Source organism: Colletotrichum higginsianum, chromosome 6 (assembly GCF_001672515.1).
Source record: "Colletotrichum higginsianum IMI 349063 chromosome 6, whole genome shotgun sequence".
Classification (NCBI taxonomy): Eukaryota; Fungi; Ascomycota; class Sordariomycetes; order Glomerellales; family Glomerellaceae; genus Colletotrichum; species Colletotrichum higginsianum.
The window spans coordinates 1,641,546-1,744,285 of NC_030959.1; the positions used below are offsets into that span (position 1 = coordinate 1,641,546).

Here is a 102,740-nt window from a genome sequence, read left to right on the forward strand (position 1 = left end):
ATCTGGAACCCTGACCCTGAGATCTCAAGCTTAACGGGGCCACCCAAGCAGCAAGAACCGCACAGACAGAGAAGACCTTTCCAGGTGATATTTCGTACAGCAACGGGTGAGGGGAGACGACGTACCTCGGGATTTGGGAAAGACTGGATACGCAGTCAAGCGTCACGTCTCTCGTAACGACAAAAAAAGCCACAGGAAAGGGGGGGGGAGGAGGAAGTATGACCGAACATCACGGTGCGCAGGGGGGGGGGTACGAAGTGCAAGGAGATGATTGACCTTGTCGAGAACCCGTCGAATATGCCAGACGGCGCGATGTCGAGTGTTCCCCAGCGCCGGACCGAGGCCGTCGGGATTACATCGTATTCTCTGTGCACGGAGACGCCGGGACGGCGGGGGAAACCGAAGCAACGCGAAAGCGACGGCAACATGGAATCCCCTCCCCTCTCCTAGCAACAAAGTCCATTAGATGACATGGTACTTACCATACCGTCATGGACCGAGAGGTGTCCGCAGTGGGGATTCGTCTTTGGGGAGCAGTATGTACATGGATTCCATTGAAAAGGGCAAGGAGACAAGAAAGCAGGTACATGGATGGGTGCTGACGATGGCAGAAACCGGTCCGCGAGAAGGGAGAGGACAGGGTGGGAGGAGGGTTGACAAACACAACGGACGGGGAGTATTCGGGGAAGGAGAATTAACACCAGACGACGCGAGTTGTCCGGTTAGTCTGTAGAGTGAGAGGGAGAGGGGGACGGACGGACTGACGAGTAACTCCTACGATGTGCGGCCAGTTTCTCATCCCTTTGTCTGACGCGGAGGGTACGACAGGTTTACTTGCAGACATGGACTCACAACACGGTGGCCTGGAACACCCTTGCTTATAACTTCGCAGGTGTGTACCTGTACGTGAGTTGGATGCGAGCTGATGGCCACATTGGAACGGGACGGCCCCCTTCACTTGCGGGAGCTAAAGTGACAAAGTTGGCGTGAAAGATGAGATGAGACGTCAAGCTGACAGGACAGGCAATAAAGCAGACAGCTTGAGGCGGATGGAGTAGGGGCCGTGGAGTAGAGCGAAAGTGACCACACCAGACCGAACTGGATCGAGCATCACCATTTCTTAACAAGAACCACATCAAGGACGACAGGGTAATTTTGACTTTGTGTATTGTAAACTCAAAGTACTACTATCTTATGGGGGGCGGGGGGTACGGCTAGTGCGTACATTCTATCAACCGTTTCCACAATCGAAACACTAAAACACCGAAAGCCATGTTTGGTTTGTTGTAAGGAAAGACAAGAAAAAAGCAGATCGTGACAGACAAGGAAAAAGAGACCATTATGAGACAGCTACAACACCCCTCGTGAAAGTATAGTCCTCCATCCTCCAGTGTTTCCCCCACCTTGCCCTTTCGACGTAAATAAGGAATGATTCGTAGATGGATACCGTCGAACTTGTAGTACAGTGAGCGGATATCAAATGTTAAGACAGGTAAAAAAAAAAGAAGAAAAAAGAAAAGATGACAAGAATATAGTCAATGTTGTTTAGAAAAACGACGAAAAGGAAAAGGAAAAAAAAGCAAGTCTCATTGCATGCTTGCGTCATGTAATGTCCTGTGTCCCCTCTCTATACCCTGCAATGCATGTGCTCATATGCTTCGCTATGAAGTTCCTTACTCGCAAACCGCTTCACGGATGAACTGTCCAAGTTGTTTGGCCTGAGTTGATGGTTAGTACACAAGAGCCTTAGTAGTGTAGGAATGACAAAGACTTACATAATCGCCATGCATCATGGAGAAGTGGTTGCCAGGCATGTGCCTAGTCCTGAACTTGTTGATGTCCAGATACTCGTCCCAACGGTTAGGGCCGAAGTCGGTCCTGTTGTCCAGGAGGAAGAGAGCATGGCCAGTGGGGTATGGGTCTGGGCGGGGGTCGGAGGGAAGGTGGCAGACACCGTCCTCGCACCAGATGGCCATAACGTTGGGGCACTTGTCCTTGGGGATGGGCTCGGCAGTGTAGTTGCTGAGGGCGGTGACACTGGCCGCGAAGTGGGGGAGGAGCCAAGACGGGATCTTCTTGTTGTCATCATCTCCCTCACCGAGAAGACCGATGGAGGCGAACCAAGCGTGAAGGCTCTTGGGGAGAGGCTCGATGGTGATGGGGCAGGGAGCGTCGATGACGATGAGGTTCTCAACGCTCTCGCCTGCCTTTGTGAGTTGGTTGACAATTTCATAGGCGATGACACCACCCGCGGACCAACCCGCCAAGGAGTAGGGGCCTTTGGGCTGCCTGGCCTTCATGGCCTCGATGAATTTGGATGCCATGCCATACACACCGCACTTGTACTCCTCAGGAGTCTTCATAAAGGGGGAGAAAAGACCCCAGACTGCCCACTGGCTAGAAACCTGGCTGATCTCCGTGTACGAGGTCGCGCAGCCACTGCCGTCGGGGACCATCCACAGGTTCTTGGTAGCAGTGCGAGTGCTTCCCTGAAGAAGAATCGAGGTGGCCTTGCGGTGAGGATAGTTGTCGATGATCTCCCTGGGAGGGGGAGGCTTAGTGATGGAGGCAGTCGTGTTGCCGGGGTGGGTGTTGATCTCCCTAGTCGGCTCAACCTTCTCGCGGCGAGGGGCGGGGGCCTTGGAAGGCTTGGGGGCCGCCGGAGCAGACTTGGGCTTCGTGCTGATGCCCAAGGCCTTCTCAACCTCCAGGAGAGAGGGGTTGGTGACGAAGAGGTCATTGGGGATGTCCATGCCCGACTTCTCGCGAAGGGTTCCGAGAATGGAGAGACTCATGAGCGAGTCCATGCCCAGAGCAGCCAGGTCAGGAGCAGCGACAATCTCATCAACCTCAACACCCATCTCGGAGGCGATGGTGTCACGGAGGATGTTCTGCAGATCGCCAGAAGCTTCCTCGTCACCGTCGCCCTTGACTGAACGGTCACTCTCCTCGTAGGGGGTAGTGACGTTGGAGTCAGATTCCAGCTCGGGCGTCTCGGAAACGGAACCGCTCGAGTCCCCAGAGTCCTGGACATAGCTGTCCTTGCGGTCAGACGTCTCGAACTGAGCAAGGAAAGCCTTGAAGGCGCCGATGGTGGGGTACTCGACAAAGGCGTGGGAGTCGATGTCGATGTCAAGCTCCTCACGCATTCTACCGGAGACGGTAAGCGCCATCAAGGAATCGCAGCCCAGATCGGTGAAGGCGATGTTGTCGGCAAGCTCGTCCTGGGTGACGCCAACCTCCTTAGCCAAGATGTCAAACACGTCTTGGACAACGGAACGCTTCGCAAGCTTGGCGTTAACGGCCTTGAGGTTGCCGGCAGTGACTTGCTTGGAAGCCTTCTCCTTTCCACTCTTCTCCTTGGCCGGGGCAGCCTTGGCGGGAGCGGCAGCCTTGGGGGCGGCGGCAGAGGCAGTGACTGCACCTGCGGCGGCGCGTCCACGGGGAGGGAGGACCATGTTGAGGACCTTGCGAGGGATTGACTGGAACTTAACGTCGCCAGCAACACCGATGATACGGTCGCCGTCGAAGACGTAAGCGTCACCAGCCATCATCTTGGTGCCCTTGACAGGTTGCATGCGGACGTAGGAGCGGTAAGTCTTGGAAGCGTCAAGCTTCTCGGTGAACCTCATGGAGCCCCATCCGTGGGAGATGAAGACCTGCTCGCGGGAGTCGATGGCATCAGTACCGTTGATGACGAAGCCAGAGAGATGGCAACAGCTGTCAATCCAGTAAGGGTTGAAGAAGAAGCTGCCGTCCTTGTCCGTGGTCTGGAAGCTGATCTTGGCCGTAGCCTCGCACGTCTTACTGTCCAAGATGACCTCCTCCATTCCCTGGTACTTGGTGTCGTAGTCGACCAGGGCAGTGAAGAGTTTGTATGTCAAGCCGCGGCCGATCTTGGAAGCCTTGCCCTGTCTCTCGGCCTCCTCAAGAGCGTCGATCCGACCCTTGATGAGGTAGCTGACGCGCTCGAACTCGTCAGCCCACTGCTCAGTGCTGCCGTAGACGACCTTGCAGTGAGCGTGCTCGGTCTTCTTGGAGCCCTCGCCAGTGTGGAAGCTGACATCGGCGTAGCCCAGAGCCACGTTGGCAGTCACGGTAGTGCGGAGGACGTGTGCGTCAAGCTTCTCGTCGAAGATGAGCGTCTTTGGCACCTCGACGTTAGCGACGTTCAGTCCAACGGGCTCGGCGTCAGGACGGAGCATCTTGTACGCGTAGTCGGCAACGGTCATGGCCATGTCGGCGTAGAGGGTAGAAGGGCACAGAGGAGCTCCGTTGCACAAGTGACCCTCGACGAGGGGGCGGGTGTCGGGGCGAGAGAGGTTAGTCTCGGTCTCGATAATGGCAATGTCGCCATTGACATCCTCGTTGGTGACTGCGTGAATGGATGTGGTGGACAGTTTGGGGCGGGCAGGCTCGATCTGGAGAGGAGCCTTGACAGCCGAAGGACCACGGTTCTTGGTAAGACACCAATCACCGGTGTACTGGAGCCAGTAGTTCTTCTCATCGAAAGAGTAGGTCGGCAGGTCGAGGAGACGGGTGCACTCGGTGAAGTCGCGGTGGAACTCGTCCCAGTCCAGGTTGATACCAGCAGTGTGCAGAGCGCACAGCGTGTTGCTGAGGACCTTGTAGGTGGACTCGTTGCGACGAAGGGTGGGAACAGCAACAGAGCTGATGCCGAAAGAAGACTTGACAAAGTTGGCCAAGACCGGGTGGGGGCCGACCTCGAGCCAGACCGTCTTCTCGTCAACGGAGCCGGACTGTTGGGCGTGGACAAGGCCGCCGAGGAAGTTGACAGCGTCCCGGGCGTGGTTGCGAAGGTACGCGGCGTTGATCGGCTCGGTCTCAACCATCTTGCCGAGGAGGGGCGAGATGATGGGCACCTGAGGTCTCTCGAAGCTCACGGAGCGAGCCAGAGTCTCGAAGTCGTCCAGAATGGGATCGACCTGGGCGGAGTGGAAGGCGAAGGGTACCTTGAGCTGGGTGCACTTGAAGCCGGCGGTGCCGAGGTGAGACGAAATGTCGCTGATCTTGGCAGCCGCGCCACTAAGAACAGTCTCGCGGGGGCCGTTGATGCAAGCAACGTTGACAGCCTCGGCCTGGGCGCCGAGGGCCTCCATGATGGCCTCGACAGGGCCGGTGACGGCGAGCATGGCGTGAGTGCCGGCTGTGCACTTCTGGACAAGAAGCTGAGCGCGGGCTCCGACGAGGTAGATGGTGTCGCTGGCAGACAGGACACCGGCCGCGTTGAGAGCAGCGTACTCGCCGAGGGAGTGGCCCATGACGGCGCTGGGGCGAATACCCCACGAGGCCCACAGGCGGGCGAGCGCCATCTCAAAGCAGCAAAGACCAAGCTGCACGACGACGGGCGACAGCTTCGTTACGTCAGGCTCGCTGCCGTCAATGAGGGGCAAGAAGCTGGGGAAGCCGTGGATCTGGGCGAGCTGGTTGAACTCGTCGATGCTGTCACGGAACACGCGGTAGTGCGCGTAGAGATCCTTGCCGAGGCCGGCGTAGTGGGATCCCTGGCCGGTGAACATGAAGGCCACCTTGGGCTGCTGGGTGGAGATGGGTGTGAAGTTCTCCTTGAGCCTGTCCTTGATGAGACGCTGGGCCTCGGGCAGGTCAGAGGCGGCGACGTTCATGCGCCAGTAGTGCTGGATGCGACGGGCAGTGGTGGTGTACGCCAGGTGAGCGAGGGGGGTCTGGGGGTTCTGTTCCATCCAGCCAACAAGTCTCTCGGCGTTACGGATCATGGCGGCCTTGGACTTGCCGGTGACGGTAATAACCTGGTGGCTGCGAGGGTCTGCCTCGGACGCCTTGAGGTGGGGAGCATCCTCCAGCAACAGACCGGTGTTTCCACCAGCGGCACTGAAGTTGTTGACGAAGATACGTCTAGGCTTGCCGTCTCTTCTCTTGAAGGGAGTCAGGTGGAAGGCAATGTTAACGTTGCGCTCCGACAAGTCCTTGGGGAAGGTCTTGTTGATCTCCTTCTTGATACCGACGTGGGGAGGGATCGCGTTCTTCTGCATCATCATCAAGACCTTCGTGAGGGCAGTAACACCCGAGGCGGCCTCGCCGTGACCGACGTTGGACTTGACGGCGCCCAAGTACAGCGGGCGGTCGGCAGGTCTCTTGCGGTCGGCAGGGGCAAAGACGTTGGTGACGGAGACCATCTCGGTGCCGTCACCAGCCTGGGTACCGGTGCCGTGCATCTCAACGTAGTCAACATCGAGAGGGTCGACACCAGCCTCGTCGAGGATGTGCCTTGACAAGATGGACTGCGTAGGACCGTGGGGGTGAGTGATGGAGATGGCATCGGCAGAGTGGTTCGTAGCGGTGCCAAGGATGACAGCAAGAACGTTATCCTTGTCGGCGATGGCGTCGTCGAGACGCTTGACAATGACCGAGGCACAACCGTCGGCACGGCAGTAACCATCGGCGCCGTTGTCGAAGGTAGCGCAGGGGCCGGTCTTGGACAGGAATTGTCCGCGAGACAGACCGGCGAAAATGTCCGGGTTGGTCATGCAGGAGAGACCACCGACAATGGCGGTGTCGCAATCCTTCACCCACAGGGAGTTGCAGGCTACGTTGAGCGCGGCGGCACTGGAGGAGCAAGCCGTGTCGATGTTGAGACTAGGACCGCTGAAACCGAAGTGGTAGTTGATACGGCCGGGGCCGAAGGCTCGCACACCGCCGGTGATGTAGTAGGTGTCGACCTCCTGGGCGGCGTTGATCTCACGCCAGTCATCGGATGTCTGGCCGTAGAAGGTACCAATGCGGTCCAGTCTCGTCGAGGGCGTCCGGTTAGGGACGTAACCGCACATCTCCAACGCCTCGTAGGCAGTTGTCAAGGCCATACGCTGCATGGGGTCGGTCTGGAAAGCCTCACGGGGAGACATGTTGAAGAACCTAGGGTCGAAGTAGCCAGGGTTCTCGATCCAGCACCCGTACTGGGAGTGACTGGTGTTGACGGCCTTGCCCGTGATGTCGTAGTGAGTGGCGACGGGGAAACGGTCAGCGGGAACGACCCTGTGAACGTCCAGACCCTTGGAGAGGAGCTCCCATAGCTTCTCGTGGCTGGCGGCGTCGGGGAAGCGACCGGCCATGCCAACAATGGCCAGCTTGCACTTTCCACTCGAACCGTGGTTTCCAATGGGGGAGTTGATGCTCTCTCTTTGGATTCTGGGCCCAAGACGGACCTGGACGTCCAGCTGTGTGCGGTCCTTGATCATCTTGGACAGAGTCTCGGCGTTGTGGGTTGGGCCGTAGGGGATGACGAGGCACGTAGATCCCTCGAAATCGCGGGCCGTCTCGATACATCCCTCAATTCCCTTCTGGAACTGGAGGACGTCGACAAGACACTCGTGGGCGACAGCCTTGATGAGAGACTTGGTGTCGGTCTCGGCAAACCAAATGCCCTTGGTGCCGGACATGATGGCGGAGCGGGGCTTGCTCTTGGCGAGGGCCTCGACAACCTTGGGGTCGTTGAGACGCAGAATCTTCTCGATATCGGCAGTGCCGTGGAGGTGAGACGCGTGGTAAGGTCCATAGACGGGGATCGCCGTCGGCTTGACGCCGAAGACATTCTGGTCCTCGAGAGCCCTCAGGGTAGCAGGCGGTCCTGAGATAGCCAAGCTGGATGCCGACACAGCGCTGACGTATGCTTGGCTGGCGATGGGGATGTACTGTCGGGAGTGTCAGTCGATTCATAGCCGCATGATGTGATGTGAGAGAGAGGGGCGGTTCCGGGGAAAGCAATGCTCACATTAGATTCATGGAAATTAGTAAGTGCCTCTTTGGCGTCAGATTCCTTCAGGCCGGGAAGGATATGTGTCCAGGGTTCAGATTGTCCGACCGGCGGGCTGAGCCTCTCGGCGAGCGAACCGACGTGGGAGCCGGTCCGGAAAGCCATGAGAACCACTTGAACGGCGATGGGGATCAAGGTAGAGACTGAAGGGGTCGAGGCGATGGCAGCGGCGGCGAATAGCCCCGTGCAGAGACCCATGAAGAAGGTGTGATCGTGAGGAGCAGCATCTTGAGGCTCCTTCTCGGCGCGGCTGTGATTTTGTCAGTTAACGGATGGGAAAGGGGGCTTTCATTCCCAGATAGGGGGTCCGGACGGGACGACCTACTCAATGTAATGGGCCAACTGGGTGATGCAAAGCAGGGCACTGTCGACACCCGGGTGCTTGATGCCTTGGGCGTGGTACCGCTCGTTGAGTTGTCGGAGGGACAGGAATGTAGGGAGCTTCGACCGTTCCAACTTGCCCAAACCATCGATCTCCTCCCTCAATGCCTGGCCAGCCTGGTCGAGGAACGTCTTCGCAAGGGTGCTCGGATTCCCTGAACGGTAGAACTCGGCGAGAAATCCATGGGTATCAAGCGACTGATCTCCAAAGAGGAGATAAGACATCATATCGGCCATCTTGAAGGACTGTCGACATAGATTTCCTAGGTGTTGAGGTTCCCGGTGCTCCATCAAGAACAAGATTTCTGGATGTCGGGAGCGAGTCTTGAACTTATATGATTGGGATGGGCTCGAGACAGGACGGGGGCCGACGGGTGTGCACACCAGGCCAACAACAGACCGTCTCCCGAGTTACTCAACCCAGCTGTCAATGTCATGGCTGATGGATAGCGGAATCGCAACATGGAACACAGCCTGGGTAGAGGGAGTGAGTCGAAGGGGGTGCGTGGGGAGGAAGAAAAAAAAACGTCCCATGTAGCCGCACGCCCCCCTCGCACACCTCCCGCTTCATTTGGCCCATCCTCTTGTCGCCCGGGTGGCTAGCGCCTTGTCCGGTCCTGAGAGCTCTCGGTGACCGAAAGTCGTGGATCATGTCCAGTGTCTTGCCGGATCGGTCGAGGCCCATTGGCTCAGGGCAGGCGATCGAGGCCGCCACACGGGCTTCCTTGCGCCAGTCCGCCGAAGCTGACTTATGAGAGCGGGCGGACAAGCGGACAGGCGAGAGAAGCAGGAAGAGCAACAACGGGCGGCAGCGTAACAACTCGAGCGGAGGTCAAGCGAGGCAGAGCGCAGTCTCGCACGCTCCTTGCGCCGACGGTTCTTGCCCTCAGTTCCACACGCCCAGGAGGGCGGGCTCCGCGGTGCGAAGGATGCTGAGCTGACAAGACGGTGTATCATACACCCCCATGCATCGGGCATCCTGACAGCACGCATCTGGTTCTGTGCTTGGAAGTAAACATCAAAACTGTACTTGTGCGTGGGGCAAGTCAAGACCACCTGAGCCAGGAATGACGCGATAACACTGGGCTGTTGCCCTGAATGACCTCGTCGGAAGATACAGAAGCACGCGGTCGAGGACCGTATGGGGCAAGCGGGCAGCACAAGGTGTACAGCGAGCTACGGGAAGAGTTTCGAAGACCCCGTTACGGCAGACGAAGGGTACGAGGTTTCGATCCCGTCAGGCTTAGGAGGCAGAGAGCGATCGATAGGCGTGAAACGAGTTTGAAAGCAGGCTCGCTGGTTACCTCGTTCGGCCGTCTCGAGGGCTCTCGAACGGCGTCAACCCAGCAACAGGGACGAGGAACACACTGCGAGAGCGAAGCGACGACCGGACGACTTCGGGCGTACACGAAAACCTGCTGCCATTGTACTGCTGAAGAGGGTAAGCAAAGCATGGATGCGAAACACGGCCACGCAGCGCAGTGCACCACACCAGGAGAGAGTGTCCGGTGAAACTTGGGAATACGAGCATGGGTATGTGGGAAGTGATGGAGACAGACAGCCTCACACAGCTCGCGATGAGGCTTCTCCACATGGAGATGCACGGTTTCGGACAAATCGTGTTGTCAGGCCTGTCTGATTCATAGGCAAGGGCAATCGATGGACTGAAGAGGCAAGGTAAACAGGGTGTTCTTTTGCGAGTTGCGGTTGTGGGGGTGGACAATGGCGACGCTTTGTCCGACGGACATCCCCAAAGACATTGCTAAGGCTGGAACCCATAGATAGAAACCAAACCGACACGCCCCACGCCCCCCCTTTTGGAGAAGGGAAGAAAGCCTTGGGACCTGTATGATTATAGCGCCGGAAAGAACGGAAGAGGACAAAAAGGAAGGGATCGAGTGGGATGATTTGAAATGAGGTCGCTGATGGGCGTGATGGAATGCATAGAGGCAGTGTTTTCAGGATCCATTGTCGTTGGAGGTCGAGATGACAGCTGACGAGGCGACAACGTTGTTTGGTTGAGATTCGGAGAAGAATAGGAGTAGGTAAGCAAGATGGATAGAATGATGAAAATAGGGACTGACGTCGTCCGGGGAGGGGGGGAGGGGGGGCGGAAGTGGGCTGCGGACCTCGGCTGCGGCTCCCCTGGCCCGTTCCACACCAGACACATCGCTGTGCCATACCTTATCTCGGTAGGTACCTACCTAGATACCCTTACAGACCTTGATAGGGCCTTGGGCACCTGGATACCTCCGCACTCACCCAGGGAGGCAGCCAGATAGGGTACCGATCGTGCTGTCTAGATTTCGGGACTTCATCGGGTCACGGCGAGGGCTCACCAAGGGGAAAGGGAGACAAAAGAAAAGAGAAGAAAAAGGAGAAGGTATGTATCGGCTTGCGAAGTCGGCCGAGTCCATTACCCTGTAAACAGATACGTTGATTAATCACAAGATGTCGCCGAGGCGGCCGGAGAAAAGGGAAAGTGCAACAGGTGTGCTGTACTCCCCCTCTCCCGAGTCCTTCCCGCCAGTTTCCCAACGCCGACAGCAGCGTCTGTAAGTGGTAGGTACCGTTTCTAGGTACCTACCTACCCGTGATTCCTTCCCTTGACCATGCTATGCCCCTTTTGGTAAAACCAAGGGACAAGGGGGGAACCTGGTTGGCCCTGTTGTTTCCTCTTACGCTTATTCTCGTTCCTATTCTCTGGAGCCGTCTGGGCTGCAGATCATGTCTCTCGTCCCTCTCGCCACGTCGCCAGGTACGAGTACCTGTACATGGTACATTCTATCTCATAGACCGACCGCCCCACGAAGCAAGCCTGTCATCAACCGCCAACATTGACCTTCGCACCTTACCAGGACGACTAGCAAAACACTCGTCGCCATCTCAGTCACTACGCACCCTATCGAAGCCATTTCGTCCGATGCATTGCCCTCGGCTCGGCCGGTCGCCAGAAACACTTGGACGCTCAACGCGGACCACTGACAGAACGCGCACCACTCTGGACTTCTTCAACCTCTCCCTAGGGCCCTTTGCTCAGCTTGGCTAAGATAGATACAGATGCGCTTTCATCGAGCACATTGATCGAGTCTCCAGCACCCCCGACACTGACACGCTTGCTCTTTACCCCTTCTTCTTCCAGAATCAGCTGGAAGTCGAAAGCGAGATTTGATTCGGCGGTCCGGCGGCAAGGGCCCAAACACATCTCTCTCGGAAGCTCTTGCCGCCCAAGCTCGAATGCGAGGTATTTCTAGAGAAGTCCAAGACCACGATGCGTACCAGGGGCCCGAAAGCATGGTTTCGGCAGCATATCTACGCTGCTAGTGCCACGGCATCAAGCTGCCCAGCGATTTGACACACGGTCTCATATCATTTTCGCCTTTCATCGCAGCAGAGAGCTTCGAAGCCTTGATTTAGGGTTGTTGGATAATGCGACAGCTCCTAATACCAGACCGAATTTTGCTAGTATCCCCTCCCCGACTGTTCGCTCCCAGTACCGAGTAGCAGTCATTGGTTCCCCAGCTGAGCGTGGCTGTGGGGAGAAAAGACAAGGAACATGGAGAGGAGCATTCGTGGGTGTCGACCGTTTGAGTGGGTACGAGAGAAGGGGGGGTAAGCCTAGTCAGCGCAAACGTCTCATCCAACTTCAACATCCTCCGTACCAGGGCGGCGGCTTGCATACTTGGTCCGGTCATTCGTCTCATCATCTGGCGGCTGTCCCGCGGCAACGGACAGCCGGGGTTGAGAGTGTTCTTCCCGGACGTAGCATCTAGAGGTGAAAGAAAGAAAGGGGAAAGGGAAAAAAGGGTTTTGACCACAGCCACGGCGTCGGATGCAAAACCGGTGGTTCGACTTTCGGAAATGGAAGAGATGCATCAAATTGACGCGTCGCTCACCTGAATTTCGGCGGTTGTGGACGGACGGGCTTGGTGCACGGAGCCAAGCCCACTCGGGCTACCACGTCAAGCCTTTTCAGGCCGCCGAGGGGGCAACGGCCGGTGCGCGATGATTCACCAAGATCAAATGCGACTGATGTCTGAGGTGGTGCTGCTGCTGCCCTGTGGAAGCCCGTATCTGGGATGGGCCACGACGGCGGCCCATAGACGCCCTCGGCCACATCGCGAGGATCCCAATGCTGCTTGAGGGTTTGGGGGATGGAAGGCGGACGTCTGAGCGGCAGCCGACAGTGGCTGCCACTAGAGCATAGGACCGCCGCTTCCTCGTCTTTTGCAGTCGCCCATTTCGATCTCGAGACAGGACAGGGTCCATCAACAACAAGCAAGCTGTTACCCCGAGAGTGCACTGGGGTGCTTGTCTTACCTGGTCCCTGGGGGGGGGTCTATCGAAGCTCACTGGCATCACGGTGCTTCTTCGGCTACCATTCACCGGGTGGGAGGAGGGGGGATTCGGACGACATTCTGGTACTGAACACAGCACGCAACATACCACCCGACAGTTACTAACATGGGCGAGAGTTGGACAAGACAGACCTTGGGGACGCACTAATCAGGATGGGAGCCGTCGTCTCGCATTCCTGCAGGGGACTGAGGAAACAACCCAGGTACTAAGACAACAAGAGGCATGGCGGGATCCTCTAGCGGCCATTGTGTCGTCGCAGGTGAGGCAGTCCGATGGATGTGCATACCAAAGCCCAACCGCCTAAAGGATTTGTCCGCTGGCCGCCGCCAAAACCACATGCACTTGGGCACCTGCAGCACCTGCAATCCTCCACGAGGATCAGTGCTTCACTACCGGAACCTTAGCGGCCGCTATCGCCGCCCGAGGGCGCCCCGCCGCCACCATTCGGGGCATTTGCTTGAGTACCTACCTACCAACCTATCTCACCTGCCCCTGACTAGAACAAGCTGTGGATGGCAGAAAAGTGGCTTTCAGGCTCCAGCGGTCTGTCTGCGCACTCTGACCACCTCCCGCCCGTTGTGCGGCCATGGCTGTCCAACGAACGGGGGGATACTCACTCATTCATCAAGCCCCGGACGCTGGATTCATGGACACACCCGCACCGGTGAGCATTTCTGTCTTGTTCTTGTCTTCCTCCCTCCTTGTCGCGCTTTTGAGCACCGCGACTGACCTCACCTCCGGCCGGTCCGAAGGTCCGGAGGGAGGTGTGGAATAGGATCCTCCTGATCCAACATGTCTGTCAGCCGCATCCACGCCCCGTATTCACATCCTCTTCCAGTCCTCTTGTTCTTTACACACACACACACACACACACACACACTAGGACGAGCGTATATTTCCTGACAAGATCTGACTTCGGATTGTCGTCTTCGTCGACGAACGCTCAATGTCCCCTGGACGAGCCGAAGTGCGGCTAACCACCGGCATAGGAAAATCTGCTTTCCACCAAAATAGATCTCGTGGCTTGGCTTCATGACTGCACTCACGATGTGGTGGCATCTTTCTCGAGTGCCGGCATGACATGGTGTTTGTCTTCCGTCACATCTTGACTACGAAGGAATCCGTATCTGAATCCGTGGCCTGGCCTGGCCAAGACACCGCGATAGGATCGATAGCTGTCTGGCATAATGCTCGATCGGAATCGGCACCATGACATCCACTACCGCCTTCCATCTCACATCCCCCCGCCCAGTCCAACAACGCCTGGCATTGACCGGACAGCAATGGTTTGGGTCGATCACGTTTTCCACCAAGGGTTCGGTGCCTTCGATCCTCTCTCGCTACCACCGAGCATCCCAGGCTTGCCCATGGAGCGATAGACGCTACGTGACACGCGCACCCACGTCATTCTACCCTCCAACAGAAAGCTTTGTAACAAGGCGGTACCATGAGTCTCGGCCTTGGTACACTTACCAATGACATTTCAACAGGTTTCCATGAATCCATCTGGACTTTGCCATCGCCTCCCATCCCCCGAACGGTCCAAGTGGAACACTGCGCGACTCCCCTGCTGTCTCCAAGTCCGAGTACGGCAGCCGAAACGAACAAATCTACTTGGAAAGCCGAAATCCCGGTATGACATTCTCCCTCAGCGCCGGGTCGGGTCCAACGCTGCGCTTGCTGCCGTCCCGCATCCTTAACCCAGGCTTGGCTCGCCTTCTACGGCGGCCGCTGCCTGTGTCGCGCTGCTTGCATTGTGCCTTGGTATCCGGCACAGGTATCACAGCCGCCCGTCCGTACCGTCAAGTTTTCGGACTAGAAGAAGCCCAAGATTGCGTCCGGGCGTTTGTTTGGCCAAAGCAGCGAGTAGTCCTAAGAGGATGCGAGACCACCTAGTCAGGGAGAAGTTCGGCCAACTCAGGTTCCACGCCTGTGCCATCGGACGTCCGACCACTCCTGCATGGCGTGCCTTGCTTCGTCCCTCTAGCGCGTCCAAAACCGGCATGGAGTCTTAACTGGCCTGGTTAGACAGAAGACTACATTCTGTCGATTATGCTGCCTTTTGTTGTGGTGTCGACGAACATCTCCTGGCTGACTGAGTGCCGCTCCCTTGGACTGCCGAAGACTGCATTTCAGCAAAACCGTCAGCCAAGCAGACACACTGTGGAGCGAAGGAATCTGGGTGTACCGGGTAGAAGGAGTCCAATCGCATTTCAGCGAGCTATCGAAATGATGACGCTTCTTTCTTTGCAACCAGGCTGCCCTTTCCTTGAGGAAATCTCACTTCCACAACCTATCAGTAGGAGGGGTGCGTATAAGCTGCTGTAAGTTGACCACGATCCACTCTTACTGGTACGCCAGATAACCAGTTTGACAGGGCAATGTGACTCCTTCCAACGGCCGGTTGCCCTGCCCTTTCCTCCGTTGTGTTCGTGCTTGTGGTACTGTACATCATGTCGATACGGCGGACATCCATATGTCCCGCACGAATAGCTTGAGAACAGCCAAGGTCGCCAAGCGTCTTCCCCACGGCCGCTCGGATTCTCTACAAGTCTATGACCCGGACGTGCTCCCGGGCTAGTCGAGACAATTTCCTCGTAACCCTCTCGGAAGAACCCCATTCCCCAGCGATCGAATCCTTCCGCAACTAGCTTGCCCTCTCGAAATAGCAGGCGCCTCTTGGACCGGCCTTCTGCAGGTCCACGCGGGCTAGGGCAGCCCGTCGCATTGAGGTCGTATGAGAGCATGCGGTTTGTAGGCTAGATTTTGGGTAGCAGGTGATTCTTGGTAAAGGATCCCCCTTGCCTTTGGCCTGCTGTCTATGGTTTGGGAGAAGACTAGACGTGGCAGTCCTGGGGACCCGTCCTCGACACTAGTCGAGGTTTCTTATACTGGTGAGTCTGCGATCATCATCCAACAATCATCTACCTTCGACTAATTCCAGCCCCTCTATGGATGTGCGGCTTCTTTTGATTATTATCGATCGATGGCTGATGGAGCAATCAAGCTCTTCGGTCCGAGACTGAAAATGGACTGTCCGCCCATCGATATGGCGAATGGAGCCATTCGTCATTCTCCCTCGAACTCCAATCAAAAGCGACTCCAGCTACCTTCTTCTCTTTATCACAGTACCTTGGAAGAATGGCAAAAGTCTAGTCAAGGTATTGGAGATATTCCGAAGAGGCACAGTGATGCTCAACCACACCCTTTCCTGGCGCCCTACCCGGGATGACACGCCGCATCTGTGGCCTTCGGGGCTTTCCTTCTCGCATCTCCAAACGGCTGATCCGACTTGGTAGTCTCGTAGGAAAACCAAAGACGTGGCTTGCATGTATTCCATGTTCAGCCAAGACTTAGGACGCAGTGTGCGCTCTCTGGCTTTGTTACGTTGCCCAGCAAGTCTTTCTTCATCAGCCTTACTCGGCCGTGAGACCTTGGTGCTGCCAAGGAGCCTCAATCGTTCCGTTTTCACTTTCCTTACGTTTCTTTACTTTCTGGGCTGCGTTCTCCGTTGTCTCAGCTGGCTCTGGCTGTGGTGAGATGCAGATTCGGCCCTATGGGCTTTCGAGCATGGAGGATTGGCCGCTGCTGTTCATCCACTCACGTCTCAACTTGGGTGTCAAATCTTCATCCTCATCAACGGGCATGGCTGCTTCCGCCGCTACTGTTACCGCTGTTTTGCCAGATAGAACATGAGCATCCACGGCGCATCTGAACATCGGGCATCTCTCTCTCTCGTCCTAGCGCCCGAACTTCGGCCCTCGGCTGGTTCATGCCTGTCTGAACAACGGGCGTCGCCAGGACTTCCCAAGCGGGGGGGTCGGTTTCTGTATGACTGGGCTGGCTTCCGTCAATTCTTGGCCCAGTCTTCCGTACTCACCCCCATGGGGCACAACGAACGTATAGAAGCAACAGGCTCCTTTGCTTCCCGCCGTTATCATCTCACACGCCCCTCATCTTGCTCCTGGGCATGCATCTTGGCTCCTGCCAGATCCAACTTAATCAGGTTTTTCTGCCGTGCCGGGGCGTTTGTTTTGCCCTATCTCCGTCAATATGGGACGACGATGCGGAAAGCAGCCAAGATGTCGGGCCTGGTTTCGTTTCTTCTTAGGAGATCGCTCGGCTCGGAGATCCATCTCGGAACTGCTTGCAGTCCTTTTGGATAAGTCTTATGCCGCAAGGAGCCAAAGAGATGATGCGGCACCGTATGTGAGGCAGTTGATTGATACTCGTTCTGGATGACCACGAGATGTTCCCTCGGGAAAGGTACAATTATTGCCTTGAATCTTGTATCAGGTACCATTCTTCTGCACGTTGCCTATGTGGTTGTTGAAGTTACTACTTCGGAACTTCTCGGCTAGTCGCCCAACAGCCAACGATGGAACAATTCAGCTAACATCGAGAGAGGCTTTCAAAAAGTCTTAAACGTCATCTTGCTTCTATCGAAATGTGGGAAGGGCTGTATACATGTGCGCCGCGAGTCTTACGCAGCCACCCTGACTCGTCTTGTTTCTCGGGCCGCCATGAAATGGGCATCTCACGGGAACGGCTGCAGCCCAAATACATGTCTTCCCAAGATTTCGACGGGGACGGTAACTTGTAACAGACATTAACCGACCCACCGCCCGATAAGAAATACCCCGAGTGAGAAGAAGGGAGATGAATACCTCTGTCGTAGGATACACGATCCTCAGATGGCCGTTCTATCTTCACCGACGCCCCCTCCCCCTTCCTCTCCGTCTCCTCGGAACAATTATTAGTTCAAGAGACTCGTAGTCTTGTGTCCGTTCTCGAATGTAGCCGTCAGACACACACCCCTTTCGCCCGCTCACTTCTCGATCTGGTTTGCTTGATTGGCTGAAGTATCGGCTGGAGTCCGGTTGAACTGCACGACGCACGGCATGCCGCTCAGCCCTCGTCCTTACCCGAGACGTACATGTCCTGACACATGAAGTAGGGAACGCCGCGCAGGTATTGTCTCATGCAGCCAACCCTACTCTTCCCACCACAGGCTTTTGGCTCCTGTTTCTATCTGATGAAGGAGCCATGAGCGGCGGACAAGTGAAGGTTTGCTTAGCGCATCGTTGAGGAACCTAACTCTACTTCCTTTTTCTGGGTTGTGTGTTTCCTTTCTCCTAATTTTTCTTGCCTCCCGGTGTACGGAAAAGTCTCTGGGCTACCTCCTTCCCGGCGCGGTGGGAAAAGTAAGAGTTAGCAACCAAACAGTCGGGATGTTGCCGAGATGTCTTGAATGTTTCAACCAAATCATCCCGGCAGTCTGTGAGTCTTTTTTCGTTATCCATCACGATCTTTCCTACTCATACTCCCCTTCCACTGACAAACTCCCCCTCTCCCCCGTCGGAAGTAGAGGAAATTTAACTAGATAAAACAAAAGACGACTGATATACGTTTTTGAATACATCCGAGAAGACGGGGAACGGACGTTTGGTTCCTCGGTTTGTATGCCAGGCTACTCTACGGATCCCGCTAGATTCCCGTCTTCCCGCTCGCCCGGGCTTATCGTATCTGATTACACTGACTTTGGGAGAACGAACGTGGCGAGGGGGGGCACTCGTTGTTTCCTCCTTTTCTCCTCCTTACTTCTTACCAGTTACTCTAACAGGTTGTTGAGATATTCAGGGATATTCGGCCGTTCTACAAGCAGCGGTAGCACACGAACAATGCCCAGGCCCGGTTGAGGGTGTTCACGAGAGCCGAAAGCCATTCGGCGTCTCTTGACAGTTTTCCTATTCGCAGAGAGGAAGACCCATGCTTGTCATGGTTATCATGCCCGTGGGGGCACAAGACCAACGTTTGCAAGGAAGAAGACCGAAGCTAGGTCTAAACCGTCAAGCCCTTTTCCCGCTGTATCGCGCGGAATGGCTTGCATTAGCCATCTAGCCCCCCCCCCGGATGCGACTTCTCGAGCCGAGATGAGAGGTGGTCTACGGAAGCCCAGCCTACTGGTCCTTCCAGTCGGATGTAATCGTCATCTGTCCTCCTCTTCTCGATCCTTCTCCTGCTTCCCTCGCGGCTGGCTGATCCTTCCATGTAGCCCAACCCGTCCTTACGCAGCAGGAGGTCAGCCACCCTCTCGGCGGGAGCGGGAAGAGCTGGGACCGAACATATCCTGCTTCTTTTTCTCCTTTTCTGGATCCGCATCCACAACATGATCCCGTCATCCCACCATATCGCTCTTCCTTCCCAGCCGTCGCCCCTCTCTTTACCCTCCTTCGGTGCTGCTCCATCTCATCACTCGCCGGTCTCAAGGCCGTACCGCGGATCTAAAGAGCCCGCAGTACGGCCCTTGGGGGTAGAGACGTCCGCGAGAAGCACACTGACACGCGGCGCCTCTGCTGATTTGAGGCCCTAAGCTGGTCTCTGCTTCTTATTGTTTCCCCGGATGTCATGCCAAGGGCTGACCTGAGCGAGGCTGAAGCGTCAAGCATCCCGGTTGAGAGGCTTCGAGCGAATCCTCGAGCCTCTTCGCGACCTCTCTGATCCGTGTAGTTCATCCGTGTGTGCCCCGGAACGAGTGCGCGGCGACTTCTTCTTCACAATTTTCTTCTTGTGCTCCTCGCTCGTGCACTTCGACCCCGACCCTGCAGGTCCTGGTGTAGGCAGGGGGGGGCACGCAATGGAACACACACACACACACACACACACACACACGCACGCACGCACACACACGCATACACACAAGCACGCACACGTAGGAGGCACATCCCGCGCTGCTCCACGCCGAAGCCATAACCTATGGGGAGGCCCCAAAAGCTGCGCTACGGGGTTCCAGATCCCGCAGACCACAGAGGTTACACAGGCCGCATTGTGTATGTGAAGCAGGTCTGCGCACCCCCACTCGGCCATTCTGCAGGAGTGGTTTGGTTGGTATATAACTCTAGGCCGGGGGGCAAAACGGCCGTCTTGACTAATCCGACTTCCTTCCTCTTTCTATGTTCCCTTGGACCACTGAACGGTGCTTGTTTCTTCGATATACCCGTCGATTCCCTGTTCCAACCCTTCGCTTCTGGTCCCCGGTTCCCTATCAACACCAGAACCATTGGTAACCCTCCCGCTCTCATCATCACCTCTTTCCCAACATCTCATTCGAAACCATGGAGCCCAAGCCGACGACCGCTGTCCCCGACACGACTCACGATGATACCATCTCCCTCATGATACTTGAATACCTCTAGGCACCTCTCAGGATAGCCACTCTTCGTTGCCCGTCTTCTCTGGTCAAGCAAGGCGACGCTTCGATTCTATCTTCATGCCCAAGCACCACATTCAAACTGGACATGACACTCTTCTCTCAGTACGAGACGAGGCATGCCTCCACCATCGTCTCCTTTCGACTCCCGAGCATATTTCCTCCACGGTCTTCTAACCTCGCGAGGCACCGCTATGATCGCAACCAAGACCACACAGAAGACAACTAGAAGAGCTAGAGGGAGAAAGAAGCTTCGCCACAAAGAGCCGCCACAGAGAGCATGATGCCTTGTCCGTCAAGCTCTCGCTGCCTCAACCTTGGAGCCCTTCCCCGAACGGAGGTCCTTGGGGGCGGCTCCTCGCCGGCTTTCGGCACCTTTTTTTGTCTCGGTCTCTACAAGTCGGCCAACATCACAACGTGTCTCGGTGGGTGAGGGCAGCTGTCTCTGCAAGGCGGTCCAACCCAACCGCTAACCCCCCGCCCCTAGGAAATGTTGAGCAGCGGTCATCGCACAAGCTGTTGGGATGATGACCAGCCGAAACGTCTCACGGCACATCAGTCCCCTCGCCGGCAGGGCAAGTGCGTATAATCTTGGACCCTTGAGAGCACATCATTTCTCCTCAAGGCTTTCAATGCTAGCTTGAAACAAGTCAAAGACTCCTCAGACCCCCCATCCAACTTGGCGGCCGGATCCCGACAGCGTGATCGCCCTTTTCCTTACACAATCAAAGCAGAACAACTCGCGCTTAGGGGAGGGTGATGGCGTACAAAAGAATGCCGGCAAAAGTCTCAAAAAGGTCCGCAGATTCTTCTCAAACTTTCCTTGGAAGTGCCTCAGGGGGGGGGGGGCAAGACCTACAAGCCCGTCCTTTACAAGACAGTGCAGCCCATCGCCAATCTCGTTTTTCTCTCCGTCTCCACAGCTCCAACATCTCGAAACGGCTGCTTCAAGACGATATCTTTTAAAAAAAGAAAAAAAAGAAAGAAAAAAAAGACAGGCTCGCTCGCGGGTGCATCGACGGGTCGTCTCCCTTGCTTCATCCGATGGGTGGCTCTCTCGCTCGACTCTCAACCTCTACTCACGTCGTCTTGCGGCCCTTTTCGCATAGTTCTTTAGTCAGCCTGCGACCTTCCCGCCTTCACAACCTGGTTTACGCCGCGGAATGCGCATGAAAAAGAAAAAAAAGTCATCACCGGACGTCTCCACGGGTATTCAGGGTGACACCGTAGTCGAAAATACTGAGAGAGCGGCGGCAAGGGCCGACGCATCGTGGGAGTCAACCGGTGTGTATCGCCATTTCCATTTGTTTTGAATACCTATTTATATATATGGCCCTCATCTACGCTCTTGGAAAGAAAAATGATTTCAGTCTGCCAGTGTCGCCAACCCCCCCTCCCTCACCAAGAAATATCTCCAGCACCTCCAGCACCTACAAAACCTCTCTCCACTAGCGAATCTGGCTGATAGAAGAGAGGGTAGTTGCGGGGGGAAAAGGGGAAAGATTCGCCGATAGACAGGCGATGTTGTGGTGATTAATTATTATCCCTCCACCCCCCCTTCCATCACTCTGCCATTCATTCGACCCTACCCCGGTATCAACCAAAAATGCTTGACATATGCATATGACATCATGGGTACTATGTACAAGAACGGGACCGGGATCCATTCAAGAAGAAAAAGGGAACGTATCAGGTTGTAGGGGTCTCCCGGGTTCAAAGATGATTGCCAACGACGCGCGAGCGAAGCCTGGCGGCGGCGAGGGCGGGAGACGCGGCAGCGGAAGCAGAAGACGCGGCAATGGGGGCGGGAGAGGCGACAGCGGGAGAGGCGACAGCGGGAGCGGCAGGGGGGTTGAAGGTTGCACTAGATGAATCAGGTCAGCTTCCAAACAGAACATGAAGGCAGGCAGAGTAAGAGATAAGCCGTCGACGGAGGGGACCTTCTTACCCATGATACGTCGAGGGTGGCTCGAGGAACATGCCGGTCTGGTCAAGCGGGTTCTCGATGTTTCCGGCAGCATTACCGGCAGTCGGGATGCCTTGGGCGAGGCAGGCAGCCTTGTGGTCCTCCGGGATAGCGAGGTTACGGAGGCGCTCGGGGGCCTCGATGATTGTGGCGGTGAGACCCATCTCGACGTGCCACTCGATATGGCAGTGGAAGAGGTATACGCCCGGGTTGGTAGCTTCGAAGCGGATGACGGCGTGCGAGCTGCCCATTACAGAGACGGTGTCGCGGCGCGGGGGCTTCTGGTTGAGTCGGGCGCGGTCGACGCCGGGCCAGTCGCCGGCGCCGCTGGCGGCGCGCCGGACGACCTGGAATTGGTGGCCGTGGAGGTGGAAGGGGTGGATGGCCGGGTCCCTGTTGTTGACGACGATGTCGACGACGTCGCCGTAGTTGACGACGAAGGGGTGGATGGCGCCGTACACCAAGGGGTTGGTGTTGTTCTCGCCTGTCGTGGCGGCGGTGTAGAGCGTGGGCACCTTCTGGTCGACGTAGGGGGAGCCGTTGACGCAGGAACGGGGGATACCGCTCTTGTCGAGGCAGAAGTCCCAATCAAACTGGAAGATCTTGGTGGCTTTGGGCAGGATAGGGGCGTCTCCGAGGGGCTCGAAGACGGCGTCGTCCGAGGGGCGCCACTCCTTGACGACATCGGTGCCAAAGGGCCTGTCGGGGAACATGACGAGCTGGCCGGTATAGTTGAAGGGCCAACTCTGAGCGAACTGTTTGTTCGTGAAGTCGCGGTTAATGTCGCCGGCAATGAGGAAGCCATAGTTGCGGTTGTCGCGGTCAATACACTTGACGAGGACGTCGTACCGCTGAGCGGGGGCAACGCGCAGCATGTACGTGGTCTTCTGCTTCACGTAGGCCGCGTCGGACATGATGACGTTCATGTCGTGCGAGTCGAAGTGGACCATGAACGAGGCCAAGGCGGCGTAGTTGATCATGCGGATGCGGTACGTCTTGCCCTTCTCGAACTTGAAGTTGGCCCCCATTCCGTCGTTGACAACCAGGCCGTTGGGAATGGGTGGCGTAAAGCGAGTGTTGGTCGGAAGGAACATTTTCTGCACCAGGGGGATGGCCTGCTGGTTGTACCTGTAGCAAATTAGTCTCGGAAACATCAAACCCCTAGTTCTCCCATACGGCTACTCACCAGTCCGACATGGACAGGATGTACTCTTCGTCGTACTTCCCAGCGTAGGGGTCGTTGGGGTCATGGATGATCATGGGACCACGCATGCCGTCGGGGTACTGACCCATGTTGTGGGAGTGCCACCAGAAAGTGCCACCCTCATCAGCCTGTATGCCCCGTTAGTTAATCACGAGTGTCTTGTTTGTATACTGTATGCCTGTGTGTGGCTCAAGCCAAGCATGTTCTTTCTTTGACGGGTCTATACTTACAGTGAAGGAGTATGTCATGGTCATGTCGGGAGGCAACGGGCACTGGGTTACCATGCTCGGGCCGTCCATCGAGTTGGTGCTGACCTGGTTGATGCCATGGAAGTGAATTCCGGTGGTCTGGTTACCGAGCCTGTTGGTAAGGTTGACCACGACGGTGTCACCAACGTTGGCCTCGATCTTGGGGCAAGGCCATTGACCGTTGATGCCGATGACAGGTCTCGAAACACCTAGAGGAGCAGCAGTGACCCAAGTGGCTTCCCAGTTGAACGTGACGGTCGCGGCCAGGGCGACGTTGGCCCAAGCCAAGGTGATGAGAGATGATAACATAATGATAGGCACGCGAGACCAGGCAGACCTAGTCGGGCGAGCAGCGAGCAGTGAGATGATGGTTGTTGTTCTTCCAGTGAACGAATGTAGAAAGGAAGATCTAAATACAGGGGAAAGGAAGGAAAACTAAGGCGCGGCTGGGAAGATGAGCTTTGATATTCGGCTTTCGGGAAGGGGGGCGAGAGAGGGAGACCTTATAAGAAAGAAGCACACGAGACGGGCCCCCTGGTTTGTACAGTTTAGCCAAGAGGTGAGAGTTGACCGCGAAACGCAATAGCCTTCTCCTGAACCTCGGGCCCCGGCTGCTTGGTATGGTTGGAGCTCTGACATGGCATGGTGCCGGCCTTGGGTTTGCGAGAATCGATCGATGCTCGGGCGAGAGACGAAGCACCCACCGGAAGACGGCGGCAGAGATGACATATGGCGCCGTGCTGACTGCTTGCACATGGCAGGTACTCTGGGGCCGGGCATGGCCAGAGATACAGTCGTATAAGCCACACCATGATATTAGCTCGAATGCATGGTCGGATGTCCGTGGCCTGCAGCAAGCTGTGAGTGGAGGTGGAGGGGGTGGGCAAACCCTGTCGAGGCCATCTAGGATGATCAGTATTGTTTAACTCTCGGGCAGATGGCATCGCAGAGCATATGGTGTAGCATGTTCTCAGAAGAGAAGAAGCGTTGGGAGAACAGACGATATTCAGACGGACGGGATTTCTTGCTTGAGACAGCGGTGGCACATTTCGCGGTGCTACGACCAACAAGGAAACCTGGAGCTGCAGGAGGGGGAACAGAGGCGCTCGAGATTGGACTCCAAGCTGCCGGTGAAAGATAGATACGAAGACCCAAACGAGGGAAGAGGGCAACAGGAAAAGGAAAACGAGGCAAACAACACGCGCAGTTCGCGCTTGCGATATGGCTCTGGAGCTCTCCAGGGTACGCCAGCTGTCCGAGAAGGTCAACCGAGAGACATGCAAAACTAGTGGGATATACACTATTGGATGATGCACCTCTACGCCTTCATGCAGGCAGGGCTCTGCAGATGAGCAAAATTGGTCCGGGAAGGTTTTGAGGGGCACGACAGCAAGTGATGGTGCGGATCCCTGGACTTGCAGGCGGGGGGAGATGTTGTGAGCAGGAGGTCAGGTCGGTAGACGGCGTCGATGCTGGCCTTGCAGTGCAGTCAGCAACACTAAGATGCATATAAGCCTTGCCAGTCCAGTTCGCCTCCACGACCCCGAACGGCTGCTCGGCTATCGATACACATTGTGCCTTGAGCAAATAAAGAGAGAGAGAGATGGAGAGAGCGCAACTGACACAGCACAATAAGGCGACTAGAGTCTGGAGCCTAGAGTCTGGTGGGTGCAGGAAAGAGCTAGAGGTTGCAGATCTAGTTCGGCCGAAGTGCTCAGGTGCTCGGCGACGTCATGGTGGTAGCTTTTCCGAGTCGAGGTTGGGTCGGCACCGTCGGTGGATTGAAGGGTGAGAAACGGAGCGCTCCAGGGGGCGGGGGGGATGAAGATGGGACGGTCGCAGTATTCCGCCCGTCGGGTTATTCGTCCCAAGTTCCATCTTGACATCGAGAAACACATGTTGAAATCGTGGGGGGGCTAGATCAAGATCAAGAGCATGCGAATCCGGGTTCCCTGCGGCGGATGTGGAACAACTCAGCGCGTGCAATTGTGTCTCAAGTTCGTCTACTCGGCATGGGCAAAACGGGTGGCTTTCTTCTTGGCGTGGCGAGTATCGACCGTCATTCAAGCATCTTTGGGCCTTTTGCGTATGATGTGACGAGATCTCTTCATACGCTCCACAAGGTGTGCTTGGTCTAGCTGCCACGGCAAGCAATTCGACCGTATGTAGGTAGTAGTGGCCGTACCGTTCTCCAGAAAGACGCGCCGGGCGGTCGAGGATCCCTTGGCGTCAATACCAAACGAAACAAAGGAACGGAACAGGCGGTTGGGATCATTGCTGACCTGACTGAGACGGCGAAGAATCCGTGTATGCACATGCCTGTTGGCGTACGCGATGCAGCCAAACGTACATAGGGCTGGATGCATGGTTAGGCGTCTGATCGACTAGGCAACGTACGAAAATGAACGAGCATGGTTGAGGGAGGCGAGGAAAAGACCGCCTGCGTGTGTTGCGTGTGTGTAAGTGGAAAGAAGGTCGACTGCCGGACACAACACAGCCAAGCCTCATCCATGCTTATCTGGGGAGCGACCTGAGCATCGGGACGTCCCCAACTCTGGGAGATACCTTGGCACAGGGAAGCTGAAATGCCCTGAGATGCGGAAATCCAATCCCGCATTAGCGCTAGGCATCGTGTGTTCCCCCCCCTTACCCACCATGCCGTGCCCGCCAAGTCTTCCTCCGCAGCACTTCCGCCCCTCAAAATAGCAATAGGGTACATAGAATCACCTAGCTTTCTACAGTATCCGTATGTATTTTGTTGGAACTAGTAGCGAGCGGCCTGCTCTCGTGTCGGCCCAAGAGATTTAGACCGTCTTGGGAGAGGCCATCTTCTCTTGGTCAACATTAGGACCGGACTCGCAGCTTAGGGGGGTTAGAAGAGTAGGTTGGCAGTTCCATACTCGCTTTCAAACTCGACGTGATCTTGATTGTGCGGGCTCCAAGTTGTTGGAGACTCTAGACCGAATCCGGAGGTCGTCGTCCTGTTGGTCTCTCTGGGCCACACGGGCCAGTCCTATTTCTGGGACATGTCCCTCTTTCAGAAAACCCTCAAGCTTCCGGGTCTAACTCCCCGGCCATCGCTTAATCTTCGAATGTACTCACTAGTATCGCCGGCTCGCTTCTCCCTTACATCCTCTACCCAGTGGGCCGAAGCTCAATGAATGATGACATGACTTCTGACATCAGTTAGTCAGACAAACCCGCAGTGGCCCCTGTTCTTCTGCCTCTCCTTCTACATCGTAGTCCTGCTCCTGGCGCGCCGCTATGCAGGCTCGACATGACACTAATGTCACAGGTAACGGCAAGCAGACCGTTTTTGCTGAGCTTGCTTGCATACAGTTCCCGACTGAGACCAGGACGCAATCTTCCGAGAGCGAAGTAACCCTCGCACAGAGACCACCATCACCATCGTCACCGTGGAATACGTATCACTCGCCGAACACGACTACGAGCCAACCGACCGGTCCCCTGGTTTTTCAGGTGGCCCAGATGCCACACACACACACACACACACACACACACACACACACACACACACACACACACATTCCATCGGCACCTGTGTCCATGGCATCCTTGTCAGCAACTGCTGCAAACGCCCGTAACGTCAGGATGGCCTTTGTATCTGCGCAGCGCCCTAACTTGAGGCCCGAGGTTTAGCTGATAATCAAGTGTTTGCTCGACTTTTACGATTGGCCAGCCTTTGCACGACATGCATGGTGCATCGCAGTGTGTAGTACACTCTTCCTTCTCGCCAGCCTGGACTGCTTCCAGACGATTCCGCCCGCGGGACCCCGCTAGATCAGATGGCCAATGCTGTGCTGTCAATGATTGCCAAAACAAGCCAGCGCTCACACCGCAGTGTCTGTTCTGTTTCCTTCTTGCGTGGTGACACACGCTCCCGAGACTGAGAGGGGGCGGTGGCGGCGGCGGCCATCGATACACTTCGTTCGTTGCACGACGAGCGTGTGCTTGCTAGCAAGCCTTTGACAGCGACAGGAGTTGCCGTGCATGTAGTAAGAAGGAAAATGTGCCGCTGGTGCGTCGATGGACACGTCAAACCTGCTTTGGAGGCGTAGATAACTGCAGCGTCCAATGAATAACAACCCGTAATCAGGCCGACCTCGAACTAATCTAATGCCCGGCCAGTCAGGCCCCCTCGTCAGTCAGTGAGATTTCCATCCAACATCCAACAGCGCACATGCATGGATCATGGAAACTCGAGAAGGACCATCCCTTGGCGTTGTCTTTTCCCGCTTTTTCCAGCCCTCGCAGCCCCCGTGTTACCGCCAAGCTCGGCGCTGCCTACTCGGTTAGCGATCTCACCGCGTTTTCCTCGGCGAGCCTGCGCATGTCGTTTCTTTTCGTGGACACAGTCGAACGGCGGCGGACTGTGCAACTCGACAGGAAACGAGGAAACCAACTGCTTTAATTCAAGCTGCCATCCGACTTTCGTAGGGGTTGCGAGTATCCGTGCTGGCCCGGCTGGCTCAGAGCCTCGGGACTCGGACCCTCTCGTGCTAGTCAGTCACCAAAGCATAATACGCTTCGCTGTACCACTTCTTGTCTTGTCACCATGGCTCGATGATTTCGATAGCCGGTGAAAATGGCTCGCCCGTCCCCAATGCGGCTGCCTGATACCTGCTTCCAGTGCCGAGTCGGCGCATCCTTGGCATGGTCCCAGTCGGACGGCTCATTGTTGACGAGCAAACAAAGTCATAGTCGGCTCAGAGCCCCCAGGCGTCACGTAGGTTTTTGGTTTTTGTTTTTTTGAATGCCGAGCCCGACATGCTCTCCATCTGTTTGCGATAACCTCCCTGATTGGTCAAGTCCCTCAACATTCCCCCCTACAGGCCAATGGTAGGGACCCCTTTAGCCCTAAAACTAATATCCGAAAGCAGATGCAACCCAGAGGCTCATGTACACCCTTGGAAATACCTGTATTGCTTCACGCGCCGCCTAGCGGCCTCACGCCGTCCCCTGCCGTGAGTGGTTGGATGCAAGGCATCCCGCCCTTAGCGCCTACCGTTCACCGAGCTGTGCATTAGCCCCCGGTCCCCGTCCGAATCTCCATGTGGTCTACAACAAAGGAAGAGGGAGTCGGCTCACTCGACATCCGCCTAGGTCCGCAGGGGAGGGAGGGGAAAGACCATCTAACAACCTTTGACGGGCCTGGTGCTGCATTCCTGCGCCCGGCCGTTGACAGCGATCATCACGCGTCGGTTGGTCTAGCTTCAAATCCTCCGAATGCTGACCACCGGGGGGTGGCACTCGATGTCTTGGACCCAAATCTCTTCAATCCGTTTCTCCACTTGGCGTGTTGCCTGATGAACCTGCAATCGGCTCTCGCGTCTCCACTTCGGTCGGCGCCGGTCATTCGGTTCGCCGGGTTGGTGACGACCGGATGTGGGGCCCGGAGCGCGAATTCCGGATGTCCCGCCTTTTTGGAGTGGAAAAACCCCCCGAGTCGCTGTCTTGACCCTCACTCTGCAGGCTCCACCCTTCGACACTGGCATAACACAACACCGCAGAATCGAAACTTGAGGGTCCTTTTGTTTTGTCAGGACCCCTTACCTCATCTGAAGCTAACTAAGTAAGCGTTTTGCTGACAGCAGAAGTTAGCAGAGGAAGGGGCTACTGTTCCGTACCTATGGCTTGGTCCCCAAAACCCTCCATCCGAGAATTGCACACATTGGGGTCCAAGAAAGAGCTCGTGCGTTCCACCGTTCCTGACTTGCCCAGGAACGCGCATCTCGTGTCTGCACATAAACAACCGTTGTTGGTTTGTTCCTGTCAAGCTCGCTAGCGCGTGTACTTGTGTATGTGCGTGCGCGCTTTGACGCCAGGTGAGCCGGGAGGCTAGGTTCCTCTTCTCTGTCACGCTCTGATCGCGATAGCCCGCGAGTGTTCCCACAAAATCGAATGTGGAAGCGCCACAACAGTTGCCTCTCTCTGATGATTCGCTCGGTCGCGGCTTGCGAACACGAGAAAAGGCACTGACGGTCTCGTTCTCGCCGCTCCCGCCTTCTGCCCGGCGTCCCTTGGCAAAACAGTCTTTGACCTCGGTTTAGTTGTCGCGGATTTTCTCTGTGGCCCGCAAACCTTCCGTCTCCAAGGTTACGGCCTGACATCACGAGCCCCGGGGCGGCCGCAGGCGCGCCCGCCGAGACCTGCGGTGGGTTCGGGGACTTAAGGAATGCGAGCGGGCTCGGTTGTGGCTCTCACTTCGAACACACAGGGTACACCACAACCTCAACATCCGTGCTCTAGGAACAATATTTGGGATGTGTCAATTGAAGGGGGGAAAGGCAGGAAGTGGTATGGCCTTGAAAACTCGACTCTTGATAGCTGCGTTGGTTCACACTGGGGCTTGATGTCTGGGTTCGGCGACCAGGGGCATTGATTCTGTAAACAAACCAATTGCTTACCTCCTTGCTTACAGTACATCGTAGAGCCCCGTAAGGCTCGTAGGGCTTTACCGATACTCCGGATCTTAATTATCTGATCGTGTGTGGGTGTGCCTCACGTGCAGAAAGTATGTGGAAATCATCCAGTCAGAACCATACTTGCGGGTGCGTGTGCTCAACACTGAGTTTGAAACATGGAGAAACCCTCTTGCCCCATTTACTTCCGACTACAAGCTCCTGTACAGTAATTGAAACGACTGCCTCGAGAGATGCCATACGGGACATCTTGTCCTGTCAAAGGGGCGACCCAGGTCGTTGGGCATGTGTCCAAGTTCCTGCCAAGTACCAGAGATGTCAAGGTTTCTGCAAACCTGCAGCTTGATAACACTCCTGCTCACACGAGTTGATTCGATGCTCCTGAGTTCAAAAGCTCCTCTGGGACAACTACCTTCAAACAGCTCCCGATATAAGACCGGGGGTTAGCGGCAAAGTCAATGTCTTGTCTGAGTTTCGCGTCTTTTCCACTTCGTGGTCTTCAAGACTGCACCGCCACACACCACCTTCCCGTCATCGGAACCCTTTGACGAATATCGGGATTAAAGTTCAAGGAACGACTTGCGTACACAACGGCAGACAACACGAAACTAGGTTCTAGAGTCAAATGCTTCTGGCAGGCCGTAACAGGTGCGCCTTGAGATGGGAGGGACATAAAACTCAGGCTGTCTTCCCCACGGAGCTCCGTTTTACCCTTCATGGCCATCATCACACGTCTCTTATTGACCAGCGTGAGTAAACAGGCCAATCGACTCGGTGAGTACGCCGAACCGACTCAGTGCTCTTTGCCGACTGTTGTCCAATTTGGGGCTGCCAAGGTCTTTGTGGCTTTCAGGCTCCCCTCATCGCAACGTATTTTTCTCATCGTCCGCCACTGTCCACACCTGTTCCGACTTCTCGAATGAGGAATAGCCCCGAAACATGCCCTTCATTGCCGGTAACACCTCGCTTTTCGGTGCTTCAGAGTCCCCCCCCCAGGGGTCTTGGCGAAATGGTTTAGCGAGATCAGCTAATGGCATTGGGCCAACTGTGCTTCCATCTCGAAGATCGAGTCCGGTTTCGATTGTTGTTTCCTCGATTTAGAGAACAATCCATCAAAGTATACCACGTGACTCCGACTCGAAAGCGCCCACGACCGACTTCAGATGTCTGAACAGACGAGTTGTTCTCGAATCATGAAAAGCGGACGACCATAGCGGAATCGACACTCAGAGTCGACACCATCCACGAGACCGGACTTTGTCGAGCCGGGAGCAAGCCATACTACATAGAGAGAATCTGATCCCTTCGAAGCAGGTGAGACCGATTACTGAAGGTACAAATACTAATCGGGATTACATCAACAGACCCTCACACTACGCCTCAAAGTAACACCTGTGCGGTGTTGATCAATAAGCAAATCCACGCGGCAAGAGTGTTGCGACGGAAGGCTAGGGCGTCGAGTCCAGTACCCTTTCACGCCAGGTCCTGCTGCGTCTTCACGCCGGATGATTCATCAACAGGTAGCTGCCCGAGTGGCAAGTGACTGAATACCATGTTTGCATAAACACTCATGAGGGAAGTCTCGTCATCATTCGGTTCTGCCCTTAAGGACATTCCAACATAGAAGAATCCATCCAGTATCACGTACAAACTACTTCTAGTCCAAGTCTTTTGCCATTCTATCTCTTTTTTTGCTGTTTTGTGTTTCCAGATATCCCTTGAATATTGCTTGGACTTTGCTCTCCACCAACTGGAAGCACAGAACAAGACGTCTTCAGCTGTCTGCGCCGTTGCTCTAGTACAAATTTAGTCACTTCATTCAGCATTGCAGCATTGCTGCTTAAATTGCCTACTACATCTCTTCTAAGTTAGCAAATACAATGCAGCAAGGAAGTTGTGAATCTTGGTGACAATCGTGAACTCTCGCTAGTACACTTAGATAGTTTTGTGAGCACGAAGCCTAACTATCTGGTCATCTTTGACGACAACTATGTGATTTTCCGGCTCTTTCTTCGGCCTCTTCAGTGAATTATGATGCAGATCACGCCAATACATGTGTCAAGGTCGACTCAAGTGTCCATTTCAGGAATCCTCCAGACTTAGCAGGCGGTTGATTGTATCAGTTCCGAGCCACCGCATCTCAGCACTCGCTCGTTTTTAGTCCAAATGCTCGTCCTTCGACTCCGTCTCTTTGACTTTTGCTCCGATTTGCACCGTCTTCGGTTTCCGCAATCACATTGGCAGAACTCGACACTGAACGAAACCCCATACGGTGAGATCTTATGAGTATTTCTTTTCGAGGCTTACTGAGGTGGTAGCCTTTTCGTTCGGTCTCTATTCAAGTTACAGAAAACATTGTTTCCAGTGTTGGGGGCAAGAGACGCATCGCACTCAAGATGCCACGTCTATTCGCTCTCTGTCACGAGTGAGCTTTAGAGCAAGAGAAGTACCTCCTAGCTCATTTCAATTAGTCAATTTACTTACAATGCGGTTGGATACTAGTTTACCACTTGCCTAGATCATCGTCTTTCCTCAGGAACACTCTCAGGGAGTGGTCTATCAACAACATCATCCTCAATAGGTTAATGGTGGGACTTCCGGCTTGACGAGATAAGCCATACGGGCTATATGCCCTTAAAAGCAACTATGCCCCCTTTTTAAAAGTACTATGTAGCTGCAGAGACGTCGGAGAGCAAACAAAAAGAGAGATATACCACAATATAAACTCCTACATCGACTGACAGCCACCTCCTACAGCAAACCGAACAGGGCACACAAGCTGGGGGTCGGTTTCACAAGGTAGACAAATGTTGCTGACTCTGAACAAGGAGTACGACATCGGTCCAAAAGTCGAGTTTGATGAGGTTTCACTTGAATAGCCCGAGTCGCCAGTGATACCATCAGACTCAATGACATCGCTGACTTCATCACTCTACCCGGGCCACCCAATTACATGTCAATGGAGTCCATGGGCAAGAATGTCTTCGGATTTCACATCGATAAGACATCATTCGGGCTCGTATTGCGAAACCCCTAACTTTCCAGTACTCCTCCCGGCACCCCAGGATGCTCCGCGACCCGTTCCGGTACATGGCACCGATTAAGCGGGTCCGTCCGGGGCCGGGGTTCGGGGGAAACTCGAAAACGGGGTGTCGCTGACTGCGAGCAAACAGAACATGCCAAGACATACAATCCGAGGGGGGACGAACGGAAACCATGCAACACCTTATCCGGCGAATACATCGTGGCATCTGCTCGACGCAGATTCCCCTAGATGTGCATAGAAAATCCCATGATATAGGAACTCAGAAGCACTTCCACCTCCGCTATCTTTCCCTGCGATCCGCAAATGATTGCCCCCACACTTCCAAGTTCCATACTCGCCACAGTTTTCCCCCTATTAGGGGCTGAAGACAGTTGTGTTCATGCTTCTCACTACTCCGTCTGGTTTGGGTTCGCAGACAACATCATAAGAGAATGATAGATTGACTCGCAACTGTCGAGCAGTTGTCGAGAGCTAAGCTTGATGCTCACAAACATGCACACAGCCAGGCGAATGGGTCACGCCACGGGAACCAGCTTTTGTTGCTCCCTGTCTCAATTCGGCCCGTCAACGCGCTTCAGCTGACGACTCTAAAGCAAGACTACTGCTGTATCCAGAAGAACCGAGAGAGTAAGCATCCCCAGCTTGCCGGAACTGTCTTTTTTGTAAACACCGTTCCTAACCAGCAAAAATCTCCTCCAGGCCGCTCCACGTGCCCTTGGACCTCTCTTCCCAGTACGAGTCCTTGCCCATTCTCAGCTTCCATACCTCCTCACCCTCCGGGCCTTGGCCGACCTTGACGAACCACTTGGGCTTGTGCTCCTCGCCGTTCTCTTCGAGTACGCGACGCCGGGCTCGCTGTGCCTCCTCTAGCTTCACCTTCCACTCCTCGGCCTGGTCGAGATCGCCCTCCTCTGCTAGCCGCTGGTCCGGTCTCAGACGGCTGTCCGTGGGCGGCAACCTGCCCTTCTCGATCTCGGTTACCTCATTGAGACCCGCTGCAAATGTGGTCATTCCGTACGTGTTGGCAGCGTTGTCAACAAGTTTTCCAACACGCCATATCTCTTGCCCTGCGCCCTTTCCGGCCTGAACGATACGAAGACCGCCAGTCCATGTGCCGGAGAGGCTGCTACCAGTGTGGACGCCATCCGGTCCGTACGTCTCCACCTGGACATCCTCGCCTCGGCCGCCGAACATACCCTTGCTCCGGAACTCGACAGAGGCCTTCGCGCCGCTCGAGTCGTTGCAGATCTGCATAACACCTACTGGTTCAACATACTTCTCGCCCATGACGACGTTGCGCAGGAACATGGTCGCGTGCGTCCACGAATACAGCTCATCCGTTCCGTCCGGAAGTCGAAGAGCGACCCGGACGCGGCCTTCGGTCGTGATTTCAGCACTCTTGCCCCAGAATTTCTGCGATGGCGCCGGAGACTGGCTGAAAGACCAGTTGGCCGAATCAGCTTGCATAGCAAGCCTGACGGGGCGATGTGTGACCTTTTCCACAAGTAGGCGGAACCCTCCTGGGACTTCCTGTTCCGTCCGCAGCATCTCGTACGTCTCGCCGAGAAGAGGGTTAAAGGGCTTGCGAATAGCGCGCTCCTTGGCACGGCCGGTACTAAACTGCGACACAGCAAATGCTGCGACGTAAAGAAGACGGTCCTTGGCTTCTTTTTGCCGGACAGCCTCATCAAGGAGCTGAGCGTATTCCAACTGTTCTGCAACGCGCTGCAACAGCGAGATGGGTTCGTTCGCGGACACGGGCATACTAATGGTGCTAAGATCCTTGCCTACATTCTTTCGCACGAACGCAATCAGACTCGGTGGCTGCACCATGGCCGGTGGAATCGTGGACCGCCTGGAGACTGAGATGTCCACCGGCAGCGGAGTCAGGCTCTTGGGCTTCGCCGGATAGCAATTCGTGTCCTCTGAGCCGAGCCCCTCATCCTCCTGAGCCGACGAGATGGAAGATGAGTCACTCAGATGCTCGTCAGCATCCGAGTCCGGGCTCTCATCCTCGCTTTGGGCAATCCTGACAATTTGCGAGTTTGTTTCACCGGCTTCAGCATCGAAAAACTCTTCCGTCGACACTGTTTCCATACTTCTCCGGGAGGGTGCGGCGGACAGGGGGGCGGGTGTTCGACGGCGTTTGCTGTTAGCAATCAGGGTTGTAAACTCGGCCACGACTGAGTCAAGGTCGTTGAGCACTGCTGCGCAGTGCTCCTGCGTACTCTTCTCTTCGTGGACGGACTTCTGCTTCGAGTGTCGCGAGCCATTGGCAGCAACGGTCGTCACGGAACTAGGAGATGGAACAGCAAGGGCAGAGGCGGCAGCGGCGGCGGTGGATGCTGTGGGTGTCGCGTTGCTCGATTTGCGCTTCCAGAAAGGGCGCCTCTGGGGCTGTTCAGTGGTAGTGGGAGGGGCGAAATAACCGTCGGGCTCTTCGCTCACCGTGCTGCCTGGGGATAGGTAGTTGGAAGCAGCCATGCTGACGGGCCTCTGAGTTGACATGTCCTTGACCAGACGACGGAGCGCATCCCTGGTGCCAACCATGCGGCTGACAAGAGTCTCGACCTGCTGCCATTCGCGGTCTTCGTCTGGGTTCGATTGCGTGGGCTTCAAATGCGTCGTGTTGACCCTCAAGGGGGCGGCCCTATTGCTGTTGGGCTGCTGCTCCTCCACGCCTCTCGCGGCGCGACTGGCCTTCTCCAAGGCCTTGGCCCAATCGCTGAAGTCCTTAGCATTGGATGCCCGCAGATGCCAGATCTCGGCGCCCGAGTCAATGTTAATCTCCCGGCGGCGCTCGTCGGCGGCGATGGCGGCAAGACTCAAAGGGATGGCACCACGAAGGGCGGACGAATTGCGGTTGTAGTAGTACGACAGCGTGCAGGATGAGTAATCCAACGAAAAGAATCTACGCGCGTAACCCTGGCCCTTCTTTCTCCTCCTCTTGTGCAGGATGCCCGTATGGTAATTGGTGGTCCCATCACTGCGGCCCGAAGCTGACGTCGGGCGTCCCGCGGCAGGCATGTGGCTGTGGAGGCTGTCCTGGGAGGCCGAGGTGACGGCGGCCATCTGCGGCAGGCTGGTTTTGCTGGCGGTGGCGTTGGACCCAGCCTGTAGGTTCGGGAAGCTGTGAGCGGTGGTCTGGGGCGGTGCGCCGGTCGGATAGGTGAGGAGGACGAAGGTGGCCGTCTTGGAGATCTGCTTGGAAAAGGTGTTGTCAAAAACCAAGCCGAACATGCCGCCCTGACCGTGAGGCACGTCCCAAGTGCCGGTCGACACCTTGTCGGCATCGCATTTCCCATGCCATTTTATGGGAATGAATCCCTTGTTGGCGAGCTGCTCTTGAGCGGTGCTCGAATCCCTCCTGGCGAACGGTTTTTTGGGTTCGGCAACGCCAGAGGTGAAGGAGCCCGGGGCAGCCGCTTCGTCGTTCTGGTTGGTGATGAGGCCGGCGGCGCCAGTGCCGGGATGCTTTACAATGCCAAAGTTACTGTGCCGACGAACGAGCGGTCAGCAAATGGGCGGCGTGGGAGAGACAAGGGGAGGAAGTGGCAGCAAGATACGGATCACGCACATGGATTTCTTGTGTGGTTGAACGCTCCAGGATATAGTGTGGCCTTCGTCGACCTTGACCCATCGTACGATGTAGGACTATTTCGAGCAAGGCATAAGTCAGTACATCGAGGTGGCAGGGCGGTTGACGACTCACGTACCTTGCTATGTATCTCAAGCTGCTCAATGCCCGCCATGTTTGCGGGTTGAAATGGGAGGAGCTCGAGCTGTGGGTGAAATTGAGGGGGAGGGATTCGAAATTGGCGATCGAGCAGGCGTTCAGGTTCTGGTTCGGGTGGAGATCCCAGCACTATTGAAGGACCATGATGTGGAGGGCGACGAAGGAGGTTTGATGACAGCTCAATGGGACGGACAGGAGGGCGAAGCGGAGGGCGAAGGCGAAGGCGAGGGAGAGGAGAGAGAGGGAGAGGGAGAGGGAGAGGGAGTAAGACGTAAGTGTTTGGTTTGCATACGAGAGGAGGGTGAGAAACATATGTCACCCTTGCAAGAAGTCGGGGGGAGCTTCCTCGCACCAAGCACGGATAGGTATTGCAGTATCCGTTCCGTACCTGGGTACGCGGACAGAGGGTACATGCCTACGAATAGAGAGTGTGGGACGTCTTTTTTGGACACTTCGCCCAGCCTGAACCCAGCCACACCTTTGCGCCGAGCGGGGCACTCGGCTAGTTGGGGGCGGGACGTCACTGTCCACTACCCATTCACTGTCACTGATCAGTGGTCAGTGTCTACCTAGACTGCCCAGCCAGCTTAGAGTGTGGGTGCCAGAGTGGAGACAGGGACGGGGACGCTCACGCAGGCCGCGACGGCAAACGGGCTGTGCGAGCGCGGTACGATGCATCTATATGTACTCTGTACACTCCAATGCCATGCCATGCCATGTCAGCCTCTGGCCTGGCGGGTCAAAAGCATGAGTGTTTTACGCGGAACATTGACATCAGGAACATCAATAGGTACTATGGGACTGATTTGCGGCGGACCCGTCTGGTTGATATCCATTGACCATTGTGATGGGATGCCAGTGTCGTTCCCTGGGTCACCCAATGACAGGTCCAAGAGCGCGCCACCTGCCGCTGCCGTATCTTATCAATGCGCAGTAAGATGGCGGTCAACCCGAGTCTCGACGAAACACGATACGATATGAACAGTATACACCACCTGTCTGGGTACCGCCTTGCTGTGTAGGTACGCGCACGATACACCTCGCCCAGCCAGGTCCCGAAATTGAATCTATACGTGTAGTTGCCGTTCGTATCGGTCGGGACGTCAAGTCAATCCTGTGGTGGGTAAGGGGTGAAAGGGGGGAAGGGGGAAGGAGCAGACATGGAGCACACGACCAGCCCAGACTGGGTTATCCCAAATCTTGGGTTCCCTCCTCGAAGAGTCATTCCATCGAGAACGCCATATGAAGCCGTGAACAGCTCCAGCTTCCCACGTCATATTGCGCAGGGACGAGCGTTGAAACGGTTGCAGAACAGGCCCCGAGCCGTCTTGTGCTGGGTGCCACGAGGACGCCGGGAACCGCGGGTGCGCCTCTCATGACCGGTCCCTCTTGGAGCCTTGGCCGACAGAGCCGCGATTCGCCTGCCAGACACACAATACCTGCCGGCGGTTCAACTCGACTATTCGGCGACTCCGGATACTGGTGGCTGACGGCTGATTGGCCTACCCTTACTGGGTAGGGGAGAGGAGGGTAGGGTAGGTTGAAGCTCAATACTGGGTATGGACCTACTGTAAGGAGCCGTGATGGATAGATGGCCGGGCTTAGAGATAGGCGGATAGACATTTGGGCGGACACATGTCAGGGCGGCTGACTGCCGTTGTGCGCCGGTTGCACGAGGCGGGTTGCAGGAGCTGAAACCGCTGCTTCGATCTGGCTGTCCCGTGGCTCCGGGACCGGGAGCTCCAACACCTACCTCTACCTACCCACCTAATGTTGCCTAGGTAAGGTAGGTAAGTGTAAGTGTAGGTAACCACAGCCCACTCGTCCATGGGAAATGACAGACTGTCTGCCACTTTGACAACAAGACCTTGAGTGGCAATGACAACGACCGAGAAAGGAAGGAAAACTCAAGACTCACGACGCCCTTTGCTGGGGTACCGATGCGTGTCTATCAACGAACGGTAAGTATCTACCTCCTTGTGTGTGTTGGTCCGGGAGCGAGCGAGCTCATGCTTCACCGACCTTCAGAAAGGAGTGGCTCGGCAGCACCCGGACCCGCGGCACCATCGGAATAAGGTCGGGCCCTGTCAGTGTCATGTCATGTCATGTCATGTCATGTCATCCAACTCCCTGCTGGTCCGCTCAGTGATCAGTCCGTCAATTGGGTATGCATCCGTAAGATAGCACGGGTATTCTATTCAGGTACCTACTTTTACTTCCGTTTTTCCCTCCCAAGCCATCTTAGCCTGTTTGCCAGACTGTCCAGACCCATCGCCTGCGCCCCCCAAGTCCAGGACACTACGCGCTACCTTCATTGGGTTAGACACACCGACTCCACCTTGAACTTCCCCTCTTGCTGCTTGCACCGTGTCTGTCTGTCTGTCTGCCATCGTCCCCTTTCTCCTGAGTCGCGCGCACTATTCTGCCCCAAGACCACCACAACCGTCGTCACCACCACCACCACCTCAATCCGCCAAAACACTTCGGGCAGCACAGGTGGAGCCTCATCTTCCACTGCTGAACCATTCTTTTGTTGCTCCATCTACCACGCCATCCGAACCATTGCGTCAAACTCGACGACGAGGACCGCCTTCACTCTCTACGCCCCCTTCTCGAATGTAGACTGGCTCGCCGCCATCCTAACCCGTCTCAGCCTCCGACAAGCCTACGAATACTTACCCCAGCCTCCCCGACGCATGATTGAGGCAATGGGAGTCGTCGCGCTTCCCTTCCTACCTTCGACATCGGGCGCCCTTTTCCCCATTGCATAATTTCTCCCATGCTACATCTTGTTGCTTGATACCCCTTCCTGTCCCGCCCGCCTAACCGCCCGATCATCCGCCGCCGCGCCCCCCCTCCCTCGCTCCCTGCTTGGCCTGAAGGACCCCTCGATCTGCCTCCCGATCTCGACGAGCCGCACCACGCCTTGTCCAACCAAAACAAGTCTCCTCCACAAACCACGCCAACCCGCGCGTGCACATACGCTGTCGCCAACGTCAACCGTTGCACTCCTTATTCAATCATGGCTGGTGTCTTGAGTAAGCGCCAGCAGGCCCGCAACGAAAAGGTCCTACACGATCTGGTCCAGTCAGTCCCAGGAAACAACTTTTGCGCCGACTGCCAGGCACGGAATCCAGGTAAGCGCCGCCCTGTTCTCCCGCTCAGACCTTTGTCCAATATTGACAGTAGTTCGCAGCATGGGCCTCATGGAGTGTAAGTGCCGTTGTCCTCCGTCCATCCCGCTCCATCGATTCGACGTCAATTCGAACAGTGTATCGAAACGCGCGAGCAATACTGACACGGGAACGCAGCTTGGTGTGTTTCTTTGCATGAGATGTGCCGCCATCCATCGAAAGTTGGGCACGCACATCTCCAAGGTGAAATCCTTGAGCATGGACAGCTGGTCTAACGAGCAAGTCGAGGTTCGTCCCAAATTCGCTTTCGTGAACCTGCACGGTGACGCCCTAACCCGTAGACCGCAGAATATGAAGAAGGTCGGCAATGTCAGATCCAACCAGATCTACAACCAAGACAACAAGAAGCCACCCGTCCCCGTCGATGCTGACGAGGCCGACTCGGCCATGGAACGTTTCATCCGCACCAAATACGTCAACAACAAACCTGTTCCCGTGAGGAAACAACACTCCAGTCTCTCGGATGAGGGTATCCCACCGCCGTTACCACCCAAATCGGGAGGCAAGTTCGGCTTCCGATCTGCCTCGTCAATCTTCCCCCTGTCGTCTCGCTTGAAGAAGGATTCGTCATTGCGCAGTACCATGTCGAGCCCCAGAGACATGCCTCGAAGCCCTTCGCCCACCGATCTCCCAAATAAGCCCTCCAAGGTGTTCGGCGCGAGTGTTTCCTACGAACAGGAAGACACAGAAAGGAAGCTGGTGAGCTTACGGGACATGGGGTTCTCTGATGGCCAGCGCAACGCCATGGTGCTGAAGGGAGTGAGCGGAAACCTGGAGAGGGCCATTGAGACCCTGGTGCGATTAGGAGAAAGCGACAGGAGGTCGCCCTCTCTGACTGGGCCTCGTGAGAGCTCGTTGCGCGGATCACGATCGCATGCGAACCTGTCGGCGTCCAGCGGCCTATCTGCGCCACAGCCAACATTTAGTGACCACACTCAGTCTCCTTCCACCGCCTCCAGCAACAACCCGTTCGATATGCTGCCACCGCAGCCGCAGTCTTCGCAATCGACCGGCACGCTACAGAACAAGAACCCATACGCGAACAACCCCTTCGGAGCACCGACTCAGCAGCAACAAGACGTCAACCAGGCCTTCGGCAATCTGTCGCTGGCGCCCGCCCAGCCCCTGTTCCCTCATCACACCGGCGGTCTCCCGGCTTCGCAACCGTTCGCTCAACCTCAGCAGATGTACCACCAGTCGATGACGCCGCCGGTACCGCAACAGCAACAGAGCTACAACCCTATGAGCTTTAATAATAGTAATATGACGTATCCTCAACCAATCCAGCCGCAGGCGACAGGCTACAACCCGTTCTTCACGAATCAGATGCAGCCTCAGCTCCAACAGAACCTGGGTGTCAACACTGCCCCGACATCGAGCCCATTTGCCAACAACCCTTTCACGCGGTCTCCAACGCGGATCCAGTCCCCCTCTCTAGGCCAAATACCCGAGCAGTCGCAAACAAGCTTTTACACGGACTCGCCGCAAACGGCCTCACCCCAAACCAGCAACCCGTTTTTTGCACAAAGAGGCTCCCAGCTGCCACAACCACCACCGCAGCAGTCTTATCAGCAGCAGTTCCAGCAAGAGCAAAATCCGTTCCAGCAGCAGGGACAACAGCACTTTCAGCCACAGGGACAGCAACACTTCCAACAGGGGCAGCCGCTCTTCCAGCAACAAGAAACGGGGCAACATCAATATCAAGCTCCAGCTCCTCAGCCAGCCTACCAGCAGCCTCAGCGGCCTGACAAGGCCTCAATCCTGGCCCTTTACAACTATCCGCAATTGGCTCCTCAGACTTTTGCTGCCCACGCCCAACCACAAGAAGCGGCGCAGACGGAAACCGCGGCGCCTCGGCAGCCGGACCACGACACGAATGGATCGATGCAGACGGCAGGGAACAAGAACCCGTTTTTGGCAAACGGTACGACATCGCCTGCCGTGGCCCCGGTCCAAGGAATCGGAACGGAGGTCGGTCCGCGCAAACCGGGCGTCAGCCGGGAGAGCATGGCCTTCACGGACATGCAATGGACAAACGGTCGTCACAGTCCCGACGCCTTTGCCAGCCTGAGCGCGAGGCACATGTAAGCCCGGGGCGGGGGGGTGGTCCCTCATAAACCTTCTTGTACATAAATGCGCTCTGTTTCGTTCTTTTCTTCTTTCGTTAAATGTAAGATATCGCCGATTCGAGGACGTTGCCAGTATTTGCATGTCTTGACGTTTGGTTGCCCACATAAATAGCGAGGGCTCTTGTATAAGACGTCAGCCCCTTTTGATTTTTAGAGGGGGGGGGTGTTACTTTATGTGCCATCCGAAATCAGACTTTATGTTTTTTTCCGGTCTGATGTTGCGAGCCCACGTTGCTGTTTACATTGTACACACCTTCCTTGCCTACCGATACCGTGGTTCCCCCAAATGGATTTGGGGAGACTTGTTCCGGGGGAGGATGCGGATCCCTGCGGGCCAGTGAAGACCGGCCCCGACGACGCCGAAATCGGGCATGTCGACCGCACTAAACCCGGATCGGATCTTGCACCAACAACCATCCTCCGCGGGGTAATTGCCGACTACACCGATATCACCGCTGACCGATTTCAAACGCCGGATGTGACTCAGATCCCGGCTTGACGAGTACAAAGACCGCGAAGCCAAATTCTATCTGTCGTAGGGCGCCATGGTACACTCTGTGAAACCATAATACCACTCACATTACGAGAAGACCTTGAATTGCACCTTTACCCGCCTCCGGCATCATGGCATCTTTCGACTTACACGCTCGGCTCCGCGCCGCCCTTCCGGACGGAAACAAGGCCCCCACTCTCCCCTCCTCGATGGCCCTCGCCAACGCGTCAGCTTCACTTCCACGGCCCACCAAGAAAGGCTACCTTTCACCGCTGGGAACCGAGGCCACGCTCACCCACATCCTCGACGAGGTCGTCCCAGGCCTCAACGGGCAGGCGCGGAGCGGGCGATACTACGGCTTCGTCACGGGCGGATCGCTGCCCGTAGCCGAGGTGGCGGACAACATCGTCTCGGCGCTGGACCAGAACGTGCAGGTGCATCTACCCTCGCAGACGGTGGCGACGGAGTTGGAGAGTGTCGCTCTCAGGATGCTTGCTGATGTGCTGGGTCTCGAGGACGGCGTGGGCGAGGCGAATGTCTGGGAGGGGAGGACTTTCACGACGGGTGCGACGGCAAGCAACATTATTGGTCTGGCCTGCGGAAGGGAGGCCATCATCGAGAGACGAGGCGGCAGGGTCGGCGAGGCGGGCATCCTGGGCGCGTGTCTGGCGGCGGGCGTGAAGGAGATTCAGGTACTGACGAGCATGGGACACAGTTCGCTGTTCAAGGCGGCGAGCGTCGTCGGGCTAGGAAGAGCTAGTGTAAAAGAGGTGCCTGCAAGCACTGACGAGCCGTGGAGGTTGGATCTGGACGCCTTGGAGAGGGCCTTGAGCAGAGAGGGTGTGGTGAGTATCATTGCCGTGAGTGCTGGGGAGGTGAATACGGGCAGGTTCGCGACAGGTGGGTTCGCGGAAATGAGAAGGCTGAGAGACTTGGCTGATAAGTTTGGGGCGTGGATTCATGTCGATGGAGGTACGTCTGTCGTTTGCGCTGTGATCCCAAGTCGAAGCGTTTATGTTGCTGACCGATGAGTGTAGCTTTTGGTATCTTTGCGAGGGCACTGGAGTCGACGCCCGAGTTTGAGAAGATTAGGGGCTTGGCATCGGGTTTGGAGCTTGCGGACAGCATTACTGTCGACGGACACAAGCTTCTGAATGTGGTGAGTATGATTCTTGGGTAACCTCTTGGACCAGACGATCTATAAGGGGTCATTGGCGTGGGAAACACTGACCATAATTCGTCATAGCCCTACGACTGCGGCATGTTCTTCACGCGCTCCCTCGCGATCCTCACGTCCGTCTTCACAAACCCCAACGCAGCTTACCTCTCATCGGGCCCTTCATCCATTCCCTCCCCGCTCAACATTGGGCTCGAGAACTCGCGCCGCTTCCGGGCCCTTCCAGCCTATGCAGTGCTCCGATCCGAAGGGCGGACTGGCATCGCCGCAATCCTGGGGAGAATGGTCCTTCTCGCGCGCCGGGTGGCTCAGTGGATTCGCGAGTCGGAGGCGTATGAGCTGCTCCCCGAGGGGGCCTGGGACTTGAAGGAGACACACATGGTCGTCCTCTTCCGGGCGCGTGATGAAACGGTCAACGAGGAGCTGGTGGGACGAATCAACGCCACACGAGAGATATACGTCAGCGGAACGAGCTGGAAGGGGATGAAGGCCGTGAGGATTGCAGTGGGGAGCTGGAGGGTTGACGTCGAGAGAGACTTTGACGTCGTGACGCGGGTGTTGGGGGAGATGGTCAGGGGATAAGGTGGTGAAGAGGGGGGAGGGGGGACTTGGGCCTGGAGGCCATGGCAATGGTATACCTAGGTGCGTAGGTCTGACGAGCTGTAGTCGATATGGTACCCGAGGGAGGTGCCCCCACTCTATGCCCTCTCTCGCTCTTTCTACCTCAACCGACCCTCACGTGTTGTACCTTACTCGTGTTCCTATCACAGGAGACCAAGAAGACACCCTCTCTGTTCGGTCCCAATTCATTCGTAATGATATCGCTAACATAGAGGCGGACCACTGAGCGTGGTGGTAGCGATCGAACCATGCGATGTGGTAGTATCCCATGGGGCGGATGTTAGAATCTTACCCGGGTGCCCTCGATTTTCACCAATCCCTAACCAACCAATTGACTGATGACCAACCAACCGAACCGATCGATTTGACTCCCCGGTAAGTGGACGGTAGCTTCCGCCGGGAGAGTGGACTCTTTTGACCTTTGGACGGTACTACCATTTATCTAATAAGGACTGCCCTCTTTGTCTTCCCTTGGTCCGGTCTCTGTACCTGACCAAGGGTATGTATTACAAATGTCCTACGAAGATCTTGTTGGTGCTGGGAAGATGAAGAGTTGACCACTTTTTCCTTACTGCGGCGACATAGCCTAACCACGGCGACAGACATTCATACGTATCTTGTAACCATCTCGAGCAAGAATGTTGCAACAAATCCGGGACAACACACCGACCTGTCCCTTTCTGCGTCGCCCCCCAGTTTACTGCATCGAAGTATAAGGAGGATATGACAGGACGAAGGCCGGCGCTGGAGCAACCTCATTACTCCAAATAACTGCCCTTCTACCCCTAAGCTTTTCTGGGAGAGGAAAAGACGGCGATCTAGCCCAAGGCCTTGGGTTGTTCTCACCAGCTGTCGACCGACATCTCGCAGACTAAGCCCGCAGGCCTTCTATCTTCAGACGACAGGGGACCAGATGCGTGCTGACGCTCGAAAGCCGCCGGTGGAGAATGTCACACAAGAGCATGGCGAAGCTTTGCACAACGGGACAGGGATCCATCCAGCCACAGGACGTGGGAGCCCCAGCAGAGCGTCTCGAACCTGCTGTGCCATCCGAGTGCCTACCTAGGTACATGTCATGACACCTCACATGACCGTTCATCGAATGCCTACCCAGCACGACTAAGCGCAGGAGGAGACGTTGGCGTGCCGAGAGAGAGAGAGAGAGAGAGAGAGACCCCACAATCGTTTTGGCATCCCCTCAGATATCGTGTCCTACGTAGGGTTCCAAAGACATGGTAAACACAGATATGGCAGGTCATTATCTCAACTTATGGGCCGGAACGAGCTTGCGATGACCCGGGGTGTTGTCGCCGAGCACCGCGAAACCGTCGAATGTAAGTTGCCGATCCAACATATGGCTACTTGTTGTACGGTCTTGGTCCCTCTCCCTTTAGTCACCCAAAGATACGGGGGCAAGTAACACTTGAGACGTCTTTGGCTGCAAGATCAGACCCTTTAGTCATAAACCGACAAGCTATTAGCCCGTGCCATTGACATTTTTTACTCACAACATGACGGCGCATCGTGTTTCCGTGCTTTTCATGACGATTTGGATAACTCAGTCACAATTTACTCTGGCTGTGGACTTAGCACGTTCCTCATTTGTCTTGTTTTCGGAGTGTCTACAATTGATACTGTAGTGGCTATAAAGTACATAAAATATGTGGTTCTTTAGACTTGGCGTCTGTGAGTTCTGCGAGTGCTGTCGGTGATGTGTTTCAATGACGATCCTTAGCGGGATCTCCCTCTCGTGACCTCTTCAACAGGCCAGCCCGTTTCCACACTCCTCTCACCCCTCCTCCCATTTCCTGATGTGTACCGTCTTGATGCTCGTAACGTGTCGAAGCAGCCGTGTGACCCTTCCTGGCCCATGTGCTTTTTGTAGGGGGAAAAAAAGAAAAGGGCCCTTCCCCAGCCCGAAAATGGTATCATTGTTGTGCTTCGCCCTAAACGCCCTTTGATGACTTGCCGTAACGCCGGCGGAATGAAAGATGAAGTGGTGTATAGAAAAAAGCCCTAGGCTGTAGTTGTTTTCCCTCGCGATAGTGTTTCAGTGGTCAATTCCGTGTCATGGCCGAAGGAGGGCTCATGATGGTAGGTGGGGGCGTTGATGACGACGAGCCGGTAGCAGTGCCATAATCGGGTGGCATGGAGCCCCGGCTACTACCTGCTGTGGTGCCGATGGGTGGAGGCGGAGGAATAGCACCGGTTGCGGTGTGCTCGACGTGAGCCATCTCGAAACTGCCATCACGGGGGAGAGTCTGTCCCGGCTTCGCCTTCGGTTCGTAGGCGGGAGGAGCCTCGCCGAACTCGTCCAGGCCCTCGTCGCTGCGTGTGGTCCATGCCCATCGACCATTTCGTGATGAACGTTGACCCCTTGTCCTTTGGCGATTGGCTTCCAGATCGCGGCGGGGCCACGGACGTTGGAGACCAAGCTTGCGGAGACGGCGGCGACGCTGGAACTGGATGAGTGTTGCGAGAATGCCGATGGCGAGGAAGACAACGAGGGGTGTGAGGATCCAAGTGTAAGGCGTATCGGACAGCGAAAGCGAGTTGCCTGTGTTGCCGAGAGAGCCATCAGAGGAAGACATGATGGGCGACTGGAGGTGAAGTGAACGACGGAGCTTGATCGGGTGGGAAAGAGCGAACAACCAATGTTGCTTGTCTTATTCGGAGATCTGCAGGAGTGGGATGAAGTAAGGCGTGACAGCGGCTGTGACGGTTGTTCAGGGTTTCGTGGTGAGTGGAGAGAGGGGGCTTCTTGTTTGGTTTGTTGGATTGGATCGGGTATTGTCGTCTATTCTTGGGATGAAAGGGAAGGAAAGCTGTCGGCCGGTTGTACTGGACCGTCTTACAAAGACGCGGAGCAGAGGGCGAAACAGGGAACGGATAGAAGCAGCGATGGTGGTGCAAGGGCGAGACGTTGGCTCTTTCACGTCATCATAGCGTGGCTCAGATTCTCGGGATTCGCTAGCGTTGTCTAGATGTACCAAGCTTTCGATAGCTGGGTCGCTGTATGTTGTTGTGGTGGAGCGGACCGAACGGTAGCCGAAGGAGACGGAGCGGACGGGATGATGTGACGAGATGGTGGGAAGAGATTTGGGGTCGACGGGAGCTCGGTGCTCGGTGGTTGGCGCACGCAAGGAGGGAGCTTGCGAGCTATGATGATTTAATGGGGCTCATGTGGGTAAGTCGGGCCCAGTTGATGTTGTTTCTTGCCTGATTGCAGGTTTGCAGGATGCAGATCGGATCGCGGATGGTCGGCCTGGTTGGTGTTTGACGTACAAGGTAGGGGGCGAGACAATGATGGAAGGAAACGAAGAAGAAGAAAAAAGTGAGAGTCGAGGGGAGGGAGAGGGAGAGGAAGAAATGGTGGCGGCAGTAGATATTGGATATTTGGCTGCAAATGCCAAACACGACTCAATAGCGGAGGGGTCGAAAGTGGAATTCCAGCCGGCAGGGGTTGGAAGGAAGGAAGAAGCCGAGAAATGAACCATGTACTGCGTGCGGTCTGCAGGTGCTCTATGAACCTTGAAGCAACCAACCCCCTTCGGGCTGCTATCAACTTCTAGGGTGTGGATGGTATTGTCTCCGTATCCGTAGTGAGCCTGGAAAAGGGCTGATGTTGGTCTCGTTGATACGGGGGATGTCTGGAAGACGAGACAGGGTTGGCCAGGTAGGAGATTTTGGGTATATAGCCAAGTGTATAGCTCGTGGGTCGAGCTTCTATTAAGCCACGCCAGCCAGGAGGACAATTGTATGAGGCTGCCACGGCTTCGGGAAGTGCGTGCGAATGCGGATGGCCTCCGTGAGCGTGAGCGATTGCGAAGTGTGAGCGTAGGACAACCAGGGGTAGCAGTGCCAGTAAAATAAGGTACCACCAGTAGGTGCACCGCTGCAGTCTGCTAAATATGGCTGATGATGGCCGAATGTGCTGAGAAGCAAGGCGCCGAGGGTCGGGGATGGGGTGAAAACCCTAGTATGAACGAAATCGATGGTTGGGACGGAGGGGAGCGTCCTATCTATCAGGTGTCGGATGGTTTGACTGTCTTGGGTCAGCCATCTGTGCTGGGCGAGTGTCATTCTGCCAATGTGTCATTCTGCAAATATTCAAGTCGAACAGAGTTAAGCTAGTGCCAACGGGGATAATTGCACCCAAGGTCAGGATGATTTGGGCCCCATATGCGGTGGACGGCCGCAAAGTGTACTTGAATCAGTGTTGCATCTCATTCTATTCTCCAGAGACAAAATGAACCGGGGCCAAACAAGCAACAACCCTGGGCCAGACGGGCGCTGCCAATCTACAGGGACCGTCTTGGCTTTTTTTCTTCTCTCTTCTTCCGGGGATCCCACGTCATGCTCAACGCGAGCCCGTATCGTGTTTGGCAGTGAGCAGCGTCAGCAAAGCAGGAAGGGATGAACGAAACTGGTCCACCGATGACTGAGAAACAACTCAATCCCCAACACATCAAACAAAACCCGGCTATCGACAGCTTGCACGTTTGGCATCTGCCAGCTTACGTCTCGTCTCCTTGGGTACTCACTTACTTACGTACCTAGTAGCCAACCTCCATGGGCAGGTTGAACACACACGCCTGGCCTTCCTCGGCCTGAGAGCCGCCTATGAGGAAAGCGAGAGAGAGAGAGAGAGAGAGAGAGAGAGAGAGAAAAGAAGACATTGTTAGCAGCTCCCTGGGATTCTGGAGAAGGACGTGCAAAGGGAACCTGCTCTAGCTGCCCTGCATAGCGGCTCTGTGAGGCACCCCACCCACCCGAGGCTCTCCGTATGGACCGTATCCTCCCAGGTGCATATGCCGTCGGACTTGGCGTCCCCCTTCGTATCCTCTCGACCTCTCCTCCCCCATTGCGACCTGCACATGGCGGCTGTTTCAGAGACTCGCTTCGTTCCAGAGCTACAGATTGTCAAACCAAATGCAGCTGCTGCTGCCACCCTGTCACAAAATAAACGAGCATGGCAAACGAGCAAACAATGTCTCTTGCGTGGCAGCCGTGCCGCCCTCCTCCTGCCTGAGTCCCCTAACCCAAGCTTCATCAAAGTTGCCTCGGCGATTCCGTGAGAATGCGGCAGAAGCCACGTCGACTCGGTTTGGGAACGGGTAACCGACCGGAACGAATCTGCCTCGCTCTGCCCGCGCTTCAAAGGCGACATCGCGTGGCGTCCGTCCATACGCCGACCTCACTCACTCACTACGACCGTAATGCCCAGCTCCGACCTACACACATTAGGTGGATGAAGCTGGCAAGGGAATTGTAACGAGGAGAGAAGAAGAATGAGACGGGGAGGGAGAGCCAAATTGGACGGTGTACCCTGTGACCGGACAGAGTGGAACTGAGTCGGAGGAGCCAGCCATATGCATCCCTGACGATCCGATGTTCTACAGTCTGACAGTGTTGGAGTCTCACATTCAATCTTGCAATCCGCCACTGGTTGGCTGACCAAAACCAAATGCCAATTTTGAATTCAAGCTGGCATAGCATGGGTGTTGGAAATTGGCCCTTGCACATCAGGATCGGGTGGAAAAGCCTGTGGGGGCAAGACTGGCCAACCACCGACGCTGCTTCTTCTCCGTTCTTCGTTGTCCTTGCCTCAGGCCCCTGCTGCACAGATCAGATTACGGATACCCTGCAACAGTGCAAGCTGACAGCCTCCCGCTTTGAATCCACTCAGGTTCGTCACAATACTCTTGAACCCCCAGTAACTCAAGCTCAAGCTCATCACGCGACCACCGCCGCACCGCACTTTTCGGACTACGTCACAAAGAGGTTTGCGAATAGCCTCACTCCACTGCGATTTCGTCCGTCTTCCTCTCACGTCACGTCACATCTGTCGACAGCCATCATGCCGCGCGCCATCAGAGGTAAGCTCATCCGTCACGCACCGCCTGCATGCTGTGTGCTCAATTGGATACGTGCCATGCCCGCCAGCTACTGATTGACATGGTACTGACATTCCTGCCCCGCCTTGCTAGGAGTCCTCATCGAGTGCGACCCCTCCATCAAGTCCATCATCGTCAACATCGACTCCAACAACCACGACTACATCATCGAGGACCTCGACGACCAGCACGTCGTTGTCAAGGAGAACATGGTCGCCGCCCTCAAGAGACAGCTTGACGAGGTTGGTTCCCGATTCCCGATTCCCGATTCCCGATTCCGTCCATCTCCGGAACATTCTGCAGGGAGTTAGTTGGTTGGGCATGCACGCTAATGAACTATTACTTTCAGCGGTTGAAGGAGACGCAGCAGCCCGACGAAAGTTCGGACTCTGATTGATCGATGGCGACCCCGATCTATCCATCGTTTAAACGCACTACAGTACCTTCCAGTGTCCCCATCTCTACTACGTGCCTTCGTCTCTGCTGCTAGTCGCCATGTAACAGTGGCTGTGCCGTCCGCCGCCTGGCAACTCTATGCAGTGCCACCTTGGCGTCCTGGCACAGTCGTGTTCTATGATACATCCAAAAGGGTTTAGACATCCTTGATGCCATTATCCCTCGAAGGTCAAGTGAGGACGCAGGGTTGGTTGAGTTGGAGACTATGAGCTACTGGACAAAGGGAGGTTACGTCCGCACATCTCGCCCAAGACATGCTGTCGAGCATGATGCTGTTCCGTTGAGGCCCTCATAAAACATGTTCATTAGAGCTTCTCGAATGTGGGCTTCTTCTTGGACAAACCAGACATCAGAGCGGTCTGGAGATCGCTCGACTGCAGCATGGCCGAGTTCCAAACAGTCGTGTAGCGCAAGTCTTAGCAAGCATATTAGCACGGCCTCTCTCAAATAAACTCACAAGCCTCGCCATTGAAGCCAGGCACTGCAATCCCACATTCATGAAATGGGGGAGCCAATGCAAACTTACTTTCCTCGACCGAGTGGTCCCTCGCGTGGTTCAACAGCTCTTTGGTGCCCTGCACCGCCACGGGGCTCTTCTCGGCAATGAAGGCCGCGAGCTTCAGTCCCGCCTCGACGGCCGCCTCCTTTGACTCGAGCACCCGGCTAACAAAGCCGACGGACAGCGCCTCATCAGCCGAGAAGTCGCGCGCTGAGAGGCAGACGTCCTTGACCCATGATGTATTCCCCACGAGCTTGGGTAGCCGGCTGAGCGTGCCGAGGTCAGCGGCGAGACCGATGTCGACCTCCTTGACGGCGAAGCGCGTGTTGCGTGCGCAGATGCGCACATCGGCGCAGCACGATATGTCGATGGCGATACCGATGGAGACCCCGTGGAGTACGCAGATCACGGCTGCATGCTGTGTGAGCTTACATTCCTGAACTCGTTTGCCGGCTTCTGATCATGCAAAAGAGGGGCGGGGGCGGTTGATTCTTCGGGGTTTCAGGGCAGGAAGGAATGACCTACGCTTCTCGCACTTTTCCGCCGCTGCGATAGCGTTCTGGAACTCGACAACGTGCCGACGCATGACGGTCGCGTACCGCGCGGGGTCCCCTCCGAGCCCCGAGCCGAGCGGGCTGTTGGCGGCATCCTGAACATCGAGGCCGGCGGAGAAGGCGCGGTCGCCGACGGCGGAGAGGACGACGGCGCGGACGTCCGGGTCGTGACTCAGGTGGTCGAAGACGGCGCCGAACTCGCGCCAGACAGGCTCCGAGAAAGCGTTGAGCTTTTGCGGGCGGTTTATCTGGACATGTACGACAAAGGGCGCCGGTGAGGTGACGAGAAAATAGGTGTAGGTGTAGTCCTTGAAGGTCGCCATGCTAGCGGCGATGCTTGTGATGCTGTTGAGAGGTGCGAAGCAGGAGGGTTTCGAGAGTGATGAGACGGTAAGTAAAGCCCGGGGTCGTTAGTATGTTTGTGTGCTTCTAGATCCTTGTGGATGTATTGGGATGATTGCGGCTCGGCTCACAGTTGACAACTTTTTCCCGAGAGCGACGTGCGACGTGCAGCTACGATGGCTTACCGCTGATAGTGGCTGACGGCACCGACCGAGTTGCCGAGGCTCGTCTCGCTCGTCATTCCCAACCAGACTAGTGGGTGCGCCTCCCCCGCTTGATCTGGGGTAAGATGCCGTTCGTGCCTGGGGCGTGGGATTAGTGATCCCTGAGCAGCGTTGTTTGCTTCTGAAAGTCCACTATAGCGGGCGGGGAGGGTTCTCCCAGTTTTGGGGGGGGGGGGGGGGGGGGGGGGGGGGTTCTTTTTCTCTCTCTCTCTCTCAAACATTGCCTTCGACCCCGTAACTCCGGGTCGGTTTGCTCATGGTTGCTGGATGAGATCGTTGGGGCAGCAGCACCAGTTCTGACTCTCTCTCTTCGTTCCGTGTCAGCCATGGACCTCCTTCTCATGTATCGTTAGGAACACAGGCAAAAGATTTCGTGTAGTGCATCACTACATACACTCTCTTATAATCTTAGGATCGTCTGAGGTGCTCCGGACTTTTGGTCACGTTTTCCCCATGTCGAAGCGTACGCTTCCAGCAGATGGTCCTGCTGCTATTCACGGAGAGTCACCTTGTCACATCCAGGTACCCCATCTTTAAATCCCTCTTCACTTCCCCCCGTAACTCGGAGCTTCTGCGTTGTGTTGGCCGTCGCCATACTCCCGTAACTCCTGGGTTCAGTCCTGTCTTCCTGATTCCTTCTCAGCATTCGCCAATACGTCTCACAACATTTTCGATTTGGCCCTAGGTACCTAGGCATTATCTAGAAGGAATGAATGTCCCACCGGGGTGGGGTTGTCACTCGGGGACATCAATCGAGTAATATCTTAGGCCAGTTGGTACATTAAACAGTATCATCCAACCAAACGGGTAATCATACACCGTTGAGGTGGGGATGTATTTGCTTGGAGAAAATGACTGAAAAACAAGCCCCTGGCATAGAACGGGTGTGGTCTGTCGCGAGTCTGTTTGGGTCCGACGAAGCAATGGACATGGAGAAATTCCCATCGTTTCCTCGTGCGACAACGTTGCTTTCCCAGGTTTTTCTGTTTTCCTTTCCCCTTTTTCTGGGCAATCGATTTGTACTAACTATCAGCGGTGGGTTTCATCATGTCTTGAACGCAATCACGGTTTCCCTCCTGGTAAGCGGAGGACGGCCAATGTCTAGTTCTTCAACATCGACACCCGCCGGCCCTGCTTCGCTTGTACTCTCATGTTCAAAACATCAGATCGACCACAGAAAACGTTTCGCAGCATCAAGCGAAATATGCCGAGAGGGTTCGATCGGCTTCGGCGGCTGTGATGGCTGTGATGACTCGATGCGCCTTCGTAAGTCGGTCGGAAATCCCCATCCGGCTCGCCCTGTTGGCTATCGGGGAGTAAGGACTTAGCCATATTGCCAGAGTTCCAATTAGCCATGCGAACATACATCGCGGTGTGTTTTCGCCCAACATATCAGCACATGGCCAGGCAAAACCATTGCCACAGACAGTTTGTCTCCCTCAGTGTAGAATTTCAATACTGCAAGTGGAGGTCCAATGTCATCATTTGGTGTCTTTGGATGTGAAAGGGGCAAAAAGAGGACTTCTAAACGCTTGCCTGTATTTCTCAAGAATGTAAGGAAGACAGGCAGTGGAAGTCTCTAGTGCTTCGTTGTACTGTATGGAGATACCTTCCTAGAAAAAGGTGCGAGACAAACGTACGTTTACGTCTGTCGCTATATTTATGAGGCTCTTCTATCCTTCATAGCTTTGAACCGGCTCGTGGATGGGGAAACAAAAAGCCGAGTGCAGCTGTGAGTCAGCTGGAAAATATCCGAGGAACCACATTCTCTTTTTGCTTAACGAACATACATGACTGAGCAGGTTCAATTTGTCAAATCGCACCGAGCAGCGGCTTGAGCACGTGTCCGGCCCCGAAGCTGGCCGGAAAGAGTAAAGCACCCTTAGGAGCACTCGACAGGGTATACAGAAAATAGAGTGAGGTTTACGGGGTTGGTTCGGGTCCGTCGTGAGTGTCGAGGGAAGAAGAGACTCTGGCCGGTTGCATGCCATCTCCCACCTCGCCACCCTGGGTGGTGGGTGGCTCGGCTTGACTTCCTCATCACATGGTGTCTAAGGCGAGCAAAGACCGAAATCCTTTCGAAGATGGAACGGTCGCAATGAGTGGTAGATGACTCTGACATGGCGTTTTGCAGGACAAAAAAGGGAGGGATGGGGCTTGCTGCGTCGCCCTCTAAGCACAACAATAGCCATCGTGTTTTGCCGATAATGAGCTATCTTTTAACAGAAAGCCCAGGTTGAATGAACATGGTGACATTCTAAGCCATCTTTGCTTCTCTGGGGATGTTTCTATGAAGGAAGGAGTTGCCTGGGCCAGACGTTGCTTGCGGAAGGCACACATACCCATCTTGGTACAATCGAGTACATCTCTGGCTCGCCACATTCGACCAGTAGGCAGTGCGGCACACAGATTCTCCCTCCATCATCACCGACCTCTGTTCGTCCCTCAACAATTCCTTGAACACCTATCGACGATAACTCCCTTATACCCTCACATTGATATCGTTATCGTCACTCCGCTCATCCATAGCCCCATGCAGCATTCGTCTTGAACCCCATGTCTCAGGCCAGGCAAACGCGGTCCCTGACGCCTCCAACCGAAGTTCAGCGCCTAACAGATCCCAACACTTCAGCCTACAAACAAGCAGCCTTGCGACGATACAGTTCGGCCGAAAAGCTTGGCGGGAACCCCTCCAATATCCTTAGCTCACACTCTCCATACTCGCCACCGACTGCTGTTCGTATCGACTTCTGCTGCTCTTCACAGGAAGATCTCGCCCTGAACCCCCAACTCCTGGCGAAGGACCCGGAGATGTTGTCAAACTTCTTCCACCCAACTAAAGCTGATGACAATCGGCAAAGAGAGCGATCCGATACGACTGGCGATTTTGACGAAACCCCGTTGCCGAGCCTCCGACCTTCAATGGCTGACATGTCGTTGAAAAAGGTTGAGGGTGACGTCGCCTCAAGCATTTCCGCGGCCAAAAGTGGTGCCTTCCGCCATGCCCTTCTCCAAACCTCTTCCGGGCGCCCGAATATCATCGATAAGGACTTGCCCGTGCCTCCTATTCTGAGTCCACAGGCGAGCAAGAACCATCGCTCGGACACACAAGACGACAAAGGTGACTACGAGAACAGGTTGAAAATTGCTATTCCGTCCAGGAAGTACCCGTACACCCAGCCGCACGACAACACTTTTCCTTTTATCGAGTCACAGCCTTCAGAGTCCATGTCTAACATCAACCCGTCCTTTCCGAGAGAAACGGTCTGCGTGGATCCTCTTTTGCACCCGGACGAGTCTCATATCAAAGCCCACCACCGCGGTCTCCTGAAAGGTGCCGACTTCTGCGATGCTGGCGTTCAAGGACAGCCGATAGCCCAGTTGCCAGATGCATCCTCAAGCTCTTCCTCGTCATCGTCCACTTCCTCAGAAGCAGCAGTCGTCCACGCCAGAGTCCGCCGTGCCATGACTGGCGACGACCTATGCCTTTCCACTGTCGAAGTTACCGTTCCAAAGCACGGCGGCCACAGCCATGCCACAAAAATAAGGCCGGCCTTTAATTCACCCGCCTTCCACTATCCCAGGGGGGACCAAGAACAGAAATCCCCTATTGGAGTTTCCAAGGTACGGCCTTTTGACCCAGCCAAGGAACATATGTTGCCTGAAAGAACTATCCTTCAATCCTCGGCTGCAGCGGACGACAACAACGGAAGCCTTGCGGCCATTCCTATATCCAAAGTACGCCCCTTTACCCAGGAGCCACCCCAACTGAACCGCCACGCGGGGCATCAGCTGGTTTCTAAGGTACGCCCTTTTAGCGAAGAGTCCAACGCCGACACCGAGAAAAACCGGGCGGGATACTTTGCGGTTGGGTCGGACGAATCGGCGAAAGAGGACCTTGCCAAAGTCGATAAGTCACGATCCTCTGCCACCCCGCGTTCCAGAGCAAGCACTATCGACTACAAACGCACTGCACAGTGGATAAGACAGTTGCTGAAAAATCCAGAGACACACACTGCGAAGTTGACTGAAAGGCCTTCCAAGGAGAAAAGGACATATTATACTGCACTGAAGGACTCCCCAGAGCACAGCCAAATCTCCCGCAAAATGACTCGACATACAACCCTGCCGCCGTCCGATGTTGAGCCCAGTATTTTCCAAGACACTTTTGGGGAGCTTGAGCGTCTGCTCCACGAAGCATTGGCGTTGGCCTCACGAGCCGTGGACCGCGAAGAAGCAAAGTCTGCCGACTCTGAGCAATCCCCACGCAACATCTCGAACGGAGTGGCACCACTCACGGCCCCCGACGACGATACTGAGCAGTTCTCAGACATCGACTTGACTGACAACAAAGTGACCACCAAACCCGCCTCGAAACGCGCTGCCACGTTTCCCAATGCTGCGCGACCCAATGAGAGCAATGTGGACGATTTGTACAGAAACATATCTCTGACCCCTCAGACAGCAGAACTCAAGAACATGCTTGGGCAAAAGATTAAGCTGCACCGAGCAGTCGCGAACACCAAACGTAGGCACAAGACCCGTTCACGTCAGACTGCTCCTGTACCAGAGAGGATTTCGAGCAGGAAAAGGAGTAAAAGTCTGAAGACAACGAAGCGAAGACTCAGACCATTGCCCACAGATTCGGATGTGACCAGCATGGATGGATCCAACGACTCCTCCGATGTCAAAATCTCGAATCAATCGCAAACTCAAAACAGGAGCAGTGGACCTACCCGTCCTCGGGCGAGCACCAAGCGAATTCCTTTCATGTCTCACAAGACTGGCGAGAATGTTCTTCCAGAGCGAGATCCGGCCGGACGCCCGATCCATAACAGCCGTGGTATCAGCCTACGCGGCAAGTCCCATGTCAGTCTGCGTGGTACGCAAGCATTCAGCCTGGCTAAGTCGAAACGACGCCAACCAATTGCCCGAGACTGGTCTCCGGTTCGGAAGAGAGCCATCGCAGCCGTGGCTTGCATCAGTACGGCTCTCATTGGCATGGTCATCGGAATCTACGCCGGCTTGGTACCATCGCTGCAATACTACATTCTCGACACGAGTCACTCAATCATCAACGGAAACGTCGGCTGCTTCCTAGGCATGGCTATCCCGACGTTCTTCTGCTGGCCACTTCCCCTCATGCATGGGCGCAAGCCATACATCACAACTAGCCTGGTCTTGACAATGCCGCTTCTATTTCCACAGGCTCTGGCCGTAAGCGCCCAGCGGTTTTATAATCTCACCGGATAGAGGATGGTGCTGCTGGTGCCTCGTGGCTTCATGGGTATCTGCCTAGGATTCGCAAGCATGAACTTCCATTCCATTCTCACTGACCTCTTTGGCGCATCTCTCATGAGCAGCAATCCTCACCAGGAAGTTGTCGATGACTTCGACGTAAGGAGGCATGGTGGCGGCATGGGCGTTTGGCTAGGCATTTGGACTTGGTGCTATATTGCATCCCTCGGTTTCGGGTTCCTGATTGGGGCGGCCGTGATCGACGAGCTCCAGCCAGCGTGGGGATTCTACATTAGCATCATTCTCGTGGCCGTGGTCCTCTTACTCAATACTCTCTGCCCCGAAGTGCGCCGCTCCGCCTTCAGAAGATCAGTCGTGGAAGTAAGAACCGGCACTGACATCACCCGACGCGTTGCTCGCGGTGAGATCATGATGCACCGCGTCAAAGATGGACCCAGGTGGTGGGGGCAGGAGCTGTACCATGGAGTCGCCCTTTGCTTCGAAATGCTCCGGCAGCCCGGCTTTGCGACCATGGCCGTTTACTCTGGCTGGATCTACGCCCAAGTCGTTCTTATCATTGTCTTGTTGGGCTCACTATCATCAAGATTCTATCGAATGCGGTCGCCATATGTCGGACTCATGGTTGCAGCGATGGCGTTTGGCGCTGTTGTTGCGATACCGTTTCAAAAAGCAAGCTACTTTTCCCGGGCAAGGCATACACAAGTAAACACCAGCCGTTTGACATTCGATAAGCAAGTCACATGGACATCGCATCTCCTCCGCCGCTCTGTGTTCGCTGTCGGTCTTCCACTGGCAGGCCTTGCATATACCTTGGTGAGCACTGGCCCGCCAACGCATCCAAGTGCGCCCGCCATTGTTGCGGCTATGATCGGTTTTCTTTCCTGCTTGGCAATTTCCGAATGCAACGGACTCATCATGGAAACTTTTGATACTTCGGACCTTCAGCCTGGGATGACGGGCCGTCATCGGGGCAACTCGGATATCGCCCAGAAAAAGAAGAACTACTCAGCCTATCCTCGTGTCACCGCCGGATTCGCCGTTTGTCATTCAATGGGCTTCATCTTTGCGGCAGGAGCAACTGCACTCGGCGGCATGGCGCAAAGAAACCTGGGTCAGAGAGCAGCTACTGGGGTGGTTGCCGGCATACTGCTTATTCTGACCGTCATGCTATTGCTGTGCCTGGTCCGTTTCAAAGAAGTGGTCATCATCCCCGAGAGCAAAACCGACGAGATGGAAAAATGGACTGCCGCCCGGAGACAGTCCATCAAACGGCGCGATTCAATGCCGGCTGGCGCAGTTGACGACAAAGATGTCATCGCCGAGGAAGAGCCGTGGCGTCCTTTCATCGTTGGCAATCCCACCAACAAGACACGACGAGTCAACGTGCTTGAGCTGGGTAGTATGTCGCGTTTCACGGAGATCAGGAAGAGGAACAAACTCATCGACGCCAACCAGCATCTTAACCGAGCCGCTCTGGATGCTGGGCTGGATGCCCTTGACGATCAAATCAGCGACATCGTGAGCGACATTGTCAGCGACGCCAAAGATCTCGTGAGAAGAAGCAGTCAAAGAAGTCAGCGAAGCCAGCGCACCTCCCACTCGCGGCGGAATCATCGAGGCGCGTCAAGCGAGAACAGCGGCAACTCTTCCATTGAGATGACTTCCGTGGACGACAGATTGTCACTCAATAGCCATCGCCCTCGAATGCCTGCAGATGTCTACAACGAGCGAGAGTGTCTTCGAGGCCAGACGGTGAAGGAGGAATGAGCGGCAGAATTGGAAGAAGTTGAGTCAGGATCGCGCACGCCGTCACCAACTTGAGAGACCACCTACAACGTTTCGAGTGCATGCATGCTTGTGTTGCGTGAGAAACTGGAATTCATGGGCGATATAGTTTACAAAAGCATGACAGGGGGGAAATAGAATGAGAAACCCCGTTTTTCGATCCTTTTCGAAGGCCGACTCCATTAATGTCATGACCATCTGCCATCTTTCCCTGCCTCTCTCCTCTACATCCATCTTAGGCTCCTCTTACCCAAACTGTCGAATCTAGTGAGGGTGAGGGGACACAAGGAAATTGTGCTAATCATACAGATAGTAACCCCAGGAAAACGCATGCTGGGTCTCGCGGAGAGCGTGGGGTATAGATGGAATCTTTTGCTTCGCCATGTACAAAGGAGTGAGGTTGAAATTCAGAAGAAAGAAGCAGCAGGTCCCCCATAGATAGGGGCTACCTTTTTGAACGCCCACCGCGTACCTGCGGCGAAGCTCTATCATTGCACGTTCAGAAACAAGTCGTCACCCCGCCGCGTCGGCGTCAGTGTCGGCTGCCAGGTCGGCGTGCTGGGCAGGTCCCCCGCCCTCGCAGCGGCAACGGACCGAGACGGGAACCCCGGGGCCGCGGGGAAAAAGTTGTCGGGCGAGAGGAGTGTGTCCGCGGCCCCGCCCGGTCGGTAGGGTCTCCAGTTGGGGCTGTGGCGGATGCCCGCCGTCGGGAGGGCGAGGGCGGCGGCTCGTTCGGAGCCGAGGCGCTTGGAAAGAAGCGAGGACGTCGTCGAGGGCGTGGCGACAGATGGGGAGGTTGCCGGGGGGGACGGGGGCCGGGGAGGGGGTGCCGTTGGTTTTATCGTTGATGATGACGATACTGATTCTGGGGTAGAGGTGAGATTCGGTGTTGGGCGCAGGGCTTGGGCTGCGACATGGTGTGGCGATGGGGAGGCTGACGAGGGCCGTTCGGGAAGGCGCTGATTCGGCGGCGGGGATTGTTCGGGAAGAGCCGCGGGCTGGAAGGATTGCCTTTGCTGTTGCTGGGAGCGACGGCGCTGGCGCTGCGAGAAGGATTGTTGGCTTGTCTGAGGGTGAAGCTGTTGAAGCTGCCGATGCTGCTGAGAAGGAAGAGCCGCGTAGCTGGACCACTGCTGCTCCTGCTCCTGCTGCTGTTGTTGTTTCTGAGCAGCACGAAGAGGCGGGTTCCCCCAGAGTGCCTTGTGGACGGTCGCCGACTGAGGTTCCTGGTACAGGGGCGCGTGCTGGACCTGTGCCGTCTGGGGTTGCGGGTGGAAATCGCTACGCTCGACCCGCGGCCGTTGGGGCTGGAGAGGCGGAGGGTAGAGGGGCTTCATCTGCGGCGGCCGCTGGGTCTGCGCAGGCCTCCAGTGGGGTTCCTGCTGCAAGACTTCGGTCCCGGAGGGAGGGGACGGAGTCACAAGGCGGAGTGACGGCGAACCAGTCGCCACCTTGCTCGGGTCAGCGGTGGCAGCGGCGGCAGCAGGACGGGGCCTGGCGATAGGTTTGCGAGGCACGTCGTAGCTGGCCATGTACGGCCCATCGCGGGGCGGCCGCCGCTGCTGCGTTATGCCGAGAGTAGGACTGGGCTGGCCGGGAGGGAATCCCCCGTAAGTTCGCGTGGGAGGGGCCAGGAGATGGAGGTTGTCGTTGCGAGGCTTTGAAGTGGTGCGTCCAGGGATCGCGGGGTAGGATACCGGGGAACGGCCGTTCGGGGACGCGTTCGAGACTGGGGACTCGACAACGGGGGAAAGACTGTTTTGCTCGATGACGGGCTCGGGCGCGGAGCTCGCGACAGAGGAGGCGATTGTGGTGGCCGAGCCTTGCGAGTCGTGGCTGTCTGAGCGTTTCGGGGCGTTGACGGTGTTGGCCGCGGCCGCGACTGCGGTCACAGGAACGGCGCCGGTGTTGACGGCTTTAGACTTAGAAGAGCTGCGCCGGCCGAGGGAGTTGCTTCGACGGCGTGGTGGCTCAGGGTGCGAAAAGGACATGCTCGGTGCAGGGTGGGATGCTCCGCCGGTCTGAGGAGCACCAGCACTCTGGACGCTCGCGTTAGGCCGCTTGGTGCCTTGAGAATACACGCTCGACGATCGCGACTGATGAGCCGCCGGCGGGGCCGCGAGGGTGCCGGAACGGACAATCTCTGCCGCGGGCAGAAGCACCGGAGGCGGAGGCATGCGAGCGGCAGAGGGAGCGACGGGGCTACCGGCTCCATGACCGATGCCCGCTGTGGTGGCTGTGACTGCAAGCATGGCCGACTCGGCGTAGGATGGCTTCGACCTGGCCCCTCCTCCCTCACTCGCACCGGAGGCGTCGAGCTCGGCAATCTGTGCCATATGAACGGCGCTCTTGGGGTCCCCGAGCACCCAATTTCCGTTCTTGTCGGCGACGTAATATGTCGCTGACTTGGGGTTGCTGCCGGCTATGGCCGACGGCGGCCTCCAGATATTGTTCGAGCGAGCAGACCGCGCCGAGGTGATGGCACTGTCTTCCTCAAACTCGGTCATTGTGCTCTCCCGGGCATCATAGTGCCTCTTTGGCGGTGCTGTGAGCTTGGCCGTTTTGAAGATCTGGGAGTTTGTCGGTTGAGACGCGATCTGCTCCTGAGGCTGGGAAGGCGTTGAGGCCGAGAGACCGTTTTGGGGGATCTTGAGAGAGAGAACCGGCTTGGGGGACAAGAGCGAAGGCTTTGCGGGGAGTAGCCGCGAGGTAGGCCGGTTCTGTTGCGGAGGAGGTGGACGGAGCGCTGTGGATGGACTATCGGATCGGGATACCGCCAACCCAATCGCTCCCGGCCACCAGCTCGTACGGCCGCTCGCCCGGACTTGTGCCGCAGGAGGCGGCCGCGGCGGTGGGGAAGGAGACTGCGCATGGTGGACGGGCGGAGAGATGTGGAATATGTTCGCGGGGCCTTCGCGCGGGTGGTGTCCCCACGAGTCCTTCTCGCGCACCGGCAAGAATCCTGTCTTGACGTCTGGGTAATTCCTTCGCCGTCTGCGACGGGCAAGACAAATGGCGAGAACGGCGAGGCCGAGAGCAGCCGCAAGACCGACTGCCAGACCTGCGATTTGGCCTGTCCCCAGCCGCTCAGAGGACCCAGAATTGGCTTCTTCGGCTCCTGGACCTGGGAGTGCCGTTGCGGAAGGATTTGTCGTTGTCGATGATGGCTGCAGGGAGGGCAGTATGGTCGTGCTGCTCGTCGTAGAGATGCGGGAGGTGTTTGACCCGGTGAGGGTCGTGGGCGTCTTGGGGAGGGACGGTGTGCCTGTCGCCGAGATGAGTGTTGTCGGGATTGAAGTCGTCAAGTGGACTGTTGGTGTCGGTGGTATCAATGGCGTAGTAGTTCTCGGAGGCACAACGATGATGCCTCCAGATGTAGGCAGGATCAATGTTGCAATGATAGCCGTGTGCGTAGGCCGAATTGCACCCGGTTGGTTCGCGCACATTTGATGCGCCGCGTCGATGACAGTCTCTGTCGGAGGTCAGTCGTTTCTCTCTCTCTCTCTCTCTCCCTATCTCCCACTCTCTCTCAAAGACCAGAGTGTGCATTGACGTACGAGGAGCGTCGCTCTCGCGACAAAATCCGATACTCTTCTCCGCCACGATACATTGAACTGCACCCTCCCCTATGGTAAGATCGGAACGCCCGACATTGGCGCATAGGCACTGCAAGGATGGCGCGCTGCCGCATGTGGCGAGGGCGTAGTTGGCGCTCAGGTGAGAGTGAAAACATTCACGGGCACACAATGGCACAAGTCTCGTGATTTCGCTCGACAGGTTGAATGACGTTGCAGTGGTGAGGGAAGCCGACAATATGAGTGAGAGTATTCGAAGCAGAGGCTTGAGGGCCATGGTATGAGAGGACATCTAGTGACCAAGAATCAGCAACGGTAGGCATGGTTGACGACTTAGGATTCATCTGACCTGGTCGAAGGTCCCATCCTTCATACGGTCCGATGACGACGAACTTGATCTTGACGATGTCAGTATTCTGAGAATCCAATAGGTGCCAAGTACCTCTATGTTCAAGGCCTAGAGCAGTGGTGAAGTTCCCTCCCTGTATGTGTGGGCAAGCAAACTGGAATACGAACCTATCGAGAGAATACCTATTAGGTTATTAAGAGATGACCTGCATCTCACAAATCGTTGTTTATTCGATGGCAAGGGAAGAAACTGTGGATGCTGTATGAACCGGAGGTTTTCTAAAAGCTGAACGTAGCTGAAGACAAGAAAAGAAAGAGGCTATTCCAATCAGCACAGCCGAGAAGGCAGTTTGTAAAAGAAGAAGCTGAGAAGAAGAAGCAAGAGTCCGAAGCGAAAAGAGACGCACCACTGGGGCTCAGTGGTGCACATGTAACTCTTCATACATGAATGGAGCCGTCCTAGGAGAGAAGGAGACTTGACAAGTCGCAGCGGATGACGAGGCAGGCAGAGAAGAGCGGATACGGGTGCCTCCTCCGTCATACTGGATGCCGCCGTTTACTCGAGTTCGACTCAGCTACCCAGCGCGCTTGTTCTTCGTCTGGCTTCAGTCAAACACAGTAAACCTGCCGTTACTACGAAAGTGGACAACGGCGGTAAGGAGTCCATTTGTCCTGCCTCACCATGTTGCCAACCTGCAGGGCTGTGTACCTGGGGAGGTGGATTCAGTTCCTGCAATCGCTTCCAGCAGCGGCTCGCGAGCACGCCGGGCCGCTGCTGGAAACACCTCCAGAAAATGACGAAGGCCAGACAATCCGGGAGCCGTCCGGCCCCTGTTTCGGGCGTTTGCCACCGATTGCTGGTTGGTTGGGTGAGTCGCTATTTTGAGAGGGTCAAATAGTTCACTGCGCATCTCAGATCCAGACTTCCATGGTGTCTGGCGGCCTAGGCCAGAGTGCAACCCTTCCTGCATGCCATCCATCATACATACCAGGCAAAGAAGGTCGACTGCCCAATGGGCATGTACAACATGTCGGATGGGTGCATGCACATCCAATGGCTGAGGTTGTCCCACATCGCCCCCTCTCCGATTTTAGGCGCTCAGTCTGCTTAAGCGCGGAGGCCGAATGAGAACCAAAACATCGCGTCGAACCGCTCCCGAGCGAGTCCGGCGCCAAAAAAAAGAGTGTCAACCGCATCACGTGCTAATGATTAGAGGGCATCCCAGGCCAATGAAAGCTCGACTCCTGCCTGAGGGTTGTCATCAAGCGTCACACTTGTCGCTGACCACTTGTTTCCTGATGTCCTTGCCATGGTGCGACTGTCTCCTTCGTTTCGGAAATCGGGACTCTGGGATTGATGGATGTGACTGATTCTGCAGTCCTCAGACAATGGCAGCCCAACCGGCCCATCATGTGAAGTTGGTGAAAATCGCCGCGCGTGGCTAGGCACCGCGACAGATCCTGATACGCTTCTTCGTCGACGACAACCGACGCAAAGTATGGATGCAACATGACGGCTGTCAAGTCACATATAGACCCCTTCACTCTCCCGAAGCCCTGCCTCCTTCACACTCGGCTTCTGTGGTCTTCGTCGAGCCACACGTTCTCATCCGGAGCCGACATGTGAACTGATGTATACTAGCCACACCCAACGCAACCCCGTTTCTCGCCCGGAAGAAACAAGCCTTACTATCCCTGGTATTCTTTGCAGCCGCCAGCCTCAGGCCAGCTCCGGCGCACCGTTGTTCTCTTCTAGCTTCATGAAGCGCCCTGCTTGTGTCAGCTGGATCCCATACAAGCCTTCAAGCGTAGAAGTAGACGCCTCTTTGGGGTCCGATCCAACCAATGGACTAGCCGAAATTAGTTATGCTCAGTAATTTCCATTGTTTCTTCTTTTGATGGTATCTCAGTTTTCGTAGCCTCTGCTCAGAGGCTTCAATCCTCACCCGAGGACCGCCAACTCCACATAAATCCGAATGCGGCAACTCTCGAGAACAGTCCACTTAGCCTCGGCTGTCTGCAACAACGTTCTACAGCCATCCCGTCTCATTTGGTATAGCCCTCCCGTCGACAACCGAACTGGCGGCGGCAAGATAGTTCTACGACTTGGCGGCGGCATTGGTGGCGCCGGTGTCGGTGGCGCTCGGTGCGAATGCGGCCTTGGCACGGTTCGATTTGATGACCTTCTGCACGTCCTCCTCCGTCTGGTCCCAGTCGTTGGCATCAAGCTGCACGAGGTCGATCTCGTACAGGTCCGCGATCTGCTTGAGAGCGTAGAAGCTTTTCTTGTCGTAGACGAAGCTAATACTGACACCGATGCGTCCGAAACGTCCAGTGCGGCCGATACGGTGCAGGTATGTCTCAGGGTCGGGCTCCGAATCTCCGCGTCCCTTCATAGGGATATCGTAGTTGATAACCATCGACACGCTAGACACATCGATACCACGGGCCAGCACGTTGGTGGTAAGAAGAACCTTGGACTGGCCACTTCTGAACTCCTCCAGCAAGCGGTCACGCTCGGGGCCGTCCTTGGCACCGTGGAGGGCCGACACACGATGGCCATCAGCCTCCATCCGTCGCTTGATCTCGTCGGCGCTCTCGCGGGTCTGGGTCGAATCGTTAGCTTGCGTCATGCTTCTCTCGGCTGTCCGGGCCATGTCCACCGTACCTTGACGAAGATGACGGAGGAGCCAATCGTCATAAGACCGTAGAGCTTGACTAGAACCTCGTACTTGTCTTGCTCGGTGGGGCAGTCAATGTACATCTGGGAGATGCCCTTGACGGTGAGTTCAGTGTGCTTCAGACGGATCTGATCAGCTTTGGGCGCAAACTTCTCGGCAAAGCCCATAACCTTGTCCGGGAAAGTGGCAGAGAACAGGAGGATCTGAATGTCGCGGGGGAGCATGCTGCGATGTGTTAGCACGCTGGTCATGACGAGGTCCACAGTCGAGCCTTACTTCTTGACGCGGACACACTGATCGCCAAGGCCCTGCTGGTCAAGCATGTTGTCGGCCTCGTCAATAACAAGGAGCCGAAGCTTAGACACGTCCAGTTGGCGTCTGCGGACGATGTCCATGACGGTACCAGGAGTACCGACGATGACGTTGGCTCTGACAGGGGCGTTGCGCTCAAGGGCGCCGGGAAGAGCTGCAGCCACCTTAAGACCCTCGCAAAAGCTACCGATTTTGCCAACGACGCCTTCAATCTGACGCGCAAGCTCACGACTGGGCGCAAGAATAAGAGCTTGAGGCTGCTCGAGCTGGCTATAGTCCACACGGGACAGAGTGGTAACGACGAAGGCGGCAGTCTTACCAGTGCCGGATTGCGACTGGGCGATCATGTTGCGGGGAGGGTCGGCAAGCATCAGGGGAAGAGCCTTCTCCTGGATCTTGGAGGGCTTCTGATAGTTGAGGCTGAGGAGACCGCGAAGGATGGGCTCGGGCCTGCATAACAATAAAAACGATTAGATTTGTATTTCGACTAGGGGGACTGGAGACCACCTACAGGTTCATGTCGCTGAAGGTCGCAGCAGAGTAAAGGGTGCTGGTTTGGTCGGACTGAAGGTCGCCCAGCTTGACATCGACATCGTAGGTGTTTTCGATGAGACCAGATCCGCCAAGAGCTTCGACGTTGCCGTCAGCCTGGGGAATTTGCGCATCCTCTGCTACGCCCTCAGCGGGAGGCTCTGTGATGCGACTGGCAAGATCGGCCATGGCTGTTGATAGTGCGACGAACGCGGTCGTGAAGGTAATACAGGGCAGGAAGATCGGACGTCGCGCTGGAAGCAAATAAGTTACCGAAAATGCAACAGCCTTACTTGGCAGGTCGGTCGTTCGGTCGGTCGGTCGTACGAAGGAAGAAGTGGCGGTATGCGCACGTCGCCTGTACGGCTGCAGCAACAGATTAGCTAACGGCTGTAGCCAAAAGCAAGAGTCGCAAACGGGATTGAATTGTACGGTATGGGAGTTGGGTGGCTTACTAGATATGAAGCCTCTCCTTCTCTGCCCGTCGTGAATGCAGAGGATTGGTGGGTAGAATAAAAGAGGGTGCTTGAACGAAGGCGACAGAAAAGGGAGTTATTTGTTTGTTTTTTACGGTGGCAGTTTGGGAGGGGAGCTCTTGCGATTTTTGGGAAGCTACGTCGTCTGTCACTCTTGCCTGTGACGAACGAAAACCACTCCAAGGCGATGGCGGGGCTTGGTACCTACTACGCGGGGCACTTTTGTAGCCTGATAATCCAGGCTTGAGCTAGGAACACCACGTCCTGAACCTGAATAACTTGATGGGGTTCCCCGATGATTTACCGGTCAGGCACGCGTACGCGAACCTAGCTAGGGCAAGGCACCTACTACTGTGTAGACATAAGTCTCAATCAGGGTAGCATTTCTCCATACGTACCTAGATAGGTATCTACAAGAGCTTCATGTCGATGATTCTTCCTCGCTCGTGCTGCTCGTTTCATTGTAACCCAGCGTCTTTCCTGCAATTAACAGCCCAACGCTGAGGTCTGAATGGCATCGTATCGAGCTTCAAGTTACAGCCTGCATAATTACAATCGTACCCCTCAGTAAACTTGAACGCTTCCTTTGGAGAAGCCGAATCCGAGACCCCTGCTTTCAGGCTTCGACTGGCACCAATGGGTGGAGATTCCACAAGTCCACCACAGGCCTCTTCAGCGCGCACCTACCCACCCACCTAATCAGTGGACCAAGCAGCCAGAGAAGTCACGCCAGTGACTCGTGAGGGAGAAGGTTCCAGTTGGCCAGGGGCCCAGGGGAGGAGCTGACGACGTCCCCGTCCGATGCCAATGCCCGTTGCGGGCCCATGTTCCCAGCCAGAGGTACCTGACACGCCCAACGAGGCAGGTGAGGTACATAGATACCTAGGCAGGAGTACCCGGGTTACAGGAATGCGCAGTGCAGGAGCGCAGAGGAGCGCAAAGCAGCAAAGCATCGACCTCTTCTCTCTCACTGCCTGTGTGCGATGGTGAGTGTATGTGTTGATCACGGCCTCTTGGGACTTCCACCCGACAAGGCGAGCCATATATACACACACACACACACAACGCGCTGCTTCAGCTCCCTTATTCGCTTTACTGTACATATTGTTCGGGCGGCCTGCGCCTCCTGCTAGCATCCATCTATTGCCTCCGCCCGGCTTCCTCCCAGTTTTAACCGTTTTGGCGGGGTTAGCCTTATACGATTGCTCCCCCTCCCCCATCCACTGCGCTGACCTTCTGCTCGGGCCGCAGCCCACCGTTGGTCGTTTATCCTCCTCCCGGTCTCGCTGCTTCGGAGGAATCCATTACGAATCCCTCCTTCTACCGCCAACAACACGCCTCTCTGGTCACCTTGCACGATCTGCAACCTGCTCTGCTGGATTCCCGAGCGTTGCTTGCTGTTTCAGCGGCATAATCTTGGACAATGGCTGATGTCGATGTTGCGCCGACTTTCGGCACTGAGCTCAAGGTCAGTATTTCGGCCACGGCTGTGCCCCCCTCTTCACTGGCTTGGCCCCTCGAAACGCTGACATGTCCTCTACCTAGGACGGCTTCAAGCCCGCCAACACCTGGGTGGCCCACGGAATATCATGGCTCGACGAGATCCAACAGTTTTACCGCGAGAGAAGCGCCATCGAAAAAGAATATGCTGCGAAGCTCAATGCCTTGGCCAAGAAGTACTTTGAGAAGAAGAACAAGAAGTCGGCACCCCTCAGTGTTGGCGACACGCCTGCCATGACACCGGGTTCTCTAGAGAGCGCTTCTCTGACGACCTGGTCCACGCAACTCACCACCCTCGAAGCCCGAGCCGACGAACACGATCGATACGGAAATAACCTCCTCTCACAGGTAGCCGAACCCCTCAAGTTCCTGGGTACCCGCTTTGAAGAGTTGCGCAAACGCCATGCCGACTATGCCGGCAAACTAGAGCACGAGAGAGACTCCCAGTACGCTGACTTGCGCAAAACGAAAGCCAAATACGATGGTGCTTGTCAAGAGGTGGAAAGCAAGCGCAAAAAGTCTGAATCGTCCTTTGACAAGGCCAAGGCGCAAAGCGCGTATCAGCAGCAGATACTTGACATGAACAACGTCAAGAACACATACTTGATTGCCATCAATGTTACAAACAAGCAAAAGGAGCGCTACTACCACGAATACGTTCCCGAGGTTATGGATAGTCTGCAGGACCTATCCGAGTTCCGCACCATGAAGCTGAACGGTCTGTGGACCATCGCCTCGCAGCTGGAAGCCGCTATGCTGCAGAGCAGCAAGGGCCTGATGGAGAAGCTCGGAACAGAGATATCCCGGAACCAGCCTCACCTCGACTCCATGATGTACATTCGCCACAACCTCGGCACATTCCAGGAACCAGCCGACAAGACCTTCGAGCCCAGCCCAGTCTGGCACGATGACGACCAAATGGTCGTGGACGAATCGGCCAAGATCTACCTCCGGAACGTTCTCAGCAAATCCAAGGCGCAACTAGGGGATCTGCGTAGGGAAGTTGACAAGAAGAGGCGCGAGGTGGAAGCCATCAAGCGCATAAAGCAACGTATCAGGGAAGGCACTGAGAAGAAAGATGAGGTCATGGTGGTCACACAGATATTTGCACTGCAGGAAGATCTACATGCTGTCGACAGGAGGAGGGTTACCGCTGAGGTCGAGACTTCCACCATCACCTCGGCTGTAGGCGACGTATCGCTTGGCGCAAAGAACCATAACTTCAAGGCGCAAACCTTCAAGATACCCACTAACTGCGACCTATGCGGAGAGAGAATATGGGGCCTATCGGCGAAGGGCTTCGACTGCAGAGACTGTGGCTACACATGTCACAACAAGTGCGAGATGAAGGTTCCTGCCGACTGTCCGGGCGAACAGACCAAGGAGGAAAGAAAGAAGCTCAAGGCCGAACGCCAGGAAGCAGCCAACTCGCTTCTCAGGCCGACGGCGTCCTCGCCCACAAACGCGTCGGATTCGCCGACTCTGACGAGATCGAACACGATGAACTCGTTGAGCTCGGGATATGCGCACAGCGCACGTCGGTCGATAACGGGGGGTCCGACGTCACCCATAGACGAGGCTCCGCCAGAGCCATCAACCCCTCGCCCTGCAGCTCCTGCATCGACTGTCAGCTCGACCACGACCCGTAAGAGGGTCATGGCTCCGCCCCCGGCCGCATACATCAGCGAGCTTCCGGGAAGTGCACCGAACGGATCGAGCTCATCGGAGCAGCAGAAGGGCAAGATGCTATATACGTTTGAAGCTAGTGGCGATGGAGAAGTTTCCGTTCCCGAGGGTCGCGAAGTGACGATGCTCGAACCGGATGGTGAGGCCGACCCATATTGCTGTTGATCAAAGATGCTGACATTTCTCGACAGATGGTTCCGGCTGGGTCAAGGTGCGCGCTGGCTACAAAGAGGGCATTGTGCCGGCAAGCTATGTCGACTGGACGGTCGCTCCCGCATCGCCCATGGTTGCGCAAAACACCGGCGCGTCGGCACGACCAGAGTCGACGTACTCCAACTCGGGCTCCTCGATAGGAACAGCAGGAGCGGGGAAGAAGAAGGGGCCAGCAGTGGCCCCGAGGCGCGGAGCCAAGAAGCTCAAGTACGTGGAGGCTTTGTACGAATACACAGCGCAGAGCGACGCAGAGCACAGCATGGCGGAGGGCGAGAGGTTTGTGCTCATCAAGGACGACCCCGGCGACGGCTGGGCCGAAGTCGAAAAGGGCGGCGTAACGAAGAGTGTGCCCGCGAGCTATGTACAGGCAGTTTAGGAGTCCTGTGCACAGAAACAGAGAAGCCACAGAGAACCGGTGTCATTCGGGATGACACCCGCGGAGGATGGGGCAGGTGCTGTGCCGCCAGACATGTTACAGGAAGCCGACGAGCGAGGAGTCACCCACAAATCACCCGTGGTATCAGTCCCTGCGACACGGGCTCGCTTTGAGCAAGTGACCAGCGTCCGGCTGGTAAGGCGAAACCAGAGTCAACGGGATCGGCGAAAGTCGACGTTCAATGAGGTCGCAGCTTGGCGAGCGTCAAGAGATCGAGGAAGCAGCATTGGTTAAGGTGCATTCATACCGTTTGTAAAGAAGCAGAAGGAGTGGGGACGGTTAAACTGAAGCATTGTTGGCTCTGGCGGTTCCTTTTCTTTTTGTTCTTTCCTGGAGATTTTGAAGTGGTCCAAAATAGCAAAAGCATTATTCTTTTTTTCTTTCTTCCTTTTCTTTTCTTCTTCCATCGGCCAAATCGCCCGCGACTTTTCTCATTTTGAGGCAGTATCTGGTTATCAGGAAAAAGAAGAAAATGAAGTGCGCCAGTCTTGACTGCAAGACTGTTCCGAGTCTATATAGATCCGACGCCAGACATGCGAAAGTTTTTGGGAAGGTGTTCGTCTCGTCGTGTCGAGCGAAAGGTAAAGGGAAAAAACGTAAAATAAAATAAAAACCATGCGAGACGAAACCTTCGCGTCATTGGCGACTCCCTGCAAGCAAGCAGGATACAGTAGGGCAGGGAGGGAGGGGTTGGTTGTGGCCTTTACCGTTTGAGGCCAAAGGGGGGATGGGAGGATCGGGGAGATCCAACCGGCCATCCCGCTGCCAGAGGCGCGAGAGGCCACGGACCTTCTGCGGGGGAGTGCGTTCCCTGTGACGAGTCGACGAAGACTCGCAGCAAGAGGACGAGGAATTGATTTTGTTGCACTGTGCACTGTGTAGAGAGTGCCTTTTCTGGCCGGACGTTGCTGGCATGGGGAGACCGTAGGATGCTAAGGGCTATGTAGGCACTCAAACTGTTACAATGGAATCTGGTGGGAGTTTACAGGATCCCCTTGGGGCCCTTCAAACTTCCCACTCCTGAGAAATGTTGATTCTCACCCGTATTCAAGGGCCAACTTGGCAGAACGGGTCCGTGGTTGGCAGAAGCAGTGGGAAGAAGCAATGGCCAAGGTCTGGCAAAGTGGTGGGTGAGAAGGTGAATGAGTAGAGCGAGCAGAAGACTTCCCAAGACGGGCCAAGCATTGGCCAAGCACCAATCAGACGACCGGTGAGGACGGAAAACCCCTGACGAGCCCGCTGAAGGGTGTGTCAGAGAGATGGGTGTACACTGCTTGCGTGCAGAGATGGAGGGGTTAATTTGGGACGAGTTGGGCATGTAATTTCTTGTGCCAAAGGGCTGCATTGCTCCTGGGGGGTTCTCAACGAGAGGATCTGCGCAAGTTGCCAGGATCCCGTCCCTCCAGGCAAGTCGAGTCGACTGACTGTGCAGAGCATCTCCATAGACAGACACCAACGGACCTTCCAAACGACATGCTAGGTCGACAGGAGAGGAGGATATCGGAGAGATGCCTTAACGGCACAAACAGACCAGCAGTGGAGGCTGGGGGTCTTGGTGGCAGTGTTGACGTGGACTTGGGCGGCGCGGCATTCTCGAGATCGCCGGTGAAGCGAAGTGAATCTTGAAATGGCGGTTTCTTAGCTGCATGATGCTTTTCTTGGAGCTGACCTATGGCCATTTTCCGGAAAGGGCAGGCCGGCCTCGGCCAATTGAAGAGGGAGACGGAGGCATTCTCGCGGTGGAAAAGAGGCACCAGAGACTAGTCTTGTACAGAGCAGATGGATGGACGCTGAATCGGGAGGGGCCAGGTCGTGGCAGGCAAGGGCTTCCATTAATCGCTGTGGCAGTGCATGGAATGTCGGCTTTTTTGACTGGGTCAAAACACTGGGGGATCCATCCCCACTGGCCACCGGCGGCTGGGTCTTCATGTCTCTTTCGGCATGCGGGAAAAGGGGTGGTGGAGGAGAAGGAGGAGGAGGAGGCAAGGAGTGTGGGTGAGACGACACGACGCGGCTTCACATCTGCCGTCAGGCCCGGCGCAACTATGTGCTTTGAGGTCATATACACCACCAAGGAGGTTGGCGGTTGTTGGCTGCCATGTTCACTATTTGATGGGCAGGCCTGGTTTTCTCGCGCTTGTCGTAAAATCCAAACGTATTTCGGTTGTTCATTTTGTCGAGGGTTAACCTTCCCCCCTCCTTTGTCGTTGGGCTGGAAGCGCGTGTCAACGACAGTGTAATTGGGATGAGGCACAGATGATAAACATGATTTCGATACGAGCAATCCCGGGGGGATGACAGCGAGGTGATACCGGGAGGCGACTCGGCGACTCGGCACGCTCTGTGTTGTTAGCGGTTGCACTAGGGACCACTGCCCAAACCAGTGAGGGTAGGAACCGATCGTCGTTTCTCTTTGTCGCGTTACAGCGGGTTCGACGAGCGATGGAAGCATTGGCGTTGGGATAATGGGATTGTCCCAAGACCCGTCACCCGTCACCCGCGAGAGAGGGACAGGTGATAGAGGATCAACAAAACGGCAGGGCGGCGACGGGAACAGTGGTCGGACGGCTGTGCCCAGACGCGCCGGTGTAGCGCGCACAAGAGACGGACGCTGGACGACGCAAGGGGATTACATCACCAAATTGGACGGAGGTATCTCTCTCTTTCTCTCTCTCTGTGTGTGTGTATGTGTGTACTTTGGTTGTTTACACGAACTTGGGAACGATGGGCTGATGAACAGGGGGTGGCCGTAAAGAAGACCATCCGGTGGGTTCGACCTTTCCCTGCTGGGAACCCGATTTAGCTCCATCCCACTTTCCCGCTGGTTGTAGACACCCCCTTGTTCTCCACGATGCCTTCAGCGACGCCTTCCCGTCGCCCATTACCCCTGAACTCACAAGTGTCTTCCTAGCTGCCAGCCTGCCACTGGCCAGTCACGTTTCACTCGTCAGACCAGACAGGAGTGACTGGAACCCACCAAGCGAATGAACGGCGGCTCCTAACCCCCGGTCGTGGTCCACCGTCCACGTCTCCTGTCGGTCCTTTCTTGGCATGGAGTGGTTGTCGTTGGTCGAGGACTGGTGGAGAAGCACCAGAAGTGAATGCCCAGTCCACCTACTCTTGACCTTGGACCTTGGAGGAGGAGAGAAAGAGAGAGCCTGGCACTTCCGGGTGTCGACCCTGGGGGGTGCTGAAAGGTGGAATGCGTTCGTTCTTTCGTTTCGTACCTTAGCTACCTCGTACCATCTCCACCTCCACCACCACCACCGTCAACCACGCCGTTTTTTAATCATCCAAGTCCCTCCTTCCCGCCCGTCCTTGACTTTCTCTCCTTCTCGTCATTTTCCATCCCATACCGCCCGACCTCCTCGTTGCCGCCTTCCGGGTCTCGAGTGTGCCATTCCCCCCTCCCCTTCGATAAAATCACAAGTCAGCTCCCTCGCTTTGGTTGACATTTTCTTCTCCCGTTTTTAATCGCCAACCTTTTGGAACCCGTGTCGCATCACCCTTTCACTGCTTTCACCCTGTCCCTCACTCTTTCGGGGCATTCTATCGCTTGGCACTTTTCGATCATCATCAACTCGGTTTTGGGGAATTCTCTTGGAACTTCCACCACATACACATCACAAGATGAAGTCTGTCGCTGCCATCTCGGCCCTTGCGGCCTTGACCGTCGTCTCGGCCAAGCCTACTGCTACTGAGCGTGAAGCCCCCATCAAGGCTCGCTCCCTCCCCGTCGTTTCTGCTTCGGGTAATGGTATGCTTCACCAGTCGAACGGCAATCCGCCAGGCCGTATAATCAACTAACAGGCGAATCCCTCTAGCTTTCTACGCCGATGGCACTCGCTTCTACATCCGTGGTGTCGACTATCAGCCCGGCGGATCGTCTGAGAACGTCGACCCTCTTGCCGATACCACCATTTGCGGCCGTGACATCCCCAAGTTCAAGGACCTCGGCATCAACACCATTCGTGTCTACAGCGTCGATAACTCCAAGGACCACAAGGAGTGCATGCAGCAGCTCGCCGACGCTGGCATCTACCTCGTCGCCGACGTCAACAGCCCCAAGTACTCGATCAACCGCGCTGACCCCCACCCCTCGTACAATGCCGTCTACCTACAGAGCGTTTTCGCCACCGTCGAGGAGTTCGCTAAGTACGACAACACTCTTGCCTTCTTCTCCGGAAACGAGGTGATCCACGACGAGGCCAACACTACCCTGTCCGCTCCCTACGTCAAGGCCGTCACCCGTGACATCAAGAACTACATGGCCTCTCGCGGCCTCCGCCACGTCCCTGTCGGGTACTCGGCCGCCGATGTTGCCGACAACCGCATGCAGAGCGCTGCTTACTTCAACTGCGGCAGTGATGATGCCCGCAGCGACTTCTTCGCTTTCAACGACTACTCGTGGTGCAGCTCCAACTTCAAGGAGGCTGGCTGGGATGTCAAGGTTAAGAACTTCACCGACTACGGTCTCCCCATTTTGTAAGACATACCCGATGTTTGCATGTTTGTGATGGCACTAATCCTTTTCCTAGCCTGTCTGAGTATGGCTGCAACACCAACACTCGTACCTTTAATGAGTTGGAGGCCCTCATGAACGACGAGATGACCGGTGTTTACTCCGGAGGTCTCATGTACGAGTACTCGATGGAGGCCAACAAGTACGGCATCGTCGAGATTTCTGGCAACAACGTGGAGGAGCTTGACGAGTATGCCAACTTCAAGAGCGCCCTGTCCAAGTATCCCACCCCTACCGGTGACGCCGGAGCCGCCAAGACCTCTCACGCTGTCGACTGCCCTACTTCCGACTCTGTCTGGATGGTCGACCCTACCAGCATCCCCACCATCCCTAAGCAAGCTGAGAAGGTGAGTCAATATCGCAGATGCTAAACCAGAAATATGGCTGACTATCGTCTCGACAGTACATGACTGAGGGTGCTGGTGATGGCCCTGGTCTGAATGGCGATGGCTCCCAGACCGCTGGCGACAGCGCGTCCGAGGGCGAAACCACTGGCGGCACTGCCTCCCCCACCGCTTCCAGCGCCGGTTCTTCTGGCTCTGGTGCTTCCGGCTCCTCGAACGCCGCCCCTGGCATGACCTTTGGCGGTCCCATTGAGAAGGCCCCTCTGGCCATCGCCGGTATTGCCACCCTGTTCACAATGTTTGGTGCCTTCTTGTTGTAAGAATCGAAGCCAGAGTCATTGCCCAGCCATTGCGCTGGATGTACAAACGATATCCAGAGGGCACTTGCTCTCAATTCGCACGAAGCACTAGATTTGACGTGCGGTTTTGCCGCTATTTCATTAGTTTATCAATGACACCCAGGATCAGTCATCTGGCTGCCTGAATATTGAATATTATCACATGGCCACATTTTGTTGAAAGGTCTGTTACCTGTGATGGTGATCAACACTAATTGATGAAAGTCGCGATGGATGATGGATCCAATCCTATGCAACCGCAAGTTATTAGTGCGTGCTGTTGCACCAGGCCACCACGGTTGTAATTCTTTGGTTTACCCCGGTTCCGCCGTCTCGCTCACTTGGGAGTCGCGATGTAGGGTTAGGAAGAAATCTCCGAATCCCACCAACACTCTTGTCTGCAAGTCGTCTCGCGCGTCTTCATTGGCGTTGGAATTGACTTGCAAGCTCCAACTGTGCAGGCCGAGACACCGTTAGTATGAAGCTCGCACCCATCGTCATCCGTACCATGACATGGTGCCATCCCCAGCATCATTCTCGACCGTCTGGACGGAATCTGTGCGCATTCCTCCGTCGCCTAGCCGTGCCGCTGACCTTCGCATCGGCAACACGGCGAGAGACTAGGCAATTGGAAGACATATGGAGCCCAAGTGCCCTTGCGATCATCATCCGGGCGTCCGGTTGCATGAAAGTGTGTGAAGGTAAAACAGTAAAAACTGCGGCCAGGACATTGAAGGCCGAGTGAAAATTGCATTGTTTGGATTATCCACAAAACCAAACTCTAAGCCCTCAGGCGATGTCCATCATGGTCCTCCCGATATCACTACCATGACAATACCTGGGCATAGCCATGCGCAGCTCAGAGGTATGGCTGCATCACCGTGCCCGTCATCCAAGCCATTCCTTGGCCGGCACAGGCTGCCGGGACCGAGGATTCCTCTACCGTCGGCGCCGGGTGATGTCACCGGGACCGAGTCGGGAAAAGCGGGTCCATCCAACACCGGCTTCCGCTGGCTGTGGTACAGTGTGTATGTCTACAGTGCGAGAGACGTTGAGCAGTTGGTGTTTCCCCTGTCATCTCCCGCAAGATGCGGTCACTCGTCACCGCCGTCTGTCGACCATCTTATGTCCGTTTCTGTGATGCGAGACTGAAATCATGCATTTCCCATCAAGTCCCCAACGTCTTAATAGGCCATTATTAGGCTCTCATCAATTTCGAGATGCAGAGCATCAATCCCGAGACATCCACCACGATTCACACTTGATATGTGGCTGTCAGTCAATCCGAACGTACGATCTCGGGAAGGCGGCAGCTGCGAGGAAGTCTGGGGATCGCAACGACCTATATTGACGTATAAGATGATTGGTGGACTACCATGAGCAGTTTACGGGTTAGTAGTTACCAACTGCGGACCAATACGCACCAAGAGACCCCGCCCGACAACATGCCTTCACCGCAGACTCGCCGTGTCCCTTTGTGGCATATTTTGCCAAGCATCAGCCCGCTTGGCAGATGAATCAGGCCATGGTTTTGAGCACCTCCGAAAGGTTTGTTTCCTTGTACGGAAGGTTCGCGGATCTTCTGGTCATGTTGCAGCGTTTCCCAGGACTCGAGCTGGACTCAACACTCGAATCATCTCGTATGCCGAATATCCGGCCCCGCCCGGCGCAGCCAGTGATCCTTGGCATGGCGTTGCCAGGACGGCGTGAAAATCTCCGGAGGTTGTATTGTCGCGTTTCCGGTAGTCTACCCGTCCATTTCACACAAAACTCTCCTGGGTCGAACCCCGCGCAGCACGTTGCATCGGCTTGGCAACCCTCTGGACGGTAGACCAGATCAGGGAACTCCTGTTCCCGACTTACCCGTCGATTCCCTTGAAGAGACCTCTTGGGACCAGGTCGTTCTAACTCATCTTCACCATGGACATGTCATTTCCATCTCACGGTAGTTTCGCCCACCTTTCAAGACAGGGGGCAGCATGCTCCAAAGACGGGCTATGCGACGGCTTTGGCCCATCATCGTGGCTTCCGCTCTGTGCCTGGTCGTCTACAGTCTTTTTTGCCCACATGGCGGGCTTCAGATTCGGCTGGCAGGGCGATCCTACGACTACCTGCTGCCCCAGCATTCTGAGTTTCGCCCTTGGACTGGCACAGCGGGCGACTTCAACAACCTCCATCTGACCGAGGAACAGTGCCAAGTGGCGTTTCCTGGTCTGACGGAAGGGATAGACGCGACCGTTGTTGAGGGCGAGTTCCGTCTGGGCCTCGGCGATATCTCCGTGTCGCTATTGGGGCAGATTAAAGACAACAAGATACTAGTCCTTCAAGCTCCAAGACCAGTGGACATGTCAGACCAGTGGTTGGAGGTTGGTGACATCCCGAGCTTCTCATTCAACAAGAGTTTCGAGCAGCAGCGTCTGGAAGCAACGGCTGACATATACCAGCGACAAAATGCCGCCCTCCATCAGCTGAACCGAGCACTTACAACCTCACCGACCCCCCTTCCCAATACGCACTTCAACCTCTACATCCAAGACACTCCCGTATCTCGTTCATGGTCCCATAGCCGGCCTGCTATATCCCCGGCTCCAAAACATATCTTTACCATCCCCCACTTCTCCTTCTGGGCATGGAACCAGCCCTTCATCCGCTCCATCCCGCACGCGGCGGCCGCTATTGCCAACATCGAAGCCAGCCTTCCCTTCGACCTGAAAAACCCGCGTGCAGTGTGGCGAGGGACTGCTTGGTTCAACAACGGCGCCAGCGCGAACCCAAGATCACGACAAGAGCTTTTGAGGGTTACCAAGGATGCCGAGTGGGCCGATGTGCAGGCGCTGGACTGGGTAAACAGCGGAGGAAACGCAACCAACGCGCTCATGATCGAACACTTTTGCCAGCACAAGTATATCATTCACACGGAAGGGGTGTCATACTCTGGTCGTCTGCAGTTCCATCAGCTCTGTGAAAGTGTCCTCTTGAGCCCGCCCATGGAGTGGATGCAACACACGTCACACCTCGCCAAGCCGGTTTACTCGAGCGTCTTGCTGGGCCGACACCAGGAGGCATACACCGACAGCGTGGCGACAAAGAAGCTCCAGAACGGGTACCCGTCATCGACGGCTACGATGGCCTGGCCTGTGACGGTCGGCCCGGGAGAAGCAAACATGGTGTTCGTCAACCCAGACTGGTCCGACCTCCAAGCGACAATCCATTGGCTGGAAGACCACGCCGAGGTGGCTCGCGGCATTGCTCGCCGGCAGCGAGCTTTGTTCTCCGAAGGCGGGTACTTGAGCCCTGCGGCTGAAGTCTGTTACTGGCGGGCACTTGTCAGAGGTTGGAGCCGAGTTGTTCGCATCGACCACGCCATTCGGGGAGGGAACGAGCCCGAAAGCTTTGAGGAGTTTGTCACTAGGACCAAAGCGGTCCGGGAGAGGCACTGAATACTCTTTCGAAGACGACATGACACCCTCGGGGCTCGATCATATTGCATTTCTGGGCAGCGGTGTACTGGGGAGAAAGATTGGAGGCTAGACGGTTGTTCTTCTGATGCATGGTGGAAATCCGAGGGTCTGATGAGTTACGAGCCGGACAATCCGTTCCCCGTTGAGCCCAACAACGACAACGTCTCAAGCCCTGCACTGGCAGCCTAAAACACAAGAGGCAATCTGCTCGAGGCAAAACATACAATAGAATATAGGAGAACGCCGACGTCCGGTCTGGCGGATTAGTCAATCAACCACCGTCCGTAAAGCGGCCCACGACACAAGCAATATGCGTCGGCATGCCTGCTTTCATACTCATTGAGGGCAGGCCTGGGAAGCGCATGGCATCTGGCCTTTCTCTCCCTTATCTGCGCTCCAGCTCCAGTCACTGCCTGCCGGATGCTAGCTCGGCCAGGACTTATGCGAGATGGGTCAGGTATATCTACCTGGCTTGCAGGGAGTCGGACGGCTGGGGCCCAGCCGAACCGAATACCAACTCTTGGGGATTCGGTCTGCATTGCGGCGCCAACATGGGCGTTCCGCTACGCCACCCGCCCACCCATTCCCTTGCACAGGGCCACACCGACGCCTACATCGCACGGGAGTCTCACGTCGGAACCAACTTATTGGAACGCTGGCTGCACCGGCCTGACGTTGATTCTCGTTTAAGCCGCGTGCGACAAAAGTCGGCGAGAGCGTTGGGGTAGACAGCAAGGGTAAAGGACGGTTCGGAAACCAAAGGCATATTTCCCGCACCAGTGATGACCGGCCCAGAACCCCGACTGAGGGGAGTCTCTCGAGCTCGGCAGGTCGCACGGTCGCGGTCGATTGGAACACCGGCAAACAAACACGGAGAAGCCATGCTTGTTGAAAATTCTCCCACAACGTGCAGTTCCGTCCTGTCCCCGTCCACCTCGCGTCGCGAAGCTCGGCCTGGCCATGCGGGCCCGTGGGACATTCGGTGATACGATGCATCTAAGCATGTAGGGGCCAGGGGGGTGGTTGCGTGGATGCATATCTGGTTCGGCAGGTTGTATATGACCTAGCAAGTTTGTGACATGGCAGCAGCAGTCATGCATGCAAGGTATACGACGAACCAGGCTTTTGGAACGACGGCGGTTTCCCTGACCGTGAGTAAAGTAATGCCATGTCTTTACAGAGAATCAGAGAGGGTAAGAGAGGGTAAGAGAGGGTAAGAGAGGGTAAGAGAGGGTAAGAGAGGGTAAGAGAGGACAAGAGAGGATAAGAGAGGATAAGAGAGGATAAGAGAGGATAAGAGAGGATAAGAGAGGATAAGAGAGGATAAGAGAGGATAAGAGAGGGTAAGAGAGGGTAAGAGAGAGTAAGAGAGAGTGACGATGTTGGTTGTTGGTTTTTGATGGTACTTTTGCACATCACTCCCCGCTTCTACCCTCCCTTGACGAAGACGAAAGCTGGGTACAGGGCCCGAGAACCGGGGAAGTTTAGCTTCTGCGGCGCAGTGACAATCCCAAGGTAAGCTGCTGGCATCCGCTCAGCTTGTTGCGAGGAGGGGACGGACGAGATGTGGGCTTCCCGGTTGCATGCGCATCACGCCTGCCGCATTGCCTACGCTGGCTTCCGTCCAGGCAGGCCGTCACACCGTCTTTCGACCTGCCCAACACGACATTCGCAGCCACCTACCTAGTCAACTACCAACAGAGACCCACGAGCGAGGCTATCGGCCAACCGTTGCCAATGGTCCCGGTGCTTGCTACTGGGGTCATTTGGAGAAGAGAGGGGTTGTCAATGCTAACCTACATGTGAGAAACTGATATGGAGCGAGGGGGAGGGGAGGGTGATCGGTGAGGTTTTCGACCGACGCCCGGCCGGAGCAGTTCTCTCTCACTCCGTCTCGGGTCGCGAGGCGGATGCAACACCAACTCGTCGTCCCCCCCGCCGAACTTTGGGCCGTGGAATGGAATATGGTGGTTCTGCAAACCATGGCCCCGACATCCTATCAGATCTGGGCGTTGGGTCTGACACCACTTGCGCAGCATCCCACCACCGGGTTTGTGGTGTGCCCTCCCTGCATAGGTGCATGTCGTCGCAATCCTTTTTTAATAGCTTTTTTTTTCCATTTGTATTTTTATTTTACTATTCACGTTGAAGAGAGGGGTGAAGGAGACGTTCATTGTGCGTTCATGTTGCGTCTAATCCCCCCTCCCCCCCTTTTGGTTAGATGTCAGGTTTGACTTCTCGACCTTCCTCCCAGCCGGTAGGTAACCTTGCGGCGGCCGCGGGCGGGAAGGGCGGAAGGGGGAGCGACGCCGTTTGGTCGATGAGGTTGAATTTCCCTCATTGAACCTGAACCGAACCACATGATCCATGCACGTTTGACGCTCTTCACTCGAGGCGGCCACACCCACCCCCCTGTTTTCTGCAGCCGGATGCATCTTCTGGACCCAAACCTGTTGGTTCCAACCATTTTTTTTCCTTCTCTTGCTTTTCCCACGTACATCATGCACTTTCCTCTTTCCGCCTCCTCCCCCCCCCCTCCTCGTGCACCAACCAACCACCTCAGCAGTGCCAGCCCACTCCACCAGACCTTGAAAGCGGATATGCACAAATCCCAAGATGAGGGGGCGAAGAGAGAGAGAGAGAGAGAGAAGCAAAACTCGAGCCCACAATGAGGAAGGGGAGGGGCTTAGTCTTGGTAACTCGTTGTCTAGCCCCCTTCATACTGTGTGCCTATGCGACCTTAAGGGAGACCGCCTTGGCTACCTATCATAGTTGTCTGGCCCCTTCGGTCGGCCGATGGCAACATCGCCTCCCACCGGAAGGGCCCTTCTGGCTCCCCTGTCGGTTTCTTGACTCAACAAGTTCCCGGAATCCGGTAGCAAATCGGGGAAGGAGGCGTCCCAGGACTAGAGGGCTCAAGGGGGGCATCACTTGTCAGATATCCGCAAACGCGCGTGTAATGGTGGTAGTAGTATCCATATCTGTCTTGGGAACATGGGTCTCGTTCCAACCAATTCCGCTCCAAGGCCCCGCCCGAGAAGGACAAGGAGGAAGAAGAGGAGAAGAAGAAGAAAAAGAGGAGGAGGAGGAGGAGGAAGACGAAGAGAGGGGCAAATCAAAATCCCAGGTCCCAGGGTCCAGGGTGCCCGGGATGCTGGTATCGACACCAAACATGCCGTACGAAATAAACCGAACACCAACAACCCAACCCAACCTATTGGGTCTGGGTCTCCCCGTGTTTTCGTTCCCGCCTTTCCCGCCCTCGCGGACTCAGACCGACTCAGGCTGACCCAGCTGTCTGGGTCCAACGCACTCACTCACTCACTCGCCATCTCACTCAATCTTACACCCAAAGACCACAACTTCTTCCCTCCACCCCTCCTCCCCCTCCTCTTCTTCTTCTCATTTTGGTGTCATTCTCGAGATCGACGTTTTCAAAACTCTGTTTTAGCTCGGCTCGGGGATTTGTTGCTTCGCTCGAGAGTCATCGCTATTTGTGTGTGCGAACCTCAGGATCTGCGTCCTCGGGAGTTACCTTCGCCTCCTTTAGTCGACTGTCCTCTCTCTCACACACTCTCTCTCTCTCACGCACACACACACATACTCTCTCCCTGTCTTCCATTGTCCCTCTCGCGTCTTTGATGCCCAACCCACCCACCCACTCACCCCTTGGGCGATCCCATCGTGTCAAATCGAACCCTCGGAAGAAAACGTCGAGACAGGCAACACGCTTTCAAGCTCGACGAAGCAATCTCGCATACCCGGGCGGGTCCTTTTTTTTCTAGGGTTTTCTTTCTTCTAGATACAACTGAATCCCCTTTTCCTTTGTCCCTCAACATTCCTCGAAGAACCACAAGCAACCGGCAATAGACTTTCATCAGTCTCCACTTGTTCCATCAGGCCTTCGATGGACTGAGACCTGGACGGCAATTGTTTCTCTGTTGGTTCCGAAACCGTCAGCTTAAGCTCATACAAAGGTTCGTCATAAGCGTCGCTTCGCGCGAAAGCTGCACCGTCGAGCTCGCCATACTCTCTCCTCTCCTCTTTATCTACGCCTCGATCTCTCTCTCTCCCTCTCTATTATTTTTTGGAGACCTCTCGTCCATGTCACCGGCTGCCGTGATGTCTTTTTACCCGCCCGGTGCCGTCAATGGCCGCCTCCATGGCTTCGAGTTCACTTTCGAGGCCATCCCCGACAAGACATCCCTGCACGACAGCCACATAGAAGTCGATGTATGTTGAAACTGTGACCGCCGCCCTCTCCATCGATCTACCCCGTTCATCCCATGTCGCTAACGATCCCCACCAGCCCGATCCTCATGAGGGGTATGCCTGCCACTAAAACAACAGCTCCCGTGCAACTCACTAACAACTGTCTAGCGAGACCGACTCTCTACCCGACGACGTCGAGTGTTTTCCTAGGCATTTCGGCAGGACGTATCACGCTTACAGAGCGGGCTGTACGTGCAAAGAATCCCCATCTTGAAATGTGGCACACACACACATATAGGGAGACAGCTCAAACCGCTTACACCAATTTCTTTTTACAGCCTACGTGTTTCCCAACGACCCTGCGGAGCAAGAGCGTTTAGACCTGCAGTCGCTGGCTCTTACGGAGCTGTTCAATGGCAGGTTACACTTTGCGCCAATAGCCGCAGAGGGCTCTCCCAGACGAGTCCTCGACGTCGGCACAGGGACGGGAGCTTGGGCCATGGACATGGGAGACATGTATCCGGAAGCCCGTGTTATTGGAGTCGACCTGTCGCCCATCCAAAGCAACGCCGTGCCGCCCAACGTTCATTTTTACATCGAGGACGCGTAAGTAGCTCCCGAATCACACAAGCCCCCCTTCCTCCTCCCGTCTGAACAGGTCAACAGCGCGCAACCATGGGCATGGCCAGATCCATTCGACTACATCCACACCCGCGTGCTCCTTGGATCCTTCGGTGACTTCAAGAACGAGGTCATCCAGCAGGCCTTTGACTCTCTCCAGCCGGGCGGCTGGCTCGAGTCCCAGGACTTCAACCTCGAGGCCGTCAGCGACGACGGCACGCTGACGCCGGACGCGCCCCTGTCCCGCTGGGTGCACGACATGAACTACGCGAGCGAGCTCATCGGCCGCCCGCTGTCGAGGTCGCATCTGCTGTATCAGTGGTACGAGGAGGTTGGCTTCGTCGACGTGCGGCAGCGGGTGTTCAAGATCCCCATCAATGGGTGGGCCAAGAACCCCCGTCACAAGCACGTCGGGAAGCTCTGGGAGCAGAACTTCCTCGACGGGCTGAGCGGGTTCAGCATGGCCCTGTTCACGCAGGTCCTGGAAAAGAGACAGGAGGAGGTGCAGGTAGAACCCCCCCACCCTTCCCTCACCCACTCATCCCTTGTGAGCGCATGTTGTTGCTCTGCCTATACTGACGCACTCGGGGGCAGGTTTCACTGGTGGATGTGCGTAGAGACATCTCCAACATGCACATACACGCTTACCAACATGTCTGGGTCGTCTGGGGTCGCAAACCGTACCCGGGCGAAACGATCCCTCCGAGGAGTTCATCGGAGGACAGGGCCATGGCCCAGTGAAATGACACGAACCGAAACGACCGTATGACTTGATTTTCTCGTACCTAGACTGGCTTCCTCGGCGTATGGACCCAACGGAGTCTCGGGGTACTTTTAATGATTTTCCCAGCACGTCAGCGAGGCAATGAATGATACTCCCTCTTGTTTCTTTTCTTTCCTTCGAGCCTCGTCTCTTACGAATGTCTCCCATGTCGGCGCAAAGAAATCGGCAGTCGAGATTCGCCTCCGTGGCTTAAGCAGACGAGTAACACAGGGCCATTGTGTCCGATATGACTGTCTCCTCACGCAACAAATTGCGTGACTCAAATGATGCCAGGCCAGACTACCTGATCGACTGCGGCCTCTAACAGAGATGGTTGCTGTGACGAGTGGGAACGTGCGGGTGACATGGATCTTAGGCTGGAAGAATCGAGAATGTTGGAAAGGAGGAAAAGGTTTACCTACCTTGCCCTTGGGTCAGGCAATCCTTGTGTGGGTCTTCTGTGGCTGGTGACTCTCCGCCACATTCTCTTATCGTTATCGCCAGTTCCAGCTAGCTCTTTCCACAGGCTCCGAAGATGACGGCATCAACGGAGCTCATTCATTTTCCGACACATTTCACATTTCCCATTGATTTCCCCGACTGGTCAACAAGTACCACCTGTCGCTTTTCCTTTCGTCATTTTCTCCTCCTTCTTCTTCTAGGGTGCTTTGCGCCGCGGTCGCGACACAGACACCCGCCTCTTGTCGCTGCTGTCCCCCCTTCCCTGGTGCCCGCCGTCATGTTCCCCTTCGGCGCCCTCTTGCGGCCGCCCGCCCTCCGCGCCGCATACCGCCCGTCGCCGTCTCGCCCACTGGCCGGCGTCTCCCCGTCCGGTCTCCTCCTGCGATCGCGTACTCGAATCCCTCCCTTCCCGACAATACGAAGCCCTCGCGCCGCGCACCCCCACCGATTCTTCTCCCAAACCCCTCGCCGGCCCGTCCTCCGGCCGCCCACGCCGGGCGGCTACGACCCGCGCAACCCGGCGCACCGCGAAGTCCTCCACGAATACCATCTGCGGACGGCGCGGCCGCTCGTCACCAGGTCGAGCTTCGTGCGGCTCGCCAAGTCGCGCGGCACCCACGCCGTCCTCTTGGCCGCCGTCCTCGCGGCCGTGGGCTTCTACTACGCCAACCTACAGACGGTGCCCGTCTCGGGCCGCACGCGCTTCAACTGCTACACCGAGGCTGGGGTCAACCGCATCTCAGATGAGCAGGTCAAGCGCGTCATCCACGAGGTCGAGTCGCAGGGCGGGCGGTTCTTGCCCTCGTGGGACCCGCGCTCGCAGATGGTCGCACGCGTCATGCGGCGGCTGATCCCCGTGTCCGGGCTCGACGGGCAGGAGTGGGAGGTCCGCGTCATCGACGATCCGCATACACTCAACGCCTTCGTGCTGCCCGGCGGCAAGGTTTTCGTGCACAGCGGCATCCTGCGCGTGACGCGCAACGAAGACGGGCTGGCGGCCGTTCTAGGCCACGAGATCGCACACAACCTCGCGCAGCACGTCGGTGAGCGCATGAGCTCGTCCATCCTTTCCAACATCCTGCTGGGCGGCCTCGTGATGATGTCGGGCATGTTCCCGCCGGCCATCATACTGGTGCAGTACCTGGGGTCCGGGCTGATGGACATCGTCTTCAACAGGCCCATGGGCCGGCTACAGGAGAGCGAGGCCGACTATATCGGGTTGATGCTCATGGCGGAGGCATGCTACGACCCTCGCGAGGCCGTGGCGTTCTGGCGGCGGATGGACATGGCGGCCAAGAGGGGCCACGCGGAGGAGGTGCCCGAGTTGCTCAGCACGCACCCTTCGGTAGGTTGGGCCGGTTCCTTTTGCCCTTTTCCCCTGGATTTTGGTGCTGCGAAAACTTGACAATACGGAAAGACAGTTTACAACTACCGGGATACTGACAAAAACGTCCATGTAGACCGAACATCGAATCGAAAAGCACAAGGAGTGGATGCCCAAGGCCATCGAGAAGTGGGAGGCCAGCGACTGCAAGGGGACGGCCGGCTTCGCCAACATGTTCCGGCGGGCGTTGGACCGGGGAAGCATCATTGTACAGTTCTAGCCGGGCGCACGCAATGGGTAATGGCTGCACGGCACGGTATAGCATGACACGGCATGGCACGGCGCGGCATGGGCTACGGCTTTTTCGGCGCTGGCGTATTTGGACCTACGGCGCGATGGAAGGATGGTTTTTTGTCTTCTTTCTTTTTCTTTCTCTTTTTGCTTCTCCTCCTTGAGTCTTCTTCTCTCACCATTATTCCCCCGGGTCGTGTATCACCCAAGGTCGCGAACAAACGACATGATGATATACGGGTCCGCCTTGTAACAAGATACCAATACCACGATTTCACCTTCACGAATACGGACGGCGACTGTGAATTGGATGCTTGTTTGCCGTAGCGTCGTCTCCAGTGGTCGAAGAGCTATACTTGCAGAAAAGTCAATGCTCTCATCCAGACTGCACTGTACGGTACACCTAGAATGTACCCAGCTCGGTCTCCCGAGCCGGTAAAGTCAATCGACAAAGCCGACATCCTTGGCTGTCGCATGCCACCATAGAACATCCCAGAAAAAAAAAGAAAAAAAAAAGGAAGAAAATAAGGCTTTAGCAAGGGAGGAAGTCCCGTGGAGCCTCAGGGGCCATCATCTACAGTACCTAGGTCTCTTTCCCAGACCCTCAATCCCGCGGGCTGAGAAATCCGCGTCCCGTGATTTGCTCCCGCGCTTCTACTCCAGGCACAGGCTGTCTGGGGGTCGGGGGCGGAGCAACCCCCAATCAGCGGGGGACGAATGACGTTGGGGCGGCTCTTTCGCGCCCAGATGAGCCGAGGTAAGTTGACTCGTGTCACGCTCACTCTGGCCCGTCACTCGCGCACGTACCGACCGGACCGCTGTGTGTGTATGTGTGTGTGTTGTTTGCGTGCGACTTCATCGCTTCTAAGAATTTCCTCCCTCATCACTCACCCACCACTCGCCAATTTCACCTCACAACCAACATCTCACGTCTCACTGCCCTTCGACTTTCCAGCAAGACAGCTACCGACTGCCACTGTACAATCTCCACACGACACACGGCACTCTCACCCCCCTACCGAAATCGCCAAAAATGGCCAAGACGTTCACCACCCAGGAGGTCGCCCAGCACAAGACCGATAAGGACATGTGGATCATTGTCGAGGACGGCGTCTACGACATCACCGGTAAGAAAACCAGCCTCTTTCCTACCTCAGTTGTCTCTCTCTCTCTCCCCTTCCAGGTTCCTCAGTCCATCCACCTACCCTTTGTCCCCACCATACTGTCACCCGCCCTTCCGCATCTCCGTCTCCCCTCCAACTCTTCAGATGAGTCTCAATCTTCAAGAGACTTACTTTCACTCACGAGTCACCCCCCCTCCCAGAGTCCCCAAAATACTGACAGTCTCCCCCTTCGCGTCTAGCCTTCCAATCAGAGCACCCCGGCGGCGAAAAGATTCTCAAGCGCTTCGCAGGCAAGAACGCGACAAAGGTGTTCTGGAAGTACCACAACGAAAAGGTTCTTGAGAAGTACGGCGGCAAGCTCCGCATCGGTACTGTTGGCGAGAGCGCCAAGTTGTGACTGCGGCTCGTTTTCCTCGTTCTGATCCGCCCTTTGTCCTCTTTGTACCATGGTTTTCATCATGATTGGCATATGCGTGCTTGTGGCTTTTCTTCCTCCTTTTCTTTTTCTTAAAGCGGCATAGTATGAAATAAAAACGTCCATTCTCTTTTTGTGGTCCCCGGCTCTGTGGCTTGCAAGGACGTCGTGGGACGTCTTAGACGCCTGGTGTCTACTTGTCTCGTCACCACTCCATACATCTGTCAAACCGTGTAGTCATTAGATATATCTTCGTAAAACTATGTACAGCCGCTGCCGCAGCAGTGGCCCGAGAATATTATTGCTGCAAGCCCCGTGCTGCAAGCATATCCAACCCCATTTGTGCGGAAAGCACAGGGTGCGCGTCTGCATCATGCCGCCCCCTCCTTTTTTCCCCCGGCATCCTCTTTCCAAATGCAGATCTTCTGTCTGTCTAGATGTTGTTTGAATCGTTGATTGGAACCCCAGTCAATCTCCCTGCGCGTGTTCCCCTTTCTATTGTATTCCCCGTAAGTAAGACTGTCATCTCCCTGTCCTTTCCCCTGCACTTCACCCTATCTCCTGTTCTTTGCGCTTCCCATTCCCAAATCATAGAGGGTATAGTGCAGTTCGTCGTCGTGCGTTATACAAACGGAACAAAGAGAAAACTGTGTTGGTTGATGATGTGAGCATGCGGTGCCATCGTTTTCAAATGGACGTTATTCATTCTTGACTGAAAAAATAAGAAAATAGCTTCGTCGGAAACTCGTCGCTGTTCCCTCGCGTCGCCTTGCCGGTTTGGTTCAGTACCCGCCGATGAGGGAGTCGTCGTATCTGTCGGGGCTTCCCGCACCGCTGCCGTTTGCGCTGTCGCTTCCCGAGAAATAACTTTGGTCAATGCGAAAGATCCAGTCCCTCTTGTCACGCTCACTGCGCGCGGCGAATAACCATGTGTTGTCCGTGCCGTAGATGGCAAAGACCCCGGCTTGTAATCGCTCGCTCAGTCTCTGCAGACCGCCGCCCGCGCCATTTGCCGCACCGCCTGTGCCGGTGCCGGTCCATATGGTAGAGATGACGCGCCCCGATGCTGTCCGTCGGTGGCTTGGACGGAACTCTTCGCCGCTGCCGTTGGTTTGGGAGCCCGTGTCATCGTCGTCGCCAGACAGCAGGCCAATGACGCCGGGCTGGCTGTCGAGACGCGAGTTTCGCAAACTGACAATGGCCACCTCATCGCCATCAGTGACAGAGTGGATGTGAAGATATGGCCGTCTCAACTCGACAAACCGCTTGACCCATCTCGTCGAGCTACTGTTGGGGATGAGCAGGTAGCCTCCCTTGAGCACCTTTGGGTTTTTCGGCACTCTGATGATGGTCGGGATCAGGCTCGGCGGAGCCGACGCCTCCGGCGCAGACCCGTCTGTGGGGGGGTCGGTATTGGTTGGGCTGAGGATCTGCAGCAGTGGATCGGGATACTTGTGCCAGAGCTTGATGCATTTTCCGAGCATTTGCCTCTCCCGCTCTGGCATCTCTGTCTCCTGCGGTTCTTGAACAGTCAATATCTCTTCTTCGGCTTGCGGCGTCTCTTGACCGTCTCCGTTGACGAGGTCATCGTCCTCTGGCACCTGCGAGCTCTCCGGTGTGTCGTTCAGCAGGTCGTCATCGTCATTTTGGTATGTCGACTGGGGAGGTAGGTCCTCCTCGTCTTGGGTCTCTTGCTCTGCTGGCTTAGCCTTCGGTTCGGGCAGGCCGATCTTTTTGAGCAGAGTCTGCACGGCCCCAATCTCGGCGATCCGTCTTCTCTTCTTACGGGCGAGGATGAAGTCGCTGACGAGGGAAACCCCACGGGGAGTCCATGTGGTGAGTTGTTCTTCTCCCTTGACATAATCGTGCTGGCTGCTCATCCGCCAGAGGTCGCCTATCCTCTTAATGGGCGCAGGGCGCATCGACAGCGTAAAAATGGCGCTGGTCGCATGAACAAATCGGACGCTTTGCCACAACGAGGAGAACATTGACGTCTGCCGCACCCATGACCTCGACATGATCTGACAGCAGACGTGCATCGCAAACTTCATCGGTTCCGCAAACTTGCTGGAGCTGACTTCCCAGGCCACCGTCATCTGGACGCGGTACTTATCCGCTGTGACTCTGTCCAGCAACAAGGAGTTGTGCAGGCTGGAATCCCACTGCCCGGTCATTGTAATGCTTCGGGTGCCGTTGGCATTGTCGCGGAAAGCGGGCTTATTGGCAAGCTTGAGAGCGATGGTCGGGGACGTGGAAGTCATGTCGGGAGACTTCCCTGCCTGGTCCAGGAGCTGGATTTTGCCCACCCTGAGATTCATCGCATCATCCCAAGGCAACGCATCGCCGGAGCTGTGCGTGATGTTGATGGAGATGCGACGCTGCAGCCCCTGATGGAGCTGGAACGTGCCGCCGTCCATCTCGCTCGTTTGCGCGACTTCCACAGGCGCATACTCTCCTTCCTCATTGAGCTCGAGAATCTGTATCCTTGCCAGCAGGTCATGCTTCTCCTCGGTGTAGAACTGCGACTCGGCGATTCGTGCGCCTTTAGGTCTACCTCGGGACACCGGTACAGCATCTCTCATATCGTCCCAGCTCAGCAGCTTGTCCAGGTGCATGGCGGATACTTTGGCGAAAATGGCTGCCCGAAGGGTGACATTCTGCGGGCTAAAAAGAGGGACGCTCATACTATGCACGCTCTCAAACCGAATCGGCCCTTCGTCAAAGTCCTTGACCATCTGCGTAGTCGTGATGCCATCCTCCTCCGACACCCCGGGGATGAACAGCTGAGCATGAACCTCTGTGCCCTCCCTCTCGGCGAACCCCAGCATCTCGTGCATAACAACGTTGAATTTTAGCGTGTTGGATGGAGCTCGGGCATGTGACGGCTCCAAAGAAAGCTTGATCATGCCGATGGCGTGGGAGGTGTGTGGTGAGAGAACGTCGAGCGCAAAGTCCTGAACCCTGCTCTCGAAGACGGCCTTCAGAGGCACGTCGACCTCTCCCACAAGGGTGTACTGCGGCATGCAGGTTTCGATGAATGGGTTATCAAGGCTCAAGTGCTGCGCATACTCGGGTTGATCGAGGTATTGGTGCATCTGTCGCATTTGGCGAACGCGGTCGTGAAGCTTCTCAAGACTCCAGAGATGGACGACGCAATTCTTGTAGTCGACGACACGAACGCCGATGCATGGCTTCTGGGTCTCGTCGAGAGCGATATCGTCCCCTTCGCCTGTCAACCCGTTCAAGACCATATCGTAGGTAGAACAGATGGAGTGGCCAAGGTCGACGACGGTGAACTGGAAAACCACGCCTTCGTCGAGCTCGTTACTCATGATCTGTGCTTCCTTCAACGTTGAGGCGTGTTGTAGAACCGCTTCGGCCATTCGCACGTAGCGTCGGGTCCGCCAGTGATTGACGACCTGCTTGGCGGTTTCGATTTCCTCGTCGGACAGCTTGGGATTAGCCTTTGGCCTCTTTAGCGGATCCATTTTCTCGAGCTTTTCCTCGAATTGGCGACGCTGAACCTCCAATTGCTGCTGCATGTCTTCTTTTATTGCCTGAAGGGTTTCTTCCATCCTCAGCTTCTCCTTTCTGATCTCTTCCACTTCAACGTTGGCTGCTTCAGCTGTCTTGAGCTGGTCCTGATACTCCTCCTTTTGCCGGTCGAGCTGGGACTGCATCTCCTCTCGCACTTCTCTAAGCTTGTCGTCCACTTCCCCCTGTTTGGGGGTCGAGGGCATGGTGAGCGCGGTGTCAAGAGAGAAGTTGTCAAGGGTGCCAGTCGACATGTATTTTTCTCGAATAGGATATGAAGTGACTGACTCCGCATCATCGTCACCCTCACGGCCGTTGACACGCTCAGCACGCGCTCTTTGGATGCCCTCGAATAAGGCATTGAGTTCCTCGTCCGTAAGGCTAGCCAAGTTCTGGTTTGTACCGAGTATAGCCTCTGCAGCCTCGCGTCTCGCAAAGCTCCAATCGTTATCGCGTCCAGTGCGAAATGGAATCGGAGAGTCCGGTCGACTGTCGCCAATATCAGATCCAGTCTTGCTCCAATTCCGTTCGTGTCCTGGCCGAGGGCTGACTGCCGGCGTAGGTATGCTCTTTTCGAGGCTCTGCAGCTGGCTGGCTGTGACAGACTGTCTCAAAAGGCTCTTGTCTGCTCTCTCCTTTTGGGCCTCCATGGGATGGTTGAAACGGAAGATGTGGAAATCACCCAAAATGACTCGGTAACCAGAGTGGAGCTGCTTAGGCTCTTCGATCCGTTTACCGTTGACCATGACAGAGGCGCCTTCGCTGGGGATGACCATAACGGTACCGTCTGGTCCGTTCTCGAACGCGCAATGATCATGTAATATTCGCGTCCCGTTGAGGCGAATGTTCGCTTGGTTGTCGGCATTCGTGTCCATATTCCCCACCGTGGTCAATCCTGGCTTGAGGTTGTACACCAGGCATTCAGCGAGCAGTGGATCGTCCGAGAGGTTGACCAAATGGGGCATCTTCTTGGGCGTAGAGAGTCCGATAAAGCCCTTTTCGATGCTGATACCGAGCTCCTCAAGCGCGGCCTCGCGCTCCTTGTGAATCTCTTCGGTTTTGGCCAATTTCTGCTCCCACGTCTGGTTCAGGTCTGTGAGCAGCTTCTCGCTCTGGTTAAGCTGCTCCGCAATCTCGGCCTTGGAGACTTTCTTCACGGCGCCGTCGCTCGATGTGATGGACACGAATTGCTTCTCTAGAGGCGTGCCTTCCGGATAGACCTCTTCTGACGTGACAACGCCGCCGGCAGCTCCTCCGGTGGCACCTGCTGTTCCGCCTCCCCCGCCGCCGCCTAGTTGATTCCTCAAAAGGGCAAGCTCTTCCTTGAGTTCTCTGATCATACGAGCGTTGGCGTCTTCGTTGACGACCGCGTGGTTCTTGATCCGCTTGGCCGAATCAGCATATCGTAGTGTACTGAGAGTTTCGTCGTAGTTGATGTCTGCTGGACTGATGGCTGCAATCATGGCAGTCATGCTGTTGCCACCTAATGAATCTTTGAGCAGCCAAGTCAGAACACTGTCTCGATAGGGAACCTGCCCGCCAGGTCCCTTCTTCTTCTTTCCAGTCGAGATATCAGCGAGCGCTGAAATGACACGACCTAGAGAGGACAGTGACCTGTTAATCTCGGCACCTTCCTTCAGGCGGGCACCTGTAGCGCCTGTTGATGTGGCTCTTTCCGAGCCAGCCAAATCAACGAGACTGATCTTGGCGACCTTTTCCATCTCCATCTTGGTTTCGGGGTCAAACTTCTTCTGAGTGAGCATCAGAGTAAAGACTGCATGACTTCGGCTAGATGTCTCGTTCATGTTGGTTGCCGCGACAGTTCTTGCCTTGTTTCCCTCGTCCATCAAGTGCTCAATCTCCTGGAAGCTGCCGACCACCAATTTTGCCAAGTCTTCGACGTATGGTCCAGTCGAAGGGTGCTCGCGAACCTTGAGGTTGCCCTTGGTTGACGGGTTGAGCAGATCTCGCACCCGCTCATTGTAGATCTCGAGGTATGACACTTCCACCGTACATCGCAGGTTCTTGTCCTCCTGCAAGGCCGTGATTCTCTTAAACATATCTTGGCAAATATTCGGGATGATGCCGACCTCCTTGCCGTATCCCATCATGGAGTACGACTTTCCAGAACCGGTTTGACCGTAGGCGAAAATACAATTGTTGTAACCTCCGAATGCGTTGTCCAAAAGCGGCTGGCCAAGATCGTCGAAGAGGTTGTCTTGACCGGCATAGTGGGAGTCCTTTCGATCGAACGACCAGTATGATCTATCAAAGGCGAAGACTTTTTGGCCGGCATCCTTTGCGTTCTTGGTGTGAGCATCGGGAGGTGTGGCGAGGATCGTCTGGTTGTCTTTCATCTCAATGATGCATTTTGAACCACGGTCGATTTCTGAGCTACGGTCAGCATTTGTTCCGGTGATTAAAGCCCCTCGTGCGGTCTGTCTAGCAGCAAGAGGGGTTCAAACTCCAAGGCATACCTCTACTGTTGAACGGTCTGACTCTCACCACCACCTTAATGTTTCCACCACCTGCTGGCGCCATCTTTGCGACTGGGTTCAGGGCACCTGCCGCCCGACTTCACGGCAGAGCGCGCCGGTTGTGCGGATGACAGGCCTTCGGCCACGGTTGACAGCGTCCGACAGGATCGACCACCCTCGGGGACTGGGCGACAGCAAGGTCCACGTTGTCCGGCTATCTTCCAATTGTGATGTCGACAAAACTCTCTCAAAAATTGGCCGAGATCATTCTCCGGGTTCCGAGGCGAGCGGGATGGTTTGGCGAGCAAACCGGAGGGGATCGTCAAGCGGGATTCCGACCTTTTCGACGGCCAAGTATTTCCAAGAGCGGTTCTTGGAATGACGCAGACAGGGGGCCCCGCAAACAGGCGATGCTGTGTCGGCCAACGGACACTGGACAACTCGTGGGGTCTTCGCTCGGGCGCCTTATCGCGCAAATCCAGGGTCGTTTCGTGCGTCGTAGGGTCGTGGTCGCGTAATACAAAGGGGAGTTTAGTCGTCGAATGGTCGGGTCGTCGAACAGAAGTGCTGGAAAAGACAGGGTACGGAGTACTTCAGTGTCAACAAATTTCGGGAAGGACGCGGTCGCGCACCGCATGACGGCTCTCTGCAGGGAACTGGCCGTGTTTGATTGGGCGGGAAATTAGCTTTGCTCAGGGTCACTTCACGTGCCAATCCGCTCAGCTCAGCGGGTGACGGGCGAAGGCCACTGTTTCCCAGCTGGCGTTGGCATTGATGTTTTCTAGATGACTAAGCGTCGTCAGCCAACACGTTGGTACCTATAAACCTCCTCACTCTTTGATCATCTACGCGGCTTATAGAGTGACCACATTAACCGGCCTAATGGCATCCAAACCCTCCTTATGCCACCATGTCGTTTTGCGTTCCCCTGCAGCCTCTGTTTGGCGACATCGCAATCATCAACTGAACTCCACTCGCGGAGAGTTAAGGTTGTGGCCGACCTCACTGGTTGAAACAGTCGAGGAAGTCGGGAACGCAGGTGTCTCGAGCGTTACCTCAACAGCAGTGTTCGAATCTGGCTTTGTACGGCTTATCAGCAGTTGCGGCAATGTGTTGCCGCGGCAGTCATGTTGACATTGCCACCTCAGTGGCTAGCCATGCCTCGCTGCCTAATCTCAAGCAGCTGGCATTTGCCATTGAGTCTCTGCTGGACAGCGCTGCGCTCCGATGATGTTCGTCCCATTTTTTGCAGTTTCTGCCAGTTACATCCCTGTCGAGTCGATTCCCAGAACGCGGGTATCCGATTCCGCTGTTCGGTCGTTCCCGCTGCTGGGAATCAGACAACGGGCTCTGGTAGGAGAAGCCATGCGGGCAGGTGATTTTCGGCATTGTCGTGCCACTGCTACATGCCCGCCAGCCTCATTCGCTTCCCACGACATCTAAATCCTAACCAAACTGCAGCAATGCGCGATCGAAGATTACTTCGGCCAGGTTGGCCCAGCAGAAACACGGCCCGCGGGACACAAGTTGAATAACCAATTACTCCTTCGCGCCACGTCGAACATTGCCTTTGCCGGGACCTCGACTCGTCCCAGCGTTTATTACTTACACCTTGGGGGGATCTCAAGCCTGACGCCTTGATGCGCTGGGCCGATTCTCAAGATCAAATCACATCAGCATCTTGCGATTCGTGGTATACATAAACGCTAAGCCATCTACTTCGATACCCGTGCGGCGGCTCATTCAGTTGGAGCAGCATCAGCCCGCATGTATCTAGGTGTCGTTCGCTCTCTCAGCAATCGGCAACTACTACCAGATGGACTCATGTGCAATAATCAAGCCACCAAAGCTCGAAGTTGCAAGAAGAGCTCCGTGTTCACCTGGTACGTCACGGAGACCTGCTCCCCGGATGTGGAGCATTCTTGCAAGCCCTCTTAAGCCTTCGCTGTTTGCACAAGCCAGCACAGCTGGTTGACCAACCGACACCCGGCAAACCGGCACGCGAAGATATTCCCATGTTAGGCAGGTCCCAGGATTCCACCATGGGAAGAGTCTCACCCTCTATCTGCGGCGGCTAACGCATCTGTGAAGGGGGGGGGGGGGCTTGGCCTTCCCCGGGTGTCGAAACAAAACCTCCGAAGATAACCTACTCAAATAAGACCTTCTCCAGTCCCCCATCGTGACCATGCCTGCAGCACCTGCAGACTCGGCGACATCCACCGGCTACTTGCATATATCCAACATTACAGCTACCGGGTGGAGCCGGGAGTCAACCTTGGGGTCTCTTTGACGATGGGGTCATCTGTCAGCGTCCTCCACCATCCTGCAACATATTATATCTACGCGAATGCACCATAAACCACAAACCTCAACTCCTGTCTCCACCAACCCTTCCGCAAGCTCCTGAGAAACCCTCCATCCTTCCTCGTGTTGCCCTCGTCTCAGAAGAACGAGACCCTCGACGACGGCGCACCGGATGGAACGCCCGAGAGGCAATGGGGGCATGGGGCACAGACGCTCTGCCGCCGCCGCCGCCGCCGCCGCCACCACTGCTGATGCTACTGCTTCGACTCGGACGTCCGCTGTCCAGGGCTGGTCCGTAAGACGTGACTCCGGTGTTCCAGAATACAGAACAACCTTGTCGAAAGACTATGTCCCCGCAAACCACAAGTTGGCGATGCTGTGTAGATTCGGCCGCAACGTCGGCTCCCCTCGACACCTCTGTCTTGTCACATTGGGCGAACACTACGTGATGCAATTACACCCCTGCCCCTCTGTCTCGAACCGACAGCTGCCTTGTTCAGGGGGGCAACCCCTCTCTCACTCCTTCCCGAGAGGCGCGCCTCCACGCCCGCCGCCGTAGCGCCTCCCGCCAAACGCGAGGCGCTCGCATACCCACTGTGACAGCCTGACAGGAAACGAAGCGAAAAGAAGAAAAGAGGGAAACGGTCTAACAAAGCACGCTAGCGTTTCGATTTCTCTCTGTACTTCCTAGGCGAATGGGGACTCCATCCATAAACCAAACAAACCGGTGATCGCTGTCAACACCACGGCTCGCGCTGGCTAGAACATGACAAGGCTTGGTCACTGCAGGCTAGCAAGGGGGGGCCGTTTGAGACTTCGGGCTCCTCAAGAGTCAAAACACTACACTGCGTAGCCGATCCGTAGGCCCCCGGCCCTGTCGCTACCGTCGAGCTACTGCAAGGAACGGAGTGAGACATGGCAGCCGGGCCGGCGTCGATTTTAGCTCGACACACGGCAGCCAGGCACCAAATGACGTCTCGAGCCCGTCATTTCGCGCGATGAAACTCTCAGAGATGGCCAAACACTATCAACAAATAGACTCTCTACTTACACAATCTTCGTCCCTTGGCGCACAAGACGACGAGAATGCCCGCTCGGATCGACATTAATTGTTGCGACCCCAACTGTCACGTCAGCATCCGGGCCTGAATCGGTTTCAGTGAGGGGGCCACAAACAACGACACCTTGCATGACGACGTCAAGTCTGCTCGCATGTACAGGTACTCGGGCTGATGGAAGCCAAGACACGGGATCAAGGGGACCTGCACCGTGGCCCCAACGTAGCGGGCAACCCGCAACTCTGATAGATGAGAATACGCCATCCCGCTCCCGTAGATCCTCTCCCCCCCCCCGAAAAAATTGGATAAAGAACAAGATGAGGGAAAACCTTCAGCGTCTTCACGGCGATGGGGAAACGGGTTTGACGCTCTTCTACTACTGTATTTACGACTGGATAACTGCCTCAGGGAACACAACAAACCGAATCATGACGACGTCGCAGGGCCCACACGCCGATCGTCGTGCCTTCTGCAACTCTACGCTCTTATCTCGCCATAAGGGAGGGGGGGGGGCTATTAAGGGCACATCGTCCATCCTCCCCTTCCATGTTTCTTTCTATACCTTAAACACACAAGGTCTTGGAGAAAGGAGAAGACGGCCAAGCAGGAGGACAAAAGTCTTCTGCGTGGGAAACCCCACCTGACCTGGAAACGCCAACCGACCTTGGCGGTTGCTTGACATGCTTGACATGCTTGACGGGGCTTGGTCGAGACGCAACGGAGAACTATTACCTACCTACCTGTAAATAGTTCGCGGGTACGTCTCCGTCGATCGGCCTGGCGACGGCGGGCCTCTCGAGTCGCCGGTCTTTACGGCCACGGCCCGGGGGCGGGGGGGTCAACCACTCGGGACAGCCGACCGCGAACTTCACACGCATCCATCTATCCATCTCCATCATGGAAGCCGAGGGATGTATGCGTGGGCCTCGTCTGACTAACGCACACGCACCCGTATCCACACAAAAAACAACCAACTCTATCGACATTCCGATCATCCTTTTGTCTATATCGCGATCTACGTCACGCGCATACAATGAGACAAAGTCTAACCAGCCACCAATACACACACGCGCGCACGCACGCACGCACATCTCCTGAGAAAACGATCAGCAGGGTCTGCTTGGGAGGGTGGGTTCCGCTGACTGGTCAGCCCAAGGTGTATGCAAGTAATGGACTCAGCTGGGAGTAATCAGTAAATAATACCACGTATCTAGGTAGACAGTACAAGGAAGGAATTAGTACGTTCACCTCCCTTTTCCACACCCCAGGCCCCGTGCATCGCCATCGATGTCCTGGGAGAAGAATACTCAACAGGATAGAACCCCGCCGCCCGAATGTCAGGCATTACATGGTGTCTGTCCATTATCAGAGCAATGACTTGTAGAGGCTGGCCAATTTGGCCATGCAGTACATAGTTAAGAACTGCATCGCACTGTTTATACATAGACCATGGCAATCGCCAAAACTTGTAGTTCATAGCACTTTATGGTGACACGCCTTTACGAATGCGCAGTGGAGTTGGATTAAGTACTGTTGCTTTGGATTGTCCTTTTCTAGGATGGAACATGATTATTTCTTTTCGAACAATACACTATATTGTACTCTATGGCCTCTAAGGACGGCCAGGCACAGAAAGGCGATACACGGCTAATCTTTTTTACATGAAGAGAATAGTATCCTGCTCTTAACCCACACGGGCCCAGACCATTTCCTTGACCAGCGCAAGTCTGCGCTACCATCACCCGGTAGATGACATGAAATTTATGCAAGTGAGGAATAAGACAATGAGATGAATGAAATCGGTGTGGCGGTCGGGTTATGAAACAAAAGCCATGAAGAAAAGAGGGAGCGTCGCGGACGGGTATCAAGTTGGTGTTAAGAAAACAAGATGGGCGGTAAAACAAAACACAAAATTGAGAGGCGCTTGTTGGAAAGGAATGTAATTGGTCGGCCGTGATGTGGTTTGAGACGTAGGGAGCGTAAGCGTTATACGGACAACGGTTTCAAGAGAGATGATCAGATGAATTGTTTTGCAAGGTTGGAAAGATGGAAAGTGTTGAAATAGGGAAGATGGGACAAGGGACTGGGCCGAGAGTGGCTGACTTCTCAGCCTCGGAATACGGCACTGGTGAGGAAGATAGCCTCGCCGTCTGCCGGGCTATCCTTGGCCGGGGGCGAAGGTGCGCGGGGAGATGAGACGGTGTTCTTCGCATCCGTCGAAAGGCCGCTGAGAGCCTCGTGGCTGCGCGCCCGATGGATCTCTTTCCGCTCATCATCAGAGAGGGCGGCATTGCTTTCGGGCAGGTTTGCCGCTGCACTCATCTTGGTGATTTCGTTCTCCACGTCGGCCAAGAGCGCGTACACGTCGCTGTCGGCATAGATGCGGATGCTTTCCATGCCGATGCGGCGATGGCTAAAAGCAGACTCGTGCTTGTTGGCCAAGGCTCTGGGCGTATCCTCGACCACGGGCTGCTCGACAATGGTACTGGGGACCTGCGCGACGACTCGTTGCGGCGAGGGGGAGCTGTTGGCAGCGTGTGAAGAGAATGCGTTCTTGGTGGGGCTCCGGGGGGGTGTGGAGATGTCCCCAACGCCCGGTGGTGGAGGCGAACGGATCCCCATGGCTAGCTGCAATGACTCGCTCGCAGCCGTTGCCGCCGGAGTGGGAAGGGTAGCGGCGGCAGCAACGTGTTCCAGGAGCTTTTGGCGTACCCGCGTCCGGCGGTTTTCGGCCTGTTCGAGCTTGTTGACCCAGTCATCGATTGAGGTGTCGAGCTCAGCGAGAGCTTCCTCTTGCTTCAGCATCGAGTCCGTGCTGAACCTCGCCGTCCGAGGAGAGCGGAGGTATTGACACATGCGAGAGTGCAGGTTGCGCCGGCCAGCGCGCAAAGAGGTGTAGGTGCGACGAAGGTACTCAGTTCGTTCGTCGAGCTGGCGGAGTTCCTGCGAAATCGCGGTTAGTTCTGTGTCGGAATATGCTGCTGGCAAAGCTTCGTGTCCTACCTTCGAAAGCATCTCGACGTCATCCTTCTTCAATACCTCAAACCTGGAGGCTTGGCCAAATGCCTGCTTTTGTAATGCCTCCAATTCGGGTTGTCCCATGTAATTGGCCACCTCGCCAGCGCGCCATCCGGTCGGGAGCTCCTCGAAAGCCCGACGCTCGGCGCTCTTGTTGCGTGTCGAGCAGCTTCGCTTGGGAAGAGGACTGCCATTGTTTCGCGCGTCGCTCCGCTTCCTTGGGCGGCCCCGATCCATGATGCTACCGGATTCAGATTGTCCCCTCCTATGCGAGTGAACGAACGGCCGGGATGCAGATTCGGTTTCGGGCGTAGCCGAGGCGTCATCGTTGTGTTGACCGGGAGTGATTGCGATCGGTGTGCTGTTGTTCTCCCATGGCTTGGAGGAGTCTCGGGCCTCCATGATGGGAGCAGACACAGGTGTAGTGGCAGATTGTACACTGTGGCAGGCTGACAGCGGCGTTGTCAGGGCGGTGGAAGCCGTCAAAGGAGTGTAGGGGGTTCGAGACTGTGACCTGGACGAGTCGTCGGTTCGGGCAGAAAGCTGGCCGATATCCTGACTAGAGCCGCCTGATCGCATGCGACTGTGTGAGGTTTGTCTGGCCAGGCGAGGCACATTGCCGATGTGAGTAGGGATGACGAGAGGGGCCAGCTGCTTCGGCGAGGCAGGTTGGCGAGCTGTCTGGGTTTCCGAAGCAGATCTTTGGTGCCGTTCCGGGGAGCAAGCGTGATCTATGTACGCAGACCTATCGGCAGTGGCGGCGGCGGCGGCAGCGGCGGCGGACGAGACGGAACTAGTGGAATTGTGCTGCTTGATGTGATGACCAGGGGCGCTGACGGACCTCTCGTGCAGAGGTGGTCGTCCCGGAATGGTGGCTAGAACTGGTCAGTAGACTTCTCCCGAAGGGGGGTTTGGATGCGTGCACACTTACGTGAATCCATGGGAACCTCCTGGACTGTTGTCATTGGGCCCAGCTCGGGAATGCTCACTTTGCGCCGTCTAATGAGGTTGTGCTCCTTGATGCGTAGCCGAAGGGAGCCGCTGCTGCTGCAGGGCTTTTCTGTCTTTTCGTTCTGTCCCATGGCGAGGGCGAATGCTTGCTCGGGGTCGAGGCTCTTTCCTGACGGCCGGTGCTGACGATCTTTGGGGAAGAGCTGGTACTTCCGAGACTCTGGCTGGTGCATCCTCCACACAAAGGGTTTGTGGTCCGCTGTCGGCGGTGGCGGTGGCAGTTGTGTCTAGTCCAAAAGACTCGGTCAGTTGTTGAAGGACAATGCAACAAGCAAAGAGCGTGTAGGTATGTAGCTGGGGGGGGGGGGGGGGGGGGAGGAGCGATGTCCATACTGGTTCTGAGGGAGGTAGTGGGGAGGCCGGCTTGGCTATATACGGCAGAGTGGTGGGCTCGCCTTCGACACCGAGCATACAGGTTGCGATGTGAGCCATTGGGAGGAAGAGGAGGAGTGCGGATGACTGATGCAGGGTTCTGAGGTGAGGGATAGATGGCAGCCAGTACAAGTCAGGAGAAGATCTGGCACAGCTATAGCCAAGGTCAGGGTAGGTATAGGTTCCACGCTATGTAAGACAATGGCTCCCTGAGCAAAGAAGTCGAGCAGTGAGGCTATATATGTCTTAGGTATTCGCAGACGGTGGAGAGGAAGCAGACTGGAGAAGAATGGAGAAG

General features: G+C 55.8%; 22 protein-coding genes across 22 annotated transcripts; 12 read left to right on the forward strand and 10 right to left on the reverse strand.

Moving 5' to 3' along the window:
* Positions 1-1,673: 1,673 nt before the first annotated feature.
* On the reverse strand, positions 1,674-8,482 carry CH63R_08918 (Beta-ketoacyl synthase; the record flags this gene model as incomplete). The annotated part of the gene is made up of 4 exons (XM_018303892.1): positions 1,674-1,718; positions 1,776-7,688; positions 7,769-8,060; positions 8,136-8,482. The coding sequence occupies 4 exons, from the start codon at positions 8,480-8,482 to the stop codon at positions 1,674-1,676; spliced, it is 6,597 nt and encodes a 2,198-aa protein (XP_018155915.1).
* A 12,991-nt stretch (positions 8,483-21,473) lies between these two features.
* Positions 21,474-22,820, reverse strand: CH63R_08919 (Multicopper oxidase; the record flags this gene model as incomplete). Its single annotated transcript, XM_018303893.1, has 2 exons — positions 21,474-21,624; positions 21,709-22,820. 2 exons carry the CDS (start codon positions 22,818-22,820, stop codon positions 21,474-21,476), a joined length of 1,263 nt encoding a protein of 420 aa, XP_018155916.1.
* An 88-nt stretch (positions 22,821-22,908) lies between these two features.
* CH63R_08920 (multicopper oxidase) lies at positions 22,909-23,487 on the reverse strand (the record flags this gene model as incomplete). Its single annotated transcript, XM_018303894.1, has 2 exons — positions 22,909-23,058; positions 23,161-23,487. 2 exons carry the CDS (start codon positions 23,485-23,487, stop codon positions 22,909-22,911), a joined length of 477 nt encoding a protein of 158 aa, XP_018155917.1.
* A 9,855-nt stretch (positions 23,488-33,342) lies between these two features.
* On the reverse strand, positions 33,343-36,419 carry CH63R_08921 (Oxysterol-binding protein; the record flags this gene model as incomplete). Its single annotated transcript, XM_018303895.1, has 3 exons — positions 33,343-36,160; positions 36,245-36,321; positions 36,384-36,419. 3 exons carry the CDS (start codon positions 36,417-36,419, stop codon positions 33,343-33,345), a joined length of 2,931 nt encoding a protein of 976 aa, XP_018155918.1.
* Positions 36,420-39,425: 3,006 nt separating this feature from the next.
* CH63R_08922 (UBA/TS-N domain-containing protein) lies at positions 39,426-41,685 on the forward strand (the record flags this gene model as incomplete). Its single annotated transcript, XM_018303896.1, has 3 exons — positions 39,426-39,540; positions 39,600-39,616; positions 39,715-41,685. The coding sequence occupies 3 exons, from the start codon at positions 39,426-39,428 to the stop codon at positions 41,683-41,685; spliced, it is 2,103 nt and encodes a 700-aa protein (XP_018155919.1).
* Positions 41,686-42,012: 327 nt separating this feature from the next.
* On the forward strand, positions 42,013-42,225 carry CH63R_08923 (uncharacterized protein; the record flags this gene model as incomplete). The annotated part of the gene is made up of 1 exon (XM_018303897.1): positions 42,013-42,225. The coding sequence occupies one exon, from the start codon at positions 42,013-42,015 to the stop codon at positions 42,223-42,225; it is 213 nt and encodes a 70-aa protein (XP_018155920.1).
* A 125-nt stretch (positions 42,226-42,350) lies between these two features.
* CH63R_08924 (Pyridoxal-dependent decarboxylase) lies at positions 42,351-43,978 on the forward strand (the record flags this gene model as incomplete). The annotated part of the gene is made up of 3 exons (XM_018303898.1): positions 42,351-43,191; positions 43,257-43,378; positions 43,466-43,978. 3 exons carry the CDS (start codon positions 42,351-42,353, stop codon positions 43,976-43,978), a joined length of 1,476 nt encoding a protein of 491 aa, XP_018155921.1.
* Positions 43,979-46,074: 2,096 nt separating this feature from the next.
* On the reverse strand, positions 46,075-46,608 carry CH63R_08925 (uncharacterized protein; the record flags this gene model as incomplete). Its single annotated transcript, XM_018303899.1, has 1 exon — positions 46,075-46,608. The coding sequence occupies one exon, from the start codon at positions 46,606-46,608 to the stop codon at positions 46,075-46,077; it is 534 nt and encodes a 177-aa protein (XP_018155922.1).
* Positions 46,609-49,877: 3,269 nt separating this feature from the next.
* On the forward strand, positions 49,878-50,307 carry CH63R_08926 (Transcription factor TFIIH complex subunit Tfb5; the record flags this gene model as incomplete). The annotated part of the gene is made up of 3 exons (XM_018303900.1): positions 49,878-49,896; positions 50,008-50,220; positions 50,264-50,307. The coding sequence occupies 3 exons, from the start codon at positions 49,878-49,880 to the stop codon at positions 50,305-50,307; spliced, it is 276 nt and encodes a 91-aa protein (XP_018155923.1).
* Positions 50,308-50,675: 368 nt separating this feature from the next.
* CH63R_08927 (Enoyl-CoA hydratase/isomerase) lies at positions 50,676-51,746 on the reverse strand (the record flags this gene model as incomplete). Its single annotated transcript, XM_018303901.1, has 4 exons — positions 50,676-50,785; positions 50,828-50,851; positions 50,897-51,280; positions 51,395-51,746. 4 exons carry the CDS (start codon positions 51,744-51,746, stop codon positions 50,676-50,678), a joined length of 870 nt encoding a protein of 289 aa, XP_018155924.1.
* A 2,799-nt stretch (positions 51,747-54,545) lies between these two features.
* CH63R_08928 (Polyamine transport protein) lies at positions 54,546-57,242 on the forward strand (the record flags this gene model as incomplete). Its single annotated transcript, XM_018303902.1, has 1 exon — positions 54,546-57,242. The coding sequence occupies one exon, from the start codon at positions 54,546-54,548 to the stop codon at positions 57,240-57,242; it is 2,697 nt and encodes an 898-aa protein (XP_018155925.1).
* A 57-nt stretch (positions 57,243-57,299) lies between these two features.
* On the forward strand, positions 57,300-59,015 carry CH63R_08929 (Polyamine transport protein; the record flags this gene model as incomplete). The annotated part of the gene is made up of 1 exon (XM_018303903.1): positions 57,300-59,015. The coding sequence occupies one exon, from the start codon at positions 57,300-57,302 to the stop codon at positions 59,013-59,015; it is 1,716 nt and encodes a 571-aa protein (XP_018155926.1).
* A 506-nt stretch (positions 59,016-59,521) lies between these two features.
* Positions 59,522-62,981, reverse strand: CH63R_08930 (uncharacterized protein; the record flags this gene model as incomplete). Its single annotated transcript, XM_018303904.1, has 3 exons — positions 59,522-62,505; positions 62,591-62,900; positions 62,958-62,981. 3 exons carry the CDS (start codon positions 62,979-62,981, stop codon positions 59,522-59,524), a joined length of 3,318 nt encoding a protein of 1,105 aa, XP_018155927.1.
* Positions 62,982-65,055: 2,074 nt separating this feature from the next.
* On the reverse strand, positions 65,056-66,669 carry CH63R_08931 (ATP-dependent RNA helicase DBP5; the record flags this gene model as incomplete). Its single annotated transcript, XM_018303905.1, has 4 exons — positions 65,056-65,562; positions 65,625-65,862; positions 65,914-66,399; positions 66,461-66,669. 4 exons carry the CDS (start codon positions 66,667-66,669, stop codon positions 65,056-65,058), a joined length of 1,440 nt encoding a protein of 479 aa, XP_018155928.1.
* A 1,710-nt stretch (positions 66,670-68,379) lies between these two features.
* CH63R_08932 (Actin polymerization protein) lies at positions 68,380-70,731 on the forward strand (the record flags this gene model as incomplete). Its single annotated transcript, XM_018303906.1, has 3 exons — positions 68,380-68,424; positions 68,502-70,281; positions 70,334-70,731. 3 exons carry the CDS (start codon positions 68,380-68,382, stop codon positions 70,729-70,731), a joined length of 2,223 nt encoding a protein of 740 aa, XP_018155929.1.
* Positions 70,732-74,421: 3,690 nt separating this feature from the next.
* CH63R_08933 (1,3-beta-glucanosyltransferase) lies at positions 74,422-75,977 on the forward strand (the record flags this gene model as incomplete). The annotated part of the gene is made up of 4 exons (XM_018303907.1): positions 74,422-74,548; positions 74,616-75,276; positions 75,330-75,660; positions 75,717-75,977. 4 exons carry the CDS (start codon positions 74,422-74,424, stop codon positions 75,975-75,977), a joined length of 1,380 nt encoding a protein of 459 aa, XP_018155930.1.
* Positions 75,978-77,974: 1,997 nt separating this feature from the next.
* On the forward strand, positions 77,975-79,435 carry CH63R_08934 (Duf821 domain-containing protein; the record flags this gene model as incomplete). Its single annotated transcript, XM_018303908.1, has 1 exon — positions 77,975-79,435. The coding sequence occupies one exon, from the start codon at positions 77,975-77,977 to the stop codon at positions 79,433-79,435; it is 1,461 nt and encodes a 486-aa protein (XP_018155931.1).
* Positions 79,436-83,560: 4,125 nt separating this feature from the next.
* On the forward strand, positions 83,561-85,030 carry CH63R_08935 (Methyltransferase; the record flags this gene model as incomplete). Its single annotated transcript, XM_018303909.1, has 6 exons — positions 83,561-83,689; positions 83,766-83,782; positions 83,837-83,916; positions 84,007-84,274; positions 84,335-84,797; positions 84,884-85,030. The coding sequence occupies 6 exons, from the start codon at positions 83,561-83,563 to the stop codon at positions 85,028-85,030; spliced, it is 1,104 nt and encodes a 367-aa protein (XP_018155932.1).
* Positions 85,031-85,587: 557 nt separating this feature from the next.
* On the forward strand, positions 85,588-87,118 carry CH63R_08936 (peptidase family M48; the record flags this gene model as incomplete). Its single annotated transcript, XM_018303910.1, has 2 exons — positions 85,588-86,859; positions 86,975-87,118. The coding sequence occupies 2 exons, from the start codon at positions 85,588-85,590 to the stop codon at positions 87,116-87,118; spliced, it is 1,416 nt and encodes a 471-aa protein (XP_018155933.1).
* A 1,044-nt stretch (positions 87,119-88,162) lies between these two features.
* Positions 88,163-88,650, forward strand: CH63R_08937 (Cytochrome b5; the record flags this gene model as incomplete). The annotated part of the gene is made up of 2 exons (XM_018303911.1): positions 88,163-88,256; positions 88,493-88,650. 2 exons carry the CDS (start codon positions 88,163-88,165, stop codon positions 88,648-88,650), a joined length of 252 nt encoding a protein of 83 aa, XP_018155934.1.
* Positions 88,651-89,450: 800 nt separating this feature from the next.
* CH63R_08938 (Kinesin-like protein) lies at positions 89,451-94,743 on the reverse strand (the record flags this gene model as incomplete). The annotated part of the gene is made up of 2 exons (XM_018303912.1): positions 89,451-94,591; positions 94,680-94,743. 2 exons carry the CDS (start codon positions 94,741-94,743, stop codon positions 89,451-89,453), a joined length of 5,205 nt encoding a protein of 1,734 aa, XP_018155935.1.
* Positions 94,744-100,147: 5,404 nt separating this feature from the next.
* Positions 100,148-102,502, reverse strand: CH63R_08939 (uncharacterized protein; the record flags this gene model as incomplete). Its single annotated transcript, XM_018303913.1, has 4 exons — positions 100,148-100,984; positions 101,045-101,934; positions 101,991-102,297; positions 102,404-102,502. The coding sequence occupies 4 exons, from the start codon at positions 102,500-102,502 to the stop codon at positions 100,148-100,150; spliced, it is 2,133 nt and encodes a 710-aa protein (XP_018155936.1).
* Positions 102,503-102,740: the final 238 nt, after the last annotated feature.